Raw genomic sequence first — 121203 nt, 5'->3', positions numbered from 1 at the left:
CCGGTCGAGGCGGTCTCATTTTAATGAAGGTGCAATGCTACAGGGTCCTGCGTTATGCGATATTCGTGCACGTTAAAGCCGACCAGACGCTCAAAATTTCCAAAGCCCTCCACTAAGGCGCCTCTTAAAATCATATCTTGGTTTCGGAACGTGAAACCACGGATAATAATATTATTATTACTATTAATGAATACTGTTGTCATTATTGTCATTTGGCGAGCGAAATGTGTAATAATCAACGCACATAGGGCCTTTCGACATTGAGGAAATTTACGCAAGGAGCTGATAGTACATGCTACGTAGCAATATGATCAGCGAGTCTCCTCCCTCTTCAGAAAAAAGCATGAATGAAGATTACATTACACTGCAGGGAGTGCGGCTGCGCACCTTTGCTACCTGAGACCAGGGTGCTCGCAAGAATGAAAGGAAAAATGGCACGAGAAGAAGGGGAAGCATATTTTATTAATAGATAAGGCGACTCATGCGTAGTGAAGCCCTAAATTACGTTACATGCCACCTAGATAGATTACTTGAGTGCTTGCCGCTAAAAAATATATTTTCGGCTAATATGACTTGTGACTTTGTTGACCTATATATATATATATATATATATATATATATATATATATATATATATATATATATATATATATATATATATATATATATATATATATATGCTTTTTGAATAAATTTAGTTGATAGATTGTGCTTGTCCTTATCTCGGACTTTTTGTTTTTCGCGCCATAAGCTACGTTAAATATGAACCAACTCGCCCAACAAGTCACTCTGCTGAAGATATTATGTTGCGTGCAATTAGGTTTGACGATTTGATAACGTAATGAAGCTGTACCAACACTGCCACTATGTTCAAGAACACAATCAGCATCATATTCATCATAACATTCAATAACACCTCCATCATCATAAAGCCTTCATCACCAATAGCGTCTCACCATCCGCGACAACGTTGACGTGGGTGAAGCCGCTAGTATAGCCCCCATGTGATCTGTCTATTACATATACCCAAATCTCAGCAGAGCGCTGCCTGTGCTAAATCATCGTGCTGAGTGCTTCTTTGCAAAACGGCATCAAAATAAAGTAACGCAGAAAGGTTCCCCGCGCTTTACTCACGCAGACGGTTTCAATCTAATTTCAATTTCGGAACACCAGATAATGCTATGCGTTCTCGACATGCAAAAAAATATGCGAAATATGCCTTGAACATTTTGTTTCCAAATATATTTTTTCTAGTGGTTCATCTGAATTCGAGCATATTTCGCGTATTGAAATTTACCTTCGGCGCAGCCCGCAATCCCGTTTTCTCGGAATACGGCAACAATACTATCTCCTCACGTACTTGGCATTCCTTGCGTTTGTTTGCACCCGGTCGCTGTTCGAAAAGCTCTACACAATATCGTCGTATCGAAGATTAAAAAAAAAACATAGCAAAACACGTGCTGTCCTCTACACCAGCATGCATAATCAGCTGGCGCACGGTTCCCGTATAACGTTTGCGCGTCCTGATCTAAATGCAGCTTTGCGCTACGGGACAAACCTAGTTTCAAGTTACTCGCACGTAAAATCGAATAACTCTCGTGGGAGAAGCTCTTCAGTGTGGTGCTGCGCATCTGCGCCCATATATCGGACAAATACGCCCGACGCGCTTGACGTACTATAAACGCACGTTCAAACATTATCCAAGCAACTATAGAGCTCTGCCTACATTGCTTAAAAACAAAAGAAAGAAAAAGAACCTTAGAGAACACGTGGCTTACTCGAAACATAAAAGACAACGCTCAAACTGACTCAACCGGGCACTATGAATCGTTCATTGCTGTGTTACTTCAATGTTAGATGGCACGTGCAAGTTATTAAATTGTATAAAAATGAACACAATGCTGTAAAAATCGTGCATTAGTACGAGGGGATTTTTAATGCGGTTTGCCTTTATTTGCCGGCCCCCTTGCCTTCATGTGGAAAACAAGTGCACTTTTTGTTTTTGTGTTTTGCAGCGTTTTTTTTTTTTGTTAAAATTTTCTATACACTGACTTGACTCTACAACCCACACACTCAATATTACTTTTTTCCCCCTTACTTTTAGTTTCCCGTTCCTGCAAGTTTTCTAGTCAGACTTTGCGTCCTCTACGATGGCGTCTGTCATCTACACTTACGCCTTATCCTTCCTTCTGTGCGTGATCATTCGATGCAAGAAAAAAGCTAAAACGAGTATTTTATTAAGAAAGCCCAATCTCGTAACTTCGATTACGCAAAAGAGTCACTCTACATTGGAGCTATCTTAAATTTAGCCCGTTAAGACACCGACGCATATAAATGGCTTTATTTTTGTTTGTACCGGAACTTCCGTAACACATCTTTGCCCTACACGAACTGGCGTATCTGGCGCTTCTTTGACTCCATTTTAGTAGATCTCCGGTATACCTGGGATAAAAAGCGAAAAAAAAAACTAATCTAAGTGTTTGAAGAAGCTTGAAAGTAGAAATAGTCGCTTCATTTTTGGTAGTTCCCATAATACTGCCAGGCACAACACTGATCAAAGTAGAGGCCGTGATGTCGGCTTACTTTCGCTATTCTCGATAGAGTGATTCATATCAGGGGCGTCCATTCTACCTGCTTCCTACGTGCATCATCCTTTACGTGATCGAAGTGCACTTAAGTATAATTTATGCCACGGAACTTTAAGTGAGCTGCTAGAAAGATTACAAATTTTACATTCTTCAAATTTTTTTCCACAGTTTCACTTGTTGTCCTTTAATGTAAGGTAGCACAACAGAAGTCTGAATTTCGGGTTAACATCCGTATATTTTTCTCAAGTATAAGTTTTCCTCTCATATTATTCAGTTTGAGAGAGAGGGAGGCGGAAGAGAAGTCAGTGAGGTCAACTAGACGTACCGGAACTTTTGGTTGTTGTAGAAAGCGTTCTCTTCCATTAATTTGTAAAGTATTAAATAATTAGGAGCAGTTGAAGGCTTTCTTGTGCAGCTTCAAACAATCGGTGCAGAGAACTACCGTGTCTAACATCGTTCTCCTATTTCTGTTAGTTTAACCCTTTCTTTAAAAAGAAAAAAAATAAAGTTTTTACCTACCTATACCTGTCTTCCTGAAAGAAATGCCGGCCGTGCCACGGTGGTCTAGTGGCCAAGGTACTGGGCTGCTGACCCGCAGGTCCCGGAATGGAATCCCGGCTGCGGGGGCTGCATTTTCGATGGAGGCGAAAATGCTGTAGGACCGTGTGCTCTGATTTGGGTGCGCGTGAAAGAACCCCGGGAGGTCGAAATTTCAGGAGCGCTCCGCTATGGCGTCTCTCATAATGATATGGTGGTTTTGGAACGTTAAACTCCACATATCAATCAATCAATCAATCAATGAAAGGAATACCCACTCACCTGTCTCCACGTACGCATTTTTTTTTTGCTAGTTTGTAGTGTTAAAGTGTCCGCGAGTTCCGCCAACCCATAAGCCCTCCTTACCTTCTCACCCCTCTGCTTACAAGTATCTCAGGAGGGCTCGTGTGGCTTTCTGTGCTGATGTGCTGCGCGACTAGGCTCTCAAGATCTTTGCTTCATTAAATGGACTTGTCAGCAACTTCATTGAGGGACCGCCTGTGAAACTCGGCATTATGTGTGTGATGTGACATGTGTCTATCTTTCTCTCTCTCTTTTACTTCCCTCTCTCCCTCCCCATGTGTAGGGTAGCAAACTGGACGCATAGTCTAGTTAACCTCCCTACCTTTCCTACATTCCTTTTCTCTCTCTCTCTTTCACCCCTCTGACCATTTAAAGCAACTGATGTCGGGTGGCTGGTTGTCCGCCTCGGTGAAACAGTGGCTACGGGGCTCGGCTGTGGACCCAAAAGTCGCAGCTTCGATCTCAGCCACGGCAGTCGCATTTTGATAGAAGCTAATGACTTGAGTTTCGTGCGCTGTGTGACGTCAGTGCATGTTAGAAGACTCCAGATGTTTGAAACTTACGGAGAGAGAGGGAGGGAATAAAATGAGGGAAAGACAGGGAGGTTAACTAGAAATTGGAGCATCCGGTTTGCTACCCTGCACTAAGGGAAATGTGAATGTGGAAGAAAGATGAGAAAGAAAGCGAAAAGCAATATTGACGCGCGAAAAGAAAAAAAAACAATAAATGTAAGTTCTAGACTACGGTGTGTCTCATAATTGTATCGTGCTTTTGGCGCGTAGAGCCTTGAACAATATTATTATGGGTTGCTGCTTGTCCATGAAGAGTGGGTTTCACAGCTGTGAAACGTTAAAAAGCTTAGAGATTTCAGGTTTATTGAATTAACTCTTACGTTTCTTCGGTCCGGATAAATTGATTTACACGAGCACAAAACGGACGATGACATGATTATACGTACTTTAGTTACAATTACTTACGAAACAACACAAAAATTGAAAAAAAAAAGATCCCAATTCCATACAGGCAAGAAGGAGATCGAGTGCTTTTCATTATTTGCAGCAAAAAAGCACCGACGCGTCTTGTACGGTGCGATCGCTCTTGGTAAATGACGCAGCGCACTATTTGCACCACCACAAGAAAAACAGATCGTATCCGTGACGCAGCATTCATCACTGCCTCGCACGTTAATTTTGTCTCTGTTTTCTCTAGTGGTTGGCTCATTACCAGTGATTGATGAAACTGCGGTGATTCTGATACAAAAGGACATAATCCCGAGACAAGAAAAACAAAAGACCATCCGACAAGAGCCCTACGAGGCACTTCTTCGTGCCAGTTCCTTGAAGGCCCTTACGTCAGCATTTTCCTCGCCATCGATTTGCTCAGGCAAGTTGCGCAATCGAACAACAGTTTCCAGGATTCACTGGACAGAAAGCTTGCTCAAACACAGGATGACAATTCACACTACGTGGGGGTTCTTCTACCAGGACCTTCAGCGCGCTTCGCTGCTGTACTTACAATAACTTATTCTTTGAATTGGGTCTATCAGCCCAGAAAGCCACACGGTCCTTTCTACAATTACGGAAGGCAACATTACTGAGTGACAACCTGTGAAACCCTGCACTGCTTATGTTGTGCAGGGTGCATCATTCTCGATTTCTCTTTCTATTTTACTCCCTCATTCTCCTCTACCCACGTGTAGGGTAGCAAACTAGACTTAGTGTAGTTAAGCTTGCTGCCTTTCTTGTATTACTTCGCTATCTATCTTTCTTCAAACGTGTCACTTTTGTGCTTCTATTATTTACTAGATCGACAGCCTTTGATCCCTTACCACACGCAAAAATTGACCATCGGTGGTGGCGTCAGCATGAGTGATGAAAGATATCGTCATCATTTGATGGTGCCATAATAATGGTGCAGACTACTATAACTTGTCACGCCATTATGACTCAACTGTGACGTCACATGATCACGTCAGCGCAGGACACCGTCGCTTGGTCAACGGTGGGCCGATCGCGAAGACAGTGTTAAAAAGCAGGTGAGGTATACAAAGCGTGTGATGCCTGCGATCCTGGAGGCCAATGCCATGCTGGGTAGAAAATTCCTTCGGGAGCGGAATGGGTTGTGTGGGTGTGGTGGCTCATCAATAAATAGACGCAGAAACAATCGTTCATCACTGGTAGATGGCAGAGACGAGTCTGAGGGGTAATGCGCCGAATGAGGGAAACAATGATGCCAAGATATCTGTTGCGGCTATTGGTAACTGTATCGTATACGTATGAGAATTACTGATAGGTTGAAGATCCTCAGCAACGTCGCTTGTTGGGTGAGTTGGAACAATTCAATCATAGTGTAGTGCAGCGCAAAAAACAGAAACCAAACACGCGAGAGGCTGTGTCCTCGTTCTTTCGCTCGTTCGGCGTCTGGTATTTGCGCTGCACTACACTATGATTGAACATCCTCAAACAAATTCAATTAAAGTGCGCTTGCCTATTAGATGCTTCACTGAGCCCATTGCACAAGCTAAAGCCATGAATTGAGTTGAAGACTGCGTAATGCCCATGTACTACAAGTAGGCAACCCTCTGTAGACCGAACTTTGTTAAGACAAGGATTAGACGTGGTCCTGAGACTCCAGTGAACCGAAATAATAGTAAGACTATATATCGATGTTTGATGGTACATTTTGATAAGGCTGTAGTGCTTTTTTATTTCTTGTTTTATTCTATTTTCCTGAGCTCGCTTAGCACATACGCCCGAGACAAATACGCCAGCGAGACAAAAGCAACACTGAATGTTTACGAAAACTCGACACAAAGCACCATGACCCACTTCTTGCTAGTTCTTGACGTTTACTCGTACTGTCTCTGCATTTATCACCTTTAACCTCGTTTCCCCAAAGTGTTGCGCACCAGGAAGTGAAGGTGAATGAAGGATGAGAGGAGCCAGACTCGCAAAAACAGACACACAAAAAGAATGACAAGAAGAGCGCATGATGTTTTACACTTCGATACTCTGTAAAAAAAAAGAATCGCGCTATATTTGAAGGGGAACAGCACATCAGGCAGCAGGAAGCAAATTTAGTGAACTGTGCAACGCCACTCCAGGGATTCGTTTTGAAAAGCTGGCTCGCCGCTTCGAAGCATCTCGGGAAGCTAGTCCTAACCAATTTATCGCGTTGTTATAAATGTGCAACTGTCTTCTATGAATTCCTTTCTTCCGGGAAAATTTAGATGCCTCCATGATTCGCTTCGCAGAAACACAGGGCTCTCTCGCGTGCTGTTTCGATAGCAATCTTTTTTGGTACGACGCTGTGTCAATCGATCGTTGTTTAGCACGTCTCGAACGTGGATGATTCTATGGTGCTTTCAGTGCAGAAGATCCTTAAACTGTGCTTGTTAAGGGTCCCGTGAACCTCCAAGGATGGTGTGGGCATTTAAAGCACATACGCGCAAAAAAAGAAGGAAAAGAAAGACAGCAAATAAAAAAGTGCCTGGTCTGGGTGGAACCATGAAGATCTCCTAAAAATCATCCGCGATAAACCTAAAAATTTTTGGAACATTATCAACCCCAACAATTTAGCGCATAACATTTCACTGTGCAATGCTGATGGCTCACGGGTTCCAGCTCAGCAGCGCTCTGACTTGATAAATTCTTACTTTTCCTCAGTCTTTACTAATGAGCCGTTGGGCAATATCCCCTTTGCCTCCAGGTATAACTTTCCCCAGATGCCATCCATCACCATAAATACTGAAGGTATCCTAAAACTTATAAACCAACTAAAAACATCGAGTGCCCCTGGTCCTGATAACATACCGGCAAAGCTACTAAAATCCACTGAAGCTATTTCTAGCCACATTCTGCAAATCATATTCTCTCACTACCTCTCCGAAAGTATCATACCTGCGGACTGGAGGGTAGCCAAGGTAACCAAAGTATTCGAATCAGGTGACCGTTCTAACCCATCTAATTATCGTCCTATTTCGTTGACATGCATTGCCTGCAAATGCCTCGAGCACATTATTTATTCGCACGTTGCCCACCACCTCGATAACAACGGGTTTTTCTTCAAAAATCAGCACGGCTTCCGACCTGGTTTGTTCTGCGAAACTCAGCTCTTTGAATTCACTGCCGACCTTCACCCAAATTTAGATTCTCTATTTCAAACTGACGTCATATACATAGACTTCTCTAAAGCCTTCGATCGTGTCGCTCATCCACGACTAATAACCAAACTCTGCTGTCTGAACTTGGACCCTTTAGCCCTGTCATGGATCCGATGCTTCCTATCACACCGATCTCAGTTCACTGACATTGCCGGTCTTCACTCCACTGCTGCTCCCATTACATCCGGTGTCCCTCAGGGGTCAGTACTCGGCCCCTTACTCTTCCTCATATATGTGAATGATTTAAAATCAGGAATTTCATCATCCATTCGATTATTTGCGGACGATTGCGTCCTTTATCGCCGAATAACCACCCCTGACGACCACGAAATTCTACAAAATGACCTATCCTTAATTGAAAACTGGTGTTCACTCTGGATGATGCAGATCAATGTTTCCAAATGCAAAGTCATGCGCGTATCTCGCAAATAGTCTAACTCGGAACACGTCTACAATTTAAACTCAACGACCTTGGCGTATGTTGATAGTTACCGATACCTTGGCGTGCTTATTTCTAACACTCTCACGTGGTCGGATCACATCACACACTTACTTGCTGACGCATCAAAGAAGCTTGGTTACATCCGAAGAACGTTATGCCTATCACCTCCCACAGTCCGTAAAATTGCGTACGTAACCTTCGTTCGTACGAAGCTCGAATACGCGTCGTCCATTTGGAGCCCTCACCAAACCTATCTGATTAATCTGTTGGAATCCGTTCAGAATAGGGCTGCCTGGTTCATTATGTCCAATTACGATCACTCATCAAGCATCACTTTTATAAAGGAGCCCTTAGATTTGCAGAATCTAGCTGACAGACGTATACTTTCTCGACTTTGTTTATTTCACAAATTATACTATTATTTTCCTCACTTGCGTGGTTCTCTCTTGCTTTCTCCCGCCCGCTATTCTCGCCGGCTATTTAATTCCAGAAGCCTCCAACGTCTTTTTGCTACGACCGTTGCATTCAATAAGTCATTTCTTCCTGTCGCCATCGAGGAATGGAATAACTTACCCGAAGTCATCGTCTCAGAGCGTGACTCGTGCGCATTCAAACAACTACTAACAGCTCACTCAAACTTGTAAGCCCATTAAAACTCTACCACTGTCACTGTATTTCGCGCTCTTGTATGTGTATATTTTGTGCGCGCATGTTTTTATACTTGTATAAGTACATTTTCTGTGCGTCTGTTCTCGGATCCTGCAAAAGTATTGCTCGTGTGTTTGTACAACTTTCTATTTTTTTCTTTGTTTTTGTATTTAGAAAAATGTCCCCCCCCTCTTATGTAATGCCCCTAATGGGCTCTTAATGGTCAAATAAATGATGATGATGAACGTGCAGCACAGTCACAGCGAAAGCATGAAGAGCAAACTTTTGAGAGCATTTTCAAGCACTATTCGGGTAAATGCTAGGAGCACCTTGCTGGGTACCCGCTACGTCATAAAGATTCATAATTTCTGTATAGCAGGCGGGCTTTCATCGTGCTATCCTTCGTCATTATTCGGAGAAGTGTGGTGTCCGCTAAAAACTTGCAACAAATATTGTGCGAAATTCGTGTTGCATGCAGTGGCTGACGACGATCAAGAATTATGCCTGAAGTGGAATTGCGACATCATGTCCGCCTAAGGCAAGTTTTCGAACAAGTCCCAAGCAGAAGAGTGGCTCAGTGTTATAATGCAGGACTGGTACGCAGTGAACCCGGGTTGGAGCCCCACTGTGTTCTTAGTGTTCTTTATTTGAATTTTCTTTCTTATTTCGTGAGATAGAGGTTACTGACACCGGTGGCGGTGGCGGCACACAACCACGGCGCCATGCGTGACCCATGTTGTTATCTCATAACAGCTTTCAGTGTAAAAGTAACAAAACAGTGCCGACTATCGCACCACCACGTACCACAGAACAACACTGTCTGCAAACAATCACAGCTTGTCATTGAGTCCTGCTGCTCTAATAAATCGCAATGACACCCACATAGCGGCTCATGTTGAAGATTGAGTAGGCCAGGACTACAGATTTTTCTTCTCTGTGAGAGGATTCGGTGTTGAAGGGGGCGCACTCACAGAGAAGGTGCGTGAGTGCTTCACTGCGGCCGAAGACTTCACATGACACGCTATCAGCTACTCCGAAAATAAACTATTAAGCATTTCAAATGGCCACTCTAATGCACAGAGGGGCCAGCAGGGTACAGTCACATTGTGACAGCCAGAACGAGATCCATAGTTTCAGATTGGTGTACGAGGTATGCCGGCAACATTTGATGACGAGGTAGCACTCGAACTTTTTCTGCGGTGGTGGATCTTGAAAGGGGAACAGCGACACTGCTGATGTAGTCATGGGCGGATCGGTCCGCTGCGTCTGCTTCGCCCGTTCCCTGAATGCCTGAGGACGCTGCCTTCTCTCACGGACACTGTGGATACATGTCAATAAGGAGCAAAATGATCCGTTTTATGTTCCTTTTACAAAAACACAAATTGTCACAATTCATCGGGATTCGTCTATTCAGGCATGTCTCATAACTGTATTCTGCTATCTATCTATCTATCTATCTATCTATCTATCTATCTATCTATCTATCTATCTATCTATCTATCTATCTATCTATCTATCTATCTATCTATCTATCTATCTATCTATCTATCTATCTATCTATCTATCTATCTATCTATCTATCTATCTATCTATCCACCTATCTATCTATCTATCTATCTATCTATCTATCTATCTATCTATCTATCTATCTATCTATCTATCTATCTATCTATCTAGCTAGCTAGCTAGCTAGCTAGCTAGCTAGCAGCTTACATCTGGGTGTTCTCGTGATCATCCCCTTGACTTTGCGTAAACAAAATTAGTATGGGAGGGTAAGAAGGTTTGACGATTACGACTCGCTAGTCATGACATGATTAATGTCACCGTCACGTCGCGTACGTCGTCAAACACTTTCCACCAGACAGAGGCACATACCCGCCAGCGGGTGACACTGGTGTGCGGGAATGTGCCATAGCTGATTGACACTTCATATCTACTCAGGAACGGCGAAAACACGCATGGAAAATTTTAATGCGTGAGCGTTAAGAAACAGCTGACATTGGTTGCGTTGGCCCGACAAATGTACAAAAAAATGTCAAGGTCCCAGCAGGAATCCAACCCCGACATTCTACATGGCAACCAAGTATTCTACCCAGAGAGAGAGAGAGAGAGAGAGAGAGAGAGAGAGAGAGAGAGAGAAATAAATAAAAGGAAGAGACAGGGAGGTTAATTTAGATGAACTGGTTTGCTACCGTGTATGGGGGTGGGGAAAAGGGTCGGAAAGAGGATAGATATAAAGAGATATAAAATAAATTAGAAAAAAAAACCACATGCGCACACATTGAGGGAGTTCAGGTCACAGTCGTTTGGACAGGCCGGTTGAACGCAAGAAGCGCAGGAGCACCTGCACAGCCTTCTTCTGTGACATAAAGTCCTGTAGGCAGCGCAGGATTTTTTCTTCCGAAAGAGGCTGGTTGTCCAGTTCTTCTAGTGCCTTGCAGAGTGACTGTCTTTGTGAGCAGTATTGTGGGCATTCACACTGAATGTGCCAAGTCGTTTCATGACTGCCACAATGGTCACATGCAGCAGTGTCACCCATTCCTATGCGAAACGCGTACGCATTGGTAAATGCGACGCCCAACCATAATCTGCACAACATAGTCATAGTAGCGTCTCGTCGGCGTGATTCCGGAGGAATTCGAAGACTGAGAGTTGGGTCTAAAGTACCTAACCGGGCATGTATGAAATGTGACACTTTCCATTGTGACGTGGTGCACTTGCGAGCAAGCATGCGGAGTTTCCGTGCAGCGTCAGTTCTGGAAAGCGGAATTGATATTTCATCGCTTTCAGTATGGGCAGAACGGGCAGCTCGATCGGCCCGTTCATTGCCAATGATTCTACAATAACTTGAAGGCCACTGAAAGGCTATTTCATGACCTTTCTTAATGAATTGGTGAGTTTTTTCTGCAATCTCAAATACCAGCTGTTCGTATGGGCCGTGGCGTAAAGGTGATAGAAGGGATTGCAGTGCCACCTTTGAGTCACTGAAAATTGTCCATTTTTGTGGCTGTCAATCGCTAATGAATTGCAATGCGGCACGAAGAGCTGTGAGCTCTGCTTCCGTTGATGTCGTAATGTGGGAGGTCTTGAATTTTCTTGTCGTGTCTTTTATTGGTATAACAAATGTTGCTGTTGAACTCTTCTGTAAAACAGAGCCATCGGTGTATACGTGTATACAGCCTTGATACGTCTCGTATAACAAGAGCAGAGCAAGCTGTCCTAAGAGCAGGTGACGACATATCTGCTTTTTTCTGGATGCCTGGTATAGTTAGCCTGATGTTAGCCTGAGTCAGGCAGCAGGAGGAGTCGAAGACCTGGCGGCGGTTGTGAAGCATGTTGGCAAAGAATCGCGATATGTGGTGACCGTTTGGCAAAATGATGAACGTGGTCTGTCTGCTGGTAAAGAGGCTAGGTGGTGGCAGGGTGTCCGAGCAATATGCCTTATATGTGTCCTGAGTGCCTCAACGTCGATATGTGTCGTGATGAGGTGGTCACCGGCGATAGCTATAGTAGCGATTGTCGACACACTACGAGGCAAGCCGAGGCAAATCCGGACTGCCTGGGACTAAACACTCTGTAGCGTTCGAAGGCTTGTTTCGCTTGCATTGGTCAATGCCGGTAAACTGTACCGCAGGAAATTAAGAAAAAGTACTCTGTACAGCTGTAGCATTGCACTGGGAGACATTCCCCAAGTCTTCCCTGCAAAGAACTTCAGTATTTTACAGATATTCATTAACCGTTTCTTCATGTACGAAACGTGATCGCTCCACGATTGATTCCTGTCAATTATGACGCCCAAAAACTTGTGCGATCGAACGTATGGTACAGTTTGACCAATGATTCTTATAGTGTACTTATCCATAGGCTTTCGTGTAAAAGCTACGTACGAGGGCGCATTTCTCGGAAGAAATTTCCAAGCCTCGATTTCGGAGGTAGCGTAATGTTTCAGTGGCGGCTTTTTGAATTCTCCCTCGTAACTGCAAGCGTGTTACAGCCGATGCCCAAACGCAAATATCATCTGCGTACATTGATAGCCTGACTGTGCTTAGCAGATGCTCAGTGAGAGCAATTAACGTAAGATTGAACAGCACAGGGCTGAGTACGCCACCCTAGGAGACGCCACGGTGGCTGTAATGTGGAGAGGTTGGACCGTCTTCAGTGCTCACAAAGGAGGATCGCATTGACAAATAACTACGTATCCATCGATACATTCGACCACCTCCTATATCTTTGAGAGCGGTGAGAACAGCTTCATGCGTAACGTTGTCATACGCCCCTTTGATGTCTAGGAACAAAGATGCGCAGAGACGCTTACGGCTTATCTCGTGTTGGACATAAGTGACCAGGTCGACTACGTTGTCAATCGATGCTCGACTACGCCGAAATCCTGCCATGACATCTGGGGAGATGTTGTTACACTCTAAGAACCACTCCAGGCGTCCCAGGATCATCCTCTCCATAACTTCGCCTACACAACTGGCCAATGCGATCGGACGATAAGATGAGAGCTCCAACGGTGACTTGCCTGGCTTCAGAAGTGGAACTAGGCGACTTGTCTTCCAGCTTGTCGGGAGCGTTCCATCTTGCCAAGATTTGTTGTACAACTCCAAAGGGAGGATTCTCGCGCGTTCACACAGATGACACAAGGCCTTATAAGAAATTCTATCGGGCCCTGGTGCCGACGTGCGTCCACACAAAGCTAGTGCTGCTCTGAGCTCCACGATGGAAAAAAGCATATTGATGCGGGAATCCAGTGTTTGTGGACAGTTAGTCGAGGGCAATAGACTATTGGGCACTGCGAATGGCCCAGATACTCTGGCATAGAAGTCTTCTGCCACGTCAATGCTGCGTCTCTGTTCAGAATGTGCGAGAGCCCTGAATGGTAACCACTGAGTGGGTTTTGTGCGGAGACCTCGTACCGTCTTTCACAATTGGGATAAAGGTTTCGTGGGTCAAGTGACTCACAAAAAGCAGTGCAACGTTGTGACTCGAGTTTATTTATCCGGCGCTGAAACTTCTTTTGTATACTTCGAGCAATCCGTAAGTATTCTAAAGCCCCCGTGCGTCGATATCTTCGTTCAGCACGCCGTCGGATCGCTCGAAGTCGTTCTAGCGCGATGTCAAATTCCGTTACTCTGGGAGAGCAGGTGAGGGTACACGTAGTATCGTGTATTGTGCTTTTAATTATCTCCTCTATGTTGAGGGATATGTTTGATTCACATTGCTCTTCCATGCGAGACTGGAATTTCAACCAGTCCACTCTCTGAACACTATCGCGTATCTTAGCATGGGACAATCCTTCGATTTTGACGTAAGTGGGAATGTGGTCACTTCCATGCGTTTCTATGTCTGGAAACCACTCAGCATGCCTCACGAGGCCTCGTGAGACAAAGACCAGGTCAAGATAGCTGATATACCTTGAACCACGTAGGAACGTTGGACTGCCATCATTCAGCAAGAAAAGTTGGTTGTCGGAGGCGAAGGTCACCAACTTTCTCCCTCTAACATTGGTCTTCGAACTTCCCCAGATTGTATGATGGGCGTTGAAGTCGCCAATTATAATGCATGGGTGAGAAGTTGCTGACAGGATACCTTGTAGTCTTGTATGGTCGAAACGGCTTGACGGAGAGGTAGGCACCCACAACCGTGATGGTAAGTCTCCTTTTCACTGTTATACTCATATATTGTTTGTCGTCGTGGGGTGACACTGGATGATGAATGTAGGTGAGGTCACGGCGAATAAACATCAGAACTTTGCTATTGTCCGCACTTGTAGATGACATGAATGACTCATAACCAGAAAGTCTGATTTCTTTCTGCAAATTTGGCTCGCAGATGACAATGATGGGGAACATTTATTGGTGTACATGAACCGACGAAAATCGGCGATGCGTGACCTCAGTCCCCGGGCATTCCATTGAATAATCGCTGCCTTTCGGACCTCTCCTCTGAAAGACAGTGGCTGGTGAGCCATTATTTACTCAAGCGCTGCGAGTACTGGACTCAAAGCGTCCAGTATTTGCAATGCCCTTCTTGCTGACGGTGCGTGCATGTTGCTTAACAACAAGCGGATGGCGTTAATTAAAGGTCGCAAAAGAGCTATCACTTGCTGATCTGTGTTCCGCAAGTCCTCCAGTGCAGCAGCTTGCTCTGAAGAAGACGGCTTCTGCTGTGGCTCTTCTGAGCGTTGTGTACGCGTAAGTGGAGGCCACTCTTCTGTATAGACTGGTCTGCCCCTTTGCTTTTTTCTAACGTCCATGTTTGCCGTGCTGTAAACTGCAGCTGGCGATCTTTCCTGATGCGGCGACTTATTGGCGCTGTCCGACGTTAAGACCTTCGACGGCGACGTCGTCTTCGCCGGATTTTCTCAGCAGCTTCTTTGTGGGTTGAGCTGTCTCGTACCATTTTGCTTCAGAATAGAAAATTCTTTCTTTATGTGCGGACATTCTTTCGAAGAAGCCTTGTGAGCACCCTGACAGTTAGGACACTTCAGTGTGGTAGCGCTACAGTTGTCTTCCGCATGTGGTTCGGCGCACCGGGGGCACGCTGCGGAGCTCCTGCAAACACCCTTTACATGGCCGATCTTCTGACAATTGAAGCATTGCACGGGTTTAGGAATGAACGGTCGAACTTGTTGACGAAAGTGGCCAACCTTCACGTATGCGGGAAGACAGTCACCTTTGAACGTTACTCTCACACAGCGTGTGTTACCAAGCCATCCAACGCTGACAATGACGTTGTCTCGACTCGCTGGTTTTATAAGTTTTGGAAGGTCTGCGTTTGGGATTTCCGTGTTAATATCGTAAATGACTCCTGATGTGGTCGCTCCATCGGCTGGTATGATGGACCTAACTGCAATGTTTACCAGTTGTGTTACTTGTTGCAGCGTGCTTAGCGCATTCGGGTGCAGCACATTGACAGCCAGGATGTTTCTTCTTGTATTAAGCCGTACGTCTTCAATCTCGTTGGGCACAGTGTTCTCAGAATAGAGCGAAAGCGCTTGCCTGTTCAGAACACGCAGACTTTAGGTAGCGTTCTTTGGCACGAACAGGATGGAATGGGGCCATCGCTAGGGCACCGTTTTCACGGTGACTGTTCCTGTACTTGACACCGGCGATGGATTGATGATCCGTCGCTTGGCCTTGCGGTGCAGGACAGGTTAAAAGGCGTCGTCTGAGGACTCGTCGCAAGATGCGGAGTACAGCTCAGTGTCATCGCTCTCACTGGATGTGTTTCCTCGCTTCCTTGAGGTAGTGGCTGCGGTCGAACCGGAGTCAGACGTCACCTCGTAAGGTTGTACATCCATTACCGCAACGTACGGGGCAATACATACCACAATTGCAGCGAAATGTCCAGAAAAGCACTGAGACGAGTGAGATGTGTTCTTCAAAGAATCACTTTGTCTTCCTCTTCTTGTTCTACCCAAGAAAAATTACTGGAGTGGAAGCTCCCGCAATGCCTTGCCAGCAGAAGTGAAGCCACTTTTTGTCACTGCCAAGATGGTGAAAACATGCTTTTTTTATAGTGCCCACTTAAAGATGAAGTTGCTTTGATAAGTTATGTAAATGCTATGTTAGTGCTATATTAAAAGATGGTTGTTCCCGACGAAATAACAAACAGAAACGAGTATGGATGACTGAATCTTCAAAGAACTTTGCTTCCAATCAGAGGCTCACAAAGGTAAATTAGTAACTGTAAGACGCACTTTGAGCACTATCTGACCCAAGAAAGTTCCCACATTAAACTCGTTGGGCACTCGAGGGAAACGCTTCGTTTGCTTTTGCATGGCCCGCATGGGAACAGAACGCGGGCTGTTTGCAAGACTCGTCTTTACAGTAACCTTGTACTTACTATGGCGGCGATGCTATTTAGCGGAAGTACGGCACAAGCCGCGTAGAGGCGCCTATCCCGCACTACAGAAAATACGGCTCATTGTGTGGAATTACCTAGATCAGCAGCTGGAAACGCACGGCGAAGAGGCCTTCTTTCGACGATGGAACAAATGTTTCTTCAAAGTAAGAGAGGGACAGCTGAGGTCTCCAGTTGTCCCGTACTAGCCATGCGCCCACTGTAGTACGCATGCATAAGTGTTATCCTGTAAAATGTGATTAACTTGATTCATTTTAATTTTACTTTGATTTGTAACATTTGGATACACAGGGATCAAATAATTTTTGGTGTCCATTTGTAAGATGTATAAACTGTCTTTACTTGTTTTCAATGATTCGTTTGCGTACGTACAAGTTAAGTGTACAATAAACTTCGTTCTTTTTAATCGCGGAACGGTGATAATTTATCATGCCCCTAGTAAGATGGTCGCCCCAGCCGCCATCTTGCCAGAGGAACGGCTTTACTTTTGCGCAATCATTTCCACTTAAGCAATTTTTTTAATCCTCCTTAAGTCTACCACAGAGCCATGCCAGGTCTCGCAACTTCTTATCAAATACACCGTAATGTCCGGGAGGCGTCAATTAGAGATGAAGTTATGACTATCAAATTTTATAAACATTACATATGTACTCCTACGGTACAGTGGTCCCGTCAGGTTTAGATCAACTGTAGTTAAGCGCAATGCACTGTAGGTGATTGACAGGTTATATCAACCAAAAATAGCGGAGCATCTCGCTGAATGGAACAACGATGGGACGCGAAGTAGCAGCTGTGCGCTCGGCGTCAACCCTGTTGAAATGGGCGCCAACGCGCGTGCTAGAAGAACGGTTTGAAGCGAAACTATGTTTGGCGTTTCTTCAAGTAAACGTTTCTTTGAAACGCAAGGACACGATAGGCGGGTTGGGTTTCGAGTAGGTTTTTTTAAAACATTTCGAAAGACTTTGTAGTCGTCGTTTCTTCAGAGTCAAGGCACGGGTGCTGGACTGTAGCAGGCGCGCGTTTCGCCTTGACTACCACGGCCTTGTGATTAATGAAGTGCACGCTGAGAGGCCCCTGCAGTTGCTGTGGCAACTGCTGGTGCTGCGGTGAGCGTGCTGCGGGTGAGAGAGAGTGTGACGTCAGCGCGCACCTCTGAGGGAAGCGTGTGAGGAGAGCGTGACGTCAACGCACAGCTGCGGCGTGACCCACTTGTCATCGCTCCGATGCCTGTGGCGAGAGGAACGCTTTGCGGCGCTTTCGTGCGGACGTACCTACGTGCGGCGTTCCACAGGTGAGTCAAAGAGCTGCTTCAAATTTAAAAAAAGCTTCAAACAAACCTTGATAATTTAACTAGGGTTAGGAAAAATCAGTGCATCCCCATAAAGTGAAGGACGACGAGTGGGCGAGGCTGTAGGTCCTAAGGCTCATAATGTCCACATTGAAGTCACAGACTAGCATGAAGGGCTGGCAGATGGATGGATGGACATTTGGACATAACAACGAACAGACGCACAGATGAACGTATGTACGGACGGTCGGACAGGCGGACGTATGTACGAACAGACGGACACGTGGAGGTATACACAGATGCACACGTACGAAGGCCCAGATAGACGGACGGACAGATAGATGTATGTGCAGATGGACAGGTTTAAGGCACGGATGATCATGTATCGTGCTGTCGTTACGCATAAAGTGAGTTGTTTACGCACATGTTTTCGTTTTTTTTTTCATTGTGTGGTTCTCAGTGTCGGTTTGGGATTTGTGGGGTGTGATGGACGCCAACTAGGTGAGTCTTAAAGCTTCCTCCCAGAAGCTGGCATAGGCAGCGTTCACCCAACGAATACATTGAATAAATATCATAATCTACGCAGGAATCGAACCACAGCATGCTGCGTGGCAATCAAGCGTTCTACCACAGAGCCACACCAGGTCTCCCAACTGCTTTTCAATAAGACCATAACGTTCATGAAATGGCAATCGTGGTTGTAGTGCTGGCTATTAAATCGTGTAAACAGTACATATTGTCACGTGCGTCCCGCGAAAAAGACGAAGGCGACAGCGCATACGCGCTTCTGCACGCCTTAATGCAGAACGCAACAACGATAAAGACGAGGAACTCTCTCGCGCGCGTGGTTAATAAAAAGACCGACCCGCTGCTGTTTTCTCAGCGTCTTCAAGTACGACCTCTGTCTTGACGCCGTGACAATATATACATATCATACAGCTGTCATGTCGGGTTAATGGCGATTGTACTGAAGCGCATGCATTCCACTGAAGATCATTTATATATAGCAGGGTCCTGGGCTACCATCCTTGTTGCAGGCGCAAATCAGTTTACCGCTTCTGGTATTGCTAATACCCATGTTTTTGCTATCGTTACGCAGCAATAAACATGCGAATGTTTAACATATCTCTGTGCGTTAAACATTTGCACACATTTGGATCATTTCGTTACGTTTTGCTCAATAAAAAAAGAAATGCAACACCGCCACTTTCCCTCCGCATGCTTCCTATAACATCGATGACCACGGTACGTTGGATCTGTCGAATATTTCTTTCTACCTGTGCAGGTTTTTGTTTCTGGGCACCAGCTTGATTTAAGTGTTTAACACAATTATATAGTACCATATATAGTTATGACTTTATAATATCATATTTTTATTGTGCCCTCGAAAGTATTAACGCCTGTAAGCTGTAAATACGATTCCGGCACTTTAGTTCTGGCAACTCGCAGCTAAAATTTATGCTACTCATTTTCTATTATTTTGTAGCAAGAAAACGAAGTTTGTCAGAAAGTGGCTATTTTTTAGTTTCTTGCTTATGCGAACGTCTTCATTGCTTATCGTTCATATGTCGAGGCATAACGGCTTTCGCTGAAGACCGTTATGCCTCTTAAATATTTTTCACTGAAGGCACGGTGCATCAGGCTTCCCGTTAAGCAAACATTCTTCATCATCTGGCGTTCGTGCAAGCGAGGTGAGATTGGCTTAGCGCAAGTCCACAAGGATGACTTCTTCACGTTTCCATTCACTTCGTTGCCTACCAGTGAGAGACCGGGACCATCCCATTTCCTCTGTAACCTAGTTAGGAGAAAGACATCGAAGAGTGTTGAATCGAATATGTGTACAGTGCACAAAGCTGTACCGCGAAGCAAACAAATTCTGAAACGAAAGATGCTCATCGCTGAGTCAGGAACTGGCTCGAGCCATTTTTCTCACTTCGAAACTAAACAACACCGTTACGACTATGTGTGCGTAAATTCGTTTGCGGTTCGCCGTAAATGTAGGTGCCTTTGAGGGCAGCGTGGCTTCTTGTGCATGCTGCATACAGGTCAGCGAAAACAAGCTGGCGCCAGGAACGCAGGCTGTGCCAATGGTTATGAGAAAATTGATATTACAAAGTCGGGATTTCCATATTCGGCGTATGTACTTTCGCTTATTCTTGTCTCATGGCCAAACCACAATACACCACATTCTTCTTTCGCCGGAGCAATCACAGTGATGGGAAATTGATGGAGGCGTAAAAATTATTCCTCCGCAAGAAAAAGCGACAGAAGCTGATTTCACTTGAGACAATCCTCGTCCATTCTTTTTTTCTCACCTTAACAAAGAATTGATCCCACAGACAACTGAATTCGGTGTATATTGCCATAACCTTAAAAAAAGGAAAGAAATGAAAAAGAAAATTAAGGCAGCTGAGAAGTAGAGGAGCTAATTCTGAAGAGCGTTGCGGGGTTGCCTTAATTTTTCGTATTTATTTTTCTCTTTATTTCTGTTTTTCTATTAATTTTATTTTCTATATTTCTTCTTTTGGTCTCGTTGCATGTTATTTATCTTTTTTATACGTCGCTTTCTTTCTATTCTTTTCTCTCTCTTTACGTATTTATTTCGACGCATTCTGGTACCTCTTATGTATTTACTTTCTTACCGAACTTCACTCTTTCTCTTTCTATCTTTGTCTTTCTCTTTCCTTTTTTCCTCCCCTCTCTTTGTACTCATTTTCCTGTCCATCCGAGTGTTTGTATCTCACACCAGACTGATTGGCACCCTTGTTCTGAGAACCAAACAGACGATGAAGAGGAGGATGAAGAGAACACGTGCAGGACAAGCTTTTGCGCTCGTGATGATCATAATTCTTTACATGACCGACAGAGTTTCTCCTCGCAAAAAAAAAAATTTCATTTTTACTCAGCATTGGTGCTTATCAAGCATTGTTGCGCCTAACCAACTGCGTTTTTTGGTTAACCAAACAAGTAGTGATTTGCTAAAATGCTGCGCTGTGAAAACAGCATTGATACAAGAAGGGAAACCCACATGATTACTAAGTTGTTGATGATATGTGATACATACTCCATATACGTGCATATACTACGCCCTTGTAGGTGATCCTAAAGCAAATGCACGACTTTATGAAAGAGCCCATATTTGCATGTATGCTCTGTATTTGCAAAAGATTGCCAACCATGAACAGAGTTGATTGCGATCATTTGGCCTAAACGAACTCCAACATCGTGTATTATCCTACCAATGTTATTATCTTTTGAATTTCTAGTGTACTGCTCTGAGAAATGTACCACTGAGACCAGTAATACACATTCGCTTAATCATTGGTTACGCTGTTCCGTCGCAAGTGTGTCTCAAGTGCCACATTATTCTTAGACTAGTTTCTGTTGTTCTCAGGGATTCGAGTAAGCGAATGCTCTGTGTCATAAAAGGTATCACTTAGAAGACGCTGACTGAGGGTGCATAAATATGAACGGCAGCACAGCATGCTTTTAGAGGCTTCACGATGCCATAAGAAAAGATATACATCGTGGCTGTATTATGCACATAACTATTGCGCGTTGGCGCGTGCTATAGTTGGTATATCTGTAAAGCTTAAAGGTACATTAAAGTCAAATAACAATTTACGTCACAGTAAAAGCTCAATGTATGACAACACCTAAAACGACAATATTATCAACGACAGTGCCCTATTTACTGAGAAACTAAGGTAAATGCACAAGAACACAAGCGTCGCAGTAGGACATCTTCAAAATGATCTCGATAACATCAGACGAACCGCTTATGATTATTCACTAGTAATCGATCATACTGCACTAAATAAAGAACTTTCCGTGCACCATGATACGCAAAAAAATGCTGCTTGTTCGTTTCTATTTGATTCATGAAAAAAAAAAAGAACCACCAGACGTTACAATGAGGAATGGCGCGAGTGGTTCAAAAATTCAATTTTCGCGTGGTTACACGGCACAGGTGGGGCCATCTATCGGTACACCGTTGAAACAAAAGCGTCTGCAATCTCGGAGGCAATAGAAAAAAATTGATCAATGGCCGTTTTTGCTGCTGTGGCTCTCCCTGCTTTCGGTATGCTGTTACTAGCGCAGTAAATACCAGGCAACGTTGTGCATGGCAACAATGACGTGAGACGGACCGGTGGGTCCGCTTTTTGAGGCGGGTAATTTGAAGCACGCTAACCCGAAGCGGACCACTAAAACGTGATTTTATTTCAAAATATGCCCTTCATTGGCACAAAAGTAACAATACGAGGTTCCTGGACCGCCATTTTAATAGCCTACTTAGACTTAATAGTTCAATTTAGTGTCCCTTTTGCTTTAATATATATATATATATATATATATATATATATATATATATATATATATATATATATATATATATATATATATATATATGGCAGTCGCGTGTCAAAGAAGCGTCACATCAACCACGACGTACTACATAACATGTCGTGGGTGATGTGACACTGCGGGAATATGTGCAGCACGTCCTCAAGTGTTGACCTAAGCTCGCTGTTGAGCCGTAGAAGTCGCGTCCTGAAAAATATACAACTTTGAAACAGCGCTGTGAACGTGTTCATTCTACAATATTCAGCCTTATAAATACTATAATGATGGTTTTTCGTGTGAATTTCGTAATCATATTGAGGATGGGTGCAAAAGCGAAGTGCACTGGCGCCAATGCAGTGTGAGTGTACATGTACGTACGTAAGCGTGTCTCTCTCTCGCTCTCTCTCTCACCCACACAGTAAAAGACATATGTGGTATTTTTTAAACGAGGGTGCACGCTAATGCGCAGAAGTTTTTGCGACCATCCCTAATATGATTAAGTAATTGAAGAGCCATACCACCATTATATCTAATATACCTATGTATACGCTGTATATTTGTTGTAATTGCATGCCAAGAATCCAAGTGCCTGCTGTGAAATTTAAACGTTTAGGCAATATTGTTTAAGGTGCTTCTAAAGTAAATCCTTTTGATGCAAATGATCGGTAGTTCAATAAGATTAACGAGGATAAAGGTAAAAAAAAATTGCATGAATTAGCTGAAGAATAAAGCACACGCTACGTACTTCCCACACGTGGCAATAACCAGTGATTAAACGAACATCCTTACCCCCCACGTGGTATATATAGCCCCCAAACAACCAAGATAACAACTTCAAAAGCAGCACTGTTGGTGGATCCCACACGCTATGAAAATCAGTGTAGGCAATATCATCCGTTATTTGCAACGAACACTGTCCGTAGTCGGGGCTCACTCGCGAATGAAGAGGTTTTACGCAGATATGGGCCGCTTCATGATGAGCTGCGCCTACAGTAAATTTACCTCTGAGCGAGCACGGTGTTCTAAAGTGTAGGTTATTGTTTAATTAAGCGAAACGATGTGCAGCCATTCCAGCGGTTACCACGTCCTATTACCGTTACTGTTTATGTTTTACTGTTCAGGTAGACAATGCTGGGAAAAAACGGTGCCTAACAAGTGCAACAGCCATTTCGTTGTGAGTGCTGTTTACGAACCACCATGTGGTGCTTTCACGCAATTTACAGGTTACTCGAGGCCAATGGTGCAAATCTGCAAAAAGTTCTCGTTAAAAAGACTTGCATATGAGAGCACCTGCATTAATTCTGAGCCCTGTCAGCAGCTCTTGTGATGTATTATTTGCATAAAGAATGTGTGCTACGCTTTCAAGAATTCACAGCAGCATGAATTAATGTGCAAGTTTTGAGCTACAAATGACGCAAATAAAGTATATACTCTATTGCATAAGAATGCCAGCCCAGTGTGAAACTATACACATGCTGCAGCGTAAACTAGACCTTCGAGAACAGAAAAGAGGCGTGGTCCTGGCACGTGGCATATTTTGGTTGAATCAGGCCCAACATGCGTTTCTCGTATCTCCAATGAAACCTCTGCAGTTTTCACTGCTGCATAAACTTTCTCTGATGAAGGAAAGCGTAACGTTCGTTACATGCGACAACTTGAGCACGCATAGGCTTTCAAACAGCGTGCACGTATGTCATAAAGCATTTAAAAAAAAGGAGCAGCAGATTGGACCGGACATACAACACGGTTACTTCAACATCGAAACAGACAATGCTATAGATTCAAAACGCGGTTCATAATTCATCGTACTTATATATTCCAACGCAGCTGGAAGTTCGGGAGACGCGTCCGACAATAGATGAGAATCACGTCTAATTTTGGCGACATTGAATAAGAGGGGGGGGGGGGGGGTCTTAAGCAGTAGATTTAGCGCTGCACTGTATCAAGACGGAACAAATTTGAAATTTTGTAGGTCAAGAATGAGTAAGTAAATTAGCGCTAGTAAAGAAACTTATGTATCACACCAGTCATCTGCGCGAAAATGCTCTTGCCTTTTGTTTTATGTTTATCTCTAACATAATTGCTTTTTCTCCTGCTACGGGGATGTTGCTTACATTCTTCTCTTAACCGTCTCTTCAACGCTTACGAATTTCTTATGAAGTTTAATATGACGTTTGCGTACAGTTCGCTGTATATCAGGAGGGGCTGTGTAATGTAAGCTTGGCGGCTATCACTAAACGCAAGGATCCTAAGTATGCGTCATAAGATATTTACAAAGGATGAAACGATGCTTGGGCTGACATTTCAAGCAAAATTAAAGCGAAATAAAGTATCATGTAACGAGTATTTTCAATGTTGTAGAAAAACTAACATTCAGTGGCAGTTGGGGCAGTTTGTGTTTCAGCCATGAAGTTTTTTTTTTGTTTAAATTCTAGATTGATTAGCCTATTTCTTGTATGGCTGTCCCTGCAAGTCGCATAAAAACAATCACGTTTGCGTCAGCAGTGATCGAGGCTATATGTCGGCGGTGTTATGTAAAAAAAAAAATGCAGCGAAGCAATGCCTGATGAATTTTGTGTGAGAATCCTTGCTCCGTCATTTCGAAAGAAAAGGGAGCAACAACTGTGATTAAAAAGTACAACGAGATGGTAAACTAGTCGTGTCATAATATCAAATACATAACAATCTTTTCGGCAGGTTTGATATTGCCCGAAGTTTTTAACACGTAAGTGTTGTTTTATGCCGGGACCCATCAAGAATTCTATGGCGTACTTTTGTCCCGGAAGTGACATAAAAAATACGCACGATCAGAAAACAAAAAAAAAAAGTCACAGCATTGCCGCAAAGGCGAAGCAATGAACACGATAGCAACAAATTGGAAGTTCACGCGCAGAATGGCAAGCATATCAAAACGTGCCCCGCGTTTCTCGCGCATAAATGACGCACGAAACCCACTCACAGGTACAGAATAATGCAAATAAGCGTCTCAGTTGTTATTTCGCTGTGTCTGAAAAGCGCTCCCTTTTCGCAAACGGAGGCTGTGCAATGATTGCAGTGAACATTGTGCGCCCGGTAACTACAAAAGAATCGTTCCGCCGAAACTCAAAGGCTAGCCAAGAGTACGATTCTCCCCACTGCAAGAGAAGGGCGCGCGATCGAACGTACACCCCTTTATTCTTTACGCAGGCCAAAGGGCGCGTGAGAGATGGGAGCTGCAGCGCGCTCTATGCGCCATCTTGCTGTTAATGCTGAATACACGATAGTTTCTCCCCTAGATGGCCGCCAACACTGGTAAAAGGGAGATATGAATAGCTTGCCGTTCGAACGTTGATGGATGTACTTCTCGGTGGTCCACTAGTTAACACCTCGCATTCACGGCCCGGAGAATCCACGTTTGATTTCACATGCCGGAGTCTTTGTTCAGGGATTTTCACTTGTGTTTTCATATATATATAGATACGTATACATATACCGTGCATGACATCGACGCCGACGTCAACGCCGGCGGCGAAATCTAGCCGAGAGTGTCCATGTAATTGCTATCGCAATAAAAATTCCCAGCATATCCACGGAGTAAATGATGTTGAGTGGAGTGAAGCGTGCCTCATTCTGTCTGTCTCTGTTTGTCTGTCTGGCGACAAGCACGAGCCGCCGCGGCCTTCCGCGCCTACCGCTCCGCTTCGTTTATGCCCCACCAAGAATCCGACTTAAGCCTGTTTCACATGCGAGTGATTTTTCTCCAAGAGCGGAGCGGCAGCCGCCGCGCCAGGCCAAAACAGGTTTTTACCGCGGCGACTAGACGCCCTTGTGAAATTCGCCAGAGTTGGAAAAATTCGCAGCGGCACAAGCGACAGAGCGACCAGTGACGTCGTTTGACACGTGACGACGTGGGTGGAGTCGAGAAGTTGACGCGCGCGCGGCGAGGAACTGGTTCCACAGAACAACTCGCTCCGACTGAGTAGCAGACGACATCCGTCCTCTCCCCGGCTCACAAATGTTTTGCACTGCTTTCAAAAAGTCGCTGATAGAAGTGTTGAAACGATCTCTTCTTTGGGACGTCAAGATGGAGGATTTCCGCAAGAACCATAAGAAGAGCATTTTTTTGGGAAGAAATTGCCGAAGTCGCATACTTCCATAAAGTAAACGTCGCGGCTTGAACTGGCCATGTTCACTCGAGAAGTCGAAGTGCAGCTGTTTTCCTTTCGTTGCTCTCGACGATGCTTTCGCCGTAGTGACAATCGCATGCGGTGCCTTTTTTATTTCAATAACATTATTACTACTTTCTTGTTTCTGTTTTTGCGTTTTCATCGAAAGTTATTCCCCCGTAGAGGAGCTGCATGGCACACCGTACTTCTATGTCGCAGCAATTGTTGCTGGCTTAAGAAATGATTACATTTGGTGTCGTGGTGCAAAGATGAAAGGCCTCACACGAACGAGAGAGCAAGGACGGCTTCTACGGTAGTGGACTTGAGAAGTAGCATTCCCCACAGGTCATTGAAAAGGAATTTCGTGATGTGACTCAACAAAGAAGGGGCGCGAAGCTTCCTGTCATGGTTCGGGGAAATAAGGCACTCATCAGGGGCCTTTATTTTTGTTCTCCCCTTCAACAACACCTCGATTTCTCACTAATACACTGGCTGACTTGTCCGCATCCTCTGCGACGCTTTTCTCGCAATGAGCGATTGCACCTAAGAGCGCTCAAGTTTGCAGGCTGTCGACAGGTCCTGCCACACTGGCATGCTGCTCTCCGTGACATTCAGTGCAGGAATGGGCGGCTGGCTAGGCGAAAATAGATGTTCGGTCGCGAGCACAACATACACTGCGTAGATAACGAAGAACAGCTGTTGATTTCAGGCACCAGGGCAGCAACACATGCCTAGAAACATGCATCTAAATTACATGGTTGAATGCTACCAATTGAATGTCACTATGTCCCGACAGCAAAGGTGTGTTGTGTGAAATGATGTGATACTTCGGCTTTCCTGCTCACCACCGCAGCATTTATGGATGCAAATGCAAGCTAAAGCAAGAATTGCTGCGTAGTCCCTTACCTGCGCCGTGCACAAGTGTATATACAGCAGTCAAAGAACCGGGACAACGAGCGTATCACGTATATTATGCTACCTGCCATTGATGAAACTCTTCATCCTGGAGTGCTTTACTGAATTATTGAAAAACCTAAGAGGCTTACTCTTTAGGGTGGAAGCATAGAAATTCGAGCGCCAGAAGAGATGTAGACCATTCAGAAAACCCCAATGAAGAATGTGTTCGCATGAGGCAAAGGGTGACCACAAACACTGCCGAAGCTTACTACTTAGTTTTTATAAAAACTCTTATTTTGACTCGAGCAAACAGCCACAAAAATTTAGGTATGCATTTTGTGAGTTGTGTATACTTGGCTGACAGAAACATTGTTCAGTGTCCCAATATTAAATAGCTGAAAGCAAAAGCTTTGAATCGGAGAAACATGAGAAGTGCTGCGAAAAACGCGCTCGCAGCTCTTAAGCATTCACCTAGCTGGAACAGCTGTATAATAAAACCATACAAGCAAACTTTTTTTTTCTCCATGGTCAGTTATATCAGTTATATGAGCGCGCAACAAGAATCATACGTGAAAAAGCCCGGACAAAACAAAAAGCAACTGCAAACTTAGCTTATTTGTTGTAAGATACATGTTAAAACTAGTTCAATTAGTGTACAGACGCGTAAAAGCCGAGCGGCTATTGATGATGAACCTTTTAGCACAGGGGCACCAAATGAAGCACACTTGGAGGAGAGCACGGCTTTCAGATACTACTGAAAACAGCGGTTGACCGGCGCCTTCCGCGGACAACACTGCCCGCTAGAGCGGCGGGCGTCGCGCAACAGCAGCGGCGCATGTGAAACGAACGCGCGTCCACGCGTCCTCCCGCCGCTCATCGCTGCGACCGCCGCCGCTCGTTCGCTCGCATGTGAAACAGGCTGAAAAACATGTGAAACAGGCGCACGTGAAACAGGAGACTGAGAGAGGCACTCGTTCCCCGCGCACCCAGGCACAGCCCGCGCAGCAGCCAATCAGAGAGTAATGGTACAGTGCCACCTAGAACATCCTCAATCAACTGCAGTTTGCATGAACTTCTATGAGATAGCGCCATATATTATGCTCTTTGGGAGACACTACCAGCTACGCCAGACGCGGGACAAGGTTAAACCAAGAAGAGCGCCGCTCCTAAGAGTTCCGTCATCGGCAATCGATCCCGTGACATCTAGGTCCACGGTAACAGATGCCGCACATGCTATCTGCTGCGCCATGATTACATATTCTGAACCCTAAAAAATATGCCTTTTATATCTACCATACTCCCTTTAGCGTTCTTGGTAAATTGCAGCAATACATCATGTCCGTAGCATCCGCAACCATGGGTCCACGGTAACAGATGCCACATATGCTATCTGCTGCGCCATGATTACATACTCTGAACACTAAAAGATATGCCTTTTATATCTACCATACACCCTTAGCGTTCTTGGTAAATTGCAGCAATGCATCATGCCCGTGGCATCCGCTCCCTCAACGCGTCTTTTGTAAGCGTCCGTCTCAGTCGGTGCATTTCTAATAAGAGTACGTGCAATTTCGTCAATGCCAAACACAACCCCAGGTGGCGACTTACCCCAAGTGTCGGTGTCAATGATGGCTTTCATTCATACGAAAAAAAAAAGTGGCCCCATGTCTGCATAGTTCACTGCAACTGCCGTTTTGCGTCTGGAGAGAGTGAATAAAGCGTCTATTTTATGTTCTGCGCGAGAAAATCAGTGAATTGTATTTTGGAGGTGAAGAGAGTCTCGATAATTGCAGCGAAGGCGAAAGAGCGCATCGAGGCACTTTAAGGAACGTTAGGCACAAGCGCTATCTGGCAGTTATCTTCGAAAATGAAGCAAGGCGTGTGTGCCTGTCTCGGAGGCGATAAGGTGTAGAACGCAAAGCGACGGGCAGGTGCCACCACCATGCCGCCTTAGCAAAGCGTTGGACACACTTGCCTTTTTTATCGTCACATTGCATTTTCAGCGCAGTGAAATAAACTCTATGGTACTCAGAATTACTTTTGTATGCCTTCTCTAATGCAAAGACACACATACAAAATATTGACGTGTTGTTTGGTACCTCAGATATGCGCAATAATTAATTTTTAATTGACAATCGCACAAGTATGAACGCTGAAACTACAGCAATATTGGTGGGCGCTGCGTATGGGGTTGGCCATTCGGGATATCATTTGAGGCCGTTTGGGGTATTGTTACGGCGGACAAACAGACAAATGTACAGACAGACAGACCAAAGTTTTGGCGCCGAAGTACTCAAAGAAAGAGTATCGTGTTCAAAATAGCTCTGCAACGCATACAGCGACGCCCCTGCTTATTCAGGATGTACTAATTGCGCGTTCGCTTACACTGTTCTCGCGCCAAATCGTGGCCAGCCCATGTACAAGACACAACGTGAATTCCCTCTAGATGGGCCGTGGCGTTCAATACTTGCCGCGAGCAGGCGACCTTAGTCCATGGTCGGTGTCCAATCAGTCACGTTATTCTGGTCGTCACATCGCTTTCTCTGGTTCCGAATTCACTTATATGAACACAACGTTTTTTTTATTATTCATGAATGTTTGTCGTCGGGATAAAGATGTATGATGAGCTTTAACGTGTATGTATCCACGCGCGCTAAGTGGTGTTATGGCTGTCTAACACCAATAGACATTGCGCAAAATCTCTTATATCAATGCACAGTGAACATTGAACAACTTCTATAAGGAGACATTTTACTTGCGTGCTTTTCTGATTCCTAGAACGGAGGGATCAAACATTTATTTTTGGGTATATAAATAAGGCGCGTCTGCTGCCCATACCTACATTGGTGTAGGGTGTCTCCTGCTTAAGTATAAGAGTATTACGAGCATTTTGACAGGCATCTCGAGGCTTAAATATTGTAAAAAAGACAATGTGAAATGAACGATGAATTATGCGAACTCTACAATATAAACACTCTCTTTTGAGAATGAAAATACATCAAAACATGTTAAAGAACGTTTACAACTAACTCGTTAAAAGGTGCATCCACAGAATCACTTTAAGTTCGCTAAAAGTTGTCAGAAACCGCTCATACGGCATTTAGTCATTCCAATGAATATCACTGACGACAGACCAATTAATTCTCTGTTCTTGGTTTTATCCCGTCTCCGCACTTGGTTCTGTGAAGGCTATGGTTTGCTTTTTATTTAGAGCATAAAAAAGAGAAAAGACTGGAGTACACGATATTAACACATTAAGCCGTGGAACCAGTTACTGCGACAACAGCTAACTAATACGCCGCTTCAGACACCATCACGTTCTGAAGAATAATACCATTCCTATTCATTTACACGTCCTTCCGCCTCAAGAGAGATTGAAGAAGAATCTTTCAGTTAGCGTTGCAGCTCTTTTCGGCCGAGCTGCAGTCTTGGACTTTGTATGGAAGTGTGTTCATGGGTGCTTTGTGCGTAAAGAGTGCCGTTTTAATTGCGAAACATTTTCGTGTTCACGCACCACAAAGTGAGAACTTTTCTGACGCGTACGCAGGAGTTTGGATCATTCAGAAATCTCGCAAATAGATGAAGATGGAAAACAAAAATTCAGTAACAACTTTCGCCACGTTTTGGTGGGACCTATTAATAACAGAGCTCATTATTTCATATTTTCCAGACTATTGCGCGATTAGAGAGACTTGCACAAAAAATGAAAAGAGAAGCTCTATAATACTTAAAAACCGTCAGGCCTGCACGGAAAGCGCCACAATCTCACAGCGAAAGCTGGAAGAGTGGCCCTTCAGTTGATTGATTGATATGTGGGGTTTAACGTCCCAAAACCACTATATAGGATTATGAAAGACACCGTAGTGGAGGGCTCTGGAAATTTAGACCACCTGGGGTTCTTTAACGGGCACCCAAATCTGAGCACATGGGCCTGCAACATTTCCGCCTCCATCGGAAATGCAGCCGCCGCAGCCGGGATTCGAACCCGCGACATACGGGTCAGCAGCCGAGTACCTTAGCCACTAGACCACCGCGGCGGGGCAGTGGCCCTTCAGAGGCTTATTAAGCACTCTTTAGGTAACTATTACGCACACTTGCAGGGTACCCACTACGCGAATAATCATTGTGTGCTAGGCAGGAATTCACTAATCACTATGCCACATTTCATGATTCTTCGGAGAAGCGTGGTACCTGCCGCACGTCTGCAAGGAACTGTGGGCAATTTTTCGTGCTGGGGCTGACAGCGTTGAAGAATTATGTCAGATCTTTTTGTATAATACCGCCACCGTTCCCCACAGCGGGTATGCTCCACAGTTAATAGGTGAAGAAGATTAGGCTTTTGAAAAAAGGTTGGAGCATTCAACAAACCAGTCGTAGGGCAATTCGCATTATATGACGCCAGGTGGTTCTGTCGTTGTTCTAAAACGCTTTATCCCGACACCAAGCCTGCCTAAGATCAGTTTGCAAAGGAGTTTCAAGCACGGGCGTGGCTCAGTGGTAGTATACCGGGCTGGCACGCATGGTACCGGGGTTTTAACCCCATTGTGTCCTTGTTGTTTTAAGGATGAAACTCCTCTTCTTCCTACCTTGTCAGGCGTAGCCGGCCGTATTTCACGAGCCGCGGTGGCTCATGCTCGTCGACAAGCCGACAGACGGAGGTTTTGCCCAATTCATCGACAGTCACTCCGTGGATATGCTGGTATTTGTTCGTTCAATAGGTTTCTTTTCTTGCTTCCTGAGAGAGTGGTTAGGGACCGGCGGTGGTGGTGGCTGCGGCGGACAACTGCGGCGCGCATGTGAACCGTGTTGTGATCTGATAATAGCTTTCGCTGTAAGAGAAAGGGTTGATCATGGCAACATTCATATTACGGTACTACCTATGAATTTCCCTGCAAATGAAATCATGACTACAAGAATCTCATAGAAATGTTCAACATAACGAAAGCAAAAAAAAAGAAAAAAAGAAGAAAAGAAAAGAAAAAAAGGAAGCAAGGAAGGAAGGAAGGAAGAAAGGAAGAAGGAAAGAAAGAGAGAGAGAAAGAAAGTAAAATGGAAAAAAAGGAAGAAAGAACGAAAAACAGAAAAAAGGAAAGAAAAAAAGACAGAAAGAAAGGAAAACAATTTCGTTTGTAACATTACAAAAGCGGTGGCAAGAGCGAAATTCACCAATGCCGGACCAATCGGTTCAAAGATTTGGCTGGAGCGAACACAGATTATGTGCAAAATTCTATGAATATATAGTTGAACTCAATGTGTGTTTCAAGTTTTTTATCTTACGCTGATTACAATCACATTCATGCCAATTACAAGAACAGTATTGATATATTAACCGGAAGTAAGTGAGAATTGAGAAAATGAAACGACAAATCAAGACTGAAAACATCTCACGACATTAACCTCACGGAAAAAGCAATGCAAAAGGACTTTAGTAATACAAAGCACATATCATTAACATTTCAGTTCTAGCCCATTTCGAGAACAATAAAAGAAATGAAAGAAGGCCAGCTATTTTCAGTTTTCCTTCAAATTAACAAAGACATTAAAATACTCTTAGTGAATGTATTGAATTCGGTCAATCCCAGACTGTTTAGCAATGCCCAAATTTGGTAGTTAATTTCTGTCTGTCATAATGAGTTCCTGTCCGCGTGTTTTGAATGACTGTCTTACGTATCAAATAAAATACCACACGTTGTACAGCACAGAATATCTGAAGGTCCCGTTGATTGCTTTTGAGACCATAAAGGGTCGACATACAAATTTCAGGTACCACGCAAATAGAAAGGCTGAAAGAACTTTTGTAGGAACGTGCAAGCGTCATTGTCAAGCAATTAATAATGAGATGCTGTACCCAGGACAACCAAGTATTGCGACCATGTTAATGAATTAACGAGATACCACGCTTTACAAAAGGGCTTCATCACTGGCGACCCATAGATAGGAGAAATGAATTTATTGTAGCTATAGAAGCGGCTCACCTTCCGCAATGACGGTTTTAGCGTTAAAAAAAAACGTCATTATTTTCGGCTCACGTTCTAATTTCTACTCTCCCCTCACGTCGGCTGAAACTGCACGGATTTTCCTTTTATTCATGTTTTTAACGTGTTCTCCATTTTACTTGCCAGTTTGAATTTTGTGGGCCCAAAGAGATGATGTACCAGGAAGTGATTAATTATGTGATCACTTTCGTTTTGCAACCTTGTATTTGCATTTTCTTCCCATGAAACAAAGGCGCCGTTCAGTTCAATACTTGTGGTGCAGTGGAAGCCAGGCAACCATGTAATCTGCGTCACGGACACAAATCTGCACATCAATCGTTCTTTTTCTCATTACCCATATCGTCGCAATTTGGTAGCGCAGTGAGTATGCGGTTGCACAGTTGTAAACAAAAACACGGGTGTGGTCTTGGCCGTGGATGCCACATGCCGATTAGACTTTGCTCAAAGAACTCTATATTATCTCGATTTGATGTTACCCATCACGGCTTGCCAGGCCACTTCTGTCATATAAAAACCCGGAATCGGCTTTCTTTTTACAAAGCAGTGCTTCGGTTAAAAGTTTACTTAAAGCACACACACACACAAATGTACACACGCACACACGCACCTACAGGCACATACACGCACATACACGCACACGCACGCAACAGCAGGAGTGGGCAACTCCGTCACATGGTTCATCGCTTTTTTCCCACCCCTATTCTATTATATTTTGTACTGGTGGGAAAGTAAGTGTTATTATCCTTATATTCAGAAAACATTGATGATGCTCAAATCATTACAGGCATTGCTCTGAATATGAATATGATCCTGAGACTTCTTCTTTGTGTCCTTTTAGAGGAACACGAGTAAGGACGATAGCAGGAGCCAGCTTTACCACGTTTCTATCATTTGCTATGGTGAGAGGCCTACACGCTATACCTGCTTGATATATAGTCTGTCAGGTGCAGAGAAAACTCGCTATCAGAGGCTACGTTGTTCTTGTGAAAGTTGTCACGAGCGAATAGATCAAGGTTTGCGAAATTGAGGCTCTATGAATTCTTCTTCCGCGAGTGGCGTAACGAGCCAACCATTTGTTTCCAGCGACGTGTGAGTGGCGGTGAGCTAAATATGCGGCCAATTTGGACGTGAAGCAGCACCTGCGGCCCAGTTAGACGAGCAAGAAAGCTTGCATCTTAATTTGAAGCGATGTCGGTTAGTGGGAGCGGCTTCGTTCCGTAATGTTCTTGGTAAAAACGCATGCCCGTAAAAGAGAGATGGAAATGAAGTAGAAAGGCAGTGAGATTAGCCAAGCTTCTCTCGGGTGGTATACCCAGCACGTGGGGTGGGAGAATAATAGATGCGGCACAAAGCAAGAACAACAGAACGAAACAACAAAGAAAAGAAAACAAACAAGTAATGAGCAAGTAATAACACAAACTCGCGCTGGTGGTTCACAGATGATCGGAAAGTCCGGTCACTTTCAGGAAGCTCAATTGGGCTTTCGTGGCCTTATTCATGCATGAAACTGCCGGCCAAGGTCTCAGGATCTTCTTTTGAGATAGCGGTCTTGCATCAAGACGATTGAGTTTGGCTCCTAGACCACGATGAGTATGGTAGAATGGGCATTAAATGGGCAGTGGCATAAAATGTGTTGAATGGACCCCTCTCAGCCGCATAAGTTACCAGCCGTGCTGTTGGCCCTTTCTATGAAATGAGAGTACGCATTCGTAAATGTCTCACCCAACCACATTCGACGCTTCAATGCTGCTTATCGACGCGAGAGACAGGCTGGCAAATGAAGTTGTAAATTAGGGTCAATCGAATATAAGCACGACCTGGTGAAGTCATGCGTATTGCATTATAAACTTCTGACACAACGAGCAAGGGATAGCAGTTGTCGCACCGTATCTCTTCTAAAGAGCGGCATGGGCACCGGCAGGTCTTTTTCATGAGCTAAGCTTGCATCTTCATCGGCCCGGTCATAGCGGGCGATCCGCAATTGGTCGATTTATCCTTACGCAGAATCCTGCAGTTGCATTCAGCCTTCTTTCTCGTTTTTTTTCGATACAATCTTCTGGCCCTGTTCAACCCGTGAAAGAAAAATATCCGTGAACTGCAGAGCGATCAAGCCCAAACACTTAGGGTATATGTCCTGGCCTTCACAGATGCTCATGCGCGTGATATAAAAATAACTAATACGTTCCCGTACGCATGCGGCCTTCCGGCTACTTTAAAGTTTAAACTGCGACAACAACATAAAATGAAGTATTCCAACTATGTCGGCATTAGAAGGCCATTGTTACGGCTGCTGACGCATATGTAGAAATGCATAATTTAGGTAAAGCAGAATAACGCTGAGGGATATTGTTCACACTAATAACCAAGACAACCGAGTTGTGTGAGAGAATAAGAATGAGCGCAAACACTGTATACGTGTTGTAGATGCGCAATAATTGGTTCCGTATTCCCACAAACCTCTTACGGTGTAAATGCTAATATGAAAGAGAAAACGTTAGCCGATCGTGCTACTCGAGACATAATTCATAAAGGCACTCGTCCAATAGCGATATCATTGTACGAACGAAAACCTTTGCGAATTCGGGCTCGAATGTGGGCTTTTGTCAAAATTAGCATGCCGAAGAGATTTGGGAGCCTCCATCTTACCGAGGGCGAAACATTCCAGCGCACGTAGATGCCAGTGATCGAAAAGGGAGGAAAATGAAATGACAGAAAGACAGGAAGGTCAGTCAGAATTGCAGCATGTGGTTTCCTGCTCTGCCATAAGGAGAGGGAGAAGAAAAATACGAGAAAAAAGTAGAGAGGAAAGTAGACGTGTGAAAGTAAACAACTGAAAACCCATGACCAAGAGGAAAGGGTTCAGTGGGAACAGAATATTGAATGGGCCTCTGCCAAGTTGAATGTTCAGTAAGGCTTTGGTTGCTTTTCCGTGCGAAGACAGTACTTGTGGACGTTCGAGCGCTCATTGCTCCAACTGACAAGTTTGTGTGGCCAAAATTTATTGTTGAAATAATAATAATAATGCGACAAACAATGACCTGCCTGCTGCACTGAAGTATTGCAGGCTACTGAAATAAAAATAAAAAGTACGACAACCGTGAGATGGCAATTTTGAAGAAGACAAAAAGAGAAAGGCGAGACAAGGGTCTGTCGTGGGCCGACACAGCAGCTCTGGCGAGAGCAATGTGCTCTGGCGAGAGTAACGCGGACTATAAATTCACTGCTGCCGAAGCAGTCGCAAGGCATAATACTAACCTTAAATGGCCTTTTATAATTTTTTCGGCTATGCCGATACGCTGCTTTAAGCGCGACTAGATGCCATGGGCAACCACGATGGAAACGAAGCATGCATTCAACACCGAAAGATAAGAAAAAGCATCCACCACTGCATTGCGTAGAAAAAAAAATGCGTGCCGTTAAGGCGCTCATTGCACCTTAGACAAAGCTTTCCAAGAGCGGTGATAAAGTAGGCTGATGGCACCAAATATTAAAAGAACCACGCGGAAAACGTATTCCACCTGTTGCCGTAAAGGGCCGCACCCCCCGTATTTACAAAGGCTGCTGTTTTCTCGATGCGAATAACATCTCCCTGATGCTGTGTGTTTATCTAGAGTTACGCACTAAAAAGAGAATATACCCTAAACATCAGTGCCTTGGAGACACTGAAAAGTTTTTACCGATATGCTAAATCTCACGGAAAATAAAACTTCGACATTTAGTTCTACTTCGTGCGTGAACTTTGGTTGAGTGCGTTCTGTTCCAAGTCGTGCTTTATATTACATCACCCGCATTTCGATGACGCCAGCAAAGCGTTTCTCTGGGGACCTTGGTCAAATTGCTGAGAGAAAAAGAAAGAGAAAAAATAATTAATAACTTCATTCAGAAGGTAGCTCACAACAGGCCTCCTTAGCCCTAGATTCACTGAGTTCGGGCAGTGTCCTGGGACTTCACAATGAGGTTTAGCCGATACTCAAGCTTAGAGCTGGCCAAGACTCTGTGACGAAGCTTGTTGGTGTTCCACAAGGGCGATCTTGTGATACAACTTATTATATGTGGCCATTTATACGTAGAACTGGGCCACTTATACGCAGAAAACTATCGATACGTGCTTAAATGTATTGAGAGGGCAGGCAAATGAAGGCAAAACAGCGACGTAGAGAGAACCATCACGGATAAAAATCACATAAAAAAGAAGTTGGCCACGGCGAAAATCTCAGCCTTGCTTACGCCAACGACGTGTGGCTCACCGGAACTTTCAGAAAAAACAACAACAACTATTTCTTTATTCCGTGCAAGTGTGTTTAGTGTTACAAGAATGCCCTTATTATTCTGCCATGGCTCACCTGGTCGATGAGGGGCTTGCTGTTGGGATCATTGCTGGTTGTAACACCAATACCAAGACACGGCAGACATACAACAAAGCTCCAGTGTTGCGTGTCTCCGTGTTCTTTTTTTTTCTTGTACCGTCGCGCTACATAATGACAATCATTTAGTCGCATACTAAAATAGTTGCAGGAAAACTTTGATCTAGGATAATTGGATCATAGCAATAGAAAAGCACAGTGCGACTGAGACAATGGACAAAGAACACGTAAACCACATGAGCGCTGCACAGTTTTCGTGTGTTTTTGCATGTTATTGTTTCAGTCGCGCTGTGCCTTCATATTACTGAAATAGTTTTTCGTGAAAATAAAAATAATCTGAGCTATGGCACAGTCCAGGCGACAAGGCCTTAGTTGCTTTTAATTGAGCTGACCGATATTAATAACTGTGGTGGCACGTGGTGATTGCAAGGGGCTATGTTTGCGAGCTTGCATATTATCTTTACTTGTTTATCTACTCCTAGTTCATGTTTCACTTACCATCCTCTCGTTTTTCCTGTTCTTCACGTCTTCATTCTCGAATCAATACCATCAGGGTAGAGCGCTGTGCGGAAGCTTCTGTGCAGCGCTAATTGATTTAAGCTAAACAAAAAAACACATTACGAGTGCGCTCTGCAGAGATGAATCTCTTCAGAGTTTTTCCAGCGAATCGCAATAGCCGACATGCGCCTCGCTTTTACAGTTTTGGATGAGGATGCGCGAGGCGACAATTACGCGAAGAAACTGAGAACGCCAGCTGAAACAGAAAGCGGCCGGAGTGCAGGCGTAATGAGAAATGACGTCGCGTGAATGCGCTAACTTAATTACCGGCGTGATGCTGGCGGAATTAAACTTTTGTTTCACTTGTTTTCTCGCATCGCTGGTAAAATATGAAAGTTTAGTCATTTTTACAGGGTGCTCACTGAGCTTTCTTGGTCGTTAAGTTTACGTTTACTTATTTTTTTTTCGTTACGAGGCACCTTCACAATATGGAGCGAGAGATATATGCTCGCTCTATGTTTCGTCGACTCTGAATTCGCGAATTGTAGTTAGCGACAGCTACTCGAAGTGCTCTAGTATTTACCAGGAAACTGGCATTCGGAGAGGCGATACAATGTGCCTTGAGTTTGAATACCCCACGCTCATCGTTAAGTGCAAGAATCAAACAGCATATTGTTGTGACTATATTGTCGTTGCAATACTACTGAATTGAACACGAATAAATATAGTTTCGACCAGCATGCCCTTGATAGCGTCTTCTGGTACATCAGTAAGATGTACCTCAATACATCGCTTTGTTGTAATCCCCCCCCCCCCCCCCCGACGAACTTCTCGTCTCCGCTGCCCACGACATGAAGCATCTTCCGATGGCAACACGGATGTTCCACGTCTCAGAAAGAACATATAAGGTACCTCAGGCTCCCATGGGGTAGTTGCTGATAAACTGTCACAACAGTGATCGTGCACGCAGCGTGCGCCCCACCGGGGCGAAAGTTAAGCGCCGCCGATAGTTCTGTGGTGATATCGCTGAAAAGTGGAGCTTGTTGCATCTAATCAATGAAGTTATGGGAGTGCAGCAGCCTTCGATGGGGTTTTTTCGAGCAGACAGCCACGAACCCTATACCTATCTGACGCTTTGCGATTGCAATGACAGCACAAAACGGCTCTCTTTGTGATACGCCACAGATACGTCACGCCTGGAATATTTATCTCCTGCAAAACAGTGAACTGAAAATAGAAAAACAAAGCTAGGAGGCTGTCACAACCGTGCATATATTAAATATGTGCATGATGCTTGCTATTCCTTTTATTCCCTGCGTATGTATACATGTGAATATTGTCGTGTATATATGTATGTGAGCACTGTACTTGGGTTTAGTTTAGGTGATCTTCTTTATAGACTACGTTTTAAAGGGTGTATCGGCACTCGGCTACTCAGTGAAAACGCGTTGTTTGCTTTTGTAAACACATATGATTTATAAACTAGAGATGTCAGTTTAAGGAACAAAGAGATGGACATACGCACCCTGTGATAAGCAATGTTTACCCATTTATAACAAATGAGTCGCCAACGCTTTGTGTAGCCACAGTCTGTGCCTCACATGTCCCCTATGAACATCCATCTAGGTAGTGGAGTGTAGATTCCGTCTGTGGCTGTCGCATTCATCCAGAAAGCATTTATCATTCCGACACCAACAAACTCACCAGCGGGCCTTTTGGAGCACCGAAACAATTTTTTTCTATTTCCCTGCACTTTGCTATTGTCTCGTCGGTAAGCTGACGTTTTGCAGAGTAAATGGTCTACGGATCAGTCCTACAAAGCAAAAACAGATGCAATGAATAAAATCTTGACTGTCTGATTGATGGGTTGAGATTAGGTGCTGATAAAGCACAAGCAGAAACAAACCGTTGTACCATCTGATAAGACGTCATAATAAAAACCCACAAACAAAAAACATGAGTATGGAAACAAGCTTTATTTAGTCGACGCAATTCGACCCGACTGTCTGCATGGACAGGGATGAAAGAAACAGTGCGTAATGTTACATCGCACAGCATTAGTGGCATCTTAGCCCGCACATCTTCGAGCGAACCTACAAAAAAAAATATATATGCTATTCTTTATCGGATACAGGTAAGCCGTCTCTCAACAGTGGCTGAACACATGCTTGTCAAGGCTGACGGCTATGCCTGCTACGTGTGGCGGGTTCCGTATCCCGCAAAAGAAGCCGAGATATAAAAAAATAAGAAATCTTCCGGTACTGCATCTGTTATTCAGCTCACTTTGATGATTAGAAATAAGTCATTACTACCTGCCGAACTCAAGAAAGTACTGCTGCCGAAGCTCTCTTCGTGTGGCCGAAACTTTTTTGTGAGCTTTTAAATAAGGCCAGTAAAGAAGAAAAGTTCATTGCCATTGCGGGACTGTAATAATGAAAAAAAAAACGGAAGCAATCTGAATGCTACAGAAAAAGTAACATAGCAACAAATGGCTTGATAATTGGACTCACTGTCTTTTCTCAATGGTGGTGAATACATATGATAACGGGACATATAGCACCATCACTAAATGTACTGTATTATATTTAATTGGGCAAATAAAGTATGAGCGTTACGTACACATACAGTGTCAAGCAAACGTTAAATAAATTAACACAGAGGATAAGCGATCAGCCTGGACGAATCTACAGTCCACATAGTTATTATCGTTGCTCAAGTCATAGTGAGCACTTTGATTGTGGTTTGTAGATTGGGACTTTATCTGCGAATGCGTACTTGTACCGGAGCGGAACGATGAATACGCCAAGAAGTGACGCATCTTGTACTAAGAAAAAAACTTGGCCCCGTATCTACATGTTACACTGCAAATGGCGTCCAAAGACGATAGTCTTGCATCTGGAGAGAGTGAACAAAACGTTTATTTGATGTTCTGCTCAAGAAAATTGGTGAATGGTGTTCTGGAGGCGCTGCGTTAGAGTGCCTCGAGCGTGCAGCGGAGACGAACAAGCGCATCAAGTCACGTCACAGTGAGACATGAGTGCTATCTGGCAATTATCTTGGAAAACGAAGCGCGCGGCGTGCGCGCCCGTCTGGGAGGCGATAAGGTGTAGAACGCAAGGCGATGGGTAGGTGCCACCACAATGCCGTCTCAGCAAAGCGTTTGAAACACTTGCCTTTTCGTGCAAGCGTTGCTTAATGGTCCTCAGAATTACTATGGTCCTTAGAATTACTTATGTATGCCTTTTCTAGTAAAAAGACGCACATACAGAATATTGACGTGTAGTTAGGGTGCCTCAGATATGCGCAATAATTGCTTTTTACTTGGCAATCACAAAAGTATGAACGCTGAATCTTGAGCAATATAATCATTGGTGGGCGCTGCGGATGGAGTCGGCCGTTAGGGGTATCGTTTGGTGCCATATTGGTGCATCGTTAAGGTTGGACAAACTGACAGACGGACCAAAATTTTTGCGTCGAAGGTCCCTAAGAAAGATTATCGTCTTTAAAAAGTGACCATGCCATGTGAATTTGTTCCCGGCATGACATCAACAGCAACCCTCTCTGAACAGCGTTGCGGGGCGTCACTGAAATGCGCCTCCTGTTAACCGTTCTGCATATCATATCTGTCACTCCTCCTGCCGCCGCGGTGGTCTAGTGGCTAAGGTGCTTGGCTGCTGACCCGCAGGTTGCCGGATTTAATCCCGGCTGCGGTGGCTGCATGTTTGATGGAGGCAAAATGCCCATTTGCTCAGATTTGAATGCACGCTGAAGAAATTTCCAGAGGCTTCAACTACTTCGTCTCTCATAATCATTTGGTAGTTTTGGGAACATAAACCCCACATATAAATTATCGATTCTGTCACTCCTTCTCTCCTTCTCTCGATGTCTCCTACTTTCTCAGGAGCTGAATAACAGAAATAGTAGGTTATTTATCACACTGCAAGATGAACCGACAAGTGGCAGCCACGAAGCTATTACCTTATTAATTTGATGGTTCTTTTATGTAGATCAAGCGTAACTCTGATGACAGTTTCAGTGAGTGAGCACCTTGGCCATCAAAAAAGCAACAACGTGGGCCGGCAGAAAACGAACGTGGATTGCAGTATTACAGTCAATATCCTTTTCAATGTAGCTCTTACTACGCTCGCCACTTTTGTCTGCTTCGGAAGCCGTATTTGCACGGTACGTTTCGAGATGTAAATATTTCTTCGTAGGAGCAGATTCTTCCCAAATGGCTCATAACGAATGGGCCATTCTAGCGGACGTTACTCTTTTTATTCTACGAGATCGCATCATTAAGGCAGGCGGACTTGATGATGTTTCTAAATTGATTTGCACCACAGCCCTCATTATTGAGCAGAGAGCTCTTGGTTATGTGCTCTGCGTGTCAGCCTTATGGCGATGTACTGTGGGTGACACGAGAAATATTTGAAGCAATTGTCTGCGCACAACTTCCTTTTTTTTAGCCTAACTAAAGGTCAGACCCACATCTAGTTTCCTGTACGCATATTCTGACTTCCTCTTTACATCCACTCAGAGCATAACTATGCTCATCTTCCGTCATAAAGTGGACCAATGAGCTGGAAAAAATTATAATTACTCCGTAAAAATCGGCATGGCCGTCGTTTTACAGTAGTTCTCTTAACAAATTGACTAGTTTTGCAAGCCCTTCATTATGAGATGGTAGCGTGAAGGTAAACTCAGCGCTGAAAGATTGAAATAAACGCTACATTGTAAAAGCTTCGCCGAAAATTCTGCCCTTGTATCTTTTACACAGATAAAATGTAACTTGTTCAATCGAATAGCGAATCATATGAGTGAATGTGAAAAGTACATGCTTCTGGATCCTGATACTGTAACAGGATCCAGAATGTAGGAGGCCCGCCGTTACGCCCTGCTGTAACGGCGGGCCTCCTACATGACTTTCATCGCAAAAATACGTATAAACAGGTGCATCCAAAAGTTTTCGTGTTATTTCACTATATATTACGATTTTTCCACGGCCGAAAGTTCTACCAGTCACGTCCTACTCCACGTAAAATTATGCAGAAATCAGTAAGCAACTGCGCTACGAAAAAAGAAAGCCCTAGAATAGCAGGCGACGTCCAAGGGGTGGTCTGTGTGCATACAGCAGCATAAGAAAGGGTGGCGTAGAAATAGCCAGATGATACGTGGAAGACGATGTGGCTAAACGGATGATAGATATTTACTCTGCTGCCCTGCACAAAAAAGGAAAAAGGACAGAGAGAAAAAAAATAAGAAGAGGCAGTACAGACAGGTATAGGTATGTGTCGGAACACATGAACATTTCAGATATGCAGGTTGCTGTATTGTCAAAGTCATTCAGCGAGCCTGATTGCGCCGCTCACAATACCTTGCGCTGCTCTCTGACATGAAGGTTAGGTCACTTTAGAATCGATATCTCTGAAAGCGGTCAACCACTTTGAGACTAACTTTTTATGACAAACAATCATTGTCCTACAGACTACCTTCTTTGTTAAACTTTTTAATCCACGAAAATTTTGATCCTTCCTCTCAACAAAAATGTCAGATTAAACACTTTGCCCAACTAATACATTTTCCTGAATGATACATCTCTCTGAATGTATGCCCATTCTTTCCTTTTTATTATTGCTTTTCATGTTCATGCCACTTCATGACCATACATTTGAACTATTCCCTTTTTATCTTAGCACTGTTTTCATAAACTTCTTGTATTACTTTTTCTGATGTTATACCTATAATGTTTATTTCATATTTATTGTGCATGATTGTCTGCCATTCCTGCTGCTTTGTCAACTTGTGAACGGGGTCAAGACCTCGTCAAGCTCTTGAGCTTTTAGTCCTGAACTTCACCTAATCAACAGGAAATAAAATGATTGATTGATTGATTATAATTGAGAGGCTCGCACAATCGGAAATTCGTAAGTCTGATAGCTTTTTTGACGTGCAGCAAATATATTATTTTAGAGGAAAGAGACCCGCGTACCCTGATAACGTAATGAGAGATGGTTTCTAAATTTCTGATACACAGACCTTGACGCGAAGGGCTCAGTGCGACATCATGTGGTGTCTAACTAATTAAATATTTAACTTGGATGTTGCACTGAATGCTTCGTGTGAAGGCCTATGTACATATTCATCGTCTGAATGCGCCACAGAGCAGAAAATCTTTCTGAAGCTTACAACGTCATTGAAAAAAAGAACAAGTGGTATGCGCCATATTTAAAACTATATACTTTAAAATTCTAGAAGTTCTGTGCAGCCCATCACAATATTTACGCGCTCTAAACTCACCTAACCCTACCCTTCCCCCAGTGCAGGGTAGCAAACCGGATGTGCCTCTGGTTGACCTCCCTGCCTTTTATTTATTTCCTTCCTCTTGCTCTAAATTCTTCTAAATTATGCACACAGAAACTAGTAATCCTCGTTTACATATGAAACAGACCTGCCAGTTAAACGTATATTACGACTGATTTACGGCAGTGGTATTATGACCATTTTGACGGGCTGATTTGTATGTACTATCGCACTCAGTATGAGCTACACCACGCGAGCACGTGGCCGAGCGCGCTGCAAGGTTGTACACTAGCGCCAATCGTGACATATTTTCGAGTTATCGAGAGAGGGTTTGGCTGATACTGTGAATGTACATCACCCCCACATGCTTCCTTTCACCCTCGCCCTTCTTTGTTTGGAAGAACCTTTTGCGCTTCGTTTTGCTTGCTGATTCTGTTTTTACTGAAAAACAATTTCGAGCACAATGCAGTGACTTTCCCCACCCACAAGAAGTGTCGTGCGAATCTTATCAAAGATTGAGCGTCAACTTCATGCAAGAATGGATGTGAAAGTACTGTTTTACTTGAAATGGGTACTTTCAAATTACGCCATGCTTCTCGAGAAAATAAAGAGCCGGCGACGACTCGGGCTGTGCAGTATTTTCAGTTATAATTTTTAGCAGAGCTGTGCTGCCAATGCCCAATGTGTTGCCATTATTACCGTTTCGGTGATCGCTAGCAACATTTATTCTATGGGCGCGGCAGCTGTTACTTTGGTTGTTTACTGCTACGCTGATAATGCGTTTTAATAACACTAGTTATGAACATATGCCACTCTTCAGTCAGTTCGCCAAGGAAAGGGGGAGGTAGGAAGCGCTTTTCATGCATACGTCAACGTGGGATCGTATTCAGTGTTTTCGAGTAATAAAGTGTCCTGGCTTTCCAAAATAACTGTGTGGTCATTAAAAGAGATAAAAACACTGCTCGAATAAAAAAGGTAACTGATATTTAGGTGAGAACAAATGCTGTGCTGTTTTTCCTTTTTTTTTCTTGTCTAATATCCATTAGGTGTTCCTTGAAATGGCGAAAAAAAGACCAATTTCTCGCAGTCAAAGAAATTAGGAACTTAATACCATGAGTACTGTAGGAAGGCTACGTTTTGCACAAAAGTAAAACAAAATGAACTTACACTAAGATGCATAACATAAGAAGTAACAACATGCATGATAATTCCTATTCTGGCCAGTAACTTCGTCAATGGTGCTTGGCTGCGGACCCAATGCTGAACGGCTGTTGATAAACCGATGACACGTCGGCACTTAAAGTAATAAGACGCAAGATTTTAACTGACGGGAAAGAAAAGCAGATGAAGCGGTCGCCACGCCTTAGTAGCAGGTCGTGGCCCTTTGCATGGCAATTACATCCTGCATTCTGGACGGTAGTGACGCATACGAATTGTCAATAAAACTGCGTTCATTTTGGAGGCGTATCCATTCTTCTTCGACAGCACTCCATAGATCATCAGCGGATGAACTGTGTAACCCTCTTCTACGCAGCCTGACCTTCATTCTGTCACATGCGGCCTCAATGATGTTGAGGTCTGCCCCTTTGGGGACCCATTTCAGGCACCGCACCCTTCGCATGAACTCTTCAACAACCTTTACAGTGTGAACAGGTGACAAGTCTTGTTGAAACAAGAAGTCCCCATCAGGAAAAGGCCCGTCCAACGCGTAAGGTATCACGACATTATCGAGGATGTGACAGTACTTTACCGTTGTCTGGTGTCCCTCAATGCGGTGCAACACACCAAGCCCATCATGGGACGTAGCGCCCCAGACATTTACAGCCCTGCGTTCGCTCGATGCTACTTCTTGCACGTACAGGGGTTCGTACCGGGCATTGACAGAGCTCCACACACATTGCTTTTGGTCCCAGCGTGTGGTGCACGTGCACTCGTCAGAAAAAGGTACTGTCTTCGAGTCGTCCGTGGTCCAGGAGCCGTGTTCTTTTGCGAAGTTAAGACGTGCTGTCCTAGTAGACAAGGAGAGGCATGGCCTCTGGGCCGCAATGTGGCTCTTCAGTTTACCTTCTGCTAGCCGTCATTCTATTGTGGACGTGCTTGCAGGCACTCCAGAGGCCACACAGATCTCTCTGGCAGTACTGAAGGGGCTTGCCTTCGCGGCGTCGCGGATGTCGGCGTCCTGAGCAGCAGTCGTTGCACGAGGGTGCCGTTTATGTGGAGCGTCGCAGATGCGGCCTCCTTTCTTATAAGCTTGGATTATGCGATTTACGGTCTTATTGGACCTCCCTATCATCCCTGATTTTTGGCGCTGAGTGTACTGCTTCTGGGACAATTCAACTATCCACAGGGACTCATTGTTAGGCCCTCGGAACATTTTCCAATGTGATGAAGCTTTCCACTGTTTCAAAGTGCGCTCTAGACACCGATACTTTCACGTAATACGGTAAGAAGCGAATTAGTCTGGAATTCCCAATTGAATAAAACGAAGCAGACAAAAATAGCAAGGCTAGATATCACGTGTTTTGTGAAGCTTGGCTTGTCGAGCAGAAAATGTGGTCTTCAAGACACGATGGCAGTTATCATTTTTGAAGCTGATATCACTGCAGGGCCAAATGAGGGCGAACGTGAAAGCATATAGGGGCGATGTGCATTCGCACCAACAACCAAACTCTCTCCCGATAACTCAAAATTATGTCACGAGCGGCGCTACTGTACAACATCGCGGTGCGCTCAGCTGCGCACTCGCGTGGTGTAGCTCAGCTCATACTGAGCGCGATAGCACGGGCACAGGAAATTTGCTGCCGTCTGACTGTCAGACGTTCGCGCGTAATTGTATTCTAAATATTCTCATAACGTATAATACTATCACATATTACAACACGTGTACGTGTCCGGCAATAATTTGAATACCACGCGTGTGCAAACCGCCAGAACGTTTTCAGCGAAGTTGTCAATCTGTGAAACAGTTAACTGCATGAGGTTACGCCGTTGTCAAGGCAACGCCGTGGTTTGGATTTCGGGCAATGAATACTATCAGCTAATAAGGGGCATCACGCTACACTGATCAACGCTGCACTCTCAAGAAGAGGCAAATCTTCATTTATGTTTAGAAAGCTCACGTTTACGGACTGGTTGGTGCACTATTTCAGAAACGAAGGATTGCACACACTCACACACACAAAAACACCGCACGCGAAAAACAGACACGATGGCACCTGCGCACAGATGTTCGTTAGCGCAGATGTCCTCGTTTCCTCGTCCTTTCATGTTTTCTTTTTTTTTTCTTTTTTCAAGAAATCCTTAGTTTCTGTAATAATCTGAGCGAATGGATAGGGCAAGGATACAAAATATCTTGTAGTTTTAGAAACATCTAACGTTAACGATTCTGACCCGGGTCCGCTTGGTGCCAGCCGAGTATTCTACCACTGAGCTACACCGGTGCTTGTGACTTGTCGTCAAACATGCCTTAGGCAGGCTTGATGTCGGGAAAGCAATCGCGTTAGTACGCCTTATGAAGCGTTTTAACATAGCGAAAGAACAACCAGTCGTCACACAATGCGAATAGGGTAACGAGTGCGCCGTCCAATGCTCCAAACCATCACAAAAGCTTGTTCTTGTTCCCCTATTAACTGTGGCACATACCAACCTCAGCCATAAGCCACTGCACGGACAATTGGCACAAATTTCCTTGCAAGTGTTTTGCAGATACCACACTTCTCAGAAGAATGACGAAAAATAGCATAGCGAATGCCTGCCTACTACCCAAAAGTTTATTATTAATGCCCTAGTGGGTACCAAGTAAGTGTGCTTGCAGTAGTTACCCAATGAGTGTTCTGAAAAGGCTCTGAAAGGCCGCTCTTCTTGCTTTCGCTGTGATTGTGCTGCGCCTACCGCGCAGGCCCGATGTTTTTTTATAATTTCATGCGATGTGGTTACAGACATCGGCGGTGGCGGAGGCGGCGGACAGCCAAGGTGGCGAGTGACCCATGTTGTGATCTCATAACAGCTTTCGCTGTAAAAAAAAAAAAAAAATGGATGCTTTACTTCTCAAGAGGGAAGTGCCTTCCTTGTCCGGCCGTGTGCAATCTTCAGCGCGTATTTCGTCTTTTGGAGGAGCAAAGAGCCCTTTTCGGGGTAACTGCGCAGTTCCCGCGGAATATTCTTTAGTGTGTAGGCTCCTGGTTTTGTTATGCACAAAACCCAAGGTGCCAGGCGAATGCTTTACCATAGTGGTCATGCACCTAAAAAAATCACTCCTAGGATTATTCTTTGAGTCTGGTAGGCTGCGAAAGACGGGCGTATTCAGAAACTGTGTCCTGCAAATGGTAGAACCGGCTTCAGGCTCCCAGGTTTCTGGCAACGGTCAAATAGAGCAGAGTTTGAAAAAGGTTATGCCGATTTCAAATCGGCAGTCTTTCTTGCACTGTTTTCCGATCCACGCAAAGAGAGGTGTGAATATGACGACACCGAGGTTGCTATGACCGAAACAAACGGAACCAGTGTCAGCGGTGGAAGTGAAAGGTGCGCTTCATTTGTCGCACTCGTTGGGAAAGAGGTGGCGATAACTTGGATCGTCGATATAAAAGGACCACGTAAGAAGCGCGCGTGGGGCTCACCGCTTCCGCAGGGGGCAGAGGCAGCTGGCTCCCCTGAGTTATGACGTGAGCTGTCAGAACGAGAAGAAAAACTAACACCGCTGCGAACGAGGCACATTCGCCGATGCCGCGCTCCAATCTCTTTCCGCCAGTCCCCTTCTAAAAAAAGAGGAAAACCATAATGAAACATTTGGGGTAATTCAGCTTATCCAAATGTTACGAAACTTCGTGTTCTTATCTGATGACGTCGTCGATATTCTTTCTTTCGGTAATATAAGGGCGACGACGAATATTGCAAATTTGTAGAGAGAAGCAAACTCACTAAATTTTTCTGGCTAGAGCAAGAAACAACTAGTGATTGCAATGATTTAATGGGAATGCAGCTCGCATCGAAACACCACTTGAAGCGGCTACAGATTTGGATAGGTAAATCCTGTCTTCCAAGGCGTGCAGAATGACCGAATCAACGGGTTTTCAACCGTTTAATCCGGGATCCTTAGCCAGGAAACAATCGAACTTGACTGGTTGCTGGCGACAGTCTCCACGTCAGGGGGTCATGTCATGGCCATTGACAGTACCGAGGTCCTATCCATGTGCACTGTTCTGTGCGAGACGCCCAAATCAGGGCCACCACCTATCCCACCGACCCACCACCAGTGACCCTCAGACGTCTCCATCCTGGGTCACAAGGCGAACCCGCGGGTCACCTTAAGGTGGGTCTCCCATCGCCGAGGCAGTCGCTAAACGACTGGTCTTGGCTCTGGTGGTAGTATCGTGTCTGTGGCATCTTTTATACAATAATGTTTGTCTCCCGACCTTGGATCGGCAATGTTACTCATGAGTCGACTTACTAAGACTCAGATCGAAGCAGGAGTCTAAGCCTCAGTGAGTTTGGATGAATAATATTTCGCTGAGCTTGAGTCCGAGTGATTCCAGTTACGGAATTATTTAGTGACTCTGACCCCCGTATTCTACATCTTTCCTTGACTAACGATTCGCCCTCATTTGAGAAAGCCGATGGGAGCGCCATCTCTAGGCACGGCAAGTCACTGCATATCAGCGATAGTCTGCTGTGATCTTGAGCAGCGCAACGTCATTTTCAGCCGAGTGGTGGCGCAGTGCTCAACTCGGTCAAGTGAAGGGTGAAAGTAGAGTGGAGGAGTGTTTGTGAATACGGGGGTGAGTCTGGTTGGGCACAACTGTAGCGAGTTTGCGTGTATGTGAGCCTGAATCGCAGAATATATTACTTGAGTGAGTCTGAGTTACCTTCACATTTGTTCCCGACCTACGTTCCCGATTACTTCAAATTAGCCTTCTGTCATGGCGTATTGACGTGGTTGAAGGCAGGAGACGGAATGGTCAGATCAAACTGTTTATTTGGGTGAAGCTGTGCCCACTAAACGGAAAGACGGGTTACGGTAGCACACTTGCACTGATAGGGGTGCATGCAGCGTCGGCCGTCGATCAACTGACAAGCGGCGAAGCGCGTCGGCATTAATAAACTTCCCATTGGATGTTCTAGCGTTATCGCTAGCGATGACGTAGGTTCCAGAATAATCTGTACAGTTTGCGGAGTGGGCGTGATATTATCGAAATGATCTAGGTACTACTGTCCTTAAGCTTCTCGAAGACTGCAGACGCGGTTTTCACTTAGAATCGTGGAGTGTATTGGGGCGATAACGAAACTTGAGAAAGGGAACGTGGCATTTGCCTTCTCTTTAAAAGGCGTCTTCCCGATGCTTTAACGGAAGATGAAAGTACAACAATAAGGCAAGAAAAAAAAAGGAATAAATTACAATACAGCAATAATACGAAAACAAAACACTGTTTCAATTCGTTAACGCGCATGAAACAGCTTGAGGCGCGTGACATGGACGACTTCAGGTCACGATCGCCGTCGTTGAGAGTTCGTAGTACCGTCGGGACAACCTCGTAATCGAGTGGGTCGAGACGTCGAACCACCTGTGGGGTCCGAAGTACCGTCGCAGAAGCCTTTCACTGAGTCGACGTCGGCGTATCGGCGTCCGCACCCAAACACGTTCACCGGCCTGGTGTTCCACGAAGCGTCGTCGAAGATTGTAACGGCGGCTGTCAGTCGTCTGTTGGTTCTTGATACGGAGGTGCGCAAGTTGTTAGCACTCTTTGGTGTGCTGAAGGTACTCCTTCACATCGAGGTTTTCTTCGTCGGTGACGTTGGGTAACATGGAATCGAGCGTCGTTGCCGGGCTCCTTCCGTAGTTTAATTTGTATGAACTTATCAACGTCTCCTTCTGCACCACTGTGTTGTATGCGAAGGTCACGTACGGAAGAATGCCGTCCCACGTCTTGTGTGTAACATCGACGTATACATAGCCAGCATGTCGGCGATCGTCTTGTTTAGCCTCCTGGTAAGGCCGTTGGTCTGTGGGTGGTACGCTGTCGTCCGGCGGTGGTTTGTCTGACTGTATGCCGAGATCGCTTGAGTTAGGTCAGCAATAAATGCCATTACTCTGTCGGTGATGAGAACCTCCGGGGTGCAGTGACGTAAGACGATATTTTTGACGAAGAACTTAGGTACCTCGGATGCACTGCCTTTCGGCAGGGCTTGCCAAGACCGCCTATATTAGGCGCACAGGCCCAGAAATCGGCGCACAGCCTCCTTGTCAGTGGGCGGTAGGAAGTCGGCGATGGCGGCTGTTTTCCGCGGATTGGGACGAACTCCAAAATTGCTAATCACTTGTTCCAGGACCAAAAACTCCTTGTACGCAAATCTGCACTTTTCTGGCTTCAGGGTGAGCCCGGACGTCTTGATGGCTTGAAGTACAGCTTCAAGGTGCCGAAGATGCTCGTCAAAACCTGAGGAAAACACGACGACGTCATACTAGTACACAAGTGAAGTCTACTACTTCAATCCTGCCAGTATAGTATTCATAACTCGTTGAAACTTGACAGGCGCTGACCAAAGCCCGAAGGGCATCACTCGAAGAGGCCACCGGTGTTATAAACGCAGTCTTCTCTCGGTCGCTTTCGTCGACTTCGATTTGCCAACAGCCAGCCTTGAGGCCCATTTACGAAAATTACTTGGCGTTATGGAGCCGATCCAGTGCGTCGTGTATTCTTGGAAGAGCATACACGTTATTTTTGTGATTTTGTTCAGGCGGCGATAATCGACGCAGAAACGTAGGGTTCCATTCTTTTTCTTCGCTAACACCACGGGGACGCCCATGGACTCTTGGACGGCTGGATGATGTCATTCCGTAGCATTTTATCAACTTGTCTCTTTATGGTCTCACCTTCTCGCGTCGAAACCTTGTACGGACTCTGACGGAGTGGTTTGACATTTCCTGGGTTATGATGTGAAGTTTCGTGATTGGGGTCTGCCGAATTTTCGAAGACGATGAAAAGCAATCTTTGTATTGCAGGAGCAGGATGTTGAGCTGTTTTTGCTTATGGTTCGGAAGGCTGCGATTGACGTCGAAAGCTGAGGGAGGGGCTTGGTTCCTCTGAGCAGGTTCCACAGAATCGCCGAGGTCACTAGCACGGGGGGCTTCCACAATTTCTTCGATGTATGCGGCCGTCGTTCCTTTGTTCACGTGTTTGTACTCATTGCTGAAATTCATGAGCATAACCGTTGCTTTGCCTTCCCGGAGCTCTGCGAATCCTTTTGCGAAGCAAATATATCGGGTGACCAACAGGAGCTGACTGCATTCAACGAAGCCCTTCCAAGTTGGTGAGACATGATTTCTGAAGAACCAGCGCAGAGAAGGATACAAAACACGCACACATAAATGGCGCAAACAAAAACGATGTGTTTGTGCCTTTTTTGTGTGCGGCTTTTCTATGTTTATGTGCGCTGCTTCTTCAAAAAAGTTTGAAGTAGCGTTGGTGAAAATTTTACATACATTGCAAAAGCCTTGTGGTGGAACTGTTCCTGAGTTTTGATAATGAAGGTAGGTTTACTGTTCTTTGAAATGGAGTGTGTAGAGAAATTAGACGGTAGCTTTGTAGTCATTGAAGAATATTTGACACCACCACATCCGTCACTCATGCAAGAATTTAAGAAAAGTGGGGAAACTTGCCCTAATCACGCAAGGCTTGAAACAGCCAAACTGGGTGATTATTTAGTCTAATCTGGTTGCGTGTATGCTGTTGCTAGGAGTTAGCTAGATGACGCTACAGGTTCTTTCTGTGCTTTAGCTCGGTGATTCTCGGTTGTTTTTACGATGTTGCAAGGCGTCAACAATAGGTGTCTAGGTTGTTTCCTGGTTTCTTCTATTTCGTTGTTAGCTAGGCAATAATAGGCTCTTTCTAAATTGGTTTAAGGCTATTTTTAATTTGTTTCTGAGATGTTTGCAAGGTTTATATAGGTGACGTGAGGGTATTGCTTGGGTTGCTTATAGGAAGTTACTGGGCTTTGGCTGGTTCTCGTGAGGTTGTTTTTTGGTTATTGGGTGCTTCGTTAAAACTCACTCTTTAAGCATTCCTATTTCAATTGCGAGACCTTGGGCAAGCTTCGCCACGTTTCTAAGTCAGACAATGGCGGAACATTTCTTAGTCGTACGATGTCGCGTTTCGGCATCGGCGGCGCTATTCACACTACCACTGCGCATGCTCGCGTCTCGTGCCGTACGCTCGTGTCTCGTGCCAGCCCAGGAAGACACTTGCAAGACTGTGGCTCCAGGAGCCGTTAAAGGATAAGACACCACCGGGCGCTCAGCAAGCCGAGCATGCACAGTGGCGGTGCGGACCTGTCTCCCGTATTCCTCTTCCTCAAAAGCTGGTGTTGTGGTAGATCGCACGTTCGGAATTCATTAAAGGGCGTCGATACTTGGTTTTCGCTTGATTTGACGTTTTGCTTGATTCGAGTAGATGTGCTCGAAGCAACAGTACTTACAATTAGTAGTGGTGCACAGCCCAATATCAGCGTCCCACCACTCGTTGGAGGCAACGTTTCTCCTTCATTCAATAAATAGGAATAATAAGGACGAAATAACAATGAGTCCTTATCAAACAAAACCTAATTGTGCAATATTCACACGATACCCCCATCACTCTGCAACGCATTTTGTCGAGTTGTCCCCTTGGAAAGATCCGGGTTACTTTTTTCTTTCTATCGCTTTATTTCTCTTCTTCCTTTCTTTCTTTCCTTGTCTTCCGTTTTCTCTCTCCCTCTTTTAATGTATCGAGAGCTAAACTTCGCAGAACAGACTGGAGCTTCATACCGAGGAACGAGGCAGTGGAGTTCTAGAGAAGACCTCCGGTTAGCTGTTAGCCAATATTATGTTGAAGCCAGTGGGCCTTACCCTACAACTCTCTCATTTTCGATTAACACTCGGGCTTGGTGCCCTCAGTAGTGGGGATTGCCCAATTTGTGCGGCGCATACTCACCTGAAGGGTTCTGCACGACGTAGCAAAAGTTACCGAGAGCATACACTACGGAGGAGGAATAGAGCACGCACCGGTTCATGATGATGATAATTTTTCTGCACAATCTACTCACCAAAATTTCTTCTGCCAGTTCAGCAGTTTCGCTATTGAAGAAAAGAAACAAACCGACTGAGTGTCTAAGACAGGCAATGTTGTACCTTTCGACCAGGGTTAGGCGCCCTTGCTAAGTCTATAGGGCCAAGTTGTATGAATGCGATGCATCCGGGGCTGCATAAAAAATTGGGTGGAGGTAATTTGCAGGCAAAGCGTTAAAATTCGGTGAATTGGCACAATTTTGTAATACTTCAATAATGATTACGCTTATTTTAGGCAGGCATGCCACGAAGTTGCAATGAAACATAGGTCACAAGCGAATATCTCAGATTAAGTAAAAACTGCCATGCCAACTTTCAGGTTGGAAATGGCTCAGGAAACTGAAACGGGGTCGGACGCCAGGCCATGGGCCAAATAATACCGTCAAGAGGGCCTCATGTGGCCCACGGGTCACAGGCTACCAACCTTTGTGTCAGGCAATAAGCAACAATACAACTTTAGCTCGGTACTAGTACCAACAGACTGTTGTGTCTTGCAATGACATAGGAAGCGCTTTTCATGGATACGTCAACGTGGGATCGTGTTCAGTGTTCTCGTGTAATAAACTGTCCTGGCTTTAAGAAATAACTGTGTGGTCATTAAAAGAGATCAAAACACTGCTCGAATAAAAATGATAACTGACATTTAAGTGAGAACAAATGCTGTGCTGTTTTTCCTTTTTTGATTCTTGTCTAATATCCATTAGGTGTTGCTTGAAGTTGCAAAAAAAGTCAATTTCTCGCAGTCAAAAAAAATTAGGAACTTAATACCATGAGTACTGTAAGAAGGCAGAAGTTGTGCACGAAAATAAAACACAATGAAGTTATACTAGGATGCATAACATAAGAAGTAACAACATGCGTGAGAATTCCATTTCTGGCCAGTAACTTCGTCGATGGTGCTTGGCTGCAGACCCAATCCTGAAAAGCTGTTGATGAACCTCTGACACGTTGGCACTGATAGTATTAAGACGCAAGAATTCGACTGACGGGAAAGAAAAGCAGATGAAGCGGTCGCCACGCCTTAGTAGCGGGTCGTGGCCCTTTACATGGCAATTACATCCTGCATTCTGGACGGTAATGACGCGTACGAATTGTCAATGAAACTGCGTTCATTTTGGAGGCGTATCCATTCTTCTTCGACAGCACTCCATAGCTCATCAGCGGATGAACTGTGTAACCCTCTTCTACACAGCCTGACCTTCATTTTGTACCATGCGGCCTCAATGATGTTGAGGTTTGCCCCTTTGAGAACCCATTTCAGGCACCGCACCCTTCGCCTGAACTCTTCAACAACCTTTGCAGTGTGAACAGGTGACAAGTCTTGCTGAAACAAGAAGTCCCCGTCAGGAAAAGGCCCGTCCAACGCGTAAGGTATCACGACATAATCGAGGATGTCACAGTACTTTACCGTTGTCTGGTGTCCCTCAATGCGGTGCAACACACCAAGCCCATCACGGGACGTGGCGCCCCAGACATTCTCAGCCGTGCGTCCGCTTGATGCTACTTCTTGCGCGTAGAGGGGGTCGTACCGGGCATTGACAAGGCTCCACACATATTGCTTTTGGTCCCAGCGTGTGGTGCACGTGAACTCGTCAGAAAAAGGTACTGTTTTCTAGTCGTCCGTGGTCCAGGAGCCGTGTTCTTTTGCGAAGTTAAGACGTGCCGTCCTGTTAGACAACGAGAGGCACGGCTTCTGGGCCGCAATCTGGCGCTTCAGTTTACCTTCCGCTAGCCGTCGTTTTATTGTGGACGTGCTTGCAGCCACTCCAGAGGCCACACGGATCTCTCTGGCAGTACTGAAGGGGCTTGCCTTCGCGGCGTCGCGGATGTCGGCGTCCTGAGCAGCAGTCGTTGCACGAGGGTGCCGTTTATTTGGAGCGTCGCATATGCGGCATTCTTTCTTATAAGCTTGTATGATGCAATTTATGGTCTTATTGGACCTTCCTATCATCCCTACTTTTTGGCGCTGAGTGTACTGCTTCTGGGACAATTCGACTACAGAGTAACTCTGCCCGTTTCATACTTTCTAACTACAATCGCATCGCCAGTATCATTTCAATGAAATCCAGCCTAGGCCTTCCTTCCCTTGCATCCCGTCGGAAAATATCTCGTTTGAGTACATTTCACAAATTCTTCCATCATCCCACCCTACATAACAAATTAATCCTCAATCTTCAGTACATATCCCCTCGCATCGACCATCGTCATAAGGTTGGAATCGCATCCTGCAACTCCCAGTGTTTTTCTCGATCATTTATACCTCGTACATCAGTAGATTGGAACCACCTTCCCGAAGACATCGTCACTATTACTAATAACAATATTTTCCGTCAAACCTTACTCAGTATTGTGTGAGCTAAACGTTACTCAAGATTGTATTATGTTCACCGTCACTGCACAGCTACTATTGTAAAATCAGGAGTTTTTCTTTACTTTTTTATTTTTTATGTTTGTTGCATTGTTTATTCTCATGCTGTATTTTCTCTGCTGTACAATCTGCCGTATAATATGTAATTTCTATGCTGTATATTCTCATGCTGTATTTTCCTTTTCCTTGTAAACTTTATTTCCACTCCCCTCTATAATGCCATATGGCCCCGAGGGTAAATAAAATGAAATGAAATGAAATGAAACTATCCACAGGCGCTCATTGTTAGGCCCTCGGGACATTTTCCAATGTGATGAAGCTTTCCAGTGTTTCAAAGTGCACTCTAGACACCGCTACTTTCACGTAATACGCCCCGCCGCGGTGGTCTAGTGGCTAAGGCACTCGGCTGCTGACCCGCAGGGCGCGGGTTCGTATCCCGGCTGCGGCGGCTGCATTTCCGATGGAGGCGGAATTGTTGTAGGCCCGTGTGCTCAGATTTGGGTGCACGTTAAAGAACCCCAGGTGGTCTAAATTTCCGGAGCCCTCCACTACGGCGTCTCTCATAATCATATAGTGGTTTTGGGACGTTAAACCCCACATATCAATCATTTCACGTAATACCGTAAGCGGCGCATTAGTCTGGAATTCCCAATTGAATAAAACGAAGCACACAAAAATAGCAAGGCTAGATATCACGTGTTTTGTGAAGCTCGGCTTGTCGAGCAGAAAATGTGGTCTTCAAGACACGGTGGCAGTTATCATTTTTGAAGCTGATATCACTGCAGGGCCAAACGAGGGCGAACGTGAAAGCATATAGGGGCGATGTGCATTTGCACCAACAACTAAACCCTCTCCCGATAACTCAAAATTAAGTCACGAGCGCCGCCACTGTACAACCTCGCAGTGCGCTCGGCCGCGCGCTCGCGTGGTGTAGCTCATACTGAGCGCGATAGTACGGGCACAGGAAATTCGCTGCCGTCTGACTGTCAGACGTTCGCACGTAATTGTATTCTCAATATTCTCATAACGTATAATACTATCACATATTACAACACGTGTACGTGTCCGGCAATAATTTGAATACCACGCGTATGCCAACCACCAGAACATTTTCAGCGAAGTTGTCAATCTGTGGAACAGTTAACCGCATGAGGTTACGCCGTTGTCAAGGGCAACGCCGTGGTTTGTATTTCGGGCAATGAATACTATCGGCTAATAAGGGGCATCACGCTACACTGATCAACGCTGCACTCTCCAGCAGAGGCAAATTTTCATTTATGTTTAGAAAGCTCACGTTTACGGACTAGTTGGTGCACTCTTTCAGAAACGAAGGATTGCACACACTCACACACACAAAAACACCGCACGCGAAAGACAGAGACAATGGCACCTGCGCACCGATGTTCGTTAGCGCAGATGTCCTCGTTTCCTTTGCCTTTCTTGTTCTCAGTTTTTTTTTTCGAGAAATCCTTTGTTTCTGAAATACTCTGAGCGAATGGATAGGGCAAGGATACAAAATAGCTATAGCTTTAGAAACGTCTAACGTTAACAATTCTGACCCAGGAATTCTGGCACAGGAAATGGACCACGTGGGAAGTGCACGTGGGGCTCACCACTTCCGCAGGGGGCAGAGGCAGCTGGCTCCCCTGAGTTATGACATGAGCTGTCAGAACGAGAAGAAAAACTATCACCGCTGCGAACCAGGCACATTCGCCGATGCCGCGCTCCAATCTCTTTCCGCCAGTTCCCTTCTAAAACAAGAGGAAAACCATAATGAAAAATTGGGGTAATTCAGGTTATCCGAATGCTACGAAACTTCGTGTTCTTATCTGATGACGTCGCTGATATTGTTTCTCTCGGTAATATAAGGGCGACGACGATTATTTCAAATTTGTAGAGAAAAGCAAACTCACTAAATTTTTCTGGCTAGAGCAAGAAACAACTAGTGATTGCAATCATTTATTGGGAATGCAGCTCGCATCGAAACACCACTTGAAGCGGCTACAGATTTGGATAGGTAAATCCTGTCTTCCAAGGCGTGCAGAATGACCGAATCAACGGGTTTTCAACCGTTTAATTCGGGATCCTTAGCCAGGAAACAATCGAACTTGACTGGTTGCTGGCGACAGTCTCCACGTCAGGGGGTCATGTCATGGCCATTGACAATACCGAGGTCCTATCTATGTGCACTGTTCTGTGCGAGACGCCCAAATCAGGGCCACCACCTATCCCACCGACCCACCACCAGTAACCCTCAGACGTCTCCATCCTGGGTCACAAGGCGAACCCGCGGGTCACCTTAAGGTGGGTCTCCCATCGCCGAGGCAGTCGCTAAACGACTCGTCTCGGCTCTGGTGGTAGTATCGTGTTTGTGGGACCTTTTATACAATAATGTTTGTCTCCCGACCTTGGATCGGCAATGTTACTCATGAGTCGACTTACTAAGACTCAGATCGAAGCAGTAGTCTAAGCCTCAGGGAGTTTCGATGAATAATATTTCGCTCAGCTTGAGTCCGAGTGATTCCAGTTGCGAAAATATTTAGTGACTCTGACCCCCGTATTCTAGATCTTTCCTTCACTAAACGCTTCGCCCTCACTTGAGAAAGCCGATGGGAGCACCATCTCTAGGCACGGCTAGTCACTGCATATCAGCGATAGTCTGCTGCGATTCTTGAGTAGCGCAGCGTCATTTTCAGCCGAGTGGTGGCGCAGTGCTCAACTCTGTCAAGTGAAGGGTGAAAGTAGAGTGGAGGAGCGTTTGTGAATACGGGGGTGAGTCTGGTTGAGCACAACTGTAGTGAGTTTGCGTGTATGTGAGCCTTAATCGCGGAATATATTACTTGAGTGAGTCTGAGTTAGCTTCACATTTGTTCCCGACCTACGTTTCCGATTACTTCAAAATAGCCTACTGTCATGGCGTATTGACGTGGTTGAAGGCAGGAGACGGAATGGTCAGATCAAACTGTTTATTTGGGTGAACCTGTGCCCACTAAACCGGAAAGACGGGTTACGGTAGCACACTTGCACTGATAGGGGTGCATGCAGCGTCGGCCGTCGATCAACTGACAAGCGGCGAAACGCGTCAGCATTTATAAACTTGCCACTGAATGTTCTAGTGTTATCGCTAGCGGTGACGTAGGTTCCAGAATAATCTCTACAGTTCGCGGAGTGGGCGTGATCTTATCGAAATGATCTACTACAGTCCTGAAGCTTCTCGAAGACTGCAGACGCGGTTTGCTCTGAGAATCGCGGAGTGTATTGGGGCGATAACGAAACTTGAGAAAAGGAACGTGGCATTTGCCCCCTCTGTAAAAGGCGTCTTCCCGATGCTTTAACGGAAGATGAAAGTACAACAATAATGCAAGAAAGTAAAGGAATAAATTATAATACAGCAATAATACGAAAACAAAACACTGTTTCAATTCGTTAACGCGCATGAAACAGCTTGAGGCGCGTGACATGGACGACTTCAGGTCGCGATCGGCGTCGTTGAGAGTTCGTAGTATCGTCGGGGACAACCTCGTAATCGAGTGGGCCGAGACGTCAAACCACCTGTAGGGTCCGAAGTACCGTCGCAGAAGCTTTTCACTGAGTCCACGTCGGCGTATCGGCGTCCACACCCAAACACGTTCACCGGGCTGGTGTTCCACGAAGCGTCGTCGAACATTGTAACAGCGGCTGTCAGTCGTCTGTTAGTTCTTGATACGGAGGTGCGCAAGTTGTCGGGCTTCTTCGGTGTGCTGGAGGTACTCATTCACATCGAGGTTTTCTTTGTGGGTGACGTTGGGTAACATGGAATCGAGCGTCGTTGCCGGGCTCCTTCCGTAGTTTAATTTGTATGGACTTATCAACGTCTCCTTCTGCACCACTGTGTTGTATGCGAAGGTCACGTACGGAAGAATGCCGTCCCACGTCTTCTGTGTAACATCGACGTATACATAGCCAGCATGTCGGCGATCGTCTTGTTTAGCCGCTCGGTGAGGCCATTGGTCTGTGGGTGGTACGCTGTCGTCCGGCGGTGGTTTGTCTGGCTGTATGCCAAGATCGCTTGAGTTAGGTCAGCAGTAAATGCCGTTCCTCTGTCGGGGATGAGAACCTCCGGGGTGCCGTGACGTAAGACGATATTTTCGGCGAAGAACTTGGCTACCTCGGATGCACTGCTTTTGGGCAGGGCTTGCGAAGACCGCCTCTAATAGGCGCAGAGGCCCAGAAATCGGCGCACATCTTTCTTGTCAGTGGGCGGTGGGAAGTCGGTGATGGCGGCTGTGTTCCGTGGATCGGGACGGACTCCAAAATTGCTAATAACTTGTCCCAGGAATAAAAGCTCCTCGTACGCAAATCTGCACTTTTCTGGCTTAGGGGTGAGTCCGGACGTCTTGATGGCTTGAAGTACAGCTTCAAGACGCCGAAGATGCTCGTCAGAACTCGAGGAAAACACAACGACGTCATCCAAGTACACAAGTCAAGTCTGCTACTTCAATCCTACCAGTACTGTATTCATAACTCGTTGAAAAGTAACAGGCGCTGACCAAAGACTGAAGGGCATCACTCGAAGAGGCCATCCGGTGTCATAAACGCCGTCTTCTCTCGGTCGCTTTCGTCGACTTCGATTTGCCAATAGACAGTCTTGAGGTCCATTTACGAAAATTATTTGGCGTTATGGAGCCGATCCAGTGCGTCGTCTATTCGTGGAAGAGGATACACGTTATTTTTGTGATTTTGTTCAGGAGGCGATAATCGACGCAGAAACGTAGGGTTCCATTCTTTTTCTTCGCTAACACCACGGGGACATCCATGGACTCTTGGACGGCTGGATGATGTCATTCCGTAGCATTTTATCAACTTGTCTCTTTATGGCCTCACCTTCTCGCGTCGAAACCTTGTACGGACTCTGACGGAGTGGTTTGACATTTTCCTCGGTTATGATGTGATGTTTCGTGAATGGGGTCTGCTGAATTTTTCGATGATGACGAAAAGCAATCTTCGTATAGCAGGAGCAGAATCTTGAGCTGTTTTTGCTTATGGTTCGGAAGGCTAGGATTGACGTCGAAAGCTGAGGGAGGGGCTTGGTTCCTCTGAGCAGGTTCCACAGAATCGCCGAGGGCAGTAGCACTGGGGGCTTCCACAATTTCTTCGATGTATGCGACCGTCGTTCCTTTGTTCACGTGTTTGTACTCATTGCTGGAATTCGTGAGCATAACCGTTGCTTTGCCTTCCCGCAGCTCTGCGAATCCTTTTGCGACGCAAATATATCGGGTGACCAACAAGATCTGACTGCCTTCAACGACGCCTTCAAAGTTGGTGAGACAGGATTTCTGAAGAACCAGCGCGCAGAAGGATACAAAACACGCACACATAAATGGCGCAAACAAAAAAGATATGTTTGCGCCTTTTATGTGGGCCGGTTTTCTATGTTCATGTGCGCTGATTCTTGAAAAAAAGTTTGAAGTAGCGTTGGTGAAAATTTTACATAGATTGCAAAAACGATGTGGTGGACCCTTTTGCTGAGTTTTGATATTGAAGGTAGGTTTAGTGTTCTTTCAAATGGAGTGCGTAGAGAAATTAGACGGTAGCTGTGTAGTCACTGCAGAATATTTGACACCACCACATCCGTCACTCATGCAAGAATTTAAGAAAAGTGGGGAAACTTGCACTAATCACGCAAGGCTTGAAACAGCGAAACTGGGTGATTATTTAGTCTAATCTGGTTGCTTGTATGCTGTTGCTAGGGGTTAGCTAGGTGACGCTATAGGTTCTTTCTGTGCTTTAGCTCGGTGATGCTCGGTTGTTTTTACGTTGTTGCAAGGCGTTAGCCATAGGTGTTGCTAGGTTGTTTCCTGGTTGCCTCTATTTCTTTGTTAGCTAGGCGATGATAGGCTCTTTCTAAATTGGTTTAAGGCTATTTTTAATTTGTTTTTGAGATGTTTGCAAGGTTTAGATAGGTGACGTGAGGGTATTTCTTGGGTTGCTTCTAGGAAGTTACTGGGCTTTAGCTGGTTCTCGTGAGGTTGTTTCTTGGTTATCGTGTGCTTTGTTGAAACTCACTCTTTCAGCATTCCTATTTCAAGTGCGAGACCTTGGGGAAGCTTCGGCATTTTTGTTAGTGAGACAATGGCAGAGCATTTGTCAGTCCTACAATGTCGCATTTCGGCGTCGGTGGTGCCATCCACACTACCACTGCGCATGCTCATGTCTCGTGCCGTTCGCTCGTGTCACGTGCTGGTCCAGAAACACACTTGCAAGACTGTGGCTCCAGGACCGTTAAAGGATAATATACCACTAGGCGCTCAGCAAGCCGAGTATGCACAGTGGGGGTGCGCACCTGTCTCCCGTATTCCTCTTCCTCAAACGCGGGTGGTGTGGTGGATCGCGCGTTCGGAATTCAGTAATGGGCGTCGTTACTTGGCTTTCGCTTGACTTGACGCTTTGCTGTAGACTCGAGTATATGTGTTAGAAGCAACGGTACTTCAACCAGTAGTGGGGCACAGCCCAACAGCAGCGTCCAACCACTCGTTGAAGGCAACGTTTCTCCTTCATTCAATAAATAGGAATAATAAGGACGGTTTAACAATGAAGCATTACCAAATAAAACGTAATTGTGCAACATTCACACGAAATCCCCACCACTCTGCAACGCATTTAGTCGAGTTGTCCCCTTGGAAAGATGCGGGTTACTTTTTTCTTTCTATCGCTTTATTTCTGTTATTCCTTTCTTTCTTTCCTTCTCTTCCGTTTTCTCTCTCCCTCTTTTAATGTCTTGAGAGCTAAACTTCGCAAAACAGACTAATGAATAGGCAAGGAGCTTCATCCCGAGGATCGAGGTAGTGCAGTTCTAGAGAAGACCTCCGGTTAGCTGTTAGCAAATATTATGTTGAAGCCGGTGGTCCTTACCCTACAACTCTCTCATTTTCGATTAACTCTCGGACTTGCTGCCCTCAGTAGTGGGGATTGCCCAATTAGTGCGGCGCATACTCACCTGAAGGGTTCTGCACGACGCAGTGAAAGTTACCGAGAGCAAACACTACGGAAGAGGAATAGAGCTCGCGCTTGTTCATTATGATGATAATTTTTCTGCACATTCTACTCACCAGAATTTCTTCTGCCAGTTAAGCAGTTTCGCTATTGAAGAAAAGAAACAAACCGACTGAGTGTCTAAGACAGGCAATGTTGTACCTTTAGACCAGCGTTAGGCGCCCTTGCTAAGTCTATAGGGCCAAAATGTATGAATGCGATGCAGCCGGGGCTGCATAAAAAATTGGGTGGAGGTAATTTGCAGACAAAGCGTTGAAATTCGGTGAATTGGCACAATTTTGTAATACTTCAATAATGATTACTAATGATTACACCTATTTTAGGCAGGCATGCCACGAAGTTGCAATGAAACATAGGTCACAAGCGAATATCCCAGTTTAAGTCAAAACTGTCATGCCAACCTTCAGGTTGGAAATGGCTAAGGTAACTGAAACGGGGTTGGACGCCTGGCCATGGGCCACATAATACCGTCAAGAGGACCTTATTTGACCCACGGGTCACAGGCTCCCAACCTTTGTGTCAGGCAATAACCAACAATTCAACTTTAGCTCGGTACTAGTACCAACAGACTGTTGTGTCTTGCAATGGCATAGGAAGCGCTTTTGATGGATACGTCAACGCGGGATCGTGTTCAGTGTTCTCGAGTAATAAACTGCCCTGGCTTTCCAAAATAACTGTGTGGTCATTAAAAGAGATCAAAACACTGCTAGAATAAAAAATATAACTGATATTTAAGTGAGAACAAATGCTGTGCTCTTTTTCCTTTTTTTATTCTTGTCTAATATCCATTAGGTGTGGCTGGAAATGGCGAAAAAAAAGTCAATTTCTCGCAGTCAAAGAAATTACGAACTTAATACCATGAGTACTGTAGGAAGGCAGAAGTTGTGCACAAAAATTAAACAAAATGAAGTTACACTAAGATGCATAACATAAGAAGTAACAACATGCATGAGAATTCCTATTCCGGCCAGTAACTTCGTCGATGGTGCTTGGCGCGTACCCATTGCTGAACGGCTGTTGATGAACAGATGACACGTCGGCACTGATAGTATTAGGACGCAAGAATTCGACTGACGGGGAAAAAAAAGCAGATGAAGTGGTCGCCACGCCTTAGTAGCGGGTCGTGGACCTTTGCATGGCAATTACATCCTGCATTCTGGACGGTAGTGACGCGTACAAGTTGTCAATGAAACTGCGTTCATTTTGGAGGCGTATCCATCCTTCGACAGCGCTTCATAGCTCATCAGCGGATGAACTGTGTAACCCTCTTCTACACAGCCTGAGCTTCATTCTGTCACATGCGGCCTCGATGATGCTGACGTCTGCCCCATTTGGGGACCCACCTCAGGCACCGCACCCTTCTCATGAACTCTTCAATAACCTTTGCAGTGTGAACAGGTGACAAGTCTTGTTGAAAGAAGAAGTCCCCGTCAGAAAAAGGCCCGTCCAACGCGTAAGGTATCACGACATTATCGAGGATGTGACAGTACTTTACCGTTGTCTGGTGTCCCTCAATGCGGTGCAACACACCAAGCTCATCACGAGACGTAGCGCCCCAGACATTCACAGCCGTGCGTCCGCTCGATGCTACTTCTTGCACGTAGAGGGGGTCGTACCGAGCATTGACAGGGCTCTCCACACATTGCTTTTGGTCCCAGCGTGTGGTGCACGTGGACTCGTCAGAAAAAAATACTGTTTTCCAGTCGTCCGTGGTCCAGGAGCCGTGCTCATTTGCGAAGTTAAGACGTGCCGTCCTGTTAGACAAGGAGAGGCACGGCTTCTGGGCCGCAATGTGCCTCTTCAGTTTACCTTCTGGTAGCCATCGTTTTATTGTCGACGTGCTTGCAGACACTCCAGAGGCTGCACCAATCTCTCTGGCAGTACTGAAGGGGCTTGCCTTCGCGGCGTCGCGGATGTCGGCGTCCTGAGCAGCAGTCGTTGCACGACGGTGCCGTTTATGTGGAGCGTCACAGATGCGGCCTTCCTTCTTATAAGCTTGGATGATGCGATTTGCGGTCTTATCAGACCTCCCTATCACACGTGCTTTTTGGCGCTGAGTGTTTCTGGGACAATTCAACTATCCACAGGCGTTCATTTTTAGGCCCTCGGGACATTTTCCAATGTGATGAAGCTTTCCAGTGTTTCACAGTGCGCTCTAGACACCGCTACTTTCACGTAATACGGTAAGCGGCGCATTAGTCTGGAATTCCCAATTGAATAAAATGAAGCACACAAAAATAGCAAGGCTATATATCACGTGTTTTGTGAAGCTGGGCTTGTCGAGCAGAAAATGTGGTCTTCAAGACACGGTGGCAGTTATCATTTTTGAAGCTGATATCACTGCAGGGCCAAACGAGGGCGAACGTGAAAGCATATAGGGGCGATGTACATTCGCACCAACAACCAAACCCTCTCCCGATAACTCAAAATTATGTCACGAGCGGCGCTACTGTACAACATCGCAGTGCGCTCAGCTGCGCACTCGCGTGGTGTAGCTCATACTGAGCGGGATAGTACGGGCACAGGAAATTTTCCGCCGTCTGACTGTCAGACGTTCGCGCGTAATTGTATTCTCAATATTCTCATAACGAATAATACTATCACATATTACAACACGTGTACCTGTCCGGCAATAATTTGAATACCACGCGTGAGCAAACCGCCAGAAAAGTTTCAGCGAAGTTGTCAATCTGTGGAACAGTTAACTGCATGAGGTTACGCCGTTGTCAAGGGCAACGCCGTGGTTTGGATTTCGCGCAATGAATACTATCGGCAAATAAGGGGCATCAGGCTACATTGATTATTGCTGCACTCTCCAGCAGAGGCAAATTTTCATATATGTTTAGAAAGCTCACGTTTACGGACTAGTTGGTGCACTCTTTCAGAAACGAAAGATTGCACACACTCACACACACAAAAACACCGCACGCGAAAAACAGAGACGATGGCACCTGCGCACAGATGTTCGTTAGCGCAGATGTCGTCGTTTCCAGTGCCTTTCGTGTTCTCTGTTTTTTTTTTTCGAAAAATGCTTCATTTCTGAAATACTCTGAGCAAATGGATAGGGTAAGGATACAAAGTAGCTTGTAGTTTTAGTTTTTTTTTAGTTTAACGTTAACAATTCTGACCCAGGTCCGCTTGGTGCCAGCGCAGTATTCTACCACTGAGCTACACCGGTGCTTGTGACTTGTCGTCAAACATGCCTTAGGCAGGCTTGATGTCGGGAGAGCAATCGCGTTAATACGCCTTATGAAGCGTTTTACAAAAGTGAAAGAACAACCGGTCATCGCACAATGCGAATAGGGGAACGAGTGCGCCGTCCTATGCTCCAAACCATCACAAAAGCTTGTCCTTGTTCCCCTATTAACTTTGGCACATACCAACTTCAGCCATCAGCCACTGCATGGACAACTGGCACGAAATTCCTTGCAAGTGTTTAGCAGATACCACGCTTCTCAGAAGAATGGCGAAAAATAGCATAGCGAATGCCAGCCTACTACCCAAAAGTTTATTATTAATGCCCTAGTGGGTACCAAGCAAGTCTGCTTGCAGTAGTTACCCAATGAGTGTTCTGAAAAGGCTCTGAAAGGCCGCTCTTCTAGCTTTCGCTGTGATTGTGCTGCGCCTACCACACAGGGATGGTGTTTTTTTTATAATTTCATGCGATGTGGTTACGGACATCGGCGGTGGCGGAGGCGGCGGAACGCCAAGGTGGCGAGTGACCCATGTTGTGATCTCATAACAGATTTTGCTGTAAAAAGATGGATGTTTTACTTCTGAAGAGGGAAGTGCCCCTCCTTGCCCTGCCGTGTGCAATCTTCAGCGCAGATTTCGTCTTTTGGAGGAGCAAAGAGCCCTTTTTATGGTAAGTGCGCAATTCCCGCGGAAAATGTTTTAGTGTGTAGGCTCCTGGTTTTGTTATGCACAAAACTCAAGGTTCCAGGCTAATGCTTTACAATAGTGGTCATGCCACTAAAAAAAATCACTCCTAGGACAATTCTTTGAGTCTGGTAGGCCGCGAAAGACAGGCGTATTCAGAAACTGTGCTCTGCAAAGGGTAGAACCGGCTTCAGGCTCCCAGGTTTCTGGCAATGGTCAAATAGAACAGAGTTTGTAAAAGGTCATGGCGATTTCAAATCGGCAGTCTTTCTTGCACTGTTTTCCGCTCCAGGCAAAGAGAGGTGTGACTATGACGGCACCGAGGTTGCTATGACAGAAACGAACGGAACCAGTGTCAGCGGTTGAAGTGAAAGGTGCCCTTCATTTGTCGCAGTCGTTGGGAAAGAGGTGGCGATAACTTGGCTCGTCGATATAAATGGACCACGTGGAAAGAACACGTGGAGCTCACCGCTTCCGCAGGGGGCAGAGGTAGCTGGCTCCCCTGAGTTATGACGTGAGCTGTCAGAACGAGAAGAAAAGCTAACACCGCTGCGAACGAGGCACATTCGCCGATGCCGCGCTCCAATCTCTTTCCGCCAGCTCCCTTCTAAAAGAAGAGGAAAACCATAATGAAAAATTTGGGGCAATTCGGGTTATCCGAATGTTACAAAACTTCGCGTTCTTATCTGATGACGTCGCCGATATTGTTTCTTTTTGTTATTTAAGGGCGACGACGATTATTGCAAATTTGTAGAGAGAAGCAAACTCACTAAATTTTTCTGGTTAGAGCAAGAAACAACTAGTGATTGCAATCATTTAATGGGAATGCAGCTCACATCGAAACACCACTTGAAGCGGCTACAGATTTGGATAGGTAAATCCTGTCTTCCAAGGCGTGCAGAATGACCGAATCAACGGTTTTTCAACCGTTTAATTCGGGATCCTTAGCCAGGAAACAATCAAACTTGACTGGTTGCTAGCGACAGTCTCCACGTCAGGGGGTCATGTCATGGCCGTTGACAATACCGAGGTCCTATCCATGTCCACTGTTCTGTGCGAGACGCCCAAATCAGGGCCACGACCTATCCCACCAACCCACAACCAGTAACCCTCAGACGTCTCCATCCTGGGTCACAAGGCGAACCCGCGGGTCACCTTAAGGTGGGTCTCCCATCGCCGAGGCAGTCGCTAAACGACTGGTCTTGGCTCTGGTGGTAGTATCATGTTTGTGGGACCTTTTATACAATAATGTTTGTCTCCCGACCTTGGATCGGCAATGTTACTCATGAGTCGACTTACTAAGACTCAGATCGAAGCAGGAGTCTAAGCCTCAGTGAGTTTGGATGAATAATATTTCGCTCAGCTTGAGTCCGAGTGATTCCAGTTGCGGAGATATTTAGTGACTCTGACCCCCGTATTCTAGATCTTTCCTTCACTAAACGCTTCGCCCTCACTTGAGAAAGCCGATGGGAGCACCATCTCTAGGCACGGCAAGTCACTGCATATCAGCGATAGTCTGCTGCGATTCTTGAGTAGCGCAGTGTCATTTTCAGCCGAGTGGTGGCGCAGTGCTCAACTCTGTCAAGTGAAGGCTGAAAGTAGAGTGGAGGAGCGTTTGTGAATACGGGGGTGAGTCTGGTTGAGCACAACGGTAGCGAGTTTGCGTGTATGTGAGCCTTAATCGCGGAATATATTACTTGAGTGAGTGTGAGTTAGCTTCACATTTGTTCCCGACCTACGTTCCCGATTACTTAAAAATAGCCTACTGTCATGGCGTATTGACGTGGTTGAAGTCAGGAGACGGAATAGTCAGATCAAACTGTTTATTTGGGTGAACCTGTGCCCACGAAACGGAAAGACGGGTTACGGTAGCACACTTGCACTGATAGGTGTGCATGCAGCGTCGGCCGTCGGTCAACTGACAAGCGGCGAAGCGCGTCAGCATTTATAAACTTGCCATTGAATGTTCTAGCGTTATCGCTGGCGGTGGCGTAGGTTCCAGAATAATCTGTACTGTTCGCAGAGTAGGCGTGATCTTATCGAAATGATCTACTACAGTCCTGAAGCTTCTCGAAGACTGCAGACGCGGTTTGCACTGAGAATCGCGGAGTGTATTGGGGCGATAACGAAACTTGAGAAAAGGAACGTGCAGTTTGCCCCCTCTGTAAAAGGCGTCTTCCCGATGTAATTAACAGAAGATGAAAGTGCAACAATAATGCGAGAAAGTAAATGAATAAATTACAATGCAGTAATAAAACGAAAACAAAACACTGTTTCAATTCGTTAACGCGCATGAAACAGCTCGAGGCGCGTGACATGGACGACTTCAGATCGCGATCAGCGTCGTTGAGAGTTCGTAGTACCGTCGGGGACAACCTCGTAATCGAGTGGGCCGAGACATCGAACCACCTGTAGGGTCCGAAGTACCGTCGCAGAAGCTTTTTACTGAGTCCACGTCGGCGTATCGGCGTCCACACCCAAACACGTTCACCGGGCTGGTGTTCCACGAAGCGTCGTCGAAGATTCTAACGGTGGCTGTCAGTCGTCTGTTGAATCGTGATAGGAAGGTGCGCAAGTTGTCGGGCTTCTTTGGTGTGCTGAAGGTACTCATTCACATCGAGAATTTCTTCGTCGGTGACGTTGGGTAACATGGAATCGAGCATCATTGCCGGGCTCCTTTCGTAGTTTAATTTGTTTGGACTTATCAACGTCTCCTTCTGCACCACTGTGTTGTATGCGAAGGTCACGTACGGAAGAATGCCGTCCCACGTCTTGTGTGTAACATCGACGTATACATAGCCAACATGACGGCGATCGCCTTGTTTAGCCGCTCGGTGAGCCCGTTGGTCTGTGGGTGGTACGCTGTCGTCCGGTGGTGGTTTGTCTGGCTGTATGCCAAGATCGCTTGAGTTAGATCAGCAGTAAATGCCGTTACTCTGTCGGTGACGAGAACCTCCGGGGTGCCATGACGTAAGACGATATTTTCGACAAAGAACTTAGCTACCTCGTATGCACTGCCTTCGGGCAGGGCTTGCCAAGACCGCCTATAATAGGCGCACAGACCCAGAAATCGGCGCATAGCCTTCTTGTCAGTGGGCGGTGGGAAGACGGCGATGGCGCCTGTTTTCCGCGGATCGGGACGGACTCCGAAATTGCTAATCACTTGTCCCAGGAACAAAAGCTCCTCGTACGCAAATCTGCACTTTTCTGGCTTCAGGGTGAGTCCGGACGTCTTGATGGCTTGAAGTACAGCTTCAAGGTGCCGAAGATGCTCGTCGAAACTCGAGGAAAACACGACGACGTCATCCAAGTACACACGTCAAGTCTGCTACTTCAATCCTGCAAGTACTGTATTCATAACTCGTTGAAAAGTAACAGGCGCTGACCAAAGACCGAAGGGCATCACTCGAAGAGGCCATCCGGTGTCATAAACGCCGTCTTCTCTCGGTCGCTTTCGTCGACTTCGATTTGCAAATAGCCAGTCTTGAGGCCCATTTACGAAAATTACTTGGCCTTATGGAGTCGATCCAGTGCGTCGTCTATTCGTGGATGAGGATACACGTTATTTTTGTGATTTTGTTCAGGAGGCGATAATCGACGCAGAAACGTAGGGTTCCATTCTTTTTCTTTGCTAACACCACGGGGACGCCCATGGACTCTTGGACGGCTGGATGATGTCATTCCGTAGCATTTTATCAACTTGTCTCTTTATGGCCTCACCTTCTCGCGTCGAAACCCTGTACGGACTCTGACGGAGCGGTTTGACATTTTCCTAGGTTATGATGTGATGTTTTGTGAATGGGGTCTGCCGAATTTTTGATGACGACGAGAAGCAATCTTCGTATTGCAGGAGCAGGATCTTGAGCTGTTTTTGCCTATGGTTCGGAAGGCTGGGATTGACGTCGAAAGCTGAGGGAGGGGCTTGGTTCCTCTGAGCAGGTTCCACAGAATCGCCGAGGGCAATAGCGCTCGGGGCTTCCACAATTTCTTCGATGTATGCGACCGTCGTTCCTTTGTTCACGTGTTTGTACTCATTACTGAAATTCGTGAGCATAACCGTTGCTTTGCCTTCCCGCAGCTCTGCAATTCCTCTTGCGACGCAAATATTGCGGGTGACCAACAGGAGCTGACTGCCTTCAACGACGCCTTCCAAGTTGGTGAGACATGATTTCTGAAGAACCAGCGCACAGAAGAATACAAAACACGCACACATAAATGGTGCAAATAAAAACGATGTATTTGCGCCTTTTATGTGTGCGGGTTTTCTATGTTCATGTGCGCTGCTTCTTCAAAAAAGTTTGAAGTAGCGTTGGTGAAAATTTTACATAGATTGCAAAAGTGATGTGCTGGACCTTTTGCTGAGTTTTGATATTGAAGGTAGGCTTACTCTTCTTTCAAATGGAGTGTGTAGAGAAATTAAACGGTAGCTGTGTAGTCATTGCAGAATATTTGACAACACCACATCCGTCACTCATGCAAGTATTTAAGAAAAGCGGAGAAACTTGCACTAATCACGCAAGGCTTGAAACAGCGAAACTGGGCGATTCTTTGGTCTAATCTGGTTGCTTGTATGCTGTTGCTAGGGGTTAGCTAGGTGACGCTATAGGTTCTTTCTGTGCTTTAGCTCGGTGATGCTCGGTTGTTTTTAAGTTGTTGGAAGGCGTTAGCCATAGGTGTTGCTAGGTTGTTTCCTGGTTGCCTCTATTTCTTTGTTAGCTAGGCGATGATAGGCTCTTTCTAAATTGGTTTAAGGCTATTTTTAATTTGTTTTTGAGATGTTTGCAAGGTTTAGATAGGTGACGTGAGGGTATTTCTTGGGTTGCTTCTAGGAAGTTACTGGGCTTTAGCTGGTTCTCGTGAGGTTGTTTCTTGGTTATCGGGTGCTTTGTTGAAACTCACTCTTTCAGCATTCCTATTTCAAGTGCGAGACCTTAGGGAAGCTTCGGCATTTTTGTTAGTGAGACAATGGCAGAGCATTTGTCAGTCCTACAATGTCGCATTTCGGCGTCGGCGGTGCCATCCACACTACCACTGCGCATGCTCATGTCTCGTGCCGTTCGCTCGTGTCACGTGCTGGTCCAGAAACACACTTGCAAGACTGTGGCTCCAGGACCGTTAAAGGATAATATATCACTAGGCGCTCAGCAAGCCGAGCATGCACAGTGGGGGTGCGGACCTGTCTCCCGTATTCCTCTTCCTCAAACGCGGGTGGTGTGGTGGATCGCGCGTTGGGAATTCAGCCAAGGGCGTCGTTACCTGGTTTTCGCTTGACTTGACGCTTTGCTGTAGACTCGAGTATACGTGTTAGAAGCAACAGTACCTTCAACCAGTAGTGGGGCACAGCCCAACAGCAGCGTCCAACCACTCGTTGAAGGCAACGTTTCTCCTTCATTCAATAAATAAGAATAATAAGGACGAAATAACAAATAAGCATTACCAAAAAAAACCTAATTGTGCAACATTCACACGATACCCCCACCACTCTGCAACGCATTTAGTCGAGTTGTCCCCCTGGAAAGATGCGGGTTACTTTTTTCTTTCTATCGCTTTATTTCTCTTCTTCCTTCCTTTCTTTCCTTCCCTTCCGTTTTCTCTCTCCCTCTTTTAATGTCTAGAGAGCTAAACTTCGCAGAACAGACTAATGAATAGGCAAGGAGCTTCATCCCGAGGATCGAGGCAGTGGAGTTCTAGAGAAGAACTCCGGTTAGCTCTTAGCCAATATTATGTTAAAGCCGTTGGGCCTTACCCTACAACTCTCTCATTTTCGATTAACACTCGGACTTGCTGCCCTCAGTAGTGGGGATTGCCCAATTATTGCGGCGAGTATTCACCTGAAAAGTTCTGCACGACGTAGCAAAAGTTACCGAGAGCATACATTACGGAGGAGGAATAGAGCACGCGTATGGTCATTATGATGCTAATTTTTCTACACACTCTACTCACCAAGATTTCTTAAGCCAGTTAAGCAGTTTCGCTATTGAAGAAAAGAAACAAACCGACTGAGTGTCTAAGACAGACAATGTTGTACCTTTAGACCAGGGTTAGGCCCCCTTGCTAAATCTATAGGGCCAAGTTGTATGAATGCGATGCAGCCGGGGCCGCTTAAAAAATTGGGTGCCGCTTATTTGCAGGCAAAGCGTTAAAATTCGGTGAATTGGCACCATTTTGTAAATCTTCAATAATGATAACGCTTATTTTCAGCAGGCATGTCACGAAGTTGCAATGAAACATAGGCCAAAAGCGAATATCCCAGTTTAAGTCAAAACTGCCATGCCAACTTTCAGGTTGGAAATGGCTAAGGAAACTGAAACGGGGTTGGACGCCAGGCCATGGGCCACATAATAGCGTCAAGAGGGCCTCATGTGGCCCGCGGGTCACAGGCTACCAACCTTTGTGTAAGGCAATAACCAACAATTCAACTTTAGCTTGGTAGTAGCAACAAGAGTCTGTTGTGTCTTGCAATGGCATAGGAAGCGCTTTTGATGGATACGTCAACGCGGGATCGTGTTCAGTGTTCTCGAGTAATAAACTGCCCTGGCTTTTCAAAATAACTGTGTGGTCATTAAAAGAGATCAAAACACTGCTAGAATAAAAAAGATAACTGGTACTTAAGTGAGAACAAATGCTGTGCTGTTTTTCCTTTTTTTTATTCTTGTCTAATATCCATTAGGTGTGGCTTGAAATGGCGAAAAAAAAGTCAATTTCTCGCAGTCAAAGAAATTAGGAACTTAATACCATGAGTACTGTAGGAAGGCAGAAGTTGTGCACAAAAATTAAACAAAATGAAGTTACACTAAGATGCATAACATAAGAAGTAACAACATGCATGAGAATTCCTATTCCGGCCAGTAACTTCGTCGATGGTGCTTGGCGCGGACCCAATGCTGAACGGCTGTTGATGAACCGATGACGCGTCGGCACTGATAGTATTAAGACCCAAGAATTCGACTGACGGGAAAGAAAAGCAGATGAAGCGGTCGCCACGCCTTAGTAGCAGGTCGTGGCCCTTTGCATGGCAATTACATCCTGCATTCTGGACGGTAGTGACGCGTACAAATTGTCAATGAAACTGCGTTCATTTTGGAGGCGTATCCATTCTTCGACAGCGCTTCATAGCTCATCAGCGGATGAACTGTGTAACCCTCTTCTACACAGCCTGACCTTCATTCTGTCACATGCGGCCTCAATGATGTTGAGGTCTGCCCCTTTGGGGACCCATTTCAGGCTCCGCACCCTTCTCATGAACTCTTCAATAACCTTTGCAGTGTGAACAGGTGACAATTCTTGCTGAAACAAGAAGTCCCCGTCAGAAAAAGGCCCGTCCAACGCGTAAGGTATCACGACATTATCGGGAATGTGACAGTACTTTACCGTTGTCTGGTGTCCCTCAATGCGGTGCAACACACCAAGTCCATCACGGGACGTAGCGCCCCAGACATTCACAGCCGTGCGTCCGCTCGATGCTACTTTTTGCACGTAGAGGGGGTCGTACCGGGCATTGACAGGGCTCCACACACATTGCTTTTGGTCCCAGCGTGTGGTGCACGTGGACTCGTCAGAAAAAAAATACTGTTTTCTAGTCGTCCGTGGTGCAGGAGCCGTGCTCTTTTGCGAAGTTAAGACGTGCCATCCTGTTAGACAAGGAGAGGCACGGCCTCTGGGCTGCAATGTGGGCACGGAAGCGTGGGCAAGGAATGTGGGCACGGAAGAGGGGGCACGGAAGCGCGATGGAAAGAACAGCCAAAGGCTTACGCACCTGTCTTTTCGTCTTGCAGTACGTCGCTGTTTTCGCGGCCGGCGTACCAGTGGCTGGTCTACGGGAAAGCTTCGCGCTCTCGGACGGAATTCGTGAAGCCGCCCCTTCCCCGGATCTTCCATTATCGGACGGAATCTGTGCTGTTGCCCCTTCACCAGACCTGCCAGAAACAGCTTGCTGGGACCTGACCAACATCGTCGAGCGCCACCTGCAGCACCACCAGTGCGCAGCTGCGACATCAACGTCATCTCGTCCGGATAGGATAAGACCCAGCATCGAGCACTATCACTGCAGTGGGCACGGAAGCGCGATGGAAAGAACAGCCAAAGGCTTACGCACCTGTCTTTTCGTCTTGCAGTACGTCGCTGTTTTCGCGGCCGGCGTACCAGTGGCTGGTCTACGGGAAAGCTTCGCGCTCTCGGACGGAATTCGTGAAGCCGCCCCTTCCCCGGATCTTCCATTATCGGACGGAATCTGTGCTGTTGCCCCTTCACCAGACCTGCCAGAAACAGCTTGCTGGGACCTGACCAACATCGTCGAGCGCCACCTGCAGCACCACCAGTGCGCAGCTGCGACATCAACGTCATCTCGTCCGGATAGGATAAGACCCAGCATCGAGCACTATCACTGCAGTGGGCACGGAAGCGCGATGGAAAGAACAGCCAAAGGCTTACGCACCTGTCTTTTCGTCTTGCAGGTTAGTTATCTTTCTAAACTGCCTTGTCGTAGCTTCCGATCTGATGAACCCTTTATTGTTGTGCTTCCGTGCCCACAAGCCGTTCTCTTGCCTTTTTGTTCTTTGCTACTACTTCTTTGTGGGGATGTAGAAAGCAACCCAGGTCCTGACAACTTAGCAGAACTAGTGAAAACGATGAAGGATTTGAACGAACGTACAAAAAGAATGGAATCAGCGCAAACAACAATATTGGACACCGTATCTGTGTTAAAAGAACAACAACAGTCAGTTTCAGAATCAATAAACGAAATAAAGGACAGACTGGCGAAAGTTGAAAACCAAACCTCCGTTATCGAGCACTGGCAGCATGAAATGAAAGAACTACGCACCACTGTTGAGCGCCTTGAAAAAGACACTAGTAATATGCATTCGCGTCTTGATGACGCAGAGGATCGATCGCGGAGAAACAATCTTGTCTTTTATGGAATTCCAGATGCCGCAGATGAAACTTCTTCGGAATCGGAAAAAAAGATCATCAACCTCCTGACTAATACTATCCAAATTGATGTCACAAGTTCTGATATATGCCGCGCTCACAGAATAGGACGCTATGATTCAGCGAAAGCTCGACCACTTATAACGAAATTTGAAACATTTAAAAAGAGAGAGCTGGTTTTTTCAAAACGAGGTTTGCTAAAGAGCACTGACATAGCAATGAGCGAAGATTTTTGTCAAACAACGCGCAACATAAGAAAAAAACTAATAGAATACGGTAAATCAAAGACCACGTCCTTCAAACTTCGGTATAAAACGCTGACATTCGATGGCAAATCTTACGGATACGACGAAGCGAAGAACTGCATTTTCGAAATACACAGAAAAAAACCCACACACGAGCATGAACGTAGCAGAACTCTTCGCTCAGGTCGTAGGTTACCGCCGAGTTAGGGACATCTGAGGGGAGGAGCCATAAACGAGTGCAAGTGTTCAGTCCTTTTTACCAACATTCGTAGTTATTTTCCCAAGAAAGATGAATTCTGTGGTATTATTGATGACTGTAACGCCGACATTATTGCACTGACAGAAACCTGGCTAAGTAGCAAAATAACAAACCCCGAACTCTTTGAGTGTGCAAACCGTTATACTGTTTACCGAAGTGACAGAACTGGTAGGATTGGTGGTGGCGTCTTGCTCGCTGTTAAAGAATCCATAAATTGTTCTCTTGTGCCAATCAACTCGAATTTAGAACTTATTTGGTGTTGCCTAACAATTAGTTTTAAGAAAATATTATTAGGTGTCTGCTACAGATCCCCATCAAGTGACTCATCTTTTTGTGATGACATTCACGACAGTTTAAATGCGGTTACCATGCGTTTCCCGGGAGTTCAAATTATACTCTTGGGTGATTTTAATTTTCCTGACATCATCTGGTCTCATTCGATCCCTTTTTCTAACCCCTCAACGGCTGAAGCCAATCGGTTCGTTTCAGTTTGCTCTGACTTCGGCTTATCCCAGATAGTCAAACTTCCAACACGTGTAACAAAAAACAAATCATCACTCCTTGATCTGATTCTAACGACATCAACTGATAAAGTTTCTACAGTAACACACATGCCAGGGCTGAGCGATCACGACATCCTGCTCTTCACGATTACAACACCTCATCAAAAGATAAAGCGACAGCGGAAAAAGATTCGAAATTATAAAAAAGCTAATTATGAGGCCATCAACAATGAACTGTGCCTGTTTCTGGCCACTTTTTTACCTAGTTACCTAGAACGCTCCGTCGAAACTAACTGGTTCATTTTAAAAAATAAAATCGGTGAGCTAATAACCAAATATGTCCCTCTTCGGACTGTTTACGCTAACAATAAATCACCATGGTATAGTACATACTTGAATCGATTATCCAATAAGAAAAAACGTTTATTCCGCACAGCTAAACTTCACTCAACACCGTCTCATTGGCTAACATACAAAAACGCTGCAAGCTCATATCTCATAGCACTAAAATCAGCCAAAGTCTCCTTCCTTAAATCCACGCTTCCAAACTTAATACAGGCTAACCCAAAACGCTTTTGGGAGATTATCCGGGGAAATGCTCATAAAAATGGTATATCACTGCTGACAAGTTCTGGGGGCCCTGTACCGGAGCATATGTGTTCTACTCTGCTCAATGAAACTTTCGCTTCGTCATTCTCATCACCTAACCTTCCCGGTCCGATGCCTGAGATCCATCCTACTCAATACCACTCAATGCATCCCATAATCTTCAACTCCACTGGTATCAAAAGCATCATTCAGAAACTAAAATCTAAAGCATCATGCGGGGTAGACGAAATCAATGCAATCTTTTTAAAAAACACTGCTGAATATTGCTCAATCATACTAGAACATATTTACTCGCAATCTTACAACTCGGGTACCTTACCGTTTGACTGGAAAACTGGCAGAGTCATCCCTATTTACAAATCAGGACCATCCCATGACCCACAAAATTATAGACCGATTTCTCTTACATCAGTGCCTTGCAAAATTATGGAGCATATAATTTACACACATCTGGTTAATTTTCTCGAACATAACAACTTCTTCACAGCTTCGCAGCATGGATTTCGCAAAAACTTTTCCTGTGACACTCAGCTCATAGCCTTTACTCATTTTCTCCACTCTAATCTAGATGGCGGTTTTTTAACAGATTGTATATTTCTCGACTTCTCTAAAGCATTCGACAAAGTGAACCATGCACTGCTACTTCATAAACTAAGCGTTCTAAACATCGACACAGCTGTAATTAATTGGATTCGCGCCTTTCTAACATCACGTGTTCAGTTTGTAGCCGCTAACGACGTTAACTCCTCATTGATTCCTGTTGATTCTGGTGTCCCGCAAGGGTCTGTGCTTGGTCCCTTACTATTCCTAATCTATATTAATGATTTGCCTACTAATGTCTCTTCGAAAATATGCCTGTTTGCAGATGACTGCGTCTTGTATAGAAAGGTGACGGATGCCGCAGACATTTCACTAATTCAGGAAGATCTTAATAACATAACTAAATGGTGTCAATTATGGCGTATGGAATTAAACGTTAGAAAATGCAAAAGTATGAGGATTTCCAGTGCTGAAGTGACTTCCCCTACTTACACACTTAATAACATCCCACTAGAATGCGTAACATCGTACAAATACTTGGGTGTCCATATTACCAATAACCTTTCATGGAAAACTCATATTGATTACATAGCCACCAAGGCCACTAGCACATTAGGATATTTTCGCCGGAAGTTTCCTCAAGCGCCATCTTCATTAAAACTACTACTGTACACAACTTTCATTCGTCCGAAGCTTGAGTATGCATCGTCAGTATGGGACACCGGATATCAGAACCACATAAAATTACTAGAAAAAATACAAAATCGCTCAGTCCGCTTCATTTTAAACAATTACCAAAGAACTGCGAGTGTTACTAACATGAAAGACATTCTACACCTTCCATTGCTATCACATCGCCGAAAACTATCTCGACTCTATCTTTTCCATAAAATCTACTACCACAATTCATATTTACATTCTATGCTTCTTCAGCCACCGCCGTACATTTCATCCCGCATCGACCATCGCCAAAAGGTAAACATTCCACACAGCAACACCGTCGGCTTTTCACACTCATTTCTCCCCACAACGACCAGAGACTGGAACAATCTGCCTGCATCACTCACAAGCATAACTAACACCAATAATTTCAAAATCGCACTTCAAAGTTTCATTTCGAGTTAACATCGTTCAGTGTTTGTTTTCATACCTTTTTTTTTTTTTTTTTTTTTTTTTATGCTTCTCGTATTCTAGTTTTGCGAGTGGCTACTTTTTGTACATTATTTTTTTTTTCATTATATCTCTTTTGGCAGTGCATCCAATGATAAAATCTTGTAATTCTTCCAGGACAGTCCAGTGTTTTGATTGCTGTGTTATTCATTTTGGTTCATTGGCCTTTGTTCTTGTAACTGATATTTGTTTAAAGCGTCATCGTGATAATTCATTTCTGTATTTTTAAAACTATAACCAAGTTTTTATTTAAGTTATTATTACGTGTTAACTTTCTTCTTTGCCCCTCCCCTCTTCAATGTACGTTTGTACCCTGGGGGTATTTGAAATAAATAAATAAATAAATAAAAAATGTGGCTCTTCAGTTTACCTTCTGCTAGCCGTAGTTTTATTGTGGACGTGCTTGCAGGCACTCCAGAGGCCACACGGATCTCTCTGGCAGTACTGAAGGGGCTTGCCTTCGCGGCGTCGCGGATGTCGGCGTCCTGAGCAGCAGTCGTTGCACGAGGGTGCCGTTTATGTGGAGCGTCACAGATGCGGCCTTCTTTCTTATAAGCTTGGATGATGCGATTTACGGTCTTATCAGACCTCCCTATCACCCGTGCTTTTTGGTGCTGAGTGCTTCTGGGACAATTCAACTATCCACATGCGTTCATTTTTAGGCCCTCGGGACATTTTCCAATGTGATGAAGCTTTCCAGTGTTTCACAGTGCGCTCTAGACACCGCTACTTTCACGTAATACGGTAAGCGGCGCATTAGTCTGGAATTCCCAATTGAATAAAATGAAGCACACAAAAATAGCAAGGCTATATATCACGTGTTTTGTGAAGCTCGGCTTGTTGAGCAGAAAATGTGGTCTTCAAGACACGGTGGCAGTTATCATTTTTGAAGCTGATATCACTGCAAGGCCAAACGAGGGCGAACGTGAAAGCATATAGGGGCGATGTGCATTCGCACCAACAACCAAACCCTCTCCCGATAACTCAAAAATATGTCATGAGCGGCGCTACTGTACAACCTCGCAGTGCGCTCAGCTGCGCACTCGCGTGGTGTAGCTCATACTGAGCGCGATAGCACGGGCACAGGAAATTTGCTGCCGTCTGACTGTCAGACGTTCGCGCGTAGTTGTATTCTAAATATTCTCATAACGTATAATACTATCACATATTACAACACGTGTACGTGTCCGGCAATAATTTGAATACCACGCGCGTGCAAACTGCCAGAACATTTTCAGTGAAGTTTCAATCTGTGGAACAGTTAACTGCATGAGGTTACGCCGTTGTCAAGGGCAACGCCGTGGTTTGGATTTCGGACAATGAATACTATCGGCTAATAAGAGGCATCAGGCTACACTGATCAACGCTGCACTCTCCAGCAGAGGCAAATTTTCATTGATGTTTAGAAAGCTCACATTTACGAACTAGTTGGTGCACTCTTTCAGAAACGAAGGATTGCACAAACTCACACACACACAAAAAAAAACCGCGCGCGAAAAACAGAGACGATGGCACATGCGCACCGATATTCGTTAGCGCAGATGTCCTCGTTTCCTATGCCTTTCGTGTTCTCAGTTTTTTATTTCGAGAAATCCTTTGTTTCTGAAATACTCTGAGCGAATGGATAGGGCAAGGATACAAAATAGCTATAGTTTTAGAAACGTCTAACGTTAACAATTCTGACCCGGGTCCGCTGGGAGCCAGCCCAGTATTCTACCACTGAGCTACACCGGTGCTTGTGACTTGTTGTCAAACATGCCTTAGACAGGCTTGATGTCGGGAAAGCAATCGCGTTAATACGCCTTATGAAGCGTTTTACAATAGCGAAAGAACAACCAGTCGTCGCACAATGCGAATAGGGTAACGAGTGCGCTGTCTAATGCTCCAAACCATCACAAAAGCTTGTTCTTGTTCCCCTATTAACTGTGGCACAGGCCCGGTGTTTTTTTTTATATAATTTCATGCGATGTGGTTACGCACACCTGCGGTGGCGGAGGCGGCGGACAACTAAGGTGGCGAGTGACCCATGTTGTGATCTCATAACAGCTTTCGCTGTAAAAAAAAAAAAAAATGAATGCTTTCCTTCTCAAGAGGGAAGTGCCCCTCCTTGCCCTGCCGTGTGCAATATTCAGCGTAGATTTCGACTTTTAGAGGAGCGAAGAGCCCTTTTTATGGTAACTGCGCAGTTCCCGCGGAATATTCTTTAGTGTGTAGGCTCCTGGTTTTGTTATGCACAAAACCCAAGGTTCCAGGCTAATGCTTTAGAATAGTGGTCATGCACCTAAAAAAAAATCACTCCTAGGACAATTCTTTGAGTCTGGTAGGCTGCGAAAGACGGACGTATTCAGAAACTGTGTCCTTCGAAGCGTAGAACCGGCTTCAGGCTCCCAGGTTTCTGGCAACGGTCAAATAGAACAGAGTTTGAAAAAGGTCATGCCGATTTCAAATGGGCAGTCTTTCTTGCACTGTTTTCCGCTCCAGGCAAAGAGAGGTGTGACTATGATGGCACCGAGGTTGCTATGACAGAAAAAAAACAGAACCTGTGTCAGCGGTGGAAGTGAAAGGTGCGCTTCATTTGTCGCAGTCATTGGGAAAGAGGTGGTGATAACTTGGCTCGTCAATATAAATGGACCACGTGGGAAGAACACGTGGGGCTCACCGCTTCCGCAGGGGGCAGAGGCAGCTGGCTCCCCAGAGTTATGACGTGAGCTGTCAGAACGAGAAGAAAAACTAACACCGCTACGAACCAGGCACATTCGCCGATGCCCCGCTCCAATCTCTTTCCGCCAGCTCCCTTCTAAAAGAAGAGGAAAACCATAATGAAAAATTTGGGGTAATTCAGGATATCCGAATGTTACAAAACTTCGCGTTCTTATCTGATGACGTCGCCGATATTGCTTCTTTTGGTAATATAAGGGCGACGACGATTATTGCAAATTTGTAGAGAGAAGCAAACTCACTAAATTTTTCTGGCTAGAGCAAGAAACAACTAGTGATTGCAATCATTTAATGGGAATGCAGCTCGCATCGAAACACCACTTGAAGCGGCTACAGATTTGGATAGGTAAATCCTGTCTTCCAAGGCGTGCAGAATGACCGAATCAACGGTCATTTTTCAACCGTTTAATTCGGGATCCTTAGCCAGGAAACAATCGAACTTGACTGGTTGCTGGCGACAGTCTCCACGTCAGGGGGTCATGTCATGGTCATTGACAATACCGAGGTCCTATCCATGTGCACTGTTCTGTGCGAGACGCCCGAATCAGGGCCACCACCTATCCCACCGACCCACCACCAGTAACCCTCAGACGTCTCCATCCTGGGTCACAAGGCGAACCCGCGGGTCACTTTAAGGTGGGTCTCCCATCGCCGAGGCAGTCGCTAAACGACTGGTCTCGGCTCTGGTGGTAGTATCGTGTTTGTGAGACCTTTTATACAATAATGTTTGTCTCCCGACCTTGGATCGGATAGTTACTCATGAGTCGACTTACTAAGACTCAGATCGAAGCAGGAGTCTAAGCCTCAGTGAGTTTGAATGAATAATATTTCGCTCAGCTTGAGTCCGAGTGATTCCAGTTGCGGAAATATTTAGTGACTCTGACCCCCGTATTCTAGATCTTTCCTTCACTAAACGCTTGGCCCTCACTTGAGAAAGCCGATGGGAGCGCCATCTCTAGGCACGGCAAGTCACTGCGTATCAGCGATAGTCTGCTGCGATTCTTGAGTAGCGCAGCGTCATTTTCAGCCGAGTGGTGGCGCAGTGCTCAACTCTGTCAAGTGAAGGGTGAAAGTAGAGTGAAGGAGCGTTTGTGAATACGGGGGTGAGTCTGGTTGAGCACAACTGTAGCGAGTTTGCGTGTATGTGAGCCTTAATCGCGGAATATATTACTTGAGTGAGTATGAGTTAGCTTCACATTTGTTCCCGACCTACGTTCCCGATTACTTCAAAATAGCCTACTGTCATGGCGTATTGACGTGGTTGAAGTCAGGAGACGGAATGGTCGGATCAAACTGTTTATTTGGGTGAACCTGTGCCCACGAAACGGAAAGACGGGTTACGGTAGCACACTTGCACTGATAGGGGTGCATGCAGCGTCGGCCGTCGGTCAACTGACAAGCGGCGAAGTGCGTCGGCATTTATAAACTTGCCCTTGATTGTTCTAGCGTTATCGCTAGCGGTGACGTAGGTTCCAGAATAATCCGTACAGTTCGCGGAGTGGGCGTGATCTTATCGAAATGATCTACTGCAGTCCTGAAGCTTCTCAAAGACTGCAGACGCGGTTTGCACCGAGAATCGCGTAGTGTATTGAGGCGATAACGGAACTTCAGAAAAGGAACGTGGCATTTGCCCCCTCTGTAAAAGGTGTCTTCCCGATGCTTTAACGGAAGATGAAAGTACAACAATAATGCAAAAAAGTAAAGGAATAAATTACAATACAGCAATAATACGAAAACAAAACACTGTTTCAATTCGTTAACGCGCATGAAACAGCTTGAGGCGCGTGACATGGACGACTTCAGGTCGCGATCGGCGTCGTTGAGAGTTCGTAGTACCATCGGGGACAACCTCGTAATCGAGTGGGCCGAGACGTCGAACCACCTGTAGGGTCCGAAGTACCGTCGCAGAAGCTTTTCACAGAGTCCACGTCGGCGTATCGGCGGCCACACCCAAACACGTTCACCGGCGCGGTGTTCAACGAATGGTCGTCGAAGATTGTAACGGCGGCTGTCAGTCGTCTGTTGGTTCTTGATACGCAAGTTGTCGGGCTTCTTCTGTGGCGAGTGACCCAAGTGGGCGAGTGACCCAAGTTGTGATCTCATAACAGCTTTCGCTGTAAAAAAATGGATGCTTTACTTCTCAAGAGGGAAGTGCCCGTCCTTGCCCTGCCATATGCAATCTTCCGCGCAGATTTCGTCTTTTGCAGGAGCAAAGAGCCCTTTTCGGGGTAACTGCGCAGTTCCCGCGGAAAATTCTTTAGTGTCTAGGCTCCTGGTTTTGTTATGCACAAAACCCAAGGTGCCAGGCTAATGCTTTACAATAGTGGTCATGCCACTAAAAAAAAAATCACTCCTAGGACAATTCTTCGAGTCTGGTAGGCCGCGAAAGACAGGCGTATACAGAAACTGTGTCCTGCAAAGGGTTGAACCGGCTTCAGGCTCCCAGGTTTCTGGCAACAGTCAAATAGAACAGAGTTTGAAAAAGGTCATGCCGATTTCAAATGGGCAGTCTTTCTTGCACTGTTTTCCGCTCCAGGCAAAGAGAGGTGTGACTATGATGGCACCGAGGTTGCTATGACAGAAACAAACAGAACCTGTGTCAGTGGTGGAAGTGAAAGGTGCGCTTCATTTGTCGCAGTCATTGGGAAAGAGGTGGCGATAACTTGGCTCGTCGATATAAATGGACCACGTGGGAAGAACACGTGGGGCTCACCGCTTCCGCAGGGGGCAGAGGCAGCTGGCTCCCCTGAGTTATGACGTGACCTGTCAGAACGAGAAGAAAAACTAACACCGCTGCGAACGAGGCACATTCGCCGATGCCGCGCTCCAATCTCTTTCCGCCAGCTCCCTTCTAAAAGAAGAGGAAAACCGTAATGAAAAATTTGGGGTAATTCGGGCTATCCGAATGTTACAAAACTTGGCGTTTTTATCTGATGACGTCGCCGATATTGTTTCTTTCGGTAATATAAGGGCGACGACGATTATTGCAAATTTGTAGAGAGAAGCAAACTCACTAAATTTTTCTGGCTAGAGCAAGAAACAACTAGTGATTGCAATGATTTAATGGGAATGCAGCTCGCATCGAAACACCACTTGAAGCGGCTACATATTTGGATAGGTAAATCCTGTCTTCCAAGGCGTGCAGAATGACCGAATCAACGGTCATTTTTCAACCGTTTAATTCGGGATCCTAGTCTGCTGCGATTCTTGAGTAGCGCAGCGTCATTTTCAGCCGAGTGGTGGCGCAGTGCTCAACTCTGTCAAGTGAAGGGTGAAAGTAGAGTGAAGGAGCGTTTGTGAATACGGGGGTGAGTCTGGTTGAGCACAACTGTAGCGAGTTTGCGTGTATGTGAGCCTTAATCGCGGAATATATTACTTGAGTGAGTATGAGTTAGCTTCACATTTGTTCCCGACCTACGTTCCCGATTACTTCAAAATAGCCTACTGTCATGGCGTATTGACGTGGTTGAAGTCAGGAGACGGAATGGTCGGATCAAACTGTTTATTTGGGTGAACCTGTGCCCACGAAACGGAAAGACGGGTTACGGTAGCACACTTGCACTGATAGGGGTGCATGCAGCGTCGGCCGTCGGTCAACTGACAAGCGGCGAAGTGCGTCGGCATTTATAAACTTGCCCTTGATTGTTCTAGCGTTATCGCTAGCGGTGATGCCGCGCTAGCGGTGATGCCGCACATTCGCCGATGCCGCGCTCCAATCTCTTTCCGCCAGCTCCCTTCTAAAAGAAGAGGAAAACCGTAATGAAAAATTTGGGGTAATTCGGGCTATCCGAATGTTACAAAACTTGGCGTTTTTATCTGATGACGTCGCCGATATTGTTTCTTTCGGTAATATAAGGGCGACGACGATTATTGCAAATTTGTAGAGAGAAGCAAACTCACTAAATTTTTCTGGCTAGAGCAAGAAACAACTAGTGATTGCAATGATTTAATGGGAATGCAGCTCGCATCGAAACACCACTTGAAGCGGCTACATATTTGGATAGGTAAATCCTGTCTTCCAAGGCGTGCAGAATGACCGAATCAACGGTCATTTTTCAACCGTTTAATTCGGGATCCTAGTCTGCTGCGATTCTTGAGTAGCGCAGCGTCATTTTCAGCCGAGTGGTGGCGCAGTGCTCAACTCTGTCAAGTGAAGGGTGAAAGTAGAGTGAAGGAGCGTTTGTGAATACGGGGGTGAGTCTGGTTGAGCACAACTGTAGCGAGTTTGCGTGTATGTGAGCCTTAATCGCGGAATATATTACTTGAGTGAGTATGAGTTAGCTTCACATTTGTTCCCGACCTACGTTCCCGATTACTTCAAAATAGCCTACTGTCATGGCGTATTGACGTGGTTGAAGTCAGGAGACGGAATGGTCGGATCAAACTGTTTATTTGGGTGAACCTGTGCCCACGAAACGGAAAGACGGGTTACGGTAGCACACTTGCACTGATAGGGGTGCATGCAGCGTCGGCCGTCGGTCAACTGACAAGCGGCGAAGTGCGTCGGCATTTATAAACTTGCCCTTGATTGTTCTAGCGTTATCGCTAGCGGTGACGTAGGTTCCAGAATAATCCGTACAGTTCGCGGAGTGGGCGTGATCTTATCGAAATGATCTACTGCAGTCCTGAAGCTTCTCAAAGACTGCAGACGCGGTTTGCACCGAGAATCGCGTAGTGTATTGAGGCGATAACGGAACTTCAGAAAAGGAACGTGGCATTTGCCCCCTCTGTAAAAGGTGTCTTCCCGATGCTTTAACGGAAGATGAAAGTACAACAATAATGCAAAAAAGTAAAGGAATAAATTACAATACAGCAATAATACGAAAACAAAACACTGTTTCAATTCGTTAACGCGCATGAAACAGCTTGAGGCGCGTGACATGGACGACTTCAGGTCGCGATCGGCGTCGTTGAGAGTTCGTAGTACCATCGGGGACAACCTCGTAATCGAGTGGGCCGAGACGTCGAACCACCTGTAGGGTCCGAAGTACCGTCGCAGAAGCTTTTCACAGAGTCCACGTCGGCGTATCGGCGGCCACACCCAAACACGTTCACCGGCGCGGTGTTCAACGAATGGTCGTCGAAGATTGTAACGGCGGCTGTCAGTCGTCTGTTGGTTCTTGATACGCAAGTTGTCGGGCTTCTTCTGTGGCGAGTGACCCAAGTGGGCGAGTGACCCAAGTTGTGATCTCATAACAGCTTTCGCTGTAAAAAAATGGATGCTTTACTTCTCAAGAGGGAAGTGCCCGTCCTTGCCCTGCCATATGCAATCTTCCGCGCAGATTTCGTCTTTTGCAGGAGCAAAGAGCCCTTTTCGGGGTAACTGCGCAGTTCCCGCGGAAAATTCTTTAGTGTCTAGGCTCCTGGTTTTGTTATGCACAAAACCCAAGGTGCCAGGCTAATGCTTTACAATAGTGGTCATGCCACTAAAAAAAAAATCACTCCTAGGACAATTCTTCGAGTCTGGTAGGCCGCGAAAGACAGGCGTATACAGAAACTGTGTCCTGCAAAGGGTTGAACCGGCTTCAGGCTCCCAGGTTTCTGGCAACAGTCAAATAGAACAGAGTTTGAAAAAGGTCATGCCGATTTCAAATGGGCAGTCTTTCTTGCACTGTTTTCCGCTCCAGGCAAAGAGAGGTGTGACTATGATGGCACCGAGGTTGCTATGACAGAAACAAACAGAACCTGTGTCAGTGGTGGAAGTGAAAGGTGCGCTTCATTTGTCGCAGTCATTGGGAAAGAGGTGGCGATAACTTGGCTCGTCGATATAAATGGACCACGTGGGAAGAACACGTGGGGCTCACCGCTTCCGCAGGGGGCAGAGGCAGCTGGCTCCCCTGAGTTATGACGTGACCTGTCAGAACGAGAAGAAAAACTAACACCGCTGCGAACGAGGCACATTCGCCGATGCCGCGCTCCAATCTCTTTCCGCCAGCTCCCTTCTAAAAGAAGAGGAAAACCGTAATGAAAAATTTGGGGTAATTCGGGCTATCCGAATGTTACAAAACTTGGCGTTTTTATCTGATGACGTCGCCGATATTGTTTCTTTCGGTAATATAAGGGCGACGACGATTATTGCAAATTTGTAGAGAGAAGCAAACTCACTAAATTTTTCTGGCTAGAGCAAGAAACAACTAGTGATTGCAATGATTTAATGGGAATGCAGCTCGCATCGAAACACCACTTGAAGCGGCTACATATTTGGATAGGTAAATCCTGTCTTCCAAGGCGTGCAGAATGACCGAATCAACGGTCATTTTTCAACCGTTTAATTCGGGATCCTTAGCCAGGAAACAATCGAACTTGACTGGTTGCTGGCGACAGTCTCCACGTCAGGGGGTCATGTCATGGCCATTGACAATACCGAGGTCCTATCCATGTGCACTGTTCTGTGCGAGACGCCCAAATCAGGGCCACCACCTATCCCACCGACCCACCACCAGTAACCCTCAGACGTCTCCATCCTGGGTCACAAGGCGAACCCGCGGGTCATCTAAAGGTGGGTCTCCCATCGCCGAGGCAGTCGCTAAACGACTGGTCTTGGCTCTGGTGGTAGTATCGTGTTTGTGGGACCTTTTATACAATAATGTTTGTCTCCCGACCTTGGATCGGCAATGTTACTCATGAGTCGACTTACTAAGACTCAGATCGAAGCAGGAGTCTAAGCCTCAGTGAGTTTGGATGAATAATATTTCGCTGAGCTTGAGTCCGAGTGATTCCAGTTGCGGAAATATTTAGTGACTCTGACCCCCGTATTCTAGATCTTTCCTTCACTAAACGCTTCGCCCTCACTTGAGAAAGCCGATGGGAGCATCATCTCTAGGCACGGCAAGTCACTGCATATCAGCGATAGTCTGCGGCGATTCTTGAGTAGCGCAGCGTCATTTTCAGCCGAGTGGTGGCGCAGTGCTCAACTCTGTCAAGTGAAGGGTGAAAGTAGAGTGGAGGAGCGTTTGTGAATACGGGGGTGAGTCTGGTTGAGCACAACTGTAGCGAGTTTGCGTGTATGTGAGCCTTAATCGCGGAATATATTACTTGAGTGAGTCTGAGTTAGCTTCACATTTGTTCCCGACCTACGTTCCCGATTACTTCAAAATAGCCTACTGTCATGGCGTATTGACGTGGTTGAAGGCTGGAGACGGAATGGTCAGATCAAACTGTTTATTTGGGTGAACCTGTGCCCACTAAACGGAAAGACGGGTTACGGTAGCACACTTGCACTGATAGGGGTGCATGCAGCGTCGGCCGTCGATCAACTGACAAGCGGCGAAGCGCGTCGGCATTTATAAACTTGCCATTGGATGTTCTAGCGTTATCGCTAGCGATGACGTCGGTTCCAGAATAATCTGTACAGTTTGCGGATAGGGCGTGATATCATCGAAATGATTTACTACAGTCCTGAAGCTTCTCGAAGACTGCAGACGCGGTTTTCACTTAGAAACGTGGAGTGTATTGGGGCGATAACGAAACTTGAGAAGAGGAACGTGGTATTTGCCCCCTCTGTAAAAGGCGTCTTCCCGATGCTTTAACAGAAGATGAAAGTACAACAATAATGCAAGAAAAAAAGGAATAAAGTACAATACAGCAATAATACGAAACCAAAACACTGTTTCAATTCGTTAACGCGCATGAAACAGCTTGAGACGCGTGACATGGACGACTTCAGGTCGCGATCGGCGTCGTTGAGAGTTCGTAGTACCGTCGGGGACAACCTCGTAATCGAGTGGGCCGAGACGTCGAACCACCTGTGGGGTCCGAAGTACCGTCGCAGAAGCTTTTCACTGAGCCCACGTCGGCGTATCGGCGTCCGCACCCTAACACGTTCACCGGCCTGGTGTTCCACGAAGCGTCGTCGAAGATTGTAACGGCGGCTGTCAGTCGTCTGTTGGTTCTTGATACGGAGGTGCGCAAGTTGTCGGCATTCTTCGGTGTGCTGAAGGTACTCATTCACATCGAGGTTTTCTTCGTCGGTGACGTTGGGTAACATGGAATCGAGCGTCGTTGCCGGGCTCCTTCCGTAGTTTAATTTGTATGAACTTATCAACGTCTCCTTCTGCACCACTGTGTTGTATGCGAAGGTCACGTACGGAAGAATGCCGTCTCACGTCTTGTGTGTAACATCGACGTATACATAGCCAGCATGTCGGCGATCGTCTTGTTTAGCCTCCTGGTAAGGCCGTTGGTCTGTGGGTGGTACGCTGTCGTCCGGCGGTGGTTTGTCTGACTGTATGCCGAGATCGCTTGAGTTAGGTCAGCAGTAAATGCCGTTACTCTGTTGGTGATGAGAACCTCCGGGGTGCCGTGACGTTAGACGATATTTTCGACGAAGAACTTAGGTACCTCGGATGCACTGCCTTTCGGCAGGGCTTGCCAAGACCGCCTGTAATAGGCGCACATGCCCAGAAATCGGCGCACAGCCTTCTTGTCAGTGGGCGGTAGGAAGTCGGCGATGACGGCTGTTTTCCGCGAATCGACACGGACTCCAAAATTGCTAATCACTTGTCCCAGGAACAAAAGCTCCTCGTACGCAAATCTGCACTTTTCTGGCTTCAGGGTGAGTCCGGACGTCTTGATGGCTTGAAGTACAGCTTCAAGGCGCCGAAGATGCTCGTCAAAACTCGAGGAAAACACGACGACGTCATCCAAGTACACAAGTCAAGTCTGCTACTTCAATCCTGCCAGTACTGTATTCATAACTCGTTGAAAAGTGAGAGGCGCTGACCAAAGACCGAAGGGCATCACTCGAAGAGGCCATCCGGTGTTATAAACGCAGTATTCTCTCAGTCGCTTTCGTCAACTTCGATTTGCCAATAGCCAGTCTTGAGGTCCATTTACGAAAATTACTTGGCGTTATGGAGCCGATCCAGTGCGTCGTCTATTCGTGGAAGAGCATACACGTTATTTTTGTGATTTTGTTCAGGAGGCGATAATCGACGCAGAAACTTAGGGTTCCATTCTTTTCCTTCGCTAACACCACGGGGACGCCGATGGACTCTTGGACGGCTGGATGATGTCATTCCGTAGCATTTTATCAACTTGTCTCTTTATGGCCTCACCTTCTCGCGTCGAAACCTTGTACGGACTCTGACGGAGTGGTTTGACATTTTCCTCGCTTATGATGTGATGTTTCGTGATTGGGGTCTGCCGAATTTTCGATGACGACGAAAAGCAATCTTCGTATTGCAGGAGCAGGATCTTGAGCTATTTTTGCTTATGGTTCGGAAGGCCGCGATCGACGTTGAAAGCTGAGGGAGGGGCTTGGTTCCTCTGAGCAGGTTCCACAGAATCGCCGAGGGCACTAGCACTGGGGGCTTCCACAATTTCTTCGATGTATGCGACCATCGTTCCTTTGTTCACGTGTTTGTACTCATTGCTTAAATTCATGAACATAACCGTTGCTTTGCCTTCCCGCAGCTCTGCGAATCCTTTTGCGAAGCAAATATATCGGGTGACCAACAGGAGCTGACTGCATTCAACGAAGCCCTTCCAAGTTCGTGAGACTTCCAAGTTGGTGAGATTTTGTTGTTAGCTAGGTGATGATAGGCTCTTTCTAGGTTAGTTATAGGCTGCAATTAAATTGTTTCTAAGATGTTTGCAAGGTTTAGATTGGTGACGTGAGGGTATTTCTTAGGTTGCTTCTAGGAAGTTACTGGGTTATTAGCTAGTTCACGTGTGGTTGTTTCTAGGTTATTGGGTGTTTTGTTAAAACTCACTCTTTCAGCATTTCTATTTCAATTGCGGGACCTTGGGCAGGCTTCGCCATTTTTCTTAGTCAGACGATGGTGGAGCATTTCTTAGTCGTACGATGTCGCGTTTCAGCGTCGGTGGCGAAATCCACACCACCACTGCGCATGCCTGCGTCTCGTGCCAGTCCAGGAAGACACTTGCAAGACTGTCGCTCCAGGAGCTGTTAAAGAATAAGACACCTCCGGGCGCTCAGCAAGCCGAGCATGCACAGTGGGGGTGCGGACCTGTCTCCCGTATTCCTCTCCCTCAAACGCTGGTGGTGTGGTGGATCGCGCGTTGGGAATTCAGCCAAGGGCGTCGTTACCTGGTTTTCGCTTGACTTGACGCTTCGCTTGATTCGAGTAGATGTGTTCGAAGCAACAGTTCTTACAATTAGTAGTGGGGCACAGCCCAATATCAGCGTCTCACCACTCGTTGAAGGCAACGCTTCTCCTCATTCAATAAATAAGAATATTAAAGATGAAATAACAATTAAGCAATACCAAATAAAACCTAATTGTGCAACGTTCACACGATAACCGCACCACTCTGCAACGCATTTAGTCGAGTTGTTCCTTGGAAAGGTGTGGGTTACTTTTCTCTTTCTATCGCTTTATTTCTCTCCTTCCTTTCTTTCTTTCCTTCTCTTCCGTTTTCTCTCTCCCTCTTTTATTGTATCGAGAGCTAAACTTCGCAGAAGAGACTAATGAATAGGCAAGGAACTTCATCCTGAGGATCGAGGCAGGGGGGTTCTAGAGAAGACCTCCGGTTAGCTGTTAGCCAATATTATGTTGAAGCCGGTGGGCCTTACCGTACAACTCTCTCATTTTCGATTGACACTCGGACTTGCTGCCCTCAGAAATGGGGATTGCCCAATTAATGTGGCGCATACTCACCTGAAGGGTTCTGCACGACGTAGCAAAAGTTACCGAGAGCGTACACTACGGAGGAGGAATAGAGCACGCGCGTGTTCATTATGATGATAATTTTTCTGCACATTCTACTCCCCAAACTTTCTTCTGCCAGATTAAGCAGTTTCGCTATTGAAGAAAAGAAACAAACCGACTGAGTGTCTAAGACAGGCAATGTTGTACCTTTAGAACAGGGTTAGGCTCCTTGCTAACTCTATAGGGCCAAGTTGTATGAATGCGATGCAGCCGGGGCCGCATAAAAAATTGGGTGTAGGTTTTTTGCAGGCAAAGCGTTAAAATTCGGTAAATTGGCACCATTTTGTGAAACTTCAATAATGATTATGCTTATATTCAGCAGGCATGCCACGAAGTTGCAAAGAAACATAGGTCACAAGCGAATATCCCAGTTTAAGCCAAAACTGCCATGCCAACCTTCAGGTTGGAAATCGCTAAAGAAACTGAAACGCAGTCGGACGCCAGGCCATGGGCCGCATAATAGCGTCAAGAGGGCCTCATGTGGCCCGCCGGTCACAGGCTACCAACCTTTGTGTCAGGCAATAACCAACAATACAACTCTGGCTCGGTAGTAGTACCGACAGACTGTTGTGTCTTGCAATGACATAGCAACATTCGCCTATTAAATTGTTCATCATCATCATTTATTTTTTTTTACCCTTAAGGGCCTCTCTCGGGGCATTACATAAGGGGGGGGACAATTCAAGTACAAATTTCAATGAAAATGCAGTTCATGGTTACAGTTTTTGAATTACTAAAACATACAGGCAGCAACAAAAAAAAAACAAAAAGAAAACAGAGCATGTCCAACGAAATATTCAACAGTCAATTCGCGGTCAAAAAATATACAGGCGGCAGAGAACAAACAACAAAGAAAGACAAACAGCGATTAAGAGTCAAGGGTAGCTAGTAATAAATCTCTAAATTTAACAGCAACTTGTTCGCTGACAATAGCATCCGTCAAACCGTTCCACTCATCGATAGCCGTAGGAAGAAATGATTTATTAAAAGTGTTAGTAGAACCAAACAGACGTTGGATACTCAGGGAATTAAATAGGCGACGAGATGTTCGGACAGGCAGGAGGAAGTAAAAGTGAACCATGTAGGTGAGGAAAGCTGTTCACGCCATGGCGCTGCCCGATACTCTCCATTGTGCGCTGTAGTTCGACGGAAGACCTAAATTAAATATTTGGACACTTTTTCTATTCCCAAGGTAGTGGCGTCACCCAACATATGCGTTATTTTATTAGTTAACATATGTAATAGTCGACCGTAGCAAATTCTCACATTACATGAGCAAATACCACAGGTTTCGCAGAGGTTTTTTGACAGAATTATAAACATTGAGTACTTTCGCTTTTATTTTGTAATACAGCTCTAAATGACAGTTTTTATAACCAACCTTAATCATTAGGAATTTTTCCCGCAATATCAACTTGAGAAATATTGCGCTTCACCACTGACCGAAAATCAGTCAAGAAATTTCTCCCTAAAACCCACAAAGAACGTCACATTGAAGGTAAATAATGTTCTCAACAACGTAATAATATTGAATAACGCTCAGAGTTTGTAGTATTTATTCTCAAAGGGAAGTAATAAACGTCTAAGCATAGACAAAAATGAAATGAATAAATCTTGCGGAAGAACGGAAGAACATTTACTATTGCGTTCACGGCCTAATTCGTAATATAACCGGAAGCTGTAGTTTGTCTGAAGTCGCGCTGGATGATATTTTAACGACGTGTGGCGTTGGAGAAAATTAATGCGACGAGTACGTGACTAAATTTTTCAAATCTCCGAGGTTGGAAAAAAAAAGAAGGTAATGTTAAAGCTCCGACCAGAACAGTTGAAAGGTCCTGTCTCAGCCGTGGCTAATATAGCGGAAATCGAGATACGTGCCCGACATTACACTCAACTGCTTTTTTATAGAACATGTGCCATAAACATACCAAGTGTACGTGTAATAGCAATTAAGTGTACTTCAGCGTCATAATGTTATGCGATCGTTGCTTCTATCATGAGATTTCATGGTAACAAGTGAAGAATGACAACGTTCTTATGGCAACGCTTATGCAGGGCAAAGCAAGCGACGTTACGCACAGGAAATGAAAAACGTGAGCACTTTTTTTTATTATACTCGCGTTCATGAGTGTAGCTCACAGTATAGCATCTTTTTTTTCATGAATTTGAGAGCCGTACACCTTTGAGGAAGAATTTAACGTATGAACTTTCAATACTAATTGTTTTTTGTGTTGTTGTGTAAGAGCTGCAGCGTAATTGCACACAAAGCTGGCAACAAAAAAAAACTCCGCAATGCTTAGTATAAAAAAGCGTTGTAAATTTACAGTGCTATAAAGTCTATAACGGGAAAGCAGCAAGTTATTCGTGGGCGCAAAAGATATAAATAAATAAACAATAGAGAGAACACATGAACTACGCTAGAGAAAAAGAAACGTAAAACACGTTGGCGGCGTTTTCGCTACGCCTTCGAGCTCTGTTAAGGGATATTCCTCTTCGGAGCCTTGTAGTGGTTGGCCCTCTGACAAATTTTTAAAGGATTACCTCTCGTGCTTGGAGTCCGTGCTCCGCCTTGGCCGTCACCATTGCGCATAGTCACTGAGTGTCGGGCAATAAACACTTTTAAAAAAAGGTGCAGAATGCCGTGTGATCAAATCAAGCTCGAGCACACTTCAATGCCCCTGGAACTTCGATTCAGAACACTGCCATCTGCCATGCCTCAAGACACCGCAGAGCAGATGCCTTTTCTCGCACCGAGTGCATGTCTCAGCTTCCCTTCTCTCCACGACCCGCCTATCTTCACTGGTGTTGGTGACACTGACGTGGAAGACTGGCTCGCAATATACGACTGCATGAGCTTGTCTAATAAAAGGGGCGAGCATGGAAAATTGAACAATTTGGTAATCTATCTCTGGGGTATGGCAAACTTGTAGTACAATCACCCCAAATAAAATTTTCTGAGTTGGTGCCGATTCAATCCCACCATTATCGACGTTTTTGGCCATTCTGCTGTTCGTAAGCGGCAAGTAGAGCAGTGCTTACGCAAGACAATTTCAATAGGCTGGTGTCTTTCACCTTTCACAAATTACATAGATGACGACGTCAACTTAGGTAAAAAAGCAATGGAACCAAGATGTAGTCTGACAAGAGCAGAAATCTTACGAGAGGCATTGACAATGATGCCTTCTCCATGCTGCTCGCAAAAACAAAAAACAAAACAGAAACCCTTCTCAAAGCGGCAGAGGTCATCACCCTGTGCCATAGATAGCTAGGAGAAGTTGCGCCGGTAGTGGCCGATGGTCCATCGCTCTTAATTACGCGATGAAAAGCTCGGCCGAGCTGCAGGAGGCTATGCTGCCCAGCATGTGTCCGGAAGACCAGCTCTGGGCTGTCCGGCTAGCCGAATCCCCCTTGCTCAGGCGACGGCCAAGGCCTTACCACCGCCTGAGCAAGGGGGATTACGGAGGGACCCGTCTCATGGCTGCCCGCCACGTTTGACTCGAGCAGGGACCCTTTAATGAAGTGCATTTCCCTCTCTCGCTGACGGTCGGCCATATGTGGCCACTCCGTGTTGCTCGCAGAAGTGAGGTCATATGTGCGCGAGGAAAGCATATGCCAGTTCTCTAACCTGGTCTTTGCTCACTCGAAACACATTTGACAATCGTCAAGCACACTTCTGGATCCCCTACACCAAGCAATTGAGCAGGAAAATCGCGGAGGTTACACCGGATTACCATCAAGAACCTCCGGCACCTGCATCACTACGTCACGCTCCAGTTGCAGCCAGGAGGCTCCCAGGAGTCCGCGCGGCTGACGCCGAAGCCACCGCTAGACGTCACGAAGCGGGTGGGCCAGGTACACGCGCACACGTCATCCCTCTCGTGTTCAAACGTGTTTGGCTGACTCTGCTTGGTAACATTGTAAGACCACCTTGCAAAGTGGCGTGTCAAGGTGACCCCTGGAAATGTTTTGATTAGAATTACGGTGTTGCTCGTTCTTTTCTAATTCGTACGAGGGTTTAATATTACCAATTCAAAAATATAAAAATCTATAATGTCGTTTGGAGTGGTGCTATAGCCACAAACAACATTTCTGAAAATAAAAAAAACTAAAATAAAAGAACTGCTGACGGCTGTAAAACTCATACGGACCTTTGACCTTGCGTTTGTTCTTAACAGGGCTGATAGATATTCGTGAGTTATTTCCCCTTGATCGCTGTGTCAGCACTTCTTTATACACTCGAGTTTCCCTTCGGTTCACCTTTGGACTTTATCACGATCGACAGAGCTTCGTTTCGGCCACCTATTTTTTTTTTATGCTCAGCAGCTGGTTCTTTATATTATTGCTTCTCCTTATGGATTTGTTATAAATTATCTTCTCTCCACGTAGGCACGTGCGGACATTATCTTGATGGAAAAATTATTCTTTGGCACATAACGCAGCTTCTTGCTTTCGGACAGTCAGGGCTTTTCTCGCTTCACTTGCGCGCACGTCATGAGGCATTAGGCAGGTACGTCATCTTGCGTCAAGATAATCATCGCAGTCTTGCTGCTTTGGCGTAGACGGACATTCGGAACACATGCTTACAGACACGTAAAAGAATGTTCCCTTTTCTTTCTATTTGTTATCCAAGCAGCAGATGGGCTGAAGCGCAAACACTTTGAAGATTCTGGAACCTTAGGCATCTGCCTCAGTTGCGCAGAAAGCGACTAAAGCACTCCTACTTTACTTAAAGACAACAAACCTGAGCGACCGCCTGTAGACTGTGTGTGCTCCCCCGAGTGTGCTAGTGATTGTGTGTACCTTCTTATCTCTCTGCAGCCTCTTTTCCCCCCTTCATCCCTTCCCCAGTGCAGGGTAGCAAACCGGACGTGCGTCTGGTTAGCCTCCCTGCCTTTCCTTGCATCTTTATCTCTCTCTCCCTTGATGCCTCTTGCGAACACTTTAGAGCGTAAAAATAACCCGCGCAATATTGTTATTGCTCTACAAAGGGCATCATATTTTCACCACATGAGGGGAACATATTGCACTTAATATAGTCTAGGGTGTCATGAAAACGAGTCAGGCGAGGGCGATTCATAGACCAAGTAAAAGAGGCCCTTGCTTTGCTTCTTTTTGAGCAAGAGCATTGCTACTTTTATTTTGTCATTATTGCATATTTACATCAGTTAAAACAACCCTGTTATTTTCCCTAAATGGGCACACTTAATTATATCCCCTGATGCATAACAATGAGACATCGCATATCCTTTTGCGAAAATTTTTATTATTCGTGATCTTAAGAAGAATCATTTGAAGATCAGCGTCCTTAACCTTTCCTTCTTTTTATTATTTTCGCAAACCAAAGCGCAATGTCATTAAGATGCTTCGACCGTCATTTATGTTAGATACGACACAAAAGTTGTAATTTTTCTCAAAGCTGTGTGAAGTTGTTAACATGCCTGTATAAGAAAGGGTCCATCAGTCACCTAGCGTCACATCGTACATTGAACTTTGGTAGTTCTAGGCTTACCAGTAAAACGCCGTTGCGCGAAAAACAAGTTCAGATTGTGAACTTTTATCAAGGTAAAAGAGCGTACTTTTAATAGTAAAGCACATGTTCAATTTTAGAGAGCTATGTTGGGCTGATTTTCAAACATCCAGCACATGAGCATATTCTTTAGTATACAGCATTTCTTGTATGAGTGATTATGATCATTATTAAGAATTTCTTGTGGTTTACCGGCCAACATACCCATATAATTATGAGACATGCCATATATTGTCAATTAGGTCAAGCTTGAGGTGCTGGATATAACGCGGGATTCGCACATTTTTCGTCTTGTTTCCTGGCTGTAGCCGCATTTAACCAGAACATAATTGAGGTAATATTGAGGCCCGTCAGATTAAGCTTTACCAACTTCTTTAATCGTGCATCCAAATATAAGCACATGAACATTCTCAGACTTCGCTCCAATTGTTTTGCAGCCGCCGTGGCCTGACATCCAACTCGCATACTCGGGCTATAGCATCACGACACCTTGTATGCCTCTCTACCACGACGAGTAATTATGGACATCGAAACATACGTATCAATGTCTTTCTTCTCCCGTAATGACATGTCTTTAGTGTGTCAACAGGTCTCCTTGTTAGGGAAGACACACTTTTGCTCGTACTTCCGCCTACAACGTTTACATAGCAGCTTGTTAGCACGACAGGTAGTGTAGGTTGTCGGAAGTGTAAGTTGCATAACGTTCGCCAAGAGGAAGTTGTGTAACGTCGTCTACTGCGAATGTATACCCCGAAGCAACCACGGTTCCTAGTATACGAGGCTACAACGAGGAAGTTCCCGGATAATTAGAAATACTTTGGTGCATTACAACTACAGTAACAGTAGTTTACTCTCTATCCAGAACATCTCGCTGCCCATCGTTATGGTGGCCTGAGCAAACACTTTGTTACGCAAGAAACTGCCTTGAAGCTGAACATTTGCCCTTTGTTGCCTGTCTGGTTAGGTAATTAATCAAAACATGTGGGAATCACGCGCACCAGCTATCCTGAAATAGTGCCACATGTTGTGCAATAGCGCTGCGCATGGCCTCATAGGGGTTTAGCGCACCACGACAAGGACACAAAAAAGGGATGCACACACACATACACAGCGCTGTGTGTATCTCTCTTGTGTCCTTGTTGAGTGTGCCTTAGCGAATTCCAACCTGCGCTCTTCAAAAATGTCCCTGCGTGTGGCCCGGTGGGGAAATGCCCGGGCTGCCAGAAATAGCTGTATGTTGTCACCTGAGCTGGCTGATTTCTGCTGCCCGAGAATGATGGTCGCTGTGTAGCTGTCTCGTGTTCCTGGGCCAACCCTGCCATGTGCCGCGTTTTAGTTAAATAACTTGTGGTTGTTTCTTTTGACGTGAAGTCTCTGTCATCCTGGCTTTAACTATGGATGGGACGCAGCAAGCCAGGTACCCACAAACTTTCAAAATGCTTCAACCACAAAAATAGGTTTATTTCCTGATGTTTCGCAACGAGCTCAGTTCCATTTTCATTTGAATGACTGCGGAGGTGTTGAGGCGACACTTTTAACTCTTTCCCCAGATGGGCCGCCAAAGGAGTCAAAAGTTGCATCTCGACACCTCCACTGTCACTTCCCCCGAAGAAAGAACCGAGTTGGTCCTGAAAGCACTGGGAAATAAACTCATTTTCGGTTGGAGCATTGTGAAAGTTTTAATCTGAAACTGTCTTGCGATGTTATTTATTTTGTTTATATTGGTAGAGGTGCATGTAGATGAGATGTTCCGCTATAGAACTACACACAAATAGCCACCTTCATAGAAACAGATATAAAAAAGACAAAAATAATTTTGAAATGCAGAAGATATAGGCCAAAGAAAACATATTTATATAAACATGCGCGAAAATAAATCCTGATGTGCAACCTTCTTATGCTTTTTTTTTCGGTGAGTATACCTCTTACTAACTAAAGTGCACTCGAGTCGACACTTCAAGCGTATAAAAACTCTCAGGGTCTCTTTGCTTGCACTTAAAACGACATGGAGGTGAAAGCCACCTTGTATTTTTCCTTGTGACTCGATATCTTATTGATTCTCATCCGCCACCATCCGAAAACTTTCCGCATTTCAACGTGTTTTGACTTGCCTTCAGGATCGGAGACATCGCTAGCGTTATGCACTTCTAATATTTGTTTAGCATAGGCCCCGGCATCAGCTGGCCTCTGACAGAAGGATGATGTCATTTGATCTCGTCATCACATGACGTAGCGTGAGATGATCTCACAGTGACGTCTCATACTTTGACCTGTGAGGTTGATGACGTCACGTGATGATGATGGGTCTTTTTTGCATGCCTCGTGTGTTATGGCACTGATGGTCAGTTTTCACGTTTTCTGGGCCATCTAAGGCTTTTGCCTTAATTAAAAGCAAGCACGCATGTTTATGTCTACACATTTTCCCCCATTCCAAAATTCATTGAACATTCGAATCTATTAGAACAATTTTTATACGGCGTTTGTTTTAGATCCGAAGCAGCTCTTTAGCTAGCCTGTGTAACGCTGTCTATCCATGTGTCCGTGCAACGCGCCGCATCGCGCTCCCCTCGCCGCACTTGCTGGAACGATGCCAAGTAGGTCCAGTCGCAGCTGCGCGTTGACGTCATTCTCTTTCTCACCCGCAGTCACTGCTGGCTCCCACACCACCTTGGAACACACTCTCGCTTCACCCTTTCCACGCCCGCAACGCTGGACCGCACGTCGAGTGTGGCTCGTTTATCTGCAATGAAACTTACACGAAACTCAACCCGCCTCCCTCGTCTTTGCACTTCAAACTAACCTTTACCCGAGTAAACACTACGCCAAGTTTAGCTTCAAACAGTTCTTCCGGCCTCCGCATCTACGCCCATTTCAACGGGGTCAACGCCGTGCGCACCACTGCTGCTTCGCATCTCATCTGGGTTCCTTTCAAGAAGATGGTCCATATTTTTCGTTAATTCGTGGAAGCAAGGTAAGAGAAAGAAGAAAATGACAGGCAGAGATGTGAAGTAGCGCGTGCAGAGTCCGTTATGCTGTATCGGGAGATCAGACAAAGAGTGAAAAACGAGGCAAAATGGAAAAGAGAGAGATAAAAAAATCATGGCGTTTCCACAAAGTGAATGGTGATGAATGAGCGAAGCAGTGAGATCGTTCGGTGGGACCGAAAATCGCCCGTGACATTGACCACTCACGCATGCAAATGAGTGCCAAGTGGTCGACAGTTGTATATAATGTTTATTGGTCAGAACTGGCATCTTGTGTTTAGGTGGGAATTTCACTTTGCTTTCCACAATACTGCTTTGTAGTTCCTGAAGGTGCCAAACACGAGGTCTAAGCACGTTCGCCTGATACTCGTTTGTTGTTTCCAGTCATAGGAAAGGCATCGTAAAGCTTATCGAGATGCCATCTACTCCACAAGCCAGTCGTTGTTCGGGATCATCAGATGAGCGTCACCCCGCCGCGGTGGTCTAGTGGCTAAGGTACTCGACTGCTGACCCACAGGTCGCGGGATCGAATGCCGGCTGCCGCGGTTGTATTTTCAATGGAGGCGGAAATGCTGCAGGCCCGTGTGCTCAGATTTGGTTACAAGTTAAAGAACCGCACATGGTTTGAATTTCTGGAGTCCTTCAATATGGCTTCTCTCATAATTATATGTTGGTTTTGAGAAGTCAAACCGTAGATATTGCCATGTTCCATTTCCCAAGTTTTCATTATCGTCCCAAAACACCACACGATTCTCAGCGCAAACCGCGCCTGCAGTTTTCGAGAAGGTTCCGGACTGTAGTAGATCATTTCGATAAGATCACGCCCACTGTGCGAACGGTACAGATTGTTCTGGAACCTACGCCACCGCCAGCGATAACGCTAGAACATTCGACGGCAAGAGTATAAATGCCGACGCGCTTCGCCGCTTGTCAGTTGTTGAACGAAGGCCGACGCTCCGTTCGCCGCTATCAGTCCGAGACTGCTATCTGTGCAAGACTGCTGCTGTAATCGGACTTTCCGTTTACTGGGCACAGGTTCGCCCAAATAAACAGTTAAATCCCAACACGAAGTCTCCTGTCTTCGGCCACGTCACGACCCCGTGACATCTGGTGGAGGTGCTGCTTCGTTCATGTACCGGACGCCCCCGTCAAGCCGTGAACCCAGCCCACGTCGCGGAGAAGACACCGACGCCAACCAAGAGCAGCGAACAAGCCGCCGACAGCAAGGTCTCCCACCGGAGTACGGACTTCTACAAGACAAGCCGCGGAAAGCCAAGGCCATGACCTCTACTGCAGCGACTATGACAACCGGAGCGTCCCAGCCCGCGATCGTCATTCATCGATCCAGGGAACCACCAACGTTTCATGGGTCATCGTTTGAAGACCCGGAAACCTGGCTAGAAACATACGACCGTGTGGCCGCCCTCAACCACTGGGACAACGAAGAAAAGCTCCGTCGTGTGTACTTCTACCTGGAAGACACCGCAAGGACCTGGCTAGAGAATCGGGAGTCCACGCTCCGAACGTGGGATGTCTTCTGCGGCGCATTTCTGCAAACGTTCGCGAGCGTCGCTCGCAAAGAGAGGGCCGCTGCTCTACTAGAGACCCGGGTTCAACTACCAAATGAAAAGGTTGGAAATTTTACAGAGGAGATGACCCGCCTATTTCGTCACGCTGACCCAGACATGCCTGAGGAGAAGAAAGTTCGTTTCCTCATGCGAGGGGTCAAACAGGAGCTCTTCGCGGGACTAATGAGGAATCCACCGAACACCGTCCAAGAATTTGTATCCGAGGCGACCACCATCGAAAAAACCCTGGACATGCGCACCAGACAGTACAATCGTCGCCTGACTCCAGAATGCGCTGCTGCTCAAGCCAGCGACTCCGACAACCTGCGTGAAACGATCCGAGCGATCGTGCGGGAAGAGCTGCGCAAACTGTTGCCTTCGGCGCAACCTCAAGTGGATTCGATCGCCGACATTGTGCGAGAAGAAGTTCGGCAATCGCTTCGAATTCCCCAAACACCGCTGCCCGAGCCAGAAACTATGAGCTACGCCGCTGCAGTGCGCCACAACGCTCCTCCCCGTCCACGCCGAAACGCCGCCCCGTCGCACTTCCGTCGCCAGACACCACCGCCGCCACCACCCCCACCGACGACCTACCGTTCGCCAGCGGGCCAGCGCAGTGCGCCGAGGAAAACCGACGTTTGGCGCACCCCTGACCACCGCCCACTGTGCTACCACTGCGGCGAGGCCGGGCACACTTACCGCCGTTGCCAGTACCGACAGATGGGACTGCGTGGCTTCGCCGTCGATGCACCACGTCCGCAGCCAGGGGAACGGCCACGTGACAACGCCGACTACCTGACAGGAACTCAATGGACAACACGAAGTCCTTCCCGTTCGCCGTCGCCCAGCCGCCGCATGTCACCGCACCCCCGGCAGTACTCCGGCCCAACGCGGGGCCGGTCTCCTAGCCCGTATCCGGGCAACTAAGGGCAGCAACCGGTGGAGGTGCGGTTGCTGTGCGACGAACTACCGAAGATCCTCCGACGACGACGACACCGCGACGGAGCTTTCCGAACACAACGCCAACCAGGCAAAGCCCTGACGGCGAAAGCTCACTTACCGAAGGTGGCCTCACGACGCAACATGGAAGCAGCGGAACAAGCCGACGCAGCCGTGACCCGACGCCACGCCCTAACTGTAATGGGAGACGGCGAACTAGCGACCTCGACGTTCTTATCGACGGCCACAGTGTGACCGCTCTCGTCGATACTGGAGCTGACTATTCTGTCATCAGTGGGTCGTTCGCCGCGAAGTTAAAGAAAGTTAGGACAGCTTGGAAAGGCCCTGAAATCCGCACAGCTGGAGGTCATCTCGTAACGCCTGCAGGAATCTGCACAGCGAGAGTCACCATTAACGGCCGTATTTATCCTACAGACTTCGTAGTCCTACAGCGTTGCTCGAGAGATGTCATCCTTGGCATGGACTTCTTATGCCTCCATGGTGCTGTCATCAACCTAAAAACAAAGTCGATAACGTTATCCACAGAAGAAGCACTACCGCCGCGCACGCCGTCAGGACACCATGCCTTGAATGTGCTGGAAGAACAAGTCATCATTCCGCCTCGCTCAAGCGTCATTATTTCAGTCGGCGCTCCTAAATCAGCTGACTTGGAAGGCGTCGTTGAAGGCAGTCAGCATCTGTTGGTCACCCGAAATATTTGCGTCGCAAGAGGAATTGCAGAGCTGCGGGGAGGCAAAGCAACGGTTATGCTCACGAATTTCAGCAATGAGTACAAACATGTGAACAAAGGAACAACGGTCGCATACATCGAAGAAATTGTCGAAGCCACCAGTGCTTTCGCCCTCGCCGATTCTGCGGAACCTGCTCAGAGGAACCAAGCCCCTCCCATAGCTTTCGACGTCAATCCCAGACTTCCGAACGATAAGCAAGAACAGCTCAAGGCCCTGCTCCTGCAATACGAAGATTGCTTTTCGTCGTCATCGAAAATTCGGCAGACCCCAATCACGAAACATCGCATCATAACCGAAGAAAATGCCAGACCACTCCGTCAGAGTCCGTACAGGGTTTCGACGCGAGAACGTGAGGCCATGAAGAGACAAGTTTATGAAATGCTGCGGGATGACATTATGCAGCCGTCCAAGAGCCCATGGGCATCCCCCGTGGTGTTAGTGAAGAAAAAGGACGGGACCCTACGTTTCTGCGTCGATTATCGCCGCCTGAACAAAATCACAAGAAAGGACGTGTATCCTCTCCCACGAATAGACGACGCACTTGATCGGCTCCATAACGCCAAGTACTTTTCGTCAATGGACCTCAAGACTGGCTATTGGCAAATCGAAGTCGACGAAAGAGACCGAGAGAAGACGGCGTTTATAACACCGGATGGCCTCTTCGAGTTTAAGGTGATGCCCTTCGGCCTTTGCTCAGCGCCTGCAACTTTTCAACGCGTTATGGATACAGTACTGGCAAGATTGAAGTGGCAGACCTGCCTTGTGTACTTGGACGACGTCGTCGTGTTTTCCTCGAGTTTCGACGAGCATCTTCGGCGCCTTGAAGCTGTACTTCAAGCCATCAAGACGTCCGGACTCACACTGAAGCCAGAAAAGTGCAGATTTGCGTATGAGGAGCTCTTGTTTTTGGGGCACGTTATCAGCAAGTCTGGAGTTCGTCCCGATCCACGGAAAACAGCCGCCATCGCCGACTTCCCGCCACCCACTGACAAGAAGGCCGTGCGCCGATTTCTGGGCCAGTGCGCCTATTATAGGCGGTTCGTGAAAAACTTCGCCCGCATCGCCGATCCTCTCACTAACCTTACCAAGGCCGACGTGGAATTCAAGTGGGAAACGCCACAGGAACACGCTTTCCAGGAGCTTAAACATCGCCTCCAGACGCCTCCGTTACTTGCCCATTTCGACGAATTCGCCGAGACAGAAATACATACTGACGCAAGCAGCGTAGGTCTTGGCGCCGTTCTTGTGCAGAGGGCTGACGGACTTGAAAGGGTTATTAGTTACGCCAGCCGATCGCTATCCAAAGCAGAAGCAAATTATTCCACAACAGAAAAGGAGTGCCTCGCCATCATCTGGGCTACGTCGAAATTTCGCCCCTACCTCTACGGCAGGCCCTTCAAAGTTGTGAGCGACCACCACGCCTTGTGTTGGCTAGCCACCTTGAAGGACCCTTCAGGTCGCCTCACACGATGGAGCCTGAGACTTCAAGAATAGGACATTACTGTCATTTACAAGTCCGGCAAAAACACTCCGACGCCGACTGTCTCTCTCGTGCGCCTGTCGACCAACCGCTACCAGACGACCCGGATGACGACTACTTCTTGGGAACGATAACTACAGACGACTTTGCTGAACGACAGCTGGCCGACCCGGAACTTAAGGCCCTAATAGAATACCTCGAAGGCAGGACCGCCGAAGTCCCGAAGGTATTCAAGCGCGCACTTGCGTCGTTCTTCCTACGAAACTGTCTTCTACAAAAGAAAAACTTTTCACCGCTTCGAGCCAAGTACCTCCTTGTGGTGCCTTCAGCTCTGCGACCAGAACTCCTGCAGGCCCTGCACGACAATCCGACGGCAGGGCACCTCAGTGTTTCTCGCACGCTCACGAGGATACAAGAAAGGTACTACTGGCCACGTCTTACCACCGACGTCACTCGTTATGTGAGGACATGCCGGGACTGTCAGCGACGCAAGACACCGCGGACAAGGCCAGCGGGACTTCTGCAGCCAATTTATCCACCTTGCCGACCTTTCCAGCAGATTGGTATGGACCTACTAGGGCCGTTCCCGACGTCGGCTTTCGGAAACAAGTGGATCGTGGTAGCTACCGACTACCTCACCCGCTACGCCGAGACAAAAGCCCTGCCAAAAGGCAGTGCATCCGAGGTAGCTAAGTTCTTCATCGAAAATATCGTCCTACGTCACGGCGCCCCGGAGGTTCTTATCACCGACAGAGGAACGGCATTCACTGCCGACTTAACTCAAGCGATCTTGGCATACAGCCAAACAAACCACCGCCGGACGACAGCGTACCACCCACAGACCAACGGCCTCACCGAGCGGCTTAACAAGACGATCGCCGACATGCTGTCAATGTACGTCGATGTCGAACACAAGACGTGGGACGCCATTCTTCCGTATGTGACTTTCGCATACAACACGGCGGTGCAGGAGACGACGCAGATATCTCCATACAAATTGGTCTACGGAAGGAGCCCGGCAACGACGATCGATGCCATGTTACCCAACGTCACCGACGAAGAAAGCCTCGATGTGAGCGAGTGCCTTCAACGTGCCGAAGAAGCCCGACAACTTGCGCGTCTCCGTATCAAGAATCAACAGACGACAGACAGCCACCGTTACAACCTTCGACGACGCTTCGTGGAATACCAGCCCGGTGAACGTGTTTGGGTGTGGACGCCGATACGCCGACGTGGACTAAGTGAAAAGCTTCTGCGACGCTACTTCGGACCGTACAGGGTGTATCGACGTCTCGGACCACTTGATTACGAGGTTGTACCCGACGGCATCACGAACTCTCAACGACACCGATCGCGACCTGACGTCGTGCATGTCGCGCGCCTCAAGCCGTTTCATGCGCGTTAACAAACTGAAACAGTGTTTTTTTGTATTATTGTTTCATCGTAATTTATTCATTGTACTTTCTTGCATTATTATTGTACCTTCATCTTTAGTTAAAGCATCGGGACGATGCCTTTTTTTCAGAGGGGGGCAATGCCACGTTCCATTTCCCAAGTTTTCATTATCGTCCCAAAACACCACACGATTCTCAGCGCAAACCGCGCCTGCAGTTTTCGAGAAGGTTCCGGACTGTAGTAGATCACTTCGATAAGATCACGCCCACTGTGCGAACGGTACAGATTGTTCTGGAACCTACGCCACCGCCAGCGATAACGCTAGAACATTCGACGGCAAGAGTATAAATGCCGACGCGCTTCGCCGCTTGTCAGTTGTTGAACGAAGGCCGACGCTCCATTCGCCGCTATCAGTCCGAGACTGCTATCTGTGCAAGACTGCTGCTGTAATCGGACTTTCCGTTTACTGGGCACAGGTTCGCCCAAATAAACAGTTAAATCCCAACACGAAGTCTCCTGTCTTCGGCCACGTCACGACCCCGTGACAATATCATCATCATCGTCGTCGTCGTCGTCGCCATCATCATCATCATCATCATCATCATCATCATCAGCTAAGCGTCATCATCTTCATTGCCATGACATATAACGGGTACATTGCATGTGCTGCGCCGTGATGGTAGAAAGAGAATGCGTGGTCAGGAACGCGCTTGTTCTTCATTGTCATCAGCACCATCGTCATCGTCCCCCTCATCGTCAGCGGCGGCAATGACGCAGAATGCCAACGGATAAGCCTCGACCTTCAGGGGCTTCGGCCCTAAGATATGCATTAACTATAGAAAAGGAGCTGAAATCTGCAACTGGTCGCAAAGACCTTTGCGCACACAAGTCATACCCTCGTTGCCCTCTGCATCATCGACACACTTTGCGGTCGTGCAAGAATCTTGGCCGGCTGAAAAAACTGAAGACCTTAACAGTATTATGCGAAATTATTCTAATATGCAGATCACAGCTAATTGTCTAAGTAAGCACACCCAGGTTATTTTATGGGTGATCGATTACCACTAAACCCTCTTGAAATCGGGGATACTTCGAACAATGTTTTCTGTTGTTATCACTTATCTATCCAGTGTTTTATTAGGCAAAATTAAATATTTTATTAGTATTCCATAGGCGTCATCAGTAAGGTAGTCTGTGTAGTACTTTGAGCAATACATATTGAAAGTAGCTATTGATCGAGGACGTGTTTTAATGTTGACACGAAACCATTGACTGACTGGCAAAGATTTTTCCGTAGAATAGTGCCCAGGTGTAACGTGCACTGAATATATAAGTGGCTGTGATCTGAAATCATCAGTGCAAGAAAGAGTTACCATAACGCCTATTGAAAGACAATGGAAACAACATTTATTAAAAACTTATGTCATGGCAATGCTAAACGAAGACCACCCCAAAGAAGACAGCGGGTTAGAATTTCCAGTGCCACATTTTCCTGAGATTACACTGTAATTTGTTCTGGCGAAGTACAAACGGCCATCTCGAGCATCTTGAGCTTGCACACCCATCGTGTCCTTGATGTAGGAGACAAAGCATGATTTTCATTGTCTTCGTACTAGAGAACACATAGGAAAAACCGGGTGATAAATTTATTGATTTTCGCTTTTGTTTCTGAGCTCGAATTTCATTCCCTGCTATAATGTTACGCCTCCACCCCACACCCCCTCTAAGATCCTCTCCACTAAGACAGTTTGAGAGTAGAACCTATCGCAGAGATAAAATATTCTCCGAACAATTACAGGAATACCCAGGAACATAACCGGTATAGGACTTGGTCAAAGCAGTGCTTCTTTTCATAATATATGGCAAAAAAAGTTGAAGATAGATAGATGATTATGCAGGCATGCCATATTGATGAAAAATGATAAGACGGAAGCAGGCACATTGAGCTGCCGAATGAACTTTACATGGCATTGTGCGCGTATATTACGCAGCAACCTACGGGAAGTATACTCCCCTCTTTCACCGACTCCACCTATTCAAGGAACAAAACAGGACCCTGCCTTTATTTACGTTCATGAGGAGCCATTACGGTCGCTTTTGACTTAGATCATAACTAGCATGAGCTGGCGCGTAATGTTTTAAAGTTTAGGAATAATAATTATGCTTCATTATTTAAAATTGTCAACAATGGAGCCTAGATCCTGCAGAAGCAACGAAATAGAATCAAGAAGCCCATGAGTTCGCGGGGCCCTTGATTGCACTGAAACATCGATTGCACAGAAAGAACTCAACTAAAGTGACGCGGCAACAGTGATAAATGTGCGGCTGCCGATCTATATGTGGCATGAGTGCAAGTGACCCAGGCGGTACACTTAAAGCTTAAAATGCTGCATCATCGCATAAGGATGCCGGTGCACTGCATAACTGTGGCGGGCCCCATTACTATAGTACTGCTTTTGAATGGACGGGGCCCCTTAACCACGCTACACAAGTTCCACGAAAATTGCACGTGGCGGGTGATGTCATCTGTCAGATGTACATCGAGCGTACGAAATCTATCGTTATAACGGAAGAAGCACTATTGACAATTAAAATGGCTGCCCAGGCAACTACTGAGCGTCTCACGTATTGCGCGATAGATTACTCTCAGTACGATGTTATGGGCGTCATACATCAATACTACGCAATTTGGAAGCGTCTAAACAATGCCGCTTTATGCAGTGATACCGTTGTCGTCTACGGTTAAACACCACACGGTGCCGGCATCAGCCGCAAATGACACCACTGAGTTTGCACTCACAGAATTGTGGGACCGCGCAAACATCTTGAGCAATTAATTGGGCTCTTCTTACTATCTCGGCTGCACGTGATGTTGGCATGAGTGAATCAGCGAGTGGGCGCGGGTCTCTTGCGCGTTTCTTATAGAAGGTGGGTCATTAGCAACGACCCTCACTGTGGAGATGATTACGACGAACCATGCTATATATGGTCCAAGGCGAAAAACCGGTAAATACTATTCCAGCTCGTCGCCCGAGAAAAACACAGAACGTCAGTTAGTTAGGCCCAAGCAATCAGCCCCCACAAGAGAATGCGTCATACTTGTGTATTTTGCGGTATTGTAGGAAGATGACACCATCGCACCCGTAAAGATGGAAGTAGGTTATGCGCTTCGTTAGCTTGCATAGATAATAAAACAAGGTACAAACACTTATACTAGAGACGTGATCAAGACAGCACAAGCCCCGACGACCAAGTTAGGGATGTCTACACGTTTAGATTTTTTTTATTATGAATGCGTATCAGCTAGCTCATCGTGCTTTCGTTGTAAGCTTGCGTACTAACGCCAGAAATAGTGATGGCTCAGCACGTTAGAGAGGAATGTATGGCGGGATACACGCCCGTTATTGCAACCAAGAAAGGCAGCGTATTGGCAAACGCACCATGGCGTGGTATAAGTCTCGTGCGTACTGTTACGAATTCGGGCTTTATGGCGTCCCACCACTGCCACCACTCTTAGGATTTCATGTTTGTGGCGATGGTGGAAGTAGCCAAGAGCAGCGAGCAGTCGAACAGACTTCGCTGAAGCCTTCGCCCAGAGGAGGAATAAGGAGGCAATCGTTTTCAAAGCAGCAACAGGTAGGAATGTTTACTATAGCAGGCTATAGTTTGTACAAAGCCAGCCAGCTTGACGAAGTCGGCTGGGGCAAAATTTCTTAAACATGGGGCCATCACGGCCTTATATAACGCTTATGGTCTCTTCTCTCACACCAGTTTCCGGGGCTCGCCGGAGGAGACGCAGCCTTACCCGCAACTGCACGGTGACTCGGCGGAGGAGGCGACGCTTTCCCCGGAACTGCACGGTGGCTCGCCGCCGTCTGCATGCAAGGTTGTGCTGGGAGGGGGACAGTTCACCGGAACAGCGCTCGATCTCGTGAAAGGAAGCGCTCTTGAACGAGGACCATGTCTGTGGCATAACAGAACTCCTACCGCCAGACAATGTATCCGGAGTTTTGAGCCGTCTAGCACGGCTTGGAAGAAGGGATGTTGTTTGACGGTTGAGAACTGTAGCCGTTCCACTCTCTCCACCCGTGGAGACTTTCACAGGCCTGCAGAGATTCACTGAAACGACGGAGTCGAAAAAAAAAAACCAAACCACACCACTTTGTCCAAAGAAAGCGCCCTAAAATGCTGATCAAATCACCAGACCAACAAAAACGAAAATATTTCCTCGAGATTAAGCTGATCCAAAAATAGCATCACGAGCAACGTATCTATGGAGGAATACACAATGCGAAAACACCTTTAGCTGAGTGTCAGTGTATGACACTGCTAAACAAAACAGGTTTTTTTTTTCCCGCGAGCGATTCTCGATTGGGACCCAGGGAGATTGCGGACAATCGAAGCTGCTGAGGATATTCAATTTGGCTCTCGAAACTACACTTCAGAATACCAAGCACTTCTGAATCACGCACATTGGAGTCACCTGCAAGCGTCAGATTGTCAAACCTAACAAAGTTCGTCCTCCTACAAGCTCTCACTTCAATTCGCGCAGCCAATGATCATCAAAACAAGAAAAAACACGCTTTAAAAAGTAAGAAAATAACAATAAAATCAAACTTGCGCACGTTACACAAAACAAAATGAAAAGTTAACCTACACTGACGTCCCCTCATGGGAGGCTTAGGCACGGCCACCTAAACCTGCTGGTTTCTCATAATAAAGTTTATTCCTCCTCCTCCTCCTCCTCCTCCTCCTCCTTCTCCTCCTGACGTGCATACTAACTCGTAATGCCAAACACAGAAGGTATTTTAAAACAGGGGCTTTTACCAAGCCTTCTCTGTTAAAATAAAACTTTCTAAATACAATGAAAACAAAATAATCAAACAAACATATCAATGTACGCTTCTCCGATGACAAGAAAAGTAAAACTTCGAAAAAGTGAGACGCATTCCTTGCTCATCGGTAGACAAGAAAACTGGAAAAATAATTCTTAAAGCTGAATACAGGATTCATTTTTAGCAATGTTAAGACGGGTCCCTCTCAGACGAACTCTGGGGAGTCGCACACTTCATAACTTTCCAGGGATCCTGTCTTGACACAGGCACAACGAACAAAAGTGTTTGCCGAACTCGGTAGGAGCAATTTCTGACGTACATCCGCTTAACTCGAACAAGGGGGCATCTGCATTGCGTCCTTTACCCTGCCCGTTCGACCCGTGACACTTTCGCCATGGCGGGGAACAGCCTGTGTTACGGCTCAGGTGTAAGCGATGCTTCCCTTTGTGGTTGCCTCTACGCAACAGTGAAAAAGATGAGGCCAGGCGATGATCTCGGCGTCCGAACTTCCCTGAAATTTGGTTTTTCTGGACGCGCTTCCCGCCTAATCTCGATCTCAGTGACAGACTGCGCTTTTGAGTCTGAGGCCTTTTCGCGATCCTACGCCTATCCCTGAATCTGGCGTCTAGGCTGAGGACGTCACGGGACTTAAAAGCGGCTTTAGCGCGCTTGGCGCCAGTCGTCTTTACCGCGTTACGCTGACGCCGAAGCCTCTTTTTGTCGGAATTTCTTGCGATGCCGGCAGCCTCGACAGACTTACTTCCAAGTGTACTGCCTTTGACAAGTACTGCTGAAACTCCAGACTGCCTATATAGCTTTTCCTAGGGCCCGTTGCTAGCTGTCGCTGCTTGCGACAGAATGGGAGTCCCGATGATTTTAAAGAATTCGTAATTGATGGAATCCCACCACTGCCACCACTGTTAGGATTTCCTGTTTGTTGCAATGGTAGCGGTAGCCAAGAACAGAGAGCAGTCGAGCAGACTTCGCTGAAGCCTTCGCCCAGAAGCGGAATATGGAGGCAATCGTTGTGAAAGCAGCACAGGTAGGAACGTTTACTATAGCAGGTTATAGTTTGTACAAAGCCGGCCAGCTTGACGAAGTCGGCCGCGGCAAACTTCCTTGAGCATGGGGCCGGCACGGCCTCAACGTTTCTGGTCTCTTCTCTCAGACCAGTTCCTGGCCTTAAGCGGAGGAGACACAGCCTTACCCGCAACTGCACGGTGGCTCGGTGGAGAAGACGACGTTTTCCCCGGAACTGCAGGGTGGCTCACCGCCGTCTGCGTGGAAGGTTGCACTTGGAGAAGACAGTTCGCCGGAACAGCGCTCGATCTTGTGAAAAGAAGCGCTCCTGAACGAGGACCATGTCTGTGGAATAACAGTACACATTTGTACATTCAAAGTGGTCTTTCGGGGACAGTCATGCTCAGATTCGTTATTAAAAACAGTGAGTATCGATCGCATCTAATGCAGCTTCGGAGTGAAATCTTCAGTATAATTTGTCGGCATGACCCAGTGAACGTTCTATCGAGATAATTAGTGAATGTAAAACATTGAAGTACGTGAAAGTAGTCAGCGCAAGACTTGTAAGGTGGTGGGAGGCACCTAAACTTTATATACAGGACATGTTTTTCTCCTTCCCCTGTGTAGGGCAGCAAACCAAGTGTAACGTGGTTAACCTCCTGCTTTTTATTTACCTTTCTTTTCCTCTCTATGTTTCTTAAACCCATGTTAGTTTTGGAAGCTCCTTTCTCTTTGAAATCGGTCACCAGTGCGATTATATTTGGGAACATACACTCATATGTCGGATTATTCAAGGCAACATCGGAAATCATGCGCTATGTTCCCGTGCCCTATACTAGAGCCGACATTAAAATTTTAATGTAGTATCTTAAGCGTCTCATACCGATGTTTTAAACAAAGAATGGATACAAAGAAAGAAGAGGGGCTGCTTGTGAAATGCCCATTTGTCGTACAGAAGCGGAGGTGACGAAGCTGTTTATGCAAGCGATGACCTAAGTAGAAAGATGGAAGGTGACACAATGACTGCTGGAGTGATGACAGTCAAGCATTTGAACTCCGCACAAAAATAAGATAGAGGGAGGTGTTGCACGTGAAAGCTGACTTCATTTGTGGAAACCTTGAAACTGTGCCAACGGTGAGCTATTTGATCATGTCCTTTTATTCGGAAATCAGGTATCTTCTTTACGACCGCTCCGTGTAGTGACGCGAGCGGTGCTGTGACGTTGGTCGAAGGCTGCAGTACAAGCCCACCATATCCTTCAAAGACACAAGCGTCATCACTACCTCGAGTGAGTGAATGACAACTCATTTCATCCTTTCCATCCCTCACCTATTATTTCTCCATTCCTTTTTTTCCTAATAAACCAGCATGGAGTATAGTCCACAGTGCTGTACGGAACGGTGTTCGAAAGAACGACGTTTGAGGAACTAGTTACTTTTGGGAGGAATGAAGGAACGCACTGTTTTCTTGAGATTCGGGGAACTCAACCTATTATGCTTCTGAGGGTGCGGCCGAGGTAACGGCGTTCTTTCAGTAAACAGTACGCTTAGAGCGAGAAGACACAACGACTAAAAGAAGACGACAGTGTGTAAACTTCTTATTGCCATTCTGTACTCGTGCTCTAAGCGTACTGTGATCGATCACCAAGAAGCCTGTGCTTTTGTCAAACATTTACGCTGCACAGCATTGAACAGACGCACGCACGTATGGTGCGGTACATCGTGCAGAGCGGGGCGGACGGGTGACTGCGCCATCGAAAAACACTCACACACACACACACGAGATACGTACCACTCGCCTTTTCTTTAACGAGAGTATCCTACACCACGACTCTCAGTTCAAGGCACACGCAGGTGACGCAGGGTGCGTGGCACAGAACTTGAACCCACGCGTGATGGATGACTGTCTTTTATTTATTTATTTATTTATTTATTTTGTATCCTTTTATTTATTTAGAGCAAAGCTGTTTACGAAGATTGAACACAAATGAGTGTGCGCGTCGGAACGAATAATGTACCTGGGAACACCTCAATTTTTAGATACACCTAAGATGGTGTAGCTGCCTCAGTCATGGACGAAACGACAACCGCACAGTGAAACGAGGAAGAGAGGCTCGACCATGAATAGAGCCTGCGGTCACTTCAGGAGGGGTGGGTGTGGAAGTATGGAAAATTACCACTAGAGCACAGGAGACATAATGAAATAATGGCAGCGCGAACTAACGGGACACAGAAGGACGACACAAATGAGCGTTGACTAAGACTTGCATTTATTCACACAAGGAAATATATACCAGAAAAAAATGAAGATAAACTGAAATACAAGAGAGGAGCTTCCATCATAATCGTGTATCGTCCAGAAACGAGATTTCACAATCTAAAAGCGACATGGAAGGTAAGATTACACAACCATCGATATCTTTTTCATAAAAAAGGGTTCTGTATCGATTTATTTTTTAGTGTGCTTATGCCTTATTGTTTTACCTTATATTTAATGTTTTCAGTGTAATGTATTAAAGTGTCCCTCATGATATGGCTAATGACTTTAATTTTAAAAATTAGGAATCAGAAACCTAGACTGCCGTATTAACAAGGCATTTCTTGCAGCAAATAAAAAGTAAAAAAAACTTACGCAGCCGGAGCTGCCTGAAAGTCATGATGCGGCAAATTGCGATAATGGGCAACAAGCAAATCGGAAACAGTGCTGACGAACAGAAAGCTTCCCGAGGTTGACTGCGCTTGCAATTAAGTCCTCGTAACGTCAAATACCGTTCTTTCACCATTAATATGTCACCTTGTGATGCCTTAACGAAAAGTAAAAAAAAAGAAGGGCAAATGAATGAAGGGGCGGGGCTAAAAGATTGGAACTGTGAAATTTGAAAAACATATCGCAATCGAAATGCTGTATTTCGGCGTCAGAAAAAAAATGAAATGCTCTTGCAAAACGGTAAAGTGAGAACATGAGCGGTTCATTTTTACGCATATAACGAATGTGCGAGAAACAAAACTGCATAGTCCCTGGCAGCGGTGTTTTAACTGTCGTTTTAAAGGACTCTTACGATGAACGTGCCGAAGCATCATCTCAAAAGTCGTGTTTTGCGACTTCTCTTTTATACAGGTACTAAAGTATTCCGTGAAACTTTTACTGACCATGATCAGGGCTCTTCATGTGAAAGTCTTTTGTTTATGTAAGATCCGATTAATCGTGCAAGCAGAACAGGGTATTTCTATTAAAATTATTTTTTTTGGTTGTCAGTGCTTGTTGGGACGCCAGAAGTTGTTAAAACTTGTCGCACTTGCGTACGTGTTCAGACTAGAATTCAGATATTATGCTACTGCTTGATCATACTTTTCTCTTGCCACTGCCATCAATAGTACAAATATAACGCGCAATTAAGAACTTCGTGACTACATTCACGAAAGTAACAAAAGTTCCGAACTCTTCCTGTTGCCAGGGGGAAAAAGCACACCACTTTCATATCTAGGGCAGCCGTAAGAGCTCATTCGGTGGATTTTGCTTTTGTACAAGTATCGTGCTTTTTATCTTGCTACGCCACGAAAACCATACTTCACATTTAGCTTTTTATTTTTCAATTAAAACACCGCGTTGATCCATTACATGAGGAACGGAAGCGAAGAAATAAGGAAAATGTCTGCCACGGGGTATCGGTCATTAAACAAAGAGTAACTCATCTTCAGCGGATAGTAATGAACAGGGGTGAAGATACCGTAATGACAAACGCGTTGCGTCCGAACAGCAGTGAGCCACTGGCATAACTTAGGTGGGCTACTTCAGCGCTCCCACCAAGTTCTCGCCCTTTTGCATGTGTATACTCATACACAAACTTACATACACATCAGACGAACCAACAATAAGCAGTGTTTGAGGCCCGTCCCCGAAAACGATATTTCTGAAGATAGTAATGGACACATGCAAGGTAATGTAACCCGGCTATGAACAGTACTTAAGCAGGCTAACGTTAAAGCATAAGTGATGCCGGCGCAAAAGCTTTCCTTTTTCTCCATCCACACACAAATAATGCCACGTCACCGAAGCACGCTCATATTTTACTCGCCCTCACTCAACTCAGCTCGAGAGCAGATACTTACGGTGAGGATGTCGCAATCTCAGCCTTTCTGTCCAATGAAGTCCCGTATGAAATGATACCATTTCGTTCTTTGAAAGCGTATAACACGCATGGCAACAAAAACCTTATTGCTCTTTTTAGGTAATACCCAAGGTAAACACAAGACATAAAGAAAAATGAGCCGCGTGTATGACTCTATATCAAAAGTAGCGCTCCACTACCCTCTATTTGTGTTATTTTTTTGCTTGTGTAGTGGAGACATTTTATGCTTGATTTTTTTACGGTAGCCGCCATGTGCTTTGCTGAAGGTTCTCAATAGTCTCCGGCGAGCATTCCGAGATTCGGAATAACGCCAGCTGGGGAGGAATGAACGCGCTTGCGCTGCGGGGAAATGAGACGGAGACTGCGCGTGGCCGACGAAAATTGAATGCTGGGAGGAAGCCCCCCAGGAATCCGCCATTTTGACGACCGAAGCGTCCCACGCTGAGCTTCGAGGACAGTTCCACATTCTCAGGAGTCTCGCTTGAGCTTTTGCGGGTCCCGTGCTGCCGCGTTTAACGTGAGACAGGAGAACGAGAACGTAAAAAGAAAAGCAGTTTGATTGTGTTGTCCACAGAAAGAAGGGAACAACAGTCCACAGCTAGCCCAAGTCAAAAGATCGGAAGTGTTTCGACGCATGACTCTTTAGTGCCTTCGAGTGAGTTTGTTCGGCTTTTCGGGCTTCATATGGTAATACTTTTGAGCTAGGAAGAAACACATTGCCGCAAAAAAAGTGCAGACGGAGTGTGAAGTAAAGGTACAAGATGGCGGCCAGTTGGGCGGTAAACAAGAAGGCAAGTCATAACGGGAGGCGATAGAAAAGAGTACAGCGCTACAGCGAGTGTAGCGAATCTAGCCTATACTGCCAAAAAGTGCCCAATGCGTACACAACAAATAGGTATAGAAAGCATTGGAGTCGATTATCAAACAAATACTGATGCGTACACTTAAATGAGAGAATACAAGACTATATAGTATTTTTTTCATGTAAATAAACAGGTGAAATGGTGTAGCTGTCACACGAAAATGGCGACTACTTCTTCGTTTACATTCAATTCATCAAGAAATCTTGCATTATTTTACGGACTAAACGGAGGTTCCCACGGAAATGAAAACATGTTATCGAGGCCAATCAATAAAAATTAAATAAATAAACTACAAAACGCTAAATAATGAAATAAATCAGCAATCTCTTTTGGTGAGGACGCTTTTAAAAAAAATACTTTTTTTGTATTTATTGTGTCTCACAAAAGAGAATCCTGACTAGTCTTCGTATGAAACTAAACAGCAAAAAAGGACTTAAAGTTTAGTTATTCAATTTCTTGAGGCATCGCAACAGATTAGGATATAGCCAGCAATGCCAAAAAGAAGAGTTATTAAAAAAAAGACACCAAAACAACACCATGAGGCCACAAGGTTCACTGACATCCTGCGTGCGCAAAACGCATGTGAGGTGAAAAAAACACCTTATACAAAAACTTGAATTTATTATGGCGTTTTGCGTTGCCAAACCCAAGATACATGAATATGAAGCCCATAGTATTGCGCGACTCGGTATTAGTTTCGCCCAACGAAATCCAAGCATACGGGTATTTTTGTCTTTGATCCTCACCGAAACGTAGCCGCTGTGGCCGGGAGTACAAACCACGTCCTCAGGATTTGCAGTGCTGTAAATTAGCAGCAGAGATGTGTAATGAATGCAATAGGGTACATAGTAACGCATGCAGAGCATGAATGCGCGTGTGGAAGTTAGACAATCGCAGTGTTCTTAGACATCAAAAGAGTGTTTCACACCGTCAGTCACACTCATGTTCTGTTAAGTATGTTAGAACTCAGAATGTCCGGTGGGTCTTTGCGATGGATGTCTAAATTTTTATCAGGTCACAAAATATTCATTCAGACGAGTGAAGGAAAGAGTGCGGAACACGACGTCCAGCAGAGAGTGCCACAGAGAAGCGTACTCAGCCCTTCTCTTTTCAACTGTGTTATGGCTGATTCAGCAAAAGTCGGCGTTCTCGGTCGTGACACTCTTTATATGCAGATGTGTGAATTTTGCCATCTGAATTAGACGTTAAGTTAATTCAGATTGCTTTGCAAAATGGCATAAATATTATTAACCACTTTTTGAAATATTATTAACCACTTTTTGAAAGATAAATGGTTTCGTCACACGCAAATACAGCTGCATTGCACTTCACGCTTAGGAGGGTAAAAAAATTAATTTTAATTTAGAACCAGAACCACTAAAGACTGTGATGCAGCATCGTTTTCTCGGAGTAGTACTTGATCGGCCGCTGTCATGGACGCCTCACATGAAGAAACTCGAAAGTGAGACAAATTTGCTAGTGGATATACTCCACAAAATTGCTGGTACATCATACGGCGGATCTGTATCATTCATACTCGCTGCTCGCAATGTTTTAATACGACAAATAACTACACACTATGCAGCAGTATTACATGGCATTTCCCGCAGTTCAGAAGAGCGACTTCAAGGACTATTAGCTAGGGGACTGCGCGTCTGCCTAGGCGTTCCACGAGCGACCAACAGCAGCCTCGTCATAGCAGAGACTCGACAACCACCCTTTTCAGTGTTGAGAACAATCGAAAAATGCCGCCTTTTTTTTTTCGCTTACAGAGGCAACACAGAGACCACTCGTGACACAGAAGATTCTACGAAAGATTAAAATAACTGCTAATAAAGAAATGCAGAATAATCTACATATATCACAAAGAAAAATTTTGGACCTCTGAAGCTGACTATCATTTGTGGCTTCTTACAATATCAATCATTGGAATGTCAGTAGATGGTATAATCAGAAAAAGAGGCGTGTTTATCCAAGCTGCTCAAAAAAACTAGCGCTTTATCAGATACACAGGTGGTATCCAGGATATATAAAGGTTTACAAAGATAGCTCATGTATTGCAACCTCTTCAACATCGACATTCATTATACTACAGCTCAACAGCTGAGCTCTTCGCTATTCTGTAGGCTATCAAGTATTGACTCTGCAGCGGACGCGAGAAAATGGGTACTTTTTAGCTATTCACAGGCCGCATTAACATCGCTCTCTCGTACAAAGACGACAGTAATTAGTGATAGCATGACGTACTAAACACCTAAAGAGCTCATGAAAGCAAGTCATGTGCAACATGAGATCAAACTAAATGAATA

At 45.8% G+C, this 121203-nt stretch overlaps 1 long non-coding RNA gene across 1 annotated transcript; it reads right to left on the bottom strand.

Annotated features, from left to right (window-relative positions):
* Positions 1-9306: 9306 nt before the first annotated feature.
* On the bottom strand, positions 9307-77936 carry LOC142814242 (uncharacterized). Its single transcript, XR_012894879.1, has 2 exons — positions 75513-77936; positions 9307-9998 (listed from the first exon to the last, which is right to left on the bottom strand). It is a non-coding gene; the product is annotated as an uncharacterized LOC142814242 (long non-coding RNA).
* Between the last annotated feature and the right edge of the window lie 43267 nt (positions 77937-121203).

The sequence above is a fragment of the Rhipicephalus microplus genome, chromosome 4 (genome assembly GCF_043290135.1).
Source record: "Rhipicephalus microplus isolate Deutch F79 chromosome 4, USDA_Rmic, whole genome shotgun sequence".
In the NCBI taxonomy this organism is placed as follows: domain Eukaryota; kingdom Metazoa; phylum Arthropoda; class Arachnida; order Ixodida; family Ixodidae; genus Rhipicephalus; species Rhipicephalus microplus.
Note: the sequence above shows the minus strand (reverse complement) of the source record. Positions and strands in the feature narration are given on the sequence as shown.